Source organism: Enhydra lutris, unplaced genomic scaffold (assembly GCF_002288905.1).
Source record: "Enhydra lutris kenyoni isolate GAN:26980312 unplaced genomic scaffold, ASM228890v2 scaffoldscaffold2, whole genome shotgun sequence".
Classification (NCBI taxonomy): domain Eukaryota; kingdom Metazoa; phylum Chordata; class Mammalia; order Carnivora; family Mustelidae; genus Enhydra; species Enhydra lutris.
Genome location: NW_019154086.1, coordinates 47,839,985 through 47,984,163, shown reverse-complemented (window position 1 = coordinate 47,984,163; position 144,179 = coordinate 47,839,985). Strand labels below are relative to the sequence as shown.

General features: G+C 40.6%; 3 protein-coding genes and 1 pseudogene across 4 annotated transcripts in view; 1 reads left to right on the top strand and 3 right to left on the bottom strand.

Annotated features, from left to right (window-relative positions):
• Positions 1 to 36,896: 36,896 nt before the first annotated feature.
• Positions 36,897 to 37,709, bottom strand: LOC111146274 (annotated as a pseudogene).
• Positions 37,710 to 68,000: 30,291 nt separating this feature from the next.
• Positions 68,001 to 74,734, top strand: LOC111148802 (NADH:ubiquinone oxidoreductase subunit B4). 2 transcript variants are annotated; one of them, XM_022505620.1, is made up of 3 exons: positions 68,001 to 68,207; positions 72,575 to 72,721; positions 74,611 to 74,734. In XM_022505620.1, the coding sequence occupies exons 1-3, from the start codon at positions 68,028 to 68,030 to the stop codon at positions 74,671 to 74,673; spliced, it is 390 nt and encodes a 129-aa protein (XP_022361328.1). In that variant the 5' UTR covers positions 68,001 to 68,027; the 3' UTR covers positions 74,674 to 74,734. The 2 variants fall into 2 exon arrangements, with proteins under 2 accessions (XP_022361328.1, XP_022361335.1); XM_022505627.1 differs by lacking the exon at positions 74,611 to 74,734 and adding an exon at positions 74,337 to 74,406 and having other exon boundaries at positions 68,004 to 68,207.
• A 12,253-nt stretch (positions 74,735 to 86,987) lies between these two features.
• LOC111150494 (homogentisate 1,2-dioxygenase) lies at positions 86,988 to 129,571 on the bottom strand. Its single transcript, XM_022507974.1, has 14 exons — positions 129,290 to 129,571; positions 123,790 to 123,861; positions 122,883 to 122,971; positions 118,846 to 118,951; positions 106,200 to 106,259; positions 104,152 to 104,243; positions 102,996 to 103,030; positions 102,122 to 102,201; positions 101,441 to 101,540; positions 99,230 to 99,354; positions 96,730 to 96,834; positions 94,131 to 94,257; positions 89,915 to 90,096; positions 86,988 to 87,326 (listed from the first exon to the last, which is right to left on the bottom strand). The coding sequence occupies exons 1-14, from the start codon at positions 129,302 to 129,304 to the stop codon at positions 87,162 to 87,164; spliced, it is 1,353 nt and encodes a 450-aa protein (XP_022363682.1). The 5' UTR covers positions 129,305 to 129,571; the 3' UTR covers positions 86,988 to 87,161.
• Positions 129,572 to 136,007: 6,436 nt separating this feature from the next.
• LOC111149049 (RAB, member of RAS oncogene family like 3) overlaps positions 136,008 to 144,179 on the bottom strand; it is a 30,782-nt gene continuing 22,610 nt past the window's right edge. The window contains exons 6-8 of the mRNA XM_022505950.1: positions 141,746 to 141,817; positions 138,306 to 138,344; positions 136,008 to 137,753 (exon numbers count right to left, since the gene is read on the bottom strand). Coding sequence (XP_022361658.1) covers positions 137,688 to 137,753; positions 138,306 to 138,344; positions 141,746 to 141,817 — 177 coding nt within the window. The 3' untranslated portion in view covers positions 136,008 to 137,687. The remainder of the gene's footprint in view (positions 137,754 to 138,305; positions 138,345 to 141,745; positions 141,818 to 144,179) is intronic.

Here is a 144,179-nt window from a genome sequence, read left to right as displayed (position 1 = left end):
TCTTTTAGTGTGGTTCTTCTGGTGACAAATTCTCTTAGTTTCCTTTCACCTTCACTTAAGAATGTCTTGATCTCCCCTTAATTCCTGAAAGATATTTTCGTTGAGTGTAGGACTCTGGAATTGAAAATTCTTTTCTTTCAGCTCTTAAAAATACTGTTCTACCTCTTTTGGCCTTTATGATTTCTGATGAGAAATCTACTGCTATATAAATTGTTTTTCTACTATAGGTATCATGTCATTTTTTCTCTGGCTGCTTTCAAGAATTTTTCTTTGCTTTTAGTTTTGCAAAGGTTAATTGTGATATGTTTTGCCATGGCTTCCTTTGGGTTCATTCCATTTGGAGCTTCCTAAGCTTCTTGAATCTGGAGGTATATGTATCTTGCCAAATTTGGGATGTTTCTGATTCTTATGTCTTTGAATAATTTTTCAGCCCCATCCTTTTTCTTCTCTTCTGAGACTCTGATGATACAAATGTTACATCTTTTCTTCTGATTCCAGAAGTCTAAGATTCTGTTCAATTTTTCCAGTCTATTTTTTTCCCTCTGTTGTGAAGTTTGGGTAATTTCTATTTTTCTATCTTTTATGTTATTGCTTCTCTCCTATATACCCTCCCCAACCCCCATTCTGCTGTTAAGCCCATCAACGAGATTTCTATTTTGGTTTTTGTATTTTCAGTTCAAAAGTTTCCATTTGGTTCTTCTTAATATCATCTGTTTCTTTGCTGAGACTGTCTGTTGTTTGCCTGAAATTTTCTAGTTTTCATTTGTTTCAAGTATATTTCTAGTTGCTCACTGAAGCATTTTTATCATGGATACTTAGAAGTCTTTGTCAGATAATTCTAACATCTCTGTTATCCCAGTGTTGGCATTTATTGTCTTTTTTTCATTCAGATTGAGATATTCCAGGTTCTTGGTATGATGATTGGTTTTTTTAATTGATATCTGGACCTTTTCATATTATGTTATGAGTCTCTTGATCTTACTCAAACCTATTTTGTCTGGCTTTTAAGGACACTGCTCTGGTAAGAGAAGGGGATTGCCACCTTGTTACTACCAGGTGGAGGTAGACATCCAGGTTCCTCACTCAGTTTCCATGGATACCCAAGGAAGTTGACCTTCTTGCTACTATGGGACAGAGTCGGGAGCTCTGATTCTCCACATGTTTCCACTATCACTGTGGTGGAGGTGTCTTGGTTACTATAGGACAGGGTGATGGTGACAGGCCTAATTCACACTAGGCCTTCTATGATTATCACCCAAGCAGGGAGGTTGAGAGATGTCTCATTGCTGCTGAGTGGGAATAGAAAGCAGACTCCCCACATGGTCTCCACTGACTGTTGTACTACCCCAGCAAAGGGGTTGGGATGACTCATTACAGCTTCCTAAGGGTATAAGTTTAAGATCCCGACCAGGACTTTGCTGGTATGAGAGAGTTTGAGGCATGATTTTTCCTTTGGTGTTTCCTTGGAGTAGAGGGTATTTTGCCTAAAAACTGTCTTGCTACAATGCCCATTTTCTGGCCCTTTGGCTAAGAGAGTAGGCTTTTGTTAAGGGTTTATTTGTTTGCTTTGTCTGCAACTCTTTGGCATTTCTGAGTTGCATGCTTCTTCAACTCCATGTCTGAGCTGTATGAGGCAAAAAGAAAACCCAGGGAGTTCACTACCATGCCATTCCTTAGATCTCAAAGTCCTTTCTTCTGCCCACCTTTCAGAATATTCTTATGTTTGTTTTATATTTTATGTTCAGGGTTTTCAGTTGTGCTTACTGGGAGCAATAGGGAAAAAGTACATCTATTTCCTCAGTCTTCCTGGAAACAAAGGTCACAGAATATCTTTTTAATGTTAATAAACACTTGGTGATTTGACTTGGGTATATCATTTCCTCCCTCCCTACTCCTACCCTTGACACAAATACAAAAGAATAAAAACACCAAATTAGTAGTATATCTTTAATTAATTAATAATATAAATATTTTATTTAACCAAAAGGTGATTTAAAGAAAAAAGTAAGTAAAATAAGTATAATTTAAGACATATGTCTATCTACCTATGTAGATATTTTTATGCATGTAGTTATATGAAAGTTAACAGATTAAAAAATGTATGCACACTGATGCTGCAAACTGGTGAACCCTGGGTATCTTCTAGAGCCTGTCAGGCCTTAGGGATAGAAGATGATAGTTAAACTGGACCAAAAACTCTGGGAGGAATCAAGAGTAATATGTTCCCTATTCGGCACACAGACAGTAGATCAGGGCACCTTGGCTTTCGGTTTCCTAATTCACATATTCTTACCCAACTGTCTTCCAGGACAGACATAGCAGTATGGTCAGACAGACAGACAGACACACGTACTTCCTGTGACACACTTGAACTAGACTAATAGAAAAGTGACTAAAATGGTTTTAATATAAGAAAAGAGTATGTGAACAATTAATTAGGAAGCATGGTGTGGAACAACACCAACACTTGTTGGTCTTATACTATGAATTGGATACTCTGTAAGTATTATCTTATTTAATTCTTAAAGGTTGATATTATTACTCCCTTTTAACAAATAAGTAAACTGAGACTTAGAGAAGTTAAATAATTTGCTTAAGACCACATCTAATAATTGCAAAGCCCAAATTCAAATACGAATTTGTTGGATTTGAAAATATGCTTTGCTCCTTATCTCCCATGAAAGAAGGTGGGGTTTTGGGGAAAGCCATGTTGGGTAGTAGTGATGGTTGATCAGTCCATGAGGTGGCCACAGAGGATCTATTGATGTGGCTGGACTTCACTGCATTTTTCAGCCTCTTATATTCTCACCACTGAGCTGTGCATTGTCTTAGAGTCTCCAGCCTTCTTTTCCCAGGATGCACTTTTATTTCAAGGGGAAAGTTTGGGCTGGTTCTGCTCTCCTCTCAGATTTGAGTGAGTTGGCCAGGTCTTCTCTTCCTGTGTGTATATGACTAAGGGAGATGGGAGGGGGCCCACATTACAGAGACCCATTGCCAAGAACATCTCAGGGTGGAGAGACCTTTGGAACATTTTTTCCACTCTTCATCAGACAGGGTAAAACTGATTAGCATTTAATTGGTTTCAGCTGTTCTTAACGTGTTGCCTAGAAAACGTCGATGTACTTTGCTAAATTCAATGTTCCTTATGGTTAACAGATTAAAAGCCAAAAACACTCTTGAAGATTCTTGCTTTTGATCACACTGAGTTCTCTGCTATTGTTCACCCATTTGGAATGTTCTTGGAATGCTAAATACTTTGGATTCAGTATAAAAAAGGAAACAAATTTATGTCTGTTAAGACTCTTGGGCAGACAGCTTCCTAGGAATCAAAATGTCTAGACTTTAGTCCCAGCTTTCCTTGCATAGTCTGTGACTTTGGCAAACCTCTTCACCTCACTGGACTGAACTCAGGCTCCTAATCTAGAAAATGAGGCGATTGAGCTCAATGATTGCAAAAGTTGCTTCTATCTTTCAGGTTCTGTAATTGTTTTCTTTGTTCTGATGTTTCAGTATAATTCTGAAAAAGCAATAATATGATGGTTTCTGATTAAGAAGGGTGCAGAAAAGCAATAACAAGTTGAACCTGGGAACACACTAAGAGAGAGATTTCAAAGCACATAAAATGGATAAGGCTTTATCAATAGGCATTTTACTCTTCAAAGGCCAAAGGAAAAATGAAGGGCTGGGAAGATTTCTGACTGTTTCACTGGGTGTTCTTGAACAAGGACACTTCAGTCCTCACCTTCATGTCTCCATCTATGAAATGCAAATAAGGACACCAACATGTTAATGCAAACATTTTTGTTAAGAGGTTTAGTCAAAAGGTGGGATGAAAATAGTGTGTATCAGACACTGAGGACCAGAGCGGAGGCTTAACCCCAAGTCCTGGGTAACTCCTGACCCATCTCCCACAGATCCAGGAACTTCCTTCCTTACTTACCCTCAGGGCTGTGAGACTGAATGTAGACTTAAGTTTGAGCTTAGAGAAAGATGTGAGGCACCTCCATTGAATGCCTTCCCCATCCCCTGAAGCTAAGGACCACTCTAGTCTCCACAAATGAGTTAACACTTGAAATAGCTCAGATTGCTGGACCCATAGTTGGTGCTGCTGCATCCATGGTCCAGGACAGTTTAGGGTCACAGGGTTTCATAAAGGGGGAAAGAAAAAAGCTGGCTCTGACAAATGCTAGAGCCTTGCTGCAGGTAGTAACATTGAAGAGCTGTTGGCTTTGGATGAGATAGTTCTCCAGGAATTCATGCCCCTCATAGGTGTAGATTGTGTTAGCCACACACAGAGCTATGATATTGAAGGCAAGACTAGATATTGTAAGTTGTAGTCTGCTTGTAAATCTTCATGAGGGGGACTGTACCAATGTGGAAACTTCTTTCCTAGGGACTAACCATGCCCTGGGAGAGAGTTTAGTCTTGGTCATTGACTCACCTACTTGGGAATATCAGCATTACTAGATTGGAAAATGGATGAGTAGTATTTTCTTCTGGAAATGTTACATGTCCACCTGGGAGACGAATGAGGGCTTGAGACATCAAAGTTTTCCAAGTTCCATTTGGCGGCTCTTTACCATATTCTGGGTAGGACTAGCCTGCACCTGCATGTGCTCTTCTCCATAAACGGTGGAACATTCTAGCTCTCTGAACACCCCCAAGGGAGCAGAACTGAACTGAGCCTACTGAGTGAGGCCACCAGTGCAGCAAGTCTGCAACAGTGTGTGCTAACTACCTCCTCAGAACCTGGGTCTCACGTGATTATATGTAGAACCCCTTACTGAACCTTGCCCTTGCAACTTAGAAATTAAACTCTATTTCAGGCATCATTTCTCTTAAGACTTTACCTACAGTTAGAAATGTGAAGAATCCATGGAATAAAAATGAAAACAAAAGAAGATGAAAGTTCTTTGTATATTATTGTTGTTGTCCTAGAAAACCCCGTGGCCCTGCCCCCCGTGGTTCCTATATGCTGTGTGCTGAGTCAGTAAGCAGGGCCCTGTCAGCTGGCAACTTATATGCTCAAATTCCCTGCGGAGAAGCCCAATCTGATCCTTGCAGCCGGGCCAGCCTTGGCAGGAGGCCCAGGCTCATTAGGTCCTGATTGTGCTTTTCCTTCTCGTAGTCTTAGCAAAGCCCATGCACATTGACCCCAGGCACTTTCCCTCATTTCCCAACCTGGATTCACCTTGAGTTACACACGGATGATGGGTGAGCACATAGTTTTCTTCTGTTTGATTATGAAGAGAGAACACAAGGGAGCATTTATTATTGCAGTCCCTCTGTGCTCCCCACTCGTGCCAGCTCAGGTGTTGGAGAGGTAGATGTGGTTGGAATCAGGCCCCAAGGCACCCCCAGCTCTCAGCACAGCCTCTGTTTCTCCTCTGAGTCCCCTCCCCCAGCCCTTCTGAAGACTTCTCTTTCTTTCTCTGGCACCCTTTCAGTTTGAACTTATGTAAACTATTAATGAGCCAGACAGCATTATCTGATTTTTATAAACTGTATGATAGAGGTTTGTAAGAAAACAAACCAGAGTTGTGAAAGTTGCCATGCACATCAAGTTCTCATACGGCTGCTTCAGAATTGGCCCTTATTAGAAACCGATTATAATTCTTCTGGGGTAAGGACTGCTAAAAATTGACTTGGAAATTCTCTGCTTTCATTATGGCCATTTCCCCCAGTTATTTGTTCACAGCCAGAAAATCTGACATATCTTAAGATATGTTGCTTGCCTTTGCCATAGACCGTAAACTTAATTTTCAGCCGCAGCACCTCAGAAACCCAAGACACCTAGATCGTTGTTATTTATTTTCAGAAAAAAAAATTTTTTAATCAATCATATTTACTTTGCCAGTAATTAGGTCAGCTGGGATAAACCTGCATTTTCCCCCCTCTTTTTATAGTGGTGATGAAATTATGAGAACTATTGTATCCCATGATTATGCATTTAGATATTGTGCTATCAAAAGACACCAACAAAAGAGAAACAATGAAATGAAACAGGAGAAAACTCTATCCCCTTCTTCCTCCCCACACCCCTTTTTGGCTATTTGAACATAAACAGTTTTATTAATGTTCAGGGGAGTTTAAATTCTTCTTGTTAGGATGACTATTATGAACTCTTCCCTAAGTGAAGATTTGTGTTCTGAAGTCATTGTATTCTTGGGCTTTGGTCCAAAGTGACTTCATTTTCCTCCTGCTGGGATTCCAGAGAGACTGCTAATGTAAAGGCGGCAGATTTGTGAGCCAAAGATGTCTTTTTTTTTCTGACTCATGTTAAGTAAAACTGAACTGTGTGTTAAGATGCTACCAAGTTTCTCCAAAATTTCAGTTAAGTATGGCAGACTTCTACTTGGCCCAACTATGGAGTTAATTAGAACATACATTATAGATCTGATAAACTTAACAATAAAAGGCATTGGGAAGGCACAGGAACAGCAACTAGAACTCTAAAAATAAGCAGTTCTCAGAGAACAGTTCTCAACCTCATATTAAACACATTAAAATTAATTTCAGCTGCATCAAAATGTTGGCATGTGAGTCAGTCCAGGATTTTTTTTTAATTGGTTTGAATAGAATGGCAAAATAATTCTAGGGTTTCAAGATGGAAATGAAGAGTTTACTGTTCATGAGCGCACTTATTAGGAATGATGCAGCCATCTTAGCCAGCAACATCAAGCCATCCAGTATTTGATACCACTGTGAACCAGAAGGTCAACACTCCTGGGAGAGCCTGAGCTAGAAAAAATTGTCACTTAAAAGTTCTCTCTCTCGTGCCTGCTTTGGCAGCACATATACTGAAAGTTCTCTCCCAAGTCAGTTACTCCAGCCTTCTGGAGGAAGAAAAGTTTCAGAAGTCACCTTAAAAGATAATCCAAGATGGCAGAAACAATTTTTGTAGGATGGTGTTCATTGCAACATTATTTGTCATAGTGAGATATTGGGAACAGCCAAATAGCCAGAAAGAGGATTGGTTAAACAAATTATGATACATTTACACAATGGAATATAACAAAATCATAAAATAATGTTATGTTGTAGTAATATTAAAATTCATAAGAAAACTACAGTTTATTAAACTAATTTTTATATACATTAAGAGAAAAAGGGCAGGCTAAAAAATAATAGACTCCAAAAGTTAATTGTAGCTATCTCTCAGACAATGCCAAAAAAACTGAATTTTTTTCTCTGTCCTTTTCTATAAGTCTTTTGTATTCAAAGAAAAGAGAAATAAGTGCCATAAAAAGATATTTTGTTTGCAAAATCTGCTGAGAGATGGTACATATTTTAATCTCTTATTTTTAAACTAGAACTCCCAAATTACTTGGCTTTTTAGAGATTCATCTACTTTTTATATTTCTCATCAATTTTTAAAAATATCTGTCACTTCCTATCATATTTGGAGGTTTTCTGCTCTCCATTTATGTAATGCTTTGGGGAAATTAAATTTGATTGTGTCAAAGTCATCAGAAAACCTTTAATTTTGTTTCTGTGAAGGCTCTTTAAAAGTCGTTTGGTGGTGTTAATAGCTTGTTAAATAGGTCGAGAGGCTACCAGCACTGAAATAAAGTGGTTCTTTATCACTGCAAAAACCTCCACGGATAAACTCTCCCCTCAAAGCTACATGGAAACCCCAGAATCTGAAAAGAAAACTCACGCTAAGCCAGGGTGCCCCAGCATGCAGAGCACAGATCAAACTACTTATCTGAAGATGGAGGACTGAGGCTTCTGCCAGTAAGACCGTGAGCTGGGGAAAGATCAGGACTTAGGTCAAAACACTCCTGTGTGGGAGAATCCCTGTCTGCTACAATTTCACCCCACATATGAGAATAACTCTTGGCTAGATGGAAAATTCTATGAAACTCTATTATCCAAGATTGTCGGGAAACTACAGTGTTATTGTATTAGTAGCTCTTGATTTGAGACACATATTTTTACAAAACTACAAAATACCTGCCTTCTCCCAAAGCAGCACAAAGAGGGACATCCTAAGATCATGACTCATTAGAGCAATGGTTGGAGTTCTCAGTGTTCTACCACAGCTCTCTACCCATGACTTGGAGGTCCTCCTTTTCCCCTGGCACTCATGTTTCTTACCTCCACTCCACTCATTGTACAACGTCGCTGCATGAAGGATGACGAGCAGCATTTCTCTATGCTTCCAGCCTAGGGTGGCTGCATGCTGTAGGGGAGAGGAGAGCAGAAACTCCAGACCTCAGAGGCCAGGCAGGCTGGCTCAGTGTGGTGGGATGCAGGAGGGCACACTTGCATTGTGCCTGTACCATGGGGTTAAGGAAACCCAGTTTGGAGGAGAGGAAGAATAAATTGAGGAAGAGCAGAGGGAGACAGGAGAGAAGGGGTGAATAACGTGGGCAAGGTCAGGGCACCAGGCATGCCTTCGGGGGGGTTAGGGGTGTGGGGGGTGTGGGAGGGGAGGCGGGAAGGAGGGAGGCATGGTTGGTTAAACAGGGGTTCTTTCAAAGGGACTCTGTGGATTATAGTTTAACTTTGTGTGTTTGAAAATATCTTTACTTTTCTCCATCTCTCAATTATGCTTTGGCTGGATATAGCAGTCTAAGTTGAGAGTTTTGTTCATCGAGTTTTGTTCACCTTAAACATTGCTTTTTCATCCTTCTGTGGCATTTAATGTTGCGCTGAGAAGTCTGGTAGTATTCTGTTTGTTGTGCGATAATCTGTATTTTCGTTCTGACACATTAAAGATTTCATTTTATTCTTTATGTTCTAAGTGTCATTACAATGTTCCAAGGTGGGAATTTATTTTTATTTATCCTTTTGTCACCTAGAGCCAACTTTCAATCTGATGACCTATGGTTTTCTTCTGCTCTGGGGAATTCTTAGCCATTACTTTTTTTTTTTTTTTAAGATTTTATTTATTTGACAGAGAGAGAGAGAGCGATCATAAGTAGGCAGAGAAGCAGGCAGAGAGAGAGAGAGGAGGAAGCAGGCTCTCTGCTGAGCAGAGAGCCCGACATGGGACTCGATCCAAGGACCCTGAGATCATGACCTGAGCCAAAGGCAGAGGCTTTAACCCACTGAGCCACCCAGGCGCCCCCTTAGCCATTACTTTTATGCTAAGCAACTTATACTGCTTCTCCGTTGTTCTTTTCATTCTCTTTTTTGGGGTCTCATGTTATATGCACATAATCATTCTTTTATGTAAGTGCTTTGTCTCTGTGTTGAATTTGGGGTGAGCATCTTGGTTTGATCTTACCAGACACCAGCACTTCCTTCAGTGAGTCCAAAGCTCATTACAGCTATTAAGGGTTTTTTGGTTTTTTTTTTTTTAAATTCTGAGGAGTACCTTTTTATTTCCAAGAGTTCTCTTGGTTATTTTGCACATCCATCTATTCTTGCTGCATTTATGCCTGATTTTGTTCTATATGGCTAGTTCTATTTATCACTGTTATTCCCTTATCCTTTCGGGCTTCCTTGTTTTAACCGATTTGTTATACTACTCATTAAAATTAAATTTTTTTCTGCAGTGAATTCATGTTTTGATTTGGTGCTTTATGTGTATTTTTTTAAGGATAGGATTTCGTGGATTTTAGAATTTTGATTTGCAAGCTTATTTTGAATTGGAATGTTTTTTATTGTTTGTTTTTAATCTTCTCTCTCTCTCTCTCTCCTATTTGTCTAAATCCACTGGTTTTGTGGTTGTCTCTTTACTTGGCCCCTTGGAATTCCATTTCAGAGCCAGATGCTATAAAGGCAGTTCAAGGCTCTTGGCCAAGGTGATGTCAGAGATAACTTGGGTCCAGTCACTGGCCAAACACGTGGCTTGGTTCTTTTCCTGGTTTCACGGCTGCATCTCTTTTTATCTCTCCAGGTACACAGACTCTTCTAACTCATAGCGCAGGCAGCCCAAGTTGGTCACCCCGATTTAGGGCCCTTGTTGCAAGTGGCATAGGTTCCCTGCTATGTGGCCACCACTACCTAATTCTGGGCCTGGAGACTAGCAGGTCCATGGCTTCAGCCCAGTTCACTCTTTGGCATTCTGTTGCTTTTACTCATCGATGGAGATGAGCATGATGGAGATAGCAGTCTTTTCCCCCTTTAACTCTGCAATGTCATTTTTGTGTCCTTTTTTATGGTTTATCTTTGCCATATGTTTAGGGGAAGAACAGCAATGCAGGAATCTGCTGTGCTTGGATATGTCTAATTGATGTACTCTAGCTCATATGCTAATAAGCTAGCTGTAAATGAGGGGCTGCGGAAGCAAGTTTCCTTTCTGCTGTCTCACAGAGCCAGGGCTCTGAATATGGACATTTCTCCAAATTTAGCAATAATGTTCAGGTACAAGGCAACCAGAAATTTGCCAACACTTACTACATTTAATAAAATACAGTTTCCAAAAAATAAAGCAGTTGAAGTGCCCATGAGGTTGCATATGGGGCAAGAACATCCATTGTGCTAAATATTTTCCATTTACTCCTCTGAATCCACTCTCCATCTTTCTCCACCCTGTGCTGTGCTCCCTGGAGGCTGATTTTCATAGACTGCATCAACCAGCTTCCTTGCCCTCTGCTTCCTATTGGGTTGGGCCAGTGGGAGGGGCTGGCAGGAGATGGGAAGGTACCAATTCCCTCCTGGCTGGACTGCAGGTTGTTTCTCTCCTGAAAGGTCTCTGTTGGGTGACCTTCTTTTACAGCTGGGATTCTGGCTACCACTCCTTTTTCCTGCCCCATCAGCTTCCCACTACTGCTAGCCCTGGGGGCTTACCTAACATTCTGTCTTCCCTTACCCCTCTCCACACCTTATAGATAGCTTCATTTAAACGCTCCTCGATTTAAAAAGAATAAAAAATAAAAAAATAAATAAACTCTCTTCGATTATCCCATTAGCTTGTTCTATTTCCCCGCCAGGATCCTGAATAATACCTACATCCCCACCATGACATATGATGGGAACTTATTTTCTCATCTTGCTGATCAAAGTGCTAGAATATATTTTCTTTTGTTTCCATCTCAAACCCAAATCACAGATTAATTGAGTTCCATGAAAACAATCTTTTGAAATATGACAGTGGGAGAAATCTGTCATTAAGTTTTCAAAATATATTTTCTAGAGCTATAGCTTGGCCATGCATCATAAAAAGTGCCCCTCCATACCCAAAGTCATGAATTTGGGACTCCATTTCAGACCACGAGGGAGACTGAGTCATACATATCTTTTTAAAAAAGCGTATTAGCTGGTGCTGAGGCAAACAGATGCTAAGGAAGAAGGATTCACAGAAACAATACAAAATGATAAATACTGCTCTTACCTTTCCACAGATCCCCATGGACATATTACTTCCTTCACAAGTATCACAACTATGAGGAGGCTAAAATGAATACCCTGAGTAGATTTTCTTTTACAGAGAGAAAAATTTATGTGTCTGAATTCTCATAAAGCTCTACAAAGGACTTCCCTGCTGAAATAGCTTCTGATTGATGTATAATTTCCTCTCACGGTCTAACAGATGTCTTAGCTATTTCTGACACCTGTAACATGAAATCCTCTGCCCATAAAACCTTTACTAATTTGATACAGTAATGAATCAATTAAAAATTACTCTACTTTGCTTTAAAAAAATTCAAGAAAAGAAGGTCATATAAAGGTGACAAATAAAAAAAATCAACTGTTACTATAGGTTCAACCCCTTCCCCATCTACTCGTAGAGTTATGTATGTGATCGTAGATCTTCAAAATGATGGATGAGGGAACTCCATTATCTCTCATCTCAAAACATTGTTTGATGATATTTAATATTTACTGGGTGCCTTTTATAATCCTAGCTCTTCTCCAAATTTTATGAGCGATGAAGAAACACAATATGTGACACTTACTCACAAGAGCATTCAATGTAATGGGAACGACAGTGAAAATTATTGAAACCATATTAAATGCTTAATTATGTGCTGTTCAATGGAGAGAAGTTCAGAGAAGTCTGGTATGTTCCTACATAACATATTTCATTGTTCCTAATTGGTCAACCAGTTTAGACCAGTCAATCCTGGTTGATGACCCAGTTAATAACAGTGACCACATCGCTCTTCCCCAGCGATCTCTTTGTATGGCTTGAAATTGTGTTCCATTTTTCACATTCACATTAGATGACTGCTCTAAAAAGTTCTACAATGATGAGTCCAACACTAGGTTTCTTAAATCTTGTATTGATGCAGCCAATTTTCTGAAGCTGTAAATAAAACTTCATACTCATCCCTATTCCATTATGCTAGTTCTTTGAGGCCCATTGTTCCAATTCATTAGACTAATTTGGATCTTGTTCTGATCATTCAGCTTGTAAAAAGTTTCCTCTCCAAACACTGGTCGCATGAAGTTTCATATTAGATGTATCTTATATCTAAGGAATTTTAGTGTACTATGGAGCTTGAAAACCTTGTTGTTTACATTATCTCATTTTATTATCAATGTCTCCAGGCAGTACTTATTCTCTTTCTTACAGGTATGGATGCTCTGAAGCAGCAAGTGCAGAGCTGGGACAAGGATGCATGTCCTCAGACTAGTGCCTGGGTGCCCTTTCTTTCTTTAAAGTATATTTTTAAAAAGAGGTCTTTCATTTATTTCTATTATTACAGGTAATATGTTTGTACATTAACATTGCATAAAACCGAACACAATAGATTAAGTGAACACTCTCTTGGTCCTTCCTGCAACCCCTTGTTCCCCTACAGAGTAAGCCAACTCAGCTTGGAATGTATTCTTCAGGAAGTTTCCCATGCACTTCTTCACTCTTGGAAATAGTTCATTTTGTGGGGCATCATATTATACTTGTTTTTTGAAATTTGTCCTTTCCACTTCATAACATGTTTTACAGCCCTTTCCATGTCAGCATTTACAAATAATCTCACCTCTTTACCTGATGCACCATGCTCCACTGTAGAGATGTGTACAACTTATTTAACTTTCCCTTTGTTGATAGACATTAAGATTATTTTATTGTATTAAATATCTTGGACATGATTCTTAGGGTAAATGTGTAGGAACTTTTCTAGGCTAGATATCTAAAAGTGGAATTGCTGCTTGAAAGGATATGCATGTAAAATCTTGATAGCAAATGCCAAACTTGTCTTCCAAAAAGGTCTACCATGTGTATTCCTACCATGTGTATTCCTGCCAATGTGTACAAGGGTAGTATTTCTTCACATTTCAGTAATATTGATTGGTACTAATTACTTTAGGTTATACTAATCTGAATTGCTCTAATTACTGAATTGAACATCTTATATTTTTTCTGTTAATTATTTATTCTTATTCTTTTCATTATTATGAATGTTATTATCATTATTATGATAATATTATTATTATCTCTCAACTATCCCTTATATTGTCTTCATGTACACCTCAAAAAAAAAAGTATTGAGTAAGATAAGGACATGTACAGAGCTATAAAGAGCCTTAGAGGTCTTTCTCTGTGATTGAACATTGATCCACTAACAGATATTTGAATGCAATTGTCTGGCAGGCGGTGGACCCCTCTAACCAGCTTACAAACTGGCAACACCCTTCCATCTTGCTCAAATAAATATTATGAGCATCTTTGCAAAACACTGTGTTGAGAGAAAGATTGTGCCTGGTACTCTTGTACTTTATCTTTTATAACAATATGAAGTTAATTTAACTTGTCTTCATTGTTAGCTCACTAATGTTTATGTAATAAGCATTCCAGAGTATTGCAGAACGTAATGCTAAACTCACTCTGTAGACTCCATAATCCATTTTTTTCTCCTTTGAGAAAATCTGTATTTTTGTCTGGCTTAGATTTCTGGCACCTGTCCTATTTTCTATTTCCCTGAGACAAGGAACAGTGTTTTTGAGACTTATAATCTTTATTTATTTTGCAAAGCCTGTATCCTGGGTTCTCTCTGCCTCTCCTCATTTAGGTTGGGCCCCAATTTATTCTCTGTGGCATCTGTTATACCCTTCTCAGTTTGAAGATCGTGTTCCTTGCTGGAGAAGAAAGAAGCAATTGAGTAGCTCTGCCTTTTCCCTGTTATCATTTAACAGGATCTTCTCTAAGCAGTTAGCTTATACTTGCCTTCGTGTGTTTTCAAAGCCCTCTCTGTGGCTCCTATCATCTAGCATTCTGCATGACCTTCTGTCACCTTCTTACAGGGTTTGTATAATTTTCTTATTCACCTTGATTGATGTCTTTTCTTTCATCTTTTGTGTATGTCATTTCAAAATATAGACTCATTTGAAAACTTCAAATTGGGTCATATTGGTTTCTGCAGGTAATGATTACGACACAGTTTAATTTTTCAGAGTTTCATTATTTAAAAAACCCCAATGTATTGTTTTTTATTGCCTCTGGTTTTGGGGTTTTATTTATATTTCCATGAGCTTTGGGAAGTTTATTTTTCTAAAGCCTCAATTACATGTCTACTATAATCAAAGGTTCTTCATTTTTTTTCTACAGAATCTAGCATGGCGTGACTGCTTTCTTTCATCTTCAGGGAGGCACAGACAGCATTTTACTTCATATGTTCACTGAAATATTTTTATCATATGAACATCACCACCAAATCCTTCCTCTCTGGTCAGAACTGAGGCTAATGTAGCACTTCCTCCTTCCTTGTACTTTTTGAAAGATAAAATTATCAGGAAGGCAAGTCAAGAATGTATTAAATTCTGAGACTGTTGTAGAGATTTTGAACAGATGTCTAAGTACTTGAAAGAGCACATCAATATTACAACTTGCCTCTGTGACATTTTTATCATTTGATTTAGGAAAGCTCCTCCAGCTCTTCCATTTAGCCTGGCATTCCTAGCACGCTCCCACAAATAGCAGTAATCTCTCACTCATGTTTAGTCTTCTCCATATGCTGTATGCTGTACTTGTGGATTCCATAGATTTGCAGTTTTGACACATGGTGGTACTATATATCCATTTTTATCAGATCTGTTTATATTGAAAAACATATACCATTTCATTGCTTAAACTGGTTCTATTTCCCCAAGTTTCAGGGACATCTAGGAAATCATAGTTATAAGTGTGGTGCACCCACACATTATGTGTTGCCCATTTCCCTTCAGAAATAAAGGAATTATCTCCCAGTCAACCAAACTCAAATTGAGAGATATTCTATAGTATGCCCAAGTAGTCCTCAAAAATGTCAAGGTCATCAAAAACAAGGAAAGTCTGAGAAATTGTCACAGCCAGATGGGTCTTAAGGACATATGATTGGGACTTAATGTGATATCTTAGATAGGGTCCTGGAACAGCAAAAAGGAAACTAATGAAATACAAATAAGGTGTGGCGCTTAGTAATAATGTATTCTGTTGCTTCATTTGTTGTGACCAAGGTGGGATAGTGTTATAGATGTTGACCGGGGGACAACTGGATGTGGGATATACAGGAACTTGGTATTAACTTTGCGACTTTTTCTGTAAATCTCTATTCTAAAATAAAAGTGTTTATATAAAAATAATAAAGGACTTTTTACTCCAGCTCCTGGGAGCACCACCAAAGCTGGTCTTTGCCTGTCCATATCTGCCAGGACTGTCTCAGCTGAAGAGCACTGTCTCATCTCCCAAGGTCATGTCCCTTCCAGGGTGGCCTGTGTCCAGTGACTGATTGACGTGGGTATAAAAGGTTGGGCCCTCTTGTCCCAGTTTAGGTGGGCTCTGAAGGGTTATCACATCCTCAAAACGCCTCACCAACCCTCAGAATGCCACTTCTTCCTCTGTTTGGTTCCACTTCTTCCTTCCCATCACAGGTGTTCATACCAAGAGTGCTCGCAGATAAACTTCCTGCAACCTAATCTCCCTTTTAGGATTGGCTTCCTGAGAAATCCAACCTTGGACAATCCGCTTGTTTTAAGATCTCAGTTACAATGTATTATCTTATATGTTGAAACATGAGTAATTGAGACTTAAATATTATTCCTTGTCTGGTTCTCCGTTATCTCCTTAGAATTACTGGCCTTCTCTTTCTTTCACTGTGAATCTTCTTTCTGAGCCATTCAGATTAACTTCCATTTATGTGATTTAGAAGTTTTTTCTGAGCCTTTTTCTCTCTTCCCTTCAAACTTTACATGAAGCCCTTTGACTAAGAACCTTTGTCCCTAAAACACTTTTTTTCTAATCTTCTTAACATACATTTCTTAATTTGCCAAGAGTCTATTATTTTGGTATTATGAATCAGAGCTGAGAAGAAAAACATTGACACCATCTTCTGAAACACCTTTTTAGTTCCAGTAATCTTCTTAATTGTCCAAAGGCAGAGCTTTCAGCCAGAAAAGCCAGGATGGTGTGGTGCAGTCCGTTCCTCTGCCTGTCAGCACCCCCGACCCACCCACTTACCAGCAGCTCCAAAGCCTCTGTCCGAGGGTCTTCCACCGAGAGGACTTAGCATGAGGCACTGCCTCTCAAGGGAGGGCCCACTGTGTTCACATCCTTGGCGGAGTCCTTGAGCGCCAAAGCACTCTGTGTGTCAGTTTGGGTCCCCTGGGGAGAAGGATGGGGCGGGGTCTGGAGTCAAGCTAAAGAGGGAGGAAGCGCTAGGGTGTGGGGAAAGTTCCAGGTGGTGAAGTGGTCTGCACCTGTGAAAGGAAAGTAGGAAAGATGCAGAATTGAGCAGGCAGAGCTTCAGGCTGTACTGTAGATCTAGCAGAGTCTCAGTCTGTCCGCTGGGGGAGATTTGGAGCAAAGCCTGCTTATTATTAGGGTTAGGTTGCGATGGGCAGAAGCGCTCCGGATGCTCCACCATTGACTGGGGGCTGCTGGTGAAGCATAGGGCTCCCGGCTTCCAACTTGAGGCACATGCCAAAGGCGCTGCAGCTGGAGACCCTTAGGGACCACACTCCTTGCAGCTGAGTGGCACCTTCTTTCTTGAAGAGAGATCCAAGTGGGGCACCCACATGGCTGCCATAGTTTTCTCTGTGTCATTAGGGTCTTATTCTCTATACGTGTTCAGGGAGCAGTCTCTCCAGGATTCCAGCGCCCCTCTCTGCCTGAGGGCAAATGTAGAAGAGGGAGGCCAGTGGAAGTGCCACAGTCCCCATGGCGCACAATACCGTTCAGAATGGGGTTCTCATTTCTGGGGAGACAATGAGGATCCAGGCACAGCACTTCATCTTATCATCTGCTTTCTTGAACCATTGTCTACGTTGCCTAGGATAGTTGGGTCCTGCAGGAAGCAGCTACTGAGACAGGACTGGAAGTGCAAGGCATTGATGGGAGTGAGGGGACAATGCCTGAGAAAGGTAAAAGGAACGAGGAAAGAAAAGGATAGGGGAAGCCCTTAGACCATGATGCAGATCTGACATCTGTGAAATGAAAGAGGGAAGGAAGTAGAATTAGGAAGCAAGAGCATCGGACTGCAGTGTGGGTCTGACTATCTCAGCCAGCCCTCCGGAGCTCTGCATCAAAGACAGTCTGTTGGAGGAGTCCTGCATGGACTGCACGGTCGGAGTGACCAGGCCCTGGCCTTGCCATGTTCAGCCCTTGACGGGGGCTGCCTGGTACAGACATGGCCGTGGCACTGTAGCTGCAGGCAGTGGTAAGTTCTTTGTGGAAGGAAGAATCTGATCAGAAGGTCTCTATGCCCCCCACGTTGCTGGAACATGCTAACTCCGGCTCCGTGAGCATTAGGGAGCCAGCTCTTACCCCTTCTGATGGCACAGTCACACATCCTGGCTTGACCATGGCTTTACAAGGTAATGTATCATCAGGGGGCCTAAAAATCTAGTTTGAGGTGGAGGGAGGAAACTCTTGTCTGTAAAATAAAGAATTTAATCTTATAAGGAAGCTATCTTTCTAGGATGTGAAGAGAACATGTGCTACTCAGTATTCAGTGTGGGAGGATGTACTGCTGCTGCTTTTTTTTTTTTTTTCTCTTCTTTTAAAAAAGTTGAGGGGCACCTGGGTGGCTCAGTGGATTCAGCATCTGACTTTGGCTCAGGTCATAATCCCAGGGTCCTTGGACAGAGCTCCAAGTTGGGCTCTGTACTCAGCACTAAGTCTGCTTCTCTCTCTCCCTCTGCCTCTCCCCCTGCTCGTTCTCTCTCTCAAATAAATAAATAAATAAATGATCTCTAAAAAATTGATAAATTAGACATTTAACATTATATAAGTTTAAGGTGTATGGCATGTTACTTTTGGTACATTTATATATTGTAATATGATTGCTAATGTAGCAATATTTATCATGTTACATAATTATAGTACAATATTTTTGTCTATATTCACAATACCGTGCATTAGATCTCTATGACTTATTTACTATGAAGAGTGCCTTTGGTATTTCAATGGGGATTGTGCTAAATCTATAGATGGCTTTGGGTAGTATGGCCATTTTAACAACATTAATTCTACTGATCTATGAACACAGGATGTCTTTCTATTTATCCCTTCTTCAATTTCTGTCAGCAAAGTTTTGTAGTTTTCACTGTAGAGATCTTTCACATCCCCGGTTAAGTTTATTCCTAAATATTTTATTGTTCTGATGCTATTGTGAATGGGATGGCTTTATTTCTTTTTCTAATGCTTCATTACTAATATAAAGGAATGCAATTGATTTCCGTATGTTGATTTTGTATCCTGCCTTTTTTCTGAAGTCATTGATTATTTCTAACAGTTTTTCAACTGGTTCCTTGGGATTCTCTACATGCAGGATCTTACCATTAGCAAATAATGACAGTTTTACTTCATCCTTTCCAATTTGGATGCCTTTTATTTCCCTCTCTCTCCTAATTGCCCTAGCTTGGGCTTCCAGGACTATAATGAATAGGAGCAGTGAGGGTGGGCTTCCTTGCTTTGTTCCTGATCTTAGGGGAAATGCTTTCAATTTCTCTCCCTTGAGTATGTTAGCAGTGGGTTTGTCTTACATGATCTTTGCTATGTTGAGATATGTTCTTTCTATACATGTCCATTAAGGTTTTTATCATGAAAAGATATTGTTTTGTTAATAATTTTTCTGCATATATTGAGATAATCATGTGATTTTTATCCTTCATTTTATTGGCATGATGCATTACATTTATTGATTTGCGTATGTCAGATCATCCTTACAGCCCGTGGATAAATCCCTCTTGGTTTTGATAGTATATAATCCTTTTAAGATATTCTTGTATTCGGTTTACTAATTTTTTTTTGAGAATTTCTGCATCTGTATTTATCAGGAATATTGGTCTGTGTAATTTTTTCTTGTGGTATTCTTTTTTTTTAAATTTTATTTATTTATTTGACAGACAAAGATCACAAGTAGGCAGAGAGGCAGGCAGAGGGAGAGGAAGGGAAGAAGGCTCCTTGTTGAGCAGAGAGCCGGATGCGGGTCTCGATCCCAGGACCTGGGATCATGACCTGAGCCGAAGACAGAGGCTTTTTAACCCATTGAGCCACCCAGGTGCCCCTTTCTTGTGGTATTCTTATCTGGTTTTGGTTTCAAAGTAATGCTGGCCTCGTAGAATGAGTTTGAACATATTCCTCTCTCCTCGATATTTTAGAAGAGTTTGAGGAGGAGTGATGTTAATTTTTAAATGTTGATAGAATTCTCCAGTGAAGCCATCTGGTCCTGGAGTTTTCTGTGTTGGGAGTTTTTTGATTACTGAGTCAATCTCTCTACTTGTTATCAATCTGTTCAGATTTTCTACTCCTGATTTAGTCTTGGTAAGTTGTGTTTCTAGAAATGCATCCATTTCATCTAGGTTATGTAATTTTTTGGCCTATAGTTGTTTATAGTAGTCTCTTATGATTCTATATATTTCTGTAGTATCAGTTGTAAGCTCTCCTCTTTCATTTCTAATTTTGTTTATTTGAGTCTCCTCTTTTTTTTTTCTTAGTTAAGTCTAGCTAAAGGTTTGTCAATTTCATTTATCTTTTCAAAGATCTAACTCTTAGTTCTGTTGACACTTTCTATTCTTTTTCTGATCTATTAAATTATTACTACTCTGATCCTATTATTTTCTTCCTTCTGCTAGCTTTGGGCTTATTTTGTTCTGTCCTTTTTTTTTCAAGTCCTTAAGGTGCAAAGTTAGGTGTTTATCTGAGATCTTTCTGGTTTCTTAACATATGCATTTATCTCTATAAACTTTCTTCTCGGAACTGCTTTTGCTGCATCCCACAATATTTGATAGGTTGTGTTTTCATTTTCATTTGTTTTGAGATAATTATTTCCTTTTTGATTTTTGTTTTGGCCCAATGGTTGTTTAAAAGTACGTTGTTTAGTTTTCATGTATTTGTAGAGCTCACTTTCCTCAACGACTCTTGTTGTTGATTTCTTGTTTCATACCATTGGTCAGAAAAGATGGTTGGTATGATTGCAATCTTAAATTTGCTAAGATTTATTTTGTGGCCTATCATATGATCTATTCTGGAGAATGTTCCATGTGCACTTGAAAAGAATGTGTATTCTTTCTTTTTAATCACCATTTTTAAGTCTTTATTAATTTGTTTCTGCAATGTTTTGTAGTTTTTGCTTTGTTTTCTATCTTTTTAAAATTAACATATAAAGTATTATTTGTTTCAGGGGTACAGGTGTGTGATTCATCAGTCTTACACAATTCACAGCACTTACCATCACACATACCCTCCCCAATGTCCATCACCAAGGCACCCCATGCCTCCTACCCCTCCCCCCCAGCTACCCTCAGTTTGTTTCCTGAGATTAAGAGTTTCTTATGGTTTATCTCCCTCTCTGGTTTTGTCTTGTTTCATTTTTCCCTCCCTTCCCCTATGGTCTTTTGTCTTGTTTCTCAAATTCCTCATATCAGTGAGATCATATGATAATTGTCTTTCTTTGCTTGACTTACTATTAGCATTATACCCTCTAGTTCCATTCACATCATTGCAAATGGCAAGAGTTTGGGGGTTTTTGATGGCTGCATAATATTCCATTGTATATATGTTTATAGCAACAATGTTCGTAATAGCCAAACTATGGAAAGAGCCTAGATGTCCATCAACAGACGAATCAGAGGAATGGATAAAGATGTGGTATATATATACATACATATATACATATATACATACACACACACACACACACACACACACAGGAATGTATATTTGGTGCTATTAGATGTGAGGTTCTGTATATGTCTATTAAGTCCATTTACTCTAAAGTCTGATTCAATTCTCTGTCAATTCTTTGTTGATTTCCTGCCTGGATGACCTATCTATTGCTGATAATGGAGTCCTGAGGTCCTCTATGATTTTGCACTGTTGTCTATTGCTTTCTTGATATCTGTTATTAATTGCTTAATATATTTCAGTGCTCAGGTGTTAGGAGTGTATCTATTTACAACTGTTATATCTTTTTGATGTATGGACCTCTTTATCACTCTATAATTACCTTCTTTGTCTTTTGTTACCCTTTCTGGCTTGCAGTCTATTTTGTCCGATACGAGTATGGCTATAGCTACCTTCTTTTTGTTTCTGTTTGTTTGGAATGTCATCTTCCATCCTTTTACTTTAAGCTTCTATGTGTCTCTAGATCTGAAATGAGTCTCCTACAGGCAGCATACAGTTGGGTCTTCTTTTTTATACATCCAGCTGCTTTCTGACTTTTGATTAGTGAGTTCAGTCCATTTACTGTTGTTCCCCCCATTTTGCAGATAGTGAAGCTGAGGAATAGAGAAGTGCAGTGACTTTTCCAAGGTCATATTGTGAGCAGACAGTGAAGACAGGGTGTAGATCAAAGCAGCCTGGCTCTGAGTCCACCTAGGAACTCCTAGACTACATTGCCCATCAAAACATTCAACAAGCCTCCCTGTGGTGCCTCAAGAAATCCTACAGGAAGTTTCAAGAATAGGTGGCTACTTGATAAAATTTTAGCCAAAGAAGGGTCCTTCGCCAGGGGGAATCACTCTCTTGTTTCTCCCAATGGAGGGCAATATTTCCATATGCCAGCCTACTTCATGAAGACTGCTGATTCTAGTACTGTGGAGACAGGTCTTTTCAGTCTGAAGGTTGGTCTCCCTCTAAATTGTTACTCTCCACTCCCTGTTATATGTAGCCATGGCCTATCGGCAAAGCAATTAACATCTGTAAAGGAGCTTATTTCCCTGGTGGCATTCTAGAATAATGTATTAATTTCTTCCCATCTGTTTGCCAGGACTATTCATTCAGGGAGCCTCTTGGTCTAAAGTCCTGTGAGAAGCCTCTCAAATTCACTTTGGCCTTCTCTATATTGTTATTTCCTACCCTTAGGAAACAAGCAAGGCAATGAATGCTTAATAATAAGTTAACACTAAACATACACTAATTCATTATAGAAAGATTTTCTACTGGAAGGTTTTTCCAGTTAACCTTCCATCTCTTATTACATAGAAAATTAAATTAACAAGAATGTCCAATTCCCAGAGCAAGCTGGCCAATCCATATTTCAATGTAAAACAAAGTTAATATTTATGGTCATTAATCTAATTTTTCTCAAGAGTCTATTCATTTGATTGATGTTTTTCCTTGTAACTCTCTTCCTTAGCTTGTACATCTCTCCAATCTAGTTTCTCCTTGTTCGAAAATGGTTTAAGAATTTAAGAAAATGTTCATGGAATTACTCCATGGGATAAATATCACAGAAGAGCTACTTATGGGACATGGAAAACCACATCATTTTTCTCATCACCTAAATGACAGTAAGACACTTTTGAGGTTCTGGTTTGTGTTTCGACACAGGCTTGATAATACCAATCAGCCATAATATTGTATGATGTATATTATCAGGTGTTAGATTTAACTGTGAACCCAATGCCATATCCTTTCACCAAATTTGTGGATGTAATATTTTTAAGATTATTCAAAGCCTGTGGACAAATTCCTAGGTTCTGGGAATCCAGAACCATGTTTCTCAAATCATGATCCATGACCATGTATATTGGATCATCTCGTGGACAGTGTCAAAAATGCAAATGCCCAGGCCCTTGGCAGAAATACCGAATGAGAATATTCAAAGTCAGGCCCTAGCACATGCATTTTTATAATTCTGAAGCACATTGAAGTTTGAGAACTATAGGTCAGCCCAAGTAAACAATTTAGGTTAAGAATCAACTGAGGGGGGCGCCTGGGTGGCTCAGTGGGTTAAAGCCTCTGCCTTTGGCTCAGGTCATGATCTCAGGGTCCTGGGATCAAGCCCTGCATCCGGCTCTCTGCTCAGCAGGGAGCCTGCTTCCTCCTCTCTCTCTGCCTGCCTCTCTGCGTACTTGTGATCTGTCTCTGCCAAAGAAATAAATAAAATCTTAAAAAAAAAAAAAAAATCAACCGAGGGTAGAACTTTTTGTGGATATTCACAATCTGATTCTAAAATTTACCTGGAAAAGCAAAGGAATTAGAATGGTCAAAACAGTTCTGAAAAAGAACAAGTTTGGAAGAGTCATACTACTTGGCTTCAAGGCTTACTAAAAAGTATAATAATCAAACCTGTATGGTATTGTGAAAAGATAGATAACATAGATTGGTAGAACAGAATAGAGAACCCAGACTCACACAAATATAGTCAATTGGGTTTTAACAAAAGTGCAAGTGCAGTTCAACAAATCTATGGGAACAATTAGATGCCAGTAAACATAAAAGTGAACCTCAAACTGTACTCCAAACCTTACACAAAAATTAGCTTAAGACAGACCACAGAACTGACTATAAAATGTAAAACTATAAAACTTTTAGAAGAAACAATAGGTGGAAATCTTTGTGAACTTGAGTTAGGCAGGGTTCTTTAAATAGTGGTAGCATGATCCCTAAAAGAAAAATTAAGAAATGGGACTTGACCAAAATTTAAAATTTTGCTTTGTACAGACATTGTTAAGAGAATGAAAGATAAGTTACAGACTGGAATAAGATATTTGCACATCACATAGCTGACAAAGGACTATTATCCAAAACATATAAAACTCTCATAACTCAACAGTAAGGAAACAACTCAATTAAAAAAAATAGGTAGGGGCAGCAGGGTGGCTCAATCTGGGGTCATGGCATCAAGCCCTGCGATGGGCTCCATGCTCAGTATGGAGTTGGCTTATCCCTCTCCCTCTGCTTCTCCCCCCCGCCGGAACTAAGGGGAAGGGGAATTTTTTACTATAAAGGGGCAGCATGTATAAAGAAGTTTACTTAGGGTAATAGAACTCTTCTGTATTTTAATTGTGGTAGTGGTTACATGCATCTATGATTCAGAAATATGCCAAAAAGTATGAATTTCACTCATATGATTAAAAAAGAATCAGCTAAGGAGTATCTTATTTAAAAATGCCAATGAATCCAAATCTATACTTATCGAGCATCTATTATGAGCAGGGCCTGGGCTGGTGGTATAAGGAAAACAAATCTTTATAATGAGATCCTTCTCTCCATAGACACCAATCCACTGGAAGACATAAACCAATACACAAATAACTACCATGGGGCAGGTGTGGAATATGTGCCCAACAAAGAAGGTATAACTGGAGAACGTTGCATTTTTACAAGGAGAACTGTAAGTTTGGAAAACTGTCTGGCTGAGTCACAGTAGAAATAAATCAGACTGTACACTGACCAAAAATTATATGGGATAAAGTTATGAGCATGGAAAAAGTGATTATTGATCAGGAAGGGTAAGGTAATAAAAAGCAAACCGTAAATATCATGAGACTCAATCAATGCATGTAATGCTGTTTTTTAAAAAGGCAAGTCAAATAATTCAGTATTGATTCCTCCCAAGGAAGGGAAATGAAAAGATATGGGTATGAGGTTGTGGTGTAAGTTGTGTTGACTTGGGATTCCATGAGCAATTTCTTCATTCCTCCTGACCCATAAAAATAGTTCCTTCCTCTAAGAACTTTTCCATAAGTAGAATATGAAGGTTATTATCAGGAAAGACCTCTATCTGTCTTGGGTGTGAGGGAGTCATCTGGTAGTCAGATCTTAAAGAGGAGGTTGCTGTCAAGGAAGTTTAAAATTAAAACTGCCCCCTTTCAGCATTATGTATGTAGGATAGTCATTCTCAAAACATGGACCCTGGACCAGCTGCAAAGCTTCATTTGGGAGCTTGTTAGAAATGCAGATTCTAAGACTGTATACTAAACCTACTGAATCAGAAACTGTGGTTGGGTCCAGCAATCTGTTTCAGCAAGCCATTGGTGTGATTCTGATGAATGCCTGAGAGGTGTGGAAGTTTGAGATGTCAACCTTAATGCTATGCTTAACTATTATGATCAGCTGGAGTGAAAAAGAAATATCAGCTTCCAGTGACCCCGCCTCCCATCCAGACCCTTACTGGGCCCAGCTGAAGGCTCTCCAGACCAATGATGTTTTAACCAATCATGTAAGACCTTTGGACTGGCTCCATTCTATCTAGAATATTCATTTTTCAATGCTTGATTAGCATAAATACCTTGAATCTCTTCTACTTTTCTAAAGCACTTACAAAATTTTGACTGTTCCCCCTCAGCAATCTAGTCAATGAATTTCTTTATACTGATGAGTGTCTTCTTGTCAGGTAAATAAAGAAATCCTAAAGTCTGCTTTCTTTTTCCTGGGTGAAACTCGGGTGGTCTTGTCTTAGTCCTTTACAGACAGCAGGCAGTCAGCATGTTACTCTAGAAGGTAAGGTTACCTTTTCATTCTGGACAAGTACATTAGAATCAGAAGACCTACATTCTAATCCTCATGCCATCCCAAATTGTGGAACGTCTTGGGCAAGCTACTTAATGTCTCAGAGTGTCAGTTTTCTCATCTATAAAAAACAAGGAGGTAAACATCAATCAACATGAGAAGTTGCTCTGTAAAGTGGAAAGTGGGTATAGGTGTAAGTAAGACTTATTATTTTGTAAGCCTTTCTCAATATTGCACTCAATACTCTCCGTTTTTCCCTTGTCATCAGAGCACCTGACAAGAGAAGCCTGTACCCTGGTCATGGCCCAGACTCCTCTGGAGGCCTTGCCAGCAGGACAACCATCATTGTTTGGGAATTAATCTGGGTGGATGGAATAGCAGAAAATATGCCAGCTTGAGAGATCGTAGATAAAAACATCAGATGATTATAGAAATACATTATAGACTTTCCATCAGAACTTGGAAATGGCACTGCAAATTGGTATGCAATTTACAACAACAACAACAAAAATGCTCTTCTAATCCTTGGAACGAACAATTGGCTTGCAGCAAATCTTCTGAGCCTCCCCAAATGAAAGTGTTCTGCATGCAGAGCTTCTCATTACCTGACACAAACAAATAGGGGACAGCTGACGTCAGTGTCTGGCAGTACTAGGAAATAAACTGCTGCTTCTGGTAAATAAGTGGGAATCTATATTGAGTTATTTGCCGAGGGCCAAATTAGTCCCCTTGTAGTATATGCCACTTTTCTTAAGAATAAAAAATGTTTCTCTGCCTAAATTGCCCTGACCAAGGCAATTACTACGATAACGTATTTGACATAGGAATGATCCTGACACTTCCCTAGGGTCTTTAGGAATAAGAGGATTTTTCTAAAGCATGCTAATATTGAAAGGAAAGTAGATCTCTAGGCAAGCAGAGAATATATTTAATGGAGAAGGGAAGGTGACGTCATTTGTCTAGCTTGTACTGTGCGTGGGGCACTGCACTAAATGTTACAAGTCTTAACCTGATCCTCACAATAACTCTGAGAGGTAGGCATAGTCCCCTCATCTGAACAGAATAGGACAAAGTGGCTCAGAGCTCAGAGTTAAGTGGCGTCCACAAAATCCCATGGCACATGGTTTATGGCAGAACCAAGATTGAAATTCAGCAGGTGGTTTTTATCTAGACCATTGCAGCAGCTTCCTGTGTTAGATAGCTTCCCTATGCCCATCCAGATGCCCTCTCCACTCTTCTCCATCTTACTCTGCACTTGGAGAGGCTGTCCCAACGTGCCTTCTGGTTTCCAGCTGTGTTTCACCATTGGGAGGTGTTGGCCAGAGGTGAAAAGAGGGAGGAGAGTAAGGCCAAGGTTTTTATGCTCCCATCCCCAGCTCCCTCTCACTCCAGGCTCCTCCCCTGCTCCCGAGGACCCTGCACCCAGGCCACAGCTTCCCAGACTTCCCAGTCTCAGTGTGCCATGCAGTTAATTTTAGTTTGACCAGCTTATAATACATCAAGGCTGAGAAATGACTGCCCCTTCATTTTTTTTTTTTTTTGTTTTGTTTTTCTGTTGTTTGTCCTCATTCAAATGAAGTCGTTCGTTGAATGATGGACATGTTCTTCTATCCTACACAGCGTTCTATCTGAATAGCTCCCAGTTCAACATTTAGAGAATGTCTCTACCTCTGGCTACAGCTCACTGAGAAAAATGAAAGGGTTTTTATGAACAAAGGCACCTCACTGAGCCATATGTGGTTTCTGAATGATGACATTCAGAGTTTGGTGAAAAACAGAAACAGAACCTGACATTTATACAAAGTTCTATAGCTTTTGCATTCATTACTTTCTATTTAAGGGTATATTAGAAGCTACATGTGGACCCAGAATAAAAAAGAGCTGAACATGAAGTTACAGTAAAGTTATTTTTTTAAAAACAGGTAATGACTGAACTCTGATCAAGACATATAACAGCTGTTGAAGGTCTTGCCCCAAACTATTTTCATTAAGCTAATGAAACTGGTCTGTGTTGGCAGTGCTAACTAACTCCTGTTTTCTGAGTGAATTTATTACTCATGACTTCAGAAGAATAAAGAGGAAATAGAAATAGACTATTAAACATGACAGACACAGGGAATATTTTTACAAATGTTAATGCCATAGGCACAAATAAAACCCTTGGTGATCAGCAAATGTAATAGTCCTAACATTTTCAAAGGTGTCACTCTTAAAAGTCTAATGTCATGCATGGATGGGCAATACTTTTTTAAAAATCGGTTTCATCATATTTTTGTGCTTGAAATGACAAGGCATTTTGGAATTCATCATCTTACCTGAAGGTAGTTAGTTATTCTATTATTAGATAATTGTGGCACTTAACACAGGAAGATAGATACAGTATTTTAAAATATCTTTCGATAATTATGAAATATCCCTTTTAGTCTCTAGCAATACTTCTTATCTCAATGTCTGCTTTGCTGATATTAATTTAACTACATCAGGTTTACTTTGGTTAGTGTTTGTGTAGGATACCTTTTTTCATCCTTTTATTTTCGCATTTTCCCTATCTTTTTACTTAATGTGGGACTCTAGTAAATAAATAGCGTAGAGCTTGGTTTTGCCTTTTAAAAAATTTGTTCTGACAAGCTGCCTTTTAATTGGATTGTAGGCCATTGACATTTAAAATAATTAATAATTAATGATAGAGTTTGAGTCTAACATCTTGTTCTTTGTCCTCTTGTACTTTGTTCCTTTATTTCTCATTTCCTGCCTTCTCTTGCATGAGGAAAGTTTTTTATTATTCTATTTCTCTTTCTTCATTTTTTAGTTATGTCTTCCGTAGTTCTTTCAGTTGTTACACTAGAGACTGCAATAGGCATCCTTGATGTAATACAGCCTACTTTAATTCAGTGCTTTTGATTTTTACCACTTCCTAAACAAGGCAAGGACCTTGGCAACAGTTTAACTGCATGGAGTGCCCTCCACTGTGTGCTTATTGTTGTTATCTCTCTTACTTCTATGGATACATTTATTATGGTTTTGATGTAAACAGTTGATATTCTTTTATATTTAACCATGCATTCACCACCCTTCTCAGTGCCCTTCCATGCTACCATCTGAGATCATTTTCCTTCAGCCTGAAGAACTTTCTAGTGTTTCTTCTGGTTCACAGCTGCTGGCACTGAATTCTCTTAGGTTTTATTCGTGAAAACTTCTTTACTTAACCTTCATTTTTATTGTCCATTTGCACTGTGGCATGATTTACGTATAATAAAATTCACCCATTTTAGGTGTATAGTTTAGTGAACTTTGGTAAATCACATGTATGCGTGTATACAGTCATGCATCTGCCCCCCCCAATCCAGTTTTAGAAAACTTCTATCATCTACAAAAGGTTCTCTACTTTCCCTACTGCCCTTTTGCAGTTGGTCCTTGCCCCCAGGGAACTACTGATCTGCTTCAGGTCATGGTAGTTCTGCCTTTCCTAGTATCATAAAAATGGAACCATATAGTATGTTGCTTTTTGTGACTGGCTTCTTCCATTTAGTATGGTGTTTTGAGTTTCATTCACGTTGTTATGTGTATCAGTAGTTCATTCTTCTTAATTACTGGGTAATAGCCCATTGCATGGATATGCTATAATTTGATTACCCATTCACTAGAACTTGGACATTTGTATTGTTACGTTTGTGGCTATTATGAATGCTTATGTTGTAAATATTCATATACAAGTTGTGTGAGGATATGTTTTCATTTTTCTTGAGTAGATACCCAGGAGTGAAATTGCTGAGTCATATGGTAGGTATATGTGTTTAACTTTTATAAAAAACTGTTAAACTGATTTTCAAAGTGGCTCTACCATTTTGCATTCCTGCTTATAATGAATGAGGACCCCAGTTGCTCTGTAGTCACCAAGGCCTAATAATGTCAATATTTTTAATTTCAGCCACCCTTCTGAGTAAACTCTAGTTTTAATTTATAGTTTCCTAGTGGTCAATGATTTGGGACATCTTTTATGAGCTTGTGGCCATCAATATACATTTTTTGGTAAAATATTTCCTCAAATCTTTTGTCTAATTTTTGTCCCTGTCATGGTTTGAGAGTTTTGTGTTTTTTTAATATTCTGAATCTAAGTCCTTTGTCAGATACATGTTTTGTTTTGCAAATATTTTCAGTCTGTGATTTGCCTTTTCATCTTCTTTGATATTAATATGATGGATTACATTGAATGACTTTTGAGATATTGAACCACTATCACATTACCAGGACAAATTCCCTTGATTGTGGTATATTATTCTTTCTACATATTACTGGATTTGATTTGTTAGTATCTTTGGGATTTTTGTGTTTTCGATTATGGAATATGTTCATCTCTAGTTTTCTTTGTACTATCTTTGTTTTTTGTATCAGGATAATGCTGATCTTATAAAGTAAGTTGGGAAGTGTTCATTCCGCTTCTGTTTTCTGGAAGAAATTATGCAGAAATAATATTATTTCTTCTTTAAACATTTTGCAAATTTACCAGTGAAACCATCTGGGTGTGGAGCTTTCTTTTTTTAAAGATTTAAACTATGGATTCAATCTCCTTAATAGCTATGATAGTGGCAATTTCTCTCTCTTGCTTAAGATTTATCAGTTTTACTGAGATTTGATCTCATTGATTTTTTTCTACTGGTTTTGTTTTTAATATCATTGATTTTTTTTATTGCTCTTATATTTATTTTTTCCATCCTGCTTATTTCAGTTTTATTTTACTCATCTTTTTTAAGTTTCTCTAGGTGGAGTTTAGAATATTGATTTGAGAACCTTCATCTTTGCCAGTATAAACATTTAATGCTATAAATATCTCTCTAGGCCATGCTTTAATTCCGTCCACATATTATGATATGTTATATTTTCATTTTTGTTCAGTTTTAGGTACTTTCTAATTTTTGCTTTAGCAAAGTATATTAAAGAACTCAAGAGGAGGATACTGTCTTATCTTCACCTATATATTTGCTGTTTTTGTTGATCTCTTCATTTCTGATATCCCAAGTTTCCTCTGGTAACATCTTCCTTCTATCTGAAAGAATTTCATCAGCAGTTATTTTGGGGCAGGTCTACTGGCTCTTAGTTTTCCTTCAGTATGAATGTCTTTATTTCACCTAAAGGATATTTTACTGGATTTAGAATTCTGATTTGCACAGTGTTTTTTTTTTTTTCTCTTAGCACTTTATGAATATTGTTCCACTTCCTTCTGTACTCCATAGTTTCTTTTAAGAATTCCACAGTCAGGGGCTGCCTGGGTGGCTCAGTGGGTTAAGCCTCTGCCTTCAGCTCGGGTCATGATCTCAGGGTCCTGGGATCGAGTCCCACATCAGGCTCTCTGCTAGGCAGGGAGACTGCTTCCTCCTCTCTCTCTCTCTCTACTTGTGATCTCTCTCTCTGTCAAATAAATAAAATCTTAAAAAAAAAAAAAAAAGAATTCCACAGTCATTTGAATTGTTGTTTGCCTACAAATAATATGTCCATTTCTTCCGGTCACCTTCAAGTGTTTTTCTTTGTGATTAGTTTATAAGTTTGCTAACAATGTGTCTGGCACAGATTTCTTTGGATTTATTCTGTTGAAGTTTGCTGAGCTCCTTGAGTCTGTAGATTTATGTCTTTGACAAAATTTGGGAAATTTCCAACCATCATTTCCTCAGATAGTTTTTCTACACTATTTTTATCCTTTCCTGTGGGACTATGATGACATCAATGCTAGATCTTTTGATATTCCACAGGTGTCTGAAGCTCTATTCTTAAAAAACAAACAACAACAACAACAACAACAACAAAACCCAAAACTCTTTTATTTACTTTGGGTAAATCCCATTGATTTGTCTTCAAGTTCATTTACACTTTTCTCTTCCATCTTTATTCTGCTTGTTGGGTCCCTTTAGTAAGGTTTTTTTCTTTTCAGTTTTGTATTTTTTTTAGTTCTAAAATTGTTCTTTGTTTCTTCTTTATATCTTTAATTTCTTTGCTGAGACTTTAGCTTCTTACATTTAAGAGTGTTTGCCTTTATTTCTGGAGTATTTTTATAATTGTTGCTTGAAAGTTTTTATCAGATAATTCCTACATGTGTGCCATCTTGGCATTGGCATATATTGATTACCTTTTACCACACAGGGTTGAGATTTTCCTGGTTCCTTATATGTTGATTACTTTTGAATTGTATCTTGGACATTTAGAATATTATGTTATGGGATCCTGAGTATTTCTTTTGTTTTAACAGACAACCAGCCCAGCTTCGTTCAGTTATGAGTTCCAGCCAGGTTTCTGTGGTCTCTGTGTAATGTCTAATTGTGAAGCTTTCTCAGTGCTATTCAGATCTGTCTTGTATGTGAACTACCCAGTGGCTAGTTTGTGACCCTGGCAGTATTCTATTCTATATATCAGTTATTATAGTCTATGGTATGCTGTTTAGGGTCAAATCCATGACTGTACACTTGGAAATGAGCCTAGGAGTTCATAACCAACTTTATGGGGCTGCTTACCCAATCTCTTCCCTATAGTAATCTCTTCAGTACTTTCTGGTTACCTGGAGTTCTCCAACCAGAATTGGGGCAATATTTATCCACCCTGTTGCATACTTTTTACCACTACAATGATGTCCAGGGCTAACCAGTAGGAGGACACAGAGAAGACAAAAAGCAACAAGGGTTTGTCTCATCCTCTGAGAATCATAGCTCCTCTGATCAGGGAGGAAGTTTCCCCTCTCTCAGAATCCTGTAGGCCAGCTGTCACCACATTTGTTGTCACTGCCACTGCCATCATGAGATTTCTTAGAGGCTGGGGTATTAAAGAATGAAGAAAAGACAAGGTGGGGAGCCGGGGGAGTTCCCCACCCCACTTTGAGCATTAGGAGACTCTTCACTGCTCTTTGAGCCAGAACTAGACAACCTCTCCTGGAGCTCCCTCTGTCTGTGCAGATGCCCACATTCAGGTTTTGTGTTGCTTCCAGTTGAACCTGGTATATGGAAGGAAAAAGATCATAAATGCACCATCAGTTTGATGGTACTTCAAATTCTAGTCCTTTCCCCCAATCACCAGCTATTATTTAATTTTCAGAGTCCTTGAAAAGCTGCTATATGCCTTCTGTCCAGGTTTTTACTTACATCCAGTGTGGAATATGTTTACTACCATTGTACCCAGAATGTGAAGATTCTGTCTTGTTTGAACCACTGAATTATTGTTGGGTTCTTGATTACAGCACTGAAATCTACCTTAACTTATCAGGTCATTTCTGCCATTCCTTTGTTTTGTACCTGCACCTATTCTGGAATCTTTCAATCTTGGATTAATCTTAAAACCCACCTTTCTGACCCCTCCAGCCAGAATGATGAACTGAGGTGGAGAAAATTCATTCAATTGTGTGGGCTGGTGGTCTTTCACTTGTCAAATATCTCTGTATAGTTCTCTCCTGTTCTTCACAGAAATTACTATTAAAATTTTTCTTGTCCTCAAAACCTTTACTCTCACTTTCTCAGCAGATGTGTTTACCTGCTACTTCTCAGAGAAAATGTAGCTACCAGGCAGCTTCTTACTGCTTACCTATAGCTGTGTTTTTTCTTCTGTTTTAATAAAGAGACCTCACTCCTTCCCTTCTCCTACTGAAGGAGGTTTTGCTTCCTATGCTCTGGATCCCATCTTCTTCTATATTCTTAATATTATCTATGAATTATTATCCCTCTTTCTTCCATTTTCCACTTATCTTCTTTTTTTTTTGTTTTTGTTTTTAATAGATTTTATTTATTTGACAGACAGTGATCACAAGTAGGCAGAGAGGCAGGCAGAGAGAGAGGAGGGGAAGCAGGCTTCCCGCTCAACAGAGAGCCCAATGCGGGGCTCGATCCCAGGAACCTGAGATCATGACCTGAGCCGAAGGCAGAGGCTTTTAACCCACTGAACCACCCAGGCACCCCGCTTCACTTATATTCTTTAAGGGCTCCTATACTTCAGCATATAACACGGGAAGTCGCTATTTTTATTTCAAGCATTGCAGACATTTCCTAACACTCCTTCTGTGTTAGAACAATCCAACAGTTTTTTAAAACTAATATTTAGGGGCACCTGGGTGGCTCAGTGGGTTAAAGCCTCTGCCTTCGGCTCAGGTCATGATTCCAGGGTCCTGGAATCAAGCCCAGCATGGGGCTCTCTGCTCTGCAGGGAGCTTGCTTCCCTTCCTCTCTCTCTGCCTGCCTCTCTGCCTGCTTGTGATCTCTGTCAAATAAATAAATAAAATCTTTTAAAAAAATAATATTTAGATCTCTGAGGCTTAGTACACAATGTTTACTCATACGAAGTTCAACATAAGTGTAATTGGCTGAGTGGCTCTCCTGGACACCTCTTTTCTAACTCAGGGATCCAGGTTTTTTCCATCTTGTGAGACAACTATTTCAAACACAGGTTTGCTGTGGAAGTGAAAACTGCATAGCATAGATTCACTTAACCACCTTGGCTCTGAATATCCTACACACCTTAACTCACATTCCCTTAACCAAATCTAGTCACATGGTTCCAGTTGGAGAGAATTGGGAAATGTCGACCCTTGTGAAGGAAATGTTTCCCAACATCCGATCTGTACTGTCCAAGGGGATCATGTATCTTCAGTAGACAGCCAGCTATTTCAGCTATTTATACTTCTTACCTCTGGTCTTACCACATATCCATCCACATGGAATCAATTGTGATCCTACCTTACACAGATATGATTGTGTCACTTCCGTTTTAGCACTCATCAATTACTCCCCGCTGCCAAATGAATGACATACAAACCCTTTGACAGTGCACTCAAGGCCATTTAAGATCTAGCTCTTCCAGCCTTATCTTAATGAGGTCTTGTCTTAGGCACCAGACCCATCAAACTGCTTCCAGTTCCCAGAAGCTACATTATTGCTACTTGCCTGTGTACATTAGCACATGCTCTTCCATATTTCTGAAATATCTCTCTTTCCTGTGTCTAGTGGGAAAATTTCTACCTCTCCTTCAAAACTCAGTATAAGCATCTTCCTCTGTGAACTTTCTGTAGCCTTACCTACCTCCTTAGGTAGAGTTGATCATTTAGTTTTTCTGTGCTACCACTGAACTTCCATCAAACTTCCTTAGTTGTACCCATTATACCGAGTGGAAATTTTATTTTTACATTATCTCTCTCTCCTTTTTTAAACTATGAACTCCTTGAGAATTGGAACTATGACTTACTATCTTACTATCTCCAATGCCTACTACAGTATCTGCCACAGGATGGATGTTTAATAAATGTTCATGTAATGAATAATTAAATGAATGAATAAATGCAGTACAATTTCAGATATTTCTTACACTTAAACTCCAGCTAATGTTCATTCAATATTTAAAAACTCTTAGAGAAAATGATGAACTTGTGCCATATTTACTGTCATCTTCTTCTAATGGAGAAGGATGGAAGGCATTAAATTAAAGCCTTACAGAAATATACTAACATACATTTTTGATTTGGTGAGGGAAGCTTCTTCATACTCAACAAACTTAATGAAAGAATGGGATGAAACCTTTTAAAGTTAAAGTAAAGTTCTTACTGATGCACATTTAATAGTGAAAATTTCAGCTCAGCAAAGTCAAAGAACATAGAAAACACTAATTAGGACAGAGAAGGTCTGGGTGATTGAAATGAAAAGCTTGAGGAAACATTATTTCAGTCCATAATATAATATGGTGCAGCAGGATGAGAACACTCCCCTGAACTCTTCTTTTCTGAACCATAAGAAAATAACTAAACTATAGTTCATGTAGGTTTTAAATTAACTCTATCTCATTAATAATTCTATGAAAATCATTATTCATCTATTTTATATATACTATCTCTTAATTAACTAAACTGTTCATTTAATCAGCTCCTCAGTTCATCTGACCAATTTGCATAAGTAGAAATCACTCTATTCATAAACAACAAACTGAAAAACAACCTCTTCCCCCAAAACAAATACTTGAATTATTTCTTCTGACCCATAATAAGTTACCGTCATAATTTGGATGGCCTCCAGCTTAATCTATGCTAGAAGTTTTCCACCCAGGTTGGCTGGGGCCAGAAAGTGGCAGAAAGGGGCAGAAAGGGGCTGAAGGGAGGTGGGACTATTCTTTATCAAGTTGAAATAAGAATCAGAAAACTGTCCCAGCTATAGGGGCTAGTGCAGAGCAGGAGAAGAGTCTGACAGGGACTTAGCCTTCATTTTTGACATTAGGATATGGATGCAACAGCAGAAAGTCTGCCTCTCCATGCATTTGGAGATCATGGACATAAGGTCACCTTCTGAGTTGAACTAGTGAAATTCACAGACAATGGATATGATTAGTCATCTGTGGGAATAAAATAGACTGTGAAATGCATAGACCTCAAAAAACTCCAATCAAGATGGGCGATCTAGTGTAATCAGAGGAAACCAGGTCTAGAATGTGAATGTCATTTAGTAGAAGATATTTAATCAATTATATTGTACACTGCCTGGAGGAAGCCTGTGAAGATGGGTGGAGGTGTGGACAGAAGGGGAAGTAATAAGCTGGGCTACAGAAAGTGAAAACCCAAGCACTGTGCAGAAGAGAGACCCTGCCCTTCATGGCTGCTGGAGAAGTATGCTCAGCTGTGGGATTGAAGTGCCTCTTCTGATTTCTCTTCTGTACCCTGTATGCTCTTTGCTCAGCATTTGTGCTCATTTTGTTTCTAGGACTGGTGGCCCTACACAGTGGACATAAGCTTTTTAGTCCCTGGGAAGAAATATCTCCCAATGTGAATTTGTAAGTTGACTATGAGTAACCTTATAGATTCACCTGATTCAAGTGATCTTGAATTTTGAAATCTGCTGAGTTCCTGATGAGGATAAACAATAAAATTTGGAAAGTGACAAATTTCTCAAAAGGTTACGACCCATGAGACCTCTTGATAGGCAGCCACAGCCTTCTCCTAGGAAAACCCTGACCTTATCTTCAATCCTTTCTTGCCTTCAACAGATGGTACTATAGTATCAGGTTAGGTCAAGGATTCTTTTTTTTTTTTTTTTTTTTTTATTTGTTTGACAGAAATAGATCACAAGTAGGCAGAGAGGCAGGCAGAGAGAGAGAGAGAGAGAGGGAAGCAGGCTCCCTGCTGAGCAGAGAGCCTGATGTGGGACTTGATCCCAGGACCTGAGATCATGACCTGAGCCGAAGGCAGCGGCTTAACCCACTGAGCCACCCAGGTGCCCCTAGGTCAAGGATTCTTAATCTGATTAGACTCAATGACCTGATTTTTTTTTTTTTTAAAGAAACTGTTTATTTTCCTTCAATTTTATTTCCATTTTGTTTGCCTTTCTGGAAGAGCAGCTTAAGACCACTCAGTAGTTGTTCTTACCCAGTCAGTGGTCTGAGCAGTGGGAGTCTTCAGTGGCAGACTGAGCACTCCAGTTTTCTGTAGGGAACTGCTGAATAAGCACATAGGGCACCTACATGCCTTCAGACCAATCTGCGACCTCAGGTTGAGGAGCAGTGAACTTAGGAGCTGGAGCAGCCCATTCACACTGAAATTCCTCCTGGATCACAACCTTTTCAGCAATAGCTGTTCTTCCTTTTCAATCTCTTCAAGGTCTCCGGAGAAGTAGAGATCAGGCATGTGTTCACAGGAAAATGGTGCCACTCATGTGAATTTCCTGGGTCCACATTCACATCAGACCCACTAGTGAGCTCCCTTGTTGTTGCAAGGGATGGCAATGTGCACATAGTGCGGTGGAGAGTCTGTGTTACACAGAGTGATGGCAGGCAAGTTAACATAAGAACCCCTGTGAGAAGCTGGTGGTCAGTAACCACCAGAAGTCTCCTGGAAGACTGCCTGGATCTGGTTAGCAAAGCTTCCAGAAGTGAAGCAGCCAGCAATAGGAGTGGCTCCTATAACAGCAGCAAACTTCAGCATAGCTCCCTGGTCAGTATTCCCGCATGATAAGACATTGACATCAGCTCAGTTTTCCATAGCAACAACGGCAAGAGCTGCCAGCAGAAGCTTCTCCGAGGTCCTCTTCAGATTTATGATGTAGATGCCATCACTTTTCCTCTTGTAGATGTACTGTTCCATTTGGATGTCAAAGCTGGTGCCATATAAGTTGGTTCCTGCTGCAAGGAATTTAATGACATCCTCCTCTTTCATTTACAGGACATCAGGTCTGCAGATATTGTGAAAGTTTCCCTTTAAGTTGCACGGGAACACAGAACAATGTTGTATGGACCCCTCCCTGGGTAGCATGGAAAGCCAATGACCTAATTTTATTTATTTATTTTTTTCAATGACCTAATTTTAAATGAATGTTTTGTTAAGTTCCATTTACTGTTCTAAAAAGAAATTCATAGATAATAAACCATCTATATACATATTTTATTATGATGTCCTAACTATAAAAATAAAGAAAAAATATGGGTGGAAGAGGAATAATTTAGAATAAAATAATATGTATTGGAGTATATGAATGTTTGGGGATGACTAACTAGAAGGCAGAATGCAATAGTCCATTGCTTTGAGATCAGAGTGAATGTGACAGAGACATATGTAGACACAGACAGGTATGCTGGCAACTCAAATAGCAAGAACGATAACACTGACACTGAGGTGCTTTTCTGAGATTGTGACTACTGCTGGTAAAGTTCAGAACCAAACACAGTACAATAATCACTTCCTTTAAAAATGCTTAGAGGAGGGGCGCCTGGGTGGCTCAGTGGATTAAAGCCTCTGCTTTCAGCTCAGGTCATGATCTCAGGGTCCTGGGATTGAGCCCCGCATCGGGCTCTCTGCTCCGCGGGGAGCCTGCTTCCCCCTCTCTCTCTCTGCCTACTTGTGATCTCCATCTGTCCAATAAATAAATAAATAAATAAATAAAATCTTTAAAAAAATGCTTAGAGGACATTTATGGAAAATTCCATGTACATTAAAACTATGCAAAAGTAATTGTATTTCCAAGTAAAATGGGATTGAGTTCCACACCCAGGTAATTATCAACAGGTCTTCCCACATAAACATCCAGTGTGAGTTTTGAAGGTTATCCAGGACATACAACATTTCTTGGTTAAGGGGCCTGTGGTGCACATGATTGGAGAATGGTATCCTGACTTCCCTCTTACTAAATGCCACTAGTGCCCCTCCCCAAACCTGTGGCAATCACAAAAATGCCCTCCTGAGTTTCTAATACGTGCCTCAGGGGTGGTTCCACTCATGTTGAGAGACACTGATTTAAGTCAAAAGAAATCAATCATGAGGGTCCAATAAGACAAATGTACCCTGTCCCAAAGCACAACGATTCCATGACCTGGCATCATAGAAAACCCCAGAAGGGACAAGGATGGATGAGAGGTGGGTAGAGTATCTAGTTCTAGAAGGAGAAACAGAATTCTAGGCAAGGCAAGAATTAAGAATTTAGAAGAGGAAACCAGGGTAATAGTTCATCTCTGGGATTTGGGCCAACGTATAGGGAAGGACCAACAGAGAAAGAACTTTGGCTCTGGGACCACACAGGTACCCAGGTTAGTTCTGGGGAACAGTTATCCCAGACCTAGCTGGAAGGGAAGGATTTCAGGTCAACACAGGAGCCTGGAAGTAGTAACTTGGTTCCTAGGACTTGCATCTGGGAATGTGATTTATTTCCAAACCCCTTACACATAGTACCAACCAGAAGTGACTCAGCGTTGGGCTTAAGTCTTCTCAAACAGTAGCAGCTGAGATGATAGCAAAGGAAGGAAAGACCAGCAGTCACAGTTTATCAACACCACACATGTGACTAGAGAGGGGATGTCTATACAGCATTTGATTTTCTTATATTGGAGTGATTTTTGCCTCACTTAAACACAAACTAATCAGTTCATTCTTCAAACAAAAATACCTGTTCAAGAGAACAAGATTTGGGCATTCACAAACCATTTCACCCACCCCCACATCATTTATCTTTTGGCTTCCTGTGGGTGGACATAAAACAGCTGCCTGGGACTCAGATTTGGAAACCATTTCCAAAAGTGGGGTCATGAAGGTGTGGCCATAAATCAAGGTGATGGTTACACTGAATACCACAGTGTAATTCACAAGGATAAGTACGTAATTTTGCCTGGAGCCTGGACTAAGGCCAGCCCTACAACCCATGCTTTGTGACTCAGGAGCTAAACAACACTCACATAAACCCAATATTCCCTGAAGACCCTCTCAACAGGATGATGCCTCAACCCCTATGACCATTCCCAAAATCCCATCCAAGACAATTATGTAATCTGTGCTCAGAAATCAAATTATCTAATGTTTTTGCTCTATTTGGTTTGAGCAGGCTTCTTTGTATATAGAGTTCCTGGAGAATATAAAAAGATGCTTTTATTTCAATCATCACCCTTTCAAAGTTCTTATTATTCGATCTGTCCCACATTCATTAGAGTAGATAGTCATGAGAACATTATAGTGCTTGATAGAATGAATTAGCAAAATTGAGTCCTGAAAGAAAGAGAGAGAAATAAAAGCATTCTGTGCATGGAAATGGAAAAGATTTTCCATTTTAACCTGTAAAGAGGGAAGGGACTAAAGAAATTATCTGCTGTTACAAAATAATTAAGGAGATAGCTGACAATATTTTTTTCCTCTTCCAGAAGCTTTGATTCTACCATGCTTAAGATATTGCTGAGTTGTTCACCCAAGGTCCCAACTCATTTTGCTGACCTCTCACTTGCTGTCTGACATCTTCTCCCCTCCACTCTTTCCCACTCTCTCCTGATCTGATGTCTCCTATCTCCCTGCAAACACTATCCTTCAAGCCTGTCTCGGCCCTGGTGAGCATGTGCTTGGGTAGCTTTGGGGCTGTTTACATTTTGGTTGTTTCCTTAGTACCATCAATCAAGGATTTGATCCCCTAGTAGTTTAAGATGTTAAGAGGCCACTGGAAGTAACTCTGGACAAGGCTCTCTATAAAAAGGAAGGACATCTTTATCTACATGCTAATACACTTCTATGTGTTTTTTTAAAAATATTAAGGCGTCCTTAGGATTTCCTTCCTGTGTGTGTCTCAGTTTAAAACCCTAAATGCAGATCCACTTCCCTGCTCAGAGACGTTTAATGATTTCCCATGCCCACAAAACCAAGTCCAAGTTTGTACTATAGTATTCCAGATCCTCTGTGCTCTGCCCCCAATACACCGCTCCAAGAAATCAACTCTTCTAGCCACAGTGAGAGAAGCAGTGGCTGAATGTGTAGTCTCTGGGCTCAAGTTCCTGCTCAATCCCTTACCAGCTGTGCCCTTGGGTAAGTTACTTAAAACCTCTCTAAGCCTCAGTCTCCTGGCCTGTAAAAATGTGATAATAATAGTAATAATTTGAATTATATGAGAATCAAGAGAATTATTAAATGTTAGCTGCTGAGAATAGTGTCTGATACATGATAAGCAGCACCCACTATTGCAATTAGCGTTACTCACTGCCCTCAGCACACTTGCATTTTTCTATTTTTTTGTATCTTTTCTTGGGTACCAATTTCTAGAATGCTCTTTCCTTCTCTCCCTCCTCTAGATTCTACCCATCCTTCAAAGTCCTGACAAAATCTTTCCTTTTCCACAAACTTCCCTGGACTCTTCAGTTCCCAGTGATCTTTTTCCTGTGTACCGATGCGCAGACTATCTACTCCAGCAATTTGGCAAATGGTCATTCATTGCTTCATGGCACTTCTTGTATTGTTGCCCTGTGATACTAACTTAAAGTGTAATATCACCTGGTCTACCCCAGTTGGCCTGTGAGTACTTTGAAGGTGCGGACTCGGATGTGTCTTTGTATAGAACTCAGCACCAGCACATTGCTTTTCCAATAATACCTGAATTAATGTCTGTTGGTTTGACTTGATTTGATCCATAGGTTGAAGGCAAGTTTGTTGGATGCTTTTGGAAGTGGGGAACTGGAGGCAGGATAGAAGAGCTGGAACCAGTTTTTTACTTTTAGAACATTCATGAAGTGTCTGTGCAAGATGCTCCATGTGTACCTTGTACCTGACAGGACATCACCCCCTCTGCTCCTGGAGTTGGTGTGAGGACTGTCTGATGGGTGGAGATCCACTAGGATGAGATCAGATACTGTGTTTGGCCAGAACAGGCAGGCTTGGCAGCCAGAAGGGCTTTTAGAACAGAAATGTCTGTTCTTTCTCTCCCTGCAGGATGGAGGGAGGCAGGGACAGAGTCTCCAGGGCTGGCTACATCAAAAGTTCTCCTAAAGAACAGTAGTTCCCACAAAGAAGTTTCACCAATTCAGACCTTCTTTCCTTCGTTGCTCAGAGTTGCCCCTGGGTGAAAACCTTTGGCATTTAAAAGGTCCAGGGTAGGTAAGATAGGAGAATGGCTAGTGTGGTATTAGATCAAGACTTCTGGGTTCTAGTACAGATTTTTTCACTAACTCCCTGGGTGGCCTGGACACTGATGTCATTGCCACATTCTTAAGTCCCCTCATCTGTCAATGAAAGTGTTGAATCAATATGTAAGCCCTAAAGTCCCAGTTCTTTCTAATAATCTATCACCCTAGAATTCTTCTCATAGTAGAGCCATTATTATCTACAAGTTCTTATTATCCACAGAGACCTCCTTTGTCTGAAATTCAGAGTCTTCTGACCAGTGATGCTCAACTGAGTCAGTCCCTAGGGCATGGGATGGTCTCATTTACTGGGAGTGGCCCTGCTTACAACAGTCTTGGAATCCTTTTCCTTCTCCACCAAATCGGGGAAAATAGGGACTTGAGATACAGAAAACAAAGAGATGGCAGGGTAATAATGGGGCAAAGTTCTTAAATTAGAGCCATCTCTGTTTATCTGGTCAGTTGTTCTTGCCTTTGCTTTATCACTGTTTCCTCCTTATAGTTCTGGTGAAATGAGTGGAGTCACGGTTTCCGATGAGGGTAAAGGTCTAGGGAGATGAAGCAAGACTGCACTGAGGCCAAGTGTGCATAAGCAGTCAGAGAACCTACACTGGCTTATTGATGTATTTCCCAGGCCCACCCACCCCTCCCACTGCAGAAGGCACTCTCTCCTTCCAGTCACACAGATGTCCTCAGTAGCTTTCCTCAGATGCTCCTGGCTGTTCCTGCTTCAGTACCAGCCCTCCCTCTTAGCTTAAGCTCATGATAGTGCCTTCCATGGAGTCACTTCTACTTCCTCAGCTAAGGAAGCCAGTCTGCCTTCTTTACTTACATTAGGCTCTAGCGTTTGAGATCCCTGAGGTCATGGCTCTTAATGCTTCTGAGCCCATCTTGTGCCTGGAAAATCATGTCAAAGGGGAGGATATTACTGATGCCACCATGGGAAACTATGCTGTGTTCTAGGATTTGGGCAATAGCGTGGCAGGCAGAAGGCTGTCTAGGGCAGAACATGTACAAGGATAGCAGTTCTTGTAGGAAAAGTGGTTAGATGTGGAAATGGACATCTGTCCCACTTACTTATTTTGCATTCTCTACTTTGCCTTACCTCTTCTTAGCAGTGCGACAACCCCAGCTAGGTGCTTAGCTCTCTGACGGTTGCTGGAGGGAGTGGGAAGGAAGACAAAACATATGACTTGAACCTCCAAGGGGCCTGCAATCTGGCCAGAGAAGCAAGGCATTCATACATTTGCAAGAATTCATAAAAGCCTGAAGTAGGGGAATTTTACCTGATATCTAGGTTGAGCTTAAACATCTAAAAATCCTAAGTTCATCTCTCTGGAGAGATGATCCATAGTTATCTGATTTTAAAGGCACACCTTACAAGGATGAATAACTGAGCTCAAGTTGAAAGATCTAAACTGGAGTCCTGGATGTCTACCTGTTGTCTACACACTGCCTAACTGCCCTGATCCTCCATTTCCTCATCTCTAAAATGGGGAAAATATTTTCTGTCCTATCTCCCCCAGAGCATAATTGTGAGGATCAAATAAGACGAGGGTGTGAAAGTGCCTTCTAAACCATAAAGCACCATACAGGTGAAAGGTGTCATTAATCTTTAAAACCAACCCAAAAGGCCATACAAAATGACAGAATATAGTATAGAATTTATGGAAACTTGGGAGATGTTTACATGGATATTTTCCTCTTGTAGTCAATGAGATTGGGAGCCAGACAGGATAAGTGGCTGGTCTAAGGCACAGCCAAGACGAGAGGACGCCTCGCCAGGGCTCTTTCCTGGAGCCGCAGGGGAACTGGCTGCCAGTGCCCAGCACAGCTCTCTGCCTCTGTGAGCCCTTGGGCCTTGTTTGCTGAAGTCAGGGCCTCTTGCTCCCTTAGCTGCATGGAAAAATCTTATCTGACTAAACCTGCATTTTATTTATTTATTTATTTATTTATTTTTTACCTCTTCATTCTCTTCTGCTCCAGTCCCCATTTCAAAACCTTTATGAAAATGGTTTCCAAAAGGAATCTGGGTTTCAAGTTACATCACCAGCAAATAATTCCTGCCCCTCTGGAAGAGACCCAGAGATAAGTTAGGAGCAACTTATGTGGAAAATGAGAGACCCAGTAGCCAATCCAAATATTGCAGACAGAATTTTTGTGAGCAAGGGCTTTCTAAAAAACCATTTGCCAAGATGGCTCACATCTTTGCAAGCGAAGATCGAGGGACAAGTTCATGAAACAAATGACACAAAGGCAGCTTAATGGAAGGGGCTCTGGTATGGTGCAGGGAGGTGGACCGGTGGGGACTGTGGGCCTTCCCATCAGTCCATTTCTCTCTAGCTGCTGCAAAAGGCCTCTAATCCTAGATGAGTTCTCTTCTCTCACAATCTAGAAGAGAACCTGGGGAGCTAGCTCATCCAGGACATGCCTCTGTCTCTACACTGTATGTCACTTGCAACATTGCAAACCCAAAGGCTCTGTTCTTTCAATAAATAGCCCCAGAGGAGAGTGCCCAGCCATCCTCTGTGACCCATTCTAGTGTTTGACTGTTGTCAGATCTTGAAAAGTGGGCCTCACAGGGACCTTAAAATACCATCTTGGCTGTTTATGTTTATTTCCTCTGTTTCCTCTGGCTCCTACTGATTAGAGGTGGGGAATAGCCACTCCCCAAGTTTTCCACTTAAGAGTATGCCTTTAAATACTTGATCATAATGGGCCCCCTTAACCTACAGTTATCTAAACCTAATAATTTAAAAAACATTTTATGTACTCACTAACTGGATCATAAACTTCTCCCACTGTTCTATAATCTCTGCTCCCTGACCCCCAGCTCGCCCTCTAAGAACTCCCCCACAGTGCTCCTCTCTCCTTTTAGGCACCCACCTCTCTTCCCTTCCTAAGAACCTTTTCATCTTCAATTCACCGACGTTTGAACAGCTGTACAAGCACAAAATGTTTAATTTGGGAACAGTGTCTGTGGGAAGGAATGCTTTGTTAATTTCCAAAGTAATGCAAAGCTTAATTTAGAAAGTCATATAGCAATTCTTTTGGTTCTGAGAGTCGCAGAGATCATAGATTGCACTGCAGAGGCAACCTGCCTGATGATGTTAGCACTTTGCAGTGCTGGGCTTTTCTGCAGCAGCTCCATTTTCATTCTGGTTCAGAGACACAGCGGGTCCCTCCAATAGAAGCATTTGCTCCCTTGAGGACAGACCCTGTGTCTTGTTCAGACATTCTGTATGGCCAGGGCCGAGCAAAGCCGAGCAAGTGGCCAATGTCTTTAAATGACGGATTGCGTTGCATTGCCTGTCTGCCCCCTTACTCCTTACTTTGATATTCAACTTGGTCCAAACAGGTTCTGGAACTAGGAAAGGATGATGGTTACCGAGTATTGAGCAGGGCAGGGACAACTGTGATCAGATCATAGTAATGCTACCTTCTTTGAATCCAGGAGTCTTAAAGAAAGTTAAAGTGCCGAGACTGGAGTATCATGTCCTAGCAGATCTGATATTAGAACCCGCCTCCAAGGGACACATATGATTAGCATCTGAAAAATAATGAGAATCTGGATAGAACAGATTTGGAGGGAGGGACCATAAAACGTAGGAATCAGGGGCGCCTGGGTGGTTCAGTGGGTTGAAGCCTCTGCCTTCAGCTCGGGTCGTGGTCCCAGGGTCCTGGGATCGAGCCCTGCATCGGGCTCTCTGCTTAGCAGGGGGCCTGCTTCCCCCACCCCCCTCTGCCTGCCCCTCTGCCTACTGGTGATCTCTGTCTGTCAAATAAATGAATGAAAATCTTAAAAAAAATAACAAACATAGGAATCAGAGGGATCCATCATGACTGTCACCATAGTCACAGTATTTGGGGCTGGAACTGAACCAGCTTCTGCTGAGCATCACTGCCCAGGAGCCATCTGTATGCTGTACCTGCTCAGGGCCCTCACTCAGCCTCTGTGGGCCCCAGGCAAAGCTGCCTTCCATCAAACGCTGGGGGTGTTCTTGACCCTCATGGGATGTTCTGGAACCTTAAAACACATCCTCAGTTACATTTCTTAATTTTCCGGGGGCTCAAAGGCCCAGAAAAGAGAATTTAATTTCTGTTCCCCCACAGGGTCAGACATATACAGATTGTGTAATAAACTAGAGGTCCCCAAGGGTCAATCTGGGAAGGAAAGACATGAGGAAGATCCCTGAGAGAAAAGTCACCAGGAAGGAAGATACTCTGGGCAAGTGGGCCAGATCCAGCCAGGCACCTGAATGTTGGATAAGAAGAGGTTCCAGGTGGAATGCAAAGCTGAGTCCCTCCATTTCTCCCCTGGAGCCCCTCAACCCCTGATCCCACGAGAGTTGCAGTGCCTTCTGGAAATGAGGGGACTGAGCCTTACTTAAAAAACAAAATACTATGTCACGAGAGGTGTGGGCTTCTTCTCTAAAAGACCTGGAAGACCTTGTCCTGCTGGTCAGGTAGAGAGACAACTACTGGAGGTCAGTGGTTTGGGGGAGGAGGACAACAGCTTGGCAGCAACTAAATGGCAGTGGAGAGACTGTAGGGAGGCATGGGCAGCAGGCCTGGAGGACAGAGACGAGAGAATAGACATGAAAGACATGACTGCACAGCTAAGTGGTGGCAGAATTAGCCACTTCTGCTGCACAGCATACATTTTGTTGAAAGTATTAGTTTTGGCAAAGTATTGAAAGCTTTCTGAGCTCAGTCTATGGATGGGTTTATTTCCAGTTATTTTTCATTTAGATGAAGCCGGCCTAGGATGATACAGAGAAATAGCAAGAAAGAAGCACAGACAGAAACACAGATTCAGAGAAAACCGGATTACAAGAAAAGATACAAAGAGGTACCCAGAGAGCTTGAGAAAAGAGATTAGAGGGAGACTCTAACACGGAGAAAACAATTTGGGGGAGAGAGGGGGAGGGAGACAACGACCTATTAAGTCGAGGTTCTGTGAGATGCTAACTGAGTCCCCCAGAATGAGGATCAGGCCGTCCTGCGTTGAGCCTCCCTGGTTTAAAAACCCAAGAGAAACCACAAAGGTTCATTGTTTTGTTTGTCCGCAGTTTTGGCTCCCGTCAAGCTGGGCGCTGGCATTCTGACACACTGCCTGAGCTCCCCCTGCTGGCCGCTTTGCAGAATTTCATCATCTGTGTCCAAAGTGGAATCGGATTACGTAAGTCTTCTTGAGCTTTGCCCACCCACTTTTTCCCTTGGTTGCTTTCTTCTTCTTCTTCTCTATTTTTAATGTAACAAGTTCCTGGTTTCTCCGAAGGCTGCTCTCTAACACTGGGTCTTAAATGCCCTGAGTGATTACCAAGGCCCTAAATGCCCAGTGAGGGCAGTCCTGAGAGACCCACCCTAATGAGGGTGCAGGCAGGAGGCTGGCTGAGCAAGTATAGTTAATGAACACATGCCACCAACAAAGGAAGGCCCTGAAGGGAGCTCATCTGGCTTTTAGTCTTCTTGCCTGAAAAATGACTGCAAGAATTAAACTGGTCTTCTGGGGTTGGGGTGAGGGCATTCTACCTGGACCAGTCTTTCAAAATAAGGAAGCCTATCAGGGTAGGAGTGATGGTGACCCCCTTTCCCCCTCCCTTCTCTTTCTCCCTTCATCTTCTCTGCATGAAGAAGAAGAATCGCAATGGCAAAACCCCTGGGGCGGAAAGGAGAGAAACACAAGTCTCCCCAAATGCCAAGCCGATTTTACTGCTAAGAATAGCTTTTATCTCTGGGAGGAAAGGCAGAAGACCTGGTTCTCTCTTCTTCCCTTCAACTCCCCCTCCAACTGAAGGTTGATTTTAAAGGGGCAGTGCTCAGCCATGAGAACGCAGTAAGCCTTGTCTTTCCCAAAATGATTTAGTTTGGAGTCACAGAGGCTGGCAATGTGGGAGGAGAAAATTGAATCCCCAATGACAAAGAAAGGAGATGAAGAAGGAGGCAAGAGGGAAATGGAGAGGAAGAGAAAGAATAGGACACAGAAATCTCTGTTACACCCTGAGCCCAGGCTTCTGCAGTCCCCAGGAGATTGACAGGGATAGTGGGACTGTGGGGGTTGGCCCTGGGGTGAGCAGAGGAACCCTGTGAGAATCTAGGCAAAGGAGTGCCCCAGTTTGGCTGTACTTTGGGAAAGGGGGACAGATTTCTAGACCTCTGGCTGGGATGTATACTCACCATAAGGAATCCTTGTGAGTCTTCTGCCTCCCAGCTACTCAGAGGTTAAAAACCCAAGCAGTCTTTTCAAAAATTACATTTTCTTTCATGGAAGTGCTGCATTTCTTTCAGGGCAGAAGGTATAAATGCTCCTAAAACGGTCAGGGGGTTATTCTCAAGGACTCTGGATGAAAATATCAGAAAGGACTCCCTTTCCTTTGTTAACTAAAAACAAAAGAGATTTTTACAGTTAACTGCATTGCAGAAAGCAGTAATGGCCCTCAGGAAAGCAGTTACTCCTTTAGTCCCCTGTTCTGTCCTTGTGGACGCACCTCCCCTCCTCTAGCTCCTCCTTTCCTCCTGCCACTGGTTCAGCCTTTTGCTCACACTGTCTCCTGGTCTCCCCAGGCTCTGAGTTCCTTCCCCAGTCACCTTTCTTTCATGTCCCTCCTGGATCTGCATCCCTGGCCATAGTGCCCATTTGGAAGGAAGGGAGAGAAAGGGTTGCCATGTCTGTTTGGGATCCCCAAATGTCTGGTGTTGTGCAGCTTTCCAACAGGGCAAGGAGATATCCCACAGAACTCAAGGAGAATCAGCCTCTGGGTCTTCCTTTACTCAAGGCAGTCTACCAACCACCTCTGAAAAACTACTAGACAGTTGACAGCCCACCACTCATATCGTTCCCCTTCTCGAATAGCCTTTGCCCATTATCACCATAAAAGAGTATTGTAGTGACTCATGAGTCAATAGGAGCAGAAGGCCTTGGCAGGCAGTGTATAAATACAAATATGTTTATTTATCACAAATGAAAGCGGGTCATAAGTAACTGAAACTGGCCCAGTTCTGTCTGCTTCTGTTGAATAAAAGGGAAAAAAATTCACAAACATCAAAAAGTAAAAAATAAAAGAGGAACGCTCTGCAGAAGATATCATTTCTCCATATTGCTATAAGCTGAATAAATTGCAGCAATTTCCTAACCGCTCCTGGAGAAGAAATGATTTGAGAAGAAACCTGCTTAGCCCCTCCATGTTGTGGGTCTGGGCTGCCTAGGACCAGCAGAGGGCAGACTTCAGTTAGAAACAGAAACATGCAGAGCAGATGGTGGGGAAAGGGCAATTTAGTATTCCAAGGTTGCAAATTGCTTATTCTGTGCTCTGCATAACCCTGGAGATGAGAGTCCAAGATTATGGACAGGATACGAGAAACTAGGTTTCAAGGAATCAGTTCTAAGCAGGGACTGACATGACTGTAAATGTCCCTTGGTTTACAAGAGTCAAGGCTGGTTCTGCATACCCTCTCCCCGTGCTGCAAGCTCCTCTTCAGTGTGAGTTGCTGCAATGACTTGTCCCTGTGTCCCAGGCCTGCCACGGTCACTCAGAGCTGCATATTGTTTAGACTGGAGACATTTGGGCTTTGTAACTGTTTGGAAAAGCAGGTGCTGTATCCCGGACATGGTGAAGAAGTTCCTGCTGTTGGTCATTCCCCGTTGTTTGCTGGATATAGAGAAACTGTATTCCCTGGGAAACAGATAGGAATGAAGACCATTAGAAATGCTTCCTTAAGATTTTTGCCTAGCAATTCCATTTCTAGATAAGTACCCAAGAAAAGTGAAAACATATGTCCACACAAAAACCAGTATATGGGTGTTCATAACAGCATTATTGATCATAGCCAAAAAATGGAAACAACCCAAATGTCCATGGACTGATGAATGGATAAATACAACTGAATATTATTTAGTCATAAAAAGGGATGAAGTACTAATACATGTTACAACATGGATTAACCTTGAACCCTGCATGCTAACTGGGAGAAGCCAGTCACAGGGGACCACATATTATATGATTTCATTTATATGAAATGTCCAGAAGAGACAAATTCATAGAAACAAGAAATAGATTAGTGGTTGCCGGGGGAAGGGAGAGATGGGAAGTGACAGTTAATGAGTACGGAATTTCTTTTGGGGGTGGTGAAAATGTTCTGAAATTAGATAGTGGTGATGTACAACTATGCAAATATACTAAAAAGCACTGAATTGTACACTACAAAACTGTAATTTAAAGAAAAATGTTTTGACTAGCGCAGGTGTTCTAGAGGGAAACTCAGAGCAGGAAATAAGGAGAATATAAAGAGAATATTAGGCTTCTGAGAGACCCAAACCCAGTCCTATCACCAAGCAAAGATATGTGTGTGTGTATATATATATGTGTATATATATATATATATATACATATATATATATATATGTTTTTATATTTATATATATATTTGGTAGTTCAGTGCAGGCTGGAAATAGAGGTATCCAAAGCCAGTATAGAAGGTAAGGAGAATTTTCCATAAAGCTGAACTGACCCTGTATCTTCTCCAACTGACTGACTTGTGAAGGGCTGACACCTCTGTGAGGATACAGGCATGGCAATATGGGTGCTATTCCCCTCAAGGCGAGAGGGTCACCTCTGCGCCCATGTCATGGTGCCCCCCAGGCAGAGGGAAAGAAGGGAGAGTCACACTCCTCAGGCTACAATAACAACATAGATTTTCCGAGATCTCAGGGCCTGATGAGGAAGGAAGGTGTGGTCACACCCGAGTTCCAGGTATACAATGTGTAATGCCCACGAGAATCTAGAAGCTAATTCCCTGTTCTTTCTGTAGCTCCCACAGCACCTTGCAGAGGCTGAGCCCATGCGAGCCCTTGGTAAATACTTGGGAAAAGTGGAAGAAGGAAGAAATAGAGAGCATACAACCAAAAAGTTGGAGCCATGCCAGGTATAGCCTTGGCCAACACACCACAAAGGAAGTGTCCCTTAGAGGGAAGGACAAAGAGACATGACTTTGCTCATTCTTTCTATCGGAACCACCTACTCACATGTCACTGGGCCTGCCTTGTTGAGTCCTGAGGCGTGAAGCAGAGCAAGATCCCAGGCACACCTGAGCGTGTCCTTCTAGTACAATATGCTTGACAAGTCTTTCCTTTCTTACCTTCATTCAGTTCCTGGACACAAACCGTTATTCATTAATATTATTGTGTACTAGGGAGTCAAAATTTGCTTAATTTCTAAGATACACTGTGAGGAAATACTATGAAAGTGCGTGTTTTAAAATGTGTTTACTGATTTAAAAAAAAAAAATAGCAACTTTTTGTTCTGTAATTGCTTAAGGTGACCAGGGAGAGCAGGGATACTGGAGTATGATAAAATATTTTCCAGTCCTGTGTTTTCAAGTCTGGTCCTCTGGGTGAATGCTACGCATTTTAGGGAACCTGGGACCATGTCTAACTATGTCCTAAAAAAATCTGCTTAATTACAGATTCAGCCAAGAGATGGGAACTCGGTAACTAATTATGTAGCTAGAGCTTCCAACAGGCATAGAAACCAGAGCTCACAACACTCCAATTACATGGTAAATAGGGGTTAAGAACAACTGGCCCAATGCCAATAATTTTTAATAAATTATATGAGTTCAGTGGTAGTAAGAATGAGTTTCGGGAGTTGAGCAGATCTGGATTTAAAGCTTGGCCTTTTCCTTCAGCTATCCCTTTAGTAAATGTACATCGATCACCTTCTGTGTATCAGGCACTGTGTTCGGCACTGAGGATAGCAGCAAGAACGAGACAGTCTCCATCCTGAGGGAGCTCACAATCCCCACAGCTTCATAAGACACCTGTTTTCTTAAAGCAGTTGCTAAACCTTTCTGCATCTAGAGCTGTACATGCAGGGGGAGAAATGATACCTAATTTGAAACTTACAGTAAGAATTAAACTGAATCACATAAATAAAATGCACAGGATAGGATATTGCATTTTAAAATCTGCTGCTTTTCTTCCCCTTATAAACACTTGGTATCATTTCATCAGTTGCTACCACATGCTACCGTCTTTAACTGAACATTCCTAGTTTAAGGTGAGTCAAGGCCTTGAATGGAAACTCCAGAGCGAGTCCATTAGGAAACATTCCGAGGACTTCAGGGTAATAGGTGTCACTTAACAGTACAGGACAGACGCTGACCAAAATCCAGTCCTCGGTCTTCTGACGCGTAAAAGGAGAACCATTGCTTTTCTCTGCCATGGCTCCCCTCCTCCCTCTTTTTTCACCTCGCAGTAGTCTCCTCCCTCCCTGCTGTTCTTTCTCACTCCTCGCCACTAACTGTGCACAGGGCCCCCTGACTTAGACACAGAGGCCTCACCTGTGCGTAAAACAGGCACCATGCTGGCTGAGTTCAGGGTTCTGCTAAATATTGACTTTTAATGACTCAAATGATTTAATAATTTCATGGATTTCTGAAAGAAGATTGAGGTGGGGAGAGGTTGTGACTTGCGCAGGGTCCCAGCATCTACATAGAGTCGGGAATCTGAAGCTGCTTGTGCTCTCCTGAGAGTTTGGGTCTGGCCATCTCCATCTGTCGTACATTTCAAAGTCCGTTCTTATTGTGCCAATATAGTAAAAATAATTTTGTTCAGGGCTCAGTCAGTTGAGCCTCTGCCTTTAGCTCAGGTCATGGTCCCAGGGTCCTCGGATGGAGCCCCACATCAGGCTCCCTGCTCTATGGGGAGCCTGCTTCTCCCTCTTCCTCTACCCCTTGCCCCACTGTGCTCACTGTCCCTCTCTCTGTCTCCCAAATAAATAAAATCTCTAAAAGAAATTTTTTTTTCAGGTACTAAGCTATTGTAGTTGTTTTAGGTTGGTGTTTTCTAGAAGGCACAAACTGATTAGATTTATCCTGGTTTAAGAGACCATTCATTTAGCAAATGTACTTGGATTTTGTGACTGCCACGCTAAAAGTCCTAAAAATAAATGTAAAAAGAAGCTGCACTTGGGTCCAGCAGTCAAGAAGATAGAATTGGATTCTTTCCAAAGCCAGTGTTTACACTTGGATGCCTCTTGTTTTCTCATCTACTTTAACAAGCTATTTCATAGGTAACTTTATTTTTAAAGATATTTTCTTTTCTTTTTTAAGGGGAGAAGGTCTTTAGGAGAGCAAGGAACTTAAACTCAAAAGAGATTTGGACTCTAGTCCCAGTTCTGCTGGGTGACCTTAGCTTAAACACTTGCCCTCTTTGAGCCTAAACTCCATGTTTGTACAATGCATGGGGTGGACTGGCCTGAGGGTTTTCACACTGTGGTCAGTGGGGCCTAAGGATTGGTAGGACATGTTCTGGGCCTCACTGGCCGATCTAACGTGGAGGCTGGGGATGTGGGAGGCAGGGGCCCCACAGTCATACTGTTCTCTCCCCTCCCCTACTCAGAGCAGCATCTGTTTTGTTTGCCTTCCAGGGAGAGAGTCTACATGAGATTTTATTTGAAGGAAAGGTTCTGCTATTTCTTTAGCATTTAAAAGTCACCAGCACAGCTCAATGCTCTGAAAGAATCTTTCTTGTTCTAACATTCTCTAGTTTCTAGGCTCAAAGATTTGCTCCCAATTTTTTTCTTTTTAGAGGTTTCTTTGCTGCTATGGACACACTCACCAATCACCCTTTAATTATAAACACTTCCTCTGCTGCCCCTAGCTGACAGCTAACTATGCATTATGCCAGCTGTAAAGATCCTGGAAATCAGCTTGTCTGGTAATCCTGCCTTAATAGCGTTTCAACCGGCAGGGAAGAATATTTGCAGCAGTGTTCATTTGCTGACCGGGGATTTTATTTATTATTATTATTTTAACTTGCAGGCATTTGTTCCATCCACCTTGGAAAAACAGTTCCAGAATCGTCCCCAGCCCTGGCCGGCACAGCAGCGCCCTCATTTGTATGCTGCGGCTTTGTCTCCCGAAGGACATTTTGCATCGCCATTCCTCACTGCTCCCCACCGTGCTGAGTGGCTACGCAGATGGGCTCTCACATCCTCTCTGGCACATTTCGTTTTTTGGGCTGTCTGTCTCGCTGTGGGCTCACCGAGTCCCCTCTGCACGCCAGCGGTCTCTGGCTGCCGTCGCGGTGGGTGCGAGCCAGGCTGTGCCCGCCCAGCCCTTCCTTGAGCACCCTAGCCCTTTCTGGGTGCGGATTTAGTTCACACACGAGGTGGCTGCTCTGCCCAGAATGGAGCAAGAGCACTTTTCCTTTACAAAGAACTGATTTGGGTTTTCATCGAAAATCCACTAGTGCTAAGAGGAGATAAAGATAAATCAGCATTTTCTGCTCACGGCAGGTCAGAAAGGTTGAACAACCTGCTGCCAGTGGAGTAAAATCAGTATATGGGGTGGGGAAAGTGAACAGGGAGTGACTCAGGGCCTGTTACATATCACACGGTGTTCTTCACCTCATTTAATCCTTATAATAACCCTCCAAGGTAGGTATTCCAATCCCCGTTTGTCATAGGAAGAAACTGAGGCTTGGGGAGGTAGAATGACTTGTCTAGCACACAGTTAGGAAGTGACAGATGCAGGTACTGAACTTTCTCTCTGGCACCAAATGCCATGTTCTTTCCACTGCACCATGCTGCCTTCTTGACGAGCATGCTGACTCATTTGGGAAGTTATGTAAGCTTGTAAATCACATTGAGATTCCCAGATAATGCGAATGCATAAAGACAGCTTCGGTGCACCAGTGGGGACAGAGGCACACTGCTGTCTGGGAAAGGTTATACAAAAGTATTGGGAGGTAAAGGTCTGCACCAGTGGAATCCAAACCAGAGGCCATCATTTAACCTGTTCTGTAAATAGGCAAGGTTTTAATTATAAACCTATGAATAAAGCTATAAAGCTACCTATCCATTGAACTCGGGAGTCCAACCCAAACTTTGGGCACCTACAGTAGGTATACCAAAGGTGCCCAGGACCATAGAGCTCAGTACCACTCAAGGCAGTCACTCCCGTCGGGGGAAATAAGCAAGAGTGGTCTTTAGCACAATCCACATAGCCTTTTGATTGAATAAAGAAGTATCAGAAGCAGATATGCACTTTAGAAAGCTGTCCCTCATCTCTGGGCGGGAGAGAGCGAGATGGTAGGTAATATAATGTTGTTGGTGCCCTGCCCATGTTCCCTGGGCATTCACCATTATACACTGAAGGCCCATGACCCTCTGGGTCCTGGCTGGCAGCATGCTCAGCCCATGCACAGTGCAGGCCAGAAGTGCTAGGGACTTCTTGCCCCTGGGAGCAACCATAAAACAATGATAGGTGGAGAACTGATAGATACATAGTAGCCCAACTCCCTTGCCTGTTGGTTGGGATAATGCTGAGGCCTATTCTGTACTGTCTCCCAGACTTTTCCAGTGGGATGGAGCTCCAGTGTACAGTGCTTGATAACACATCCTGTAGTGGCTTCTTTCACTTCTGTCTCGTTCCCCAGCTCAGCTTCCAGGTCTTCTGGGATCACTCTTGAATAAATGATTTATACTCAAATCCTTGTCTCAGGCTCTGTTTCTGGGGGGAACCCAAATGAAAATGTTTCAATAACCTCAGTGTAGAGATAGAAAACAGGGGCCCAGACAAAAGGAGCAGAAGTGGAGGTGTAAGAGAAGGAGATGGAGATGAGCAATATTCACCCTGAGATTTAGGACTGCAAAACTGGTTAAATGGAGTGCCGAAGAGGGGAGAAGAGGGATGATGCTACAAGGACTGTGGATCTGGGGCTTGAGCTTCTGGGTGGTTGCTGATGCCTTGAACTGAACTAAGGAATATATTTGGGGGTAAGAAAGTAAATCCAATTACGGATATGTAGGAGAAAAGTGACATCTGGCTCTGTGATGTCATTTGCAAGAGTGAAAGTACCCCCTTTGCTAAAAGCATCTTCCCAAACTGCTTACCATAGTGCTTGAAATTCTAAATTACTCATTCCTTTGGCTTGCTTTTTCCAGAATCCTATTTTTAAAATGCTCCTGAGATTATTGATAATTTTGTTACGTGTGATAATAGCATTGTGGTTATGTAGGAAAAAAACCTCCTCAACTGTTAGAAATACAGGCTAAAGTATTTATGGGTTGAATGAAACAGTCAGGGATTGCTTTAAAATAATCCAGCAAAAAGAAAAGTGAAATGTATATATAGGAGGATAGATAAAATGACATTGGTAAAATATTTAAAAATGTAAAAGGCTCAGGATGAGTATAAGGGGTTCATTGTATCATTTCCTGTACTTTTGTGTACATTTAAAAATTTCCATGATAAAAGAAATGTATTACTTCAATATCTTAAAAATGGGAAGATATCACATCCAACTGCTTTTATCACTTGTGAAAAACAACTGCAAAAGTGTGTATTAAAACTTTGGTTGGATTTTATATTTTTGGAATATTAAGAATAAAAGGAGGCCGGTCCTTTTAAGAAATAGACTTGTTAGGAGCAGGAGTTTAAAGAGAAAAGAAACTAGGACTTGGATGTAGAATATCATTTTGCCAACTGTTTGGTCTTGACCACCACTCTCTTGAGAAGAAGAAGGCATCTAACAATTTCCTCTCATGCCCTGCCGTAATGGTTCTATCGTCAGGTACTTGGGATGAATGATCTCATTTTAAGAAACTGAGGCTAAAGAGATCAACTCTTTGGCTTAAAGACCCGTAAGATAATAAATCTCAGGGGCACTGGGAAAGGATCCTGGGTCTGAAGCTCCATTGCATCTGGGTTCAAAGTTTGCTATTGTTCCACAGCCTTCAGACCCACTGTGGTCAGTCCTAGGTCCACTCACAATTCGGAGACGTGGTCACTCACAAACTGACTCCCACTGAACTGATTTTCTGGGCTTGGCCTGCTTCTGTTTAGATGGAGCTGAAACCAAGAGAAATTAAGAGCATGTCCTCCTGGGCAGAGACAACAGGGTGATAAAAGCTCACAGATTAAGTAAGGAGTGTCAAGGAAGCATGGGCTGCCAGAAAAGCCTGAGGTGGGCACAGTAGCCAGAAGAGCCAATAGGGGCAAGAAGCAAAGATAAACTGAACTGTAACACAGCAAATAACTCCATGAGTAAATGTAAAACATTCAGAAAAATCAGTGTTTAAGCAGTTATTTATACTTTTTTTTTAACCAACTTTAAGTTTAAGTAAAAGATAATTTTTAAAAATATTTTATTTATTTGACAGAGAGAGAGAGCAAGAGAGGGAATACAAGCAGGGGGAATGGGAGAGGAAAAAGCCAGCTCCCCACTGAGCAGGGAGCCAGATGCAGGGCGATCCCAGGACCCTGTGATCATGACCTGAGCCGAAGGCAGACGCTTAATGACTGAGCCACCCAGGTGCCCCAAAAGAGATAATTAGATTATAATAATTTCTTCTTTTTGGAGTATTATGTATCCATAATAGTACAGATATTATTATCCATAATAAAGACTACAGAAAAATGCTTATTTAAAAACTTAAGTGAAAAAGCAGAATACAATATATCTATAGCATGATTACAATTTTCTGATGTGGATATAAATATTGGAAGAAAAAAATTGAAAAAACTTGTGGATTTCGTTGTAGAAGTATGGAATTTTTGTATTTTAATTTTTCATTCTATAATTTATATGTTTTATTTTCTTATAATGAAATGTATTATTTTGGGAATGTAAAAAAAATGATTAAGAAGTAATTCAAAGAAATACATTTTACTTTTTATCCTGTTTAATCCAGGGTAGTGAAGATGCTTATACAAAGGAAAGAACTGAGTGATATTTATGGCTTCCTGTTGAGAAGAGAAATAGAATTTGGTAGAAAATCTGAGCAAGTGATCGTGACTTGCATCTTAGCTGCCCTCAGTCAGCCATCTGCAAGTGCACCAACCTTCTCACTGGGCCTCTACCCTCTGTTTGATCAAGATGACCGTGAATCACTAAGAGATCTGCTCACCTGAAGATCACATTGATGATAAGAGAACACAGACTGTTAGCCAGGTCTCTCTAGACCTCAGGAGCTTAAATTCATATGCCAACCTTTAAACAAAAGATTTTATTTATTTATTTGAGAGAGAGAAAGAGAACACAAGCAGGGAGAGTGGCAGGTCAAGGGAGAAGCAGGCTCCCCGCTGAGCAGGGAGGCCCATGTAGGACTGGATCCCAGGACCCTGAGATCATGACCTGAGCCGAAGGCAGACGCTTAACCGACTGAGCCACCCAGGCACCCCATATGCCAACATTTTCACTTAGTCATCTCCTTGGCATTTTTAAAAAGTCATATGAGTTAGACTCTCTCTCTCAGGGGCCCTGATAATCTTTCAGGGGCCAGAATGTTGCTGTATTTTAGAAATCCAGAGTCAACGCATCCAAAAATGTCAATAGTATCTTTTATTCGAATAGAGACCTTTTCTCCAAACCTGTTAAATTAAAAGCAATACTACTCCCACCTACAATTTGTACAGAGTTTCTTCATGGAGGGGGGCAGTGAGAGTAGTTTCTGCTCACTGACTCTGAAATTGAAATATTGGATATCAGTAGCTTTCTCAAAGAGGCTTTTACCAGAACCTAAGAAAAGAAATACAGAATGTTTTGTTATAATTCAACCAGTGCCGGAGCTTACAATGTGAGTCCTGAGCCAGACTCTTCAGGAGACATGCAGAGTAAGAAATAGAACTTGCTCTTAAAGGAGAGGGAGAAAAAAAATAATCCTAAAATTGCCTGTAATACCAAGAAGAATAAAAGAAGTAGTATGCATATTTAGGGAAGAGAAAAATCTCCTCAACTTAAGGGTCTTATGGGAAGGATTCCAGAAGGTAGTGTGTTTCAAATGGACCTTGATAGACATAAGATTTCAGTCAGCCACAGACAGCACGGAGGCAGGGCATGGATGGCATTGATGAAAGGAAAACTATCAGCAAGCAAACACAAAGATGAATAAAAAGTCAACACTTCTGTTCCAAATTTTTATAAATGGAAGTGGCCCTATGAACTAAGGAGCCCAGGGTCATGGCTTGGCCTATGGCTGCACTTTGTTTTGCTGAGTACAGACTTGGAAGCAGGTAGAGGAGGAGGCTGCTTGGCTAGAGGGGTTTCCAGAGCACACTCGCCAGGGGAGCAAAAGAAGAGCTGTAAGACAGTCCAGCTGCTGTAGTGACAAGCCTGGGGGAAAGCATTGATGTTAAGAGGGCGCTGTTAGGGCTTTTTACTTCGTAATGTACTCTCTCCTCTTTAACCACACAAAATCTTCAGTAAAGAGCTACATTGGACTTGAGCTTTTAATTCACAGGTGAAGGGGAGTGAAAAAGTAGTGAGTGTGGAAAATGGCTGAAAGTGAGCAGGGGATGAAAGTAGGGGCAGCAAGAAGGATGCAGGTGTATTTGGTTAATATACTTACTTTAAAGTAAAGAAAGGCAACTTATCAGTGAGCCTTTCACCAGGCACTGTGCCAGTGTTGGGATGCAGGGTGAGTCCAGCTTGCTGTGGCCTGGCCTTCAAAGAGACCACTGTCTAGTGGGGGGTGGAGGTGGGACAGAGATTAACTACATAAAGGATTGTAATTAGTGTTATAAAGTAGAGGTCTACAATGCTACAAAAGCTTGTAGAGGGATTTGACCTTATGGATTAGTTAAGGGCCTACAGAATTGTGTTAGTTCTGAAGGATGAATAGGAGTATAGTGTGTACTATTTAAGGCAGAAGAAAGAATAAATGCAAAGGCCCTGTGGAAGGAAGGAAGTGAAAAGAGGCCAGTGTAGCTGGAGAATGAACAGTGATGGGGAGCATGGAACCAAACTCAGCTGAAAAGACAGGAAGTGGACCTTAGTGGGTCTTGAAGTCATGTATCGGTTTAAATGGGGGTGCTAGGATAATGTATATTTTAAAAGGTCATTCTAGGAACTCCTGGTTGGCTCAGTTGGTTAAGGGTTGGACTCTTGGTTTCAACTCAGGTTGTGATTTCATGGGTCATGAGATAAAGTCCTGTCCAGAGGCCCATGTCAGGACTCAGGGCTCAGTGGGGAGTCTGCATTAAGATTCTCTTCCTCTGCTCCTCCCCCTACTCCTGTACATGTGCACATGCTCTCACTCTTTCTCTAAAATAAATAAATAAGTCTTAAAAAATAATAAAAGTTCACTTTAGGTGCTGTATGGTAAAGAAATGGGAGTATGGTAAGGGTGGACGTAGGTAAGAAAATCAACCAGGAGGGTATCACTCTCCCCAAGCAAAAGATGATGGTAAGGCAGCACTTTATACCACAGAAAAAAGCATGACATAACCTCAGCTAAGAGGATCAACCCTCTTTTATGTTAAATTGACACCCTGCAAGAAAATGTCACCTTACACTCTGTAGGAAACTTATTGTTCCTTTCAAGTACAAATATGTCCTTATGTAAGTGACTTTAGTAATAAGAACAGATATATGCTAAGACTAGGAAGAAAAGACTGTCTCTGAAGGAGAGAAATGCAAAATGTAATATTCATAAGCTTTTGGATATGTCTACATGACAGATGTGTTTCTAAGTGTACTGTATATTTTAAGCAGGAATCTTTTTTTCCTGGTTGGTTTGTATACAGCACACTAAATGGATGGAATGAGCAAACCATTATGTATGAGTTGCTTTGTCTTTTGGTAAAAACAATTCACAGATGCATGCACATTAAGTTGTTTCCATATCACCTTCAATTCACCCTGTGTATTCTAATTTTGCAGAAGGAGAAATGAACAAACCACAATGGCACTGGAAAATTATATGTACTTCTAAATTAGAAATAGATCAAGGGCACACAGGTGAATAAAGATATAAGAGACCTAAACCACATAATTAACAAACTTGATCTAAACCTTGCATTCAACAACTACAGAGTATCCAATTTTTTTTAAGCTCACATGGAACTGTTGTAAAAATGACTATGTATGATTACAAGGCTTTGTTCACTTTGTAATAACTCACTGAAGAGCTCATAGGTATGAGCATAGGTATTTGTGCATTTTTCTTTCTATATGTATGTTAAATTTCAAAAAAGTGGTTTGTTAAAAAACAAAAACAGACAAACAAAAACTGCCCATATATGAAGTCCCAAAGAAAGTTGCAGCAAGGGGTACCTGAGGGACTCAGTCAGATAAGCTTCAGGTCTGCCTTTGGCTCAGGTCATGATCCCAGGGACCAAGCCCTGCATTGGGCTCCTTGCTCAGCAGGAAGGGGAGCCTGCTTTTCCCTCCCCCTCTGCCTACCGCTACCCCTGCTTGTGCTCTCTCTTTGTCAAATAAATAAATAAAATCTTAAGAAAAATTCTCAGCAAATTTCAAGGGATTAATACTACACAATAATGCAATTACATTAGAAATTAACAATAAAAATAGACAAAACAAAACAATCTTTGGAAAGTGGAAAAAGCATTTCTAAATAACTTATTTCTAAATAACTTATGTTAAGGAAAAAACACAACAGAAATTATGAAATATTAAGAACTACGTGACAATGAAAATACTACTAAAGGGCACCTGGGTGGCACAGTCGTTTAAGTTGTGGGGTGCCTGGGTGGCTCAGTGGATTAAAGCCTCTGCCTTCAGCTAAGGTCATGATCCCAGGGTCCTGGGATCGAGCCCCACATTGAGCCCCACATTGGGCTCTCTGCTCAGCAGGGAGCCTGCTTCCCTTCCTCTCTCTCTCTGCCTGCCTTTCTGCCTACTTGTGATCTCTGTGAAATAAATAAATAAAAATCTTTAAAAAAAAAAAAAAGAAAAGAGGCTGCCTCTGGCTGAAGTCATAATCCCAGGGTCCTGGGATTAAAGTCTCACATCAGGCTTCCTGCTCAGCAGGGAGCCTGCTTCTTCCCCTGAGCCTACCCCCTCTCATGCTCTCTCTCTCTGTAATAAATAAATAAAATCTTTTAAAAAATGAAAAAAAAGAAAATATTAATAAAAATTGATGGGGATACAGCTAGAATGACATGTACAGAATTATATGCATAAAAAATTATAAAACATAAAAATGAAAATGAATGAGGTAAACAGTCTGCTTAAGAAACTGGAAAAAGAACATTAGAGTACTCTCAAGAAAAATAAAAGAAATAAGTATAAGAGGAAAATTGATTAGAGATGATAAACAAAATAAAAAGTGGGCTATCTGAAAAGACAAGGTAGACAAACCTCTAGCAGGATGGATGAAGAAAAAAAGAAGCAATAAATAAACAATTGGTGCAGCCATTGTAGAAAACTGTACAAGGTTTCCTCAAAATATTAAAAGTAAAACTACCTATAATCCAGGAATAGCAGTACTGGGTATTTACCCCCAAAATACAAAAAATCTAATTTAATGGGATACATGTACCCCTATGTTTATAGTAACATTATCTACATTATCTACAATAGCCAAACCATGGAAGCAGCCCAAGTATGCATTGATAGATGAATGGATAAAGAAGATGGAAATTACTCAGCCATAAGAAAGAATGAAATCTTGCCATTTGCAACAACAGGGACAGAGCTAAAGAGTATTATGCTGAGTGAAATAAGTCAGCCAGAGGAAGACAAATTCCATGTGATCTCACTCATATGTGGAATTTAAGAAACAAAACGAGCAAAGGAAAAAAATAAAAGAGAGAGAGAGACAAACCAAGAAGCAGATTCTTCACTATAGAGAACAAACTGATGGTTACCAAAGGGGAGGCGGGTAAGAGATAGGAAAAATAGGAGATGGGGATTAAGGAGGGCATGAAAACAATATTAGAAACAAAAAGAGGATCATAATTACAAAGACAGTGAAGGTGAAAAAAAATCATAAGATGAGATTAGAAAGTTTATAGCAGTAAGCTTCAAACAAGATATTTAAGAAAATTTAAATAACCAAAATTCATTCCAGAGAAGAAAACCTGACAAAACCCAAAGCCATTACAGAAATTGAATCGATAGTCAAAAGTCTCCTCTGAAAATAAAAAGGAAGACCCAGACAGTTTTAAAAGATAATTTACGGAGTCTTCAGGGAATATAGCTCCTGTCTTAAATAAACCATTTTGGAGAATTAAAAAAAAAAAAAAAAGAAATGTATCCAATTCATTTCATGTAAATATACTACCAAAACTACACAAGAACAAAATTTAAAAAGACAATTATAGAGCCAATTCATCTATGAACTTAAATGGTAAAATTCTAAATAAATGCTAATAAATTTAATTCAACTTAATTATTTGGTCAGTATATTAAAAAATATACCATGCCATGAAACAGAGTCAATTTTAGAATGCAAAATATTCCACTTCAGAACAACCTACTAAGGTTCTCTGTGTTTTTAACAGATTAACAAAACAACCATATGACTATATAACAAAAATGTAGAATTAGTATTTGATCAATTATCGCTCATCCATGATTAAAAAACCACTTTTGGCAAGGAATATAAGAGAATTTTCTTAACCTGATAAAGGGCTTCTATCAAATCCTACAGTAAATATTCAAAGGTGAACAGAATTCCTGTTAAAGCTAGGAACAAGATAGGAGACTCTCTATTTCTACTATTATAAAACATTGTACTGTAGGTCCTAGCTAAGCATAAGAGAAATAAACAAGTATGAGATTTGGAAAAGAAAAGGCAAAATTGCTATTTTCACAAGCTCTGACCAACTCCATAGATCAATCCAAAAGAATGAATGGAAAAGCCAACAGAACTAATGAAAAGTTCAACAAGGGTACTGGTTCCAAGTTCAGTGTATAAAAATCAGTAATATTACTATACAACAGCAATAACCATTTAGAAAATATAACAGGAAAAGAAATAATTAACAATAACAATGGAATCTATAATGTAGCAGAATTAATTTAATATAGGAGGTGAGAATTCCTTATGGAGAAATTTATAAAACATGATCGAAGGCCATAAAGGACCTGACTAATAGATCACAGATGGGAAGATGAAATATAAAAATATTTGTTCACCTCAAATCAAGCTATATATTTAGTGCAGTTCCAATCAAAATTCCAATAGATTTTTCTTCTCATGGAACTTAACCACTTAATACTAAATTAATCTGAAAAAGAAAATGGAGAAATTTGTCCCCTTGAAATACCAAGACTTACTATAAAGCTATAGTAGAAACAGATAGAAAGTGATGTATGTTTGTAATAGGCTGTGTAGTCTTAACGTGCCTGCTGAATATACCATTTCTGAAGCAAGTAATTCCATGTGAGTCTTCTCCAAATACAGTAAGTTTCTGTGACTTAAGTGTATCTACTGGGTAAAAACAGTCGTGTAACCTTCTTCATGACTGATTTGGACAGTGTCCAAATCAACAAAGCCACAGGTAAGTTGGATACAGAGAAAGCCACCCTCCCATGTGGTGCTTTAAGGAAATCTAGATTGAATACTGTCAAACTGACTCAATAATATCCTCTTTTGGAGGAAGAGTTAATGCTAGGTAAACAAAGAGAAAGTGGTTTAGTTGAGTCTCCTTGCAATTAAATTAATTAAATTAAGTCACATAGCACTTTGTGTCTCTTCCTTGCAGTCTTAACAAGACTGATAAACAGGAAGATGAGGGTTTGATGGGACCTGAAACTTACATAATTTGGGGGATGGGGCAAGGTGGAGATGGGGGTGGGATGGAGGTGCTTCTTTAAGGAAAAATGCCAATGATGACTAGAAGAATTTCCCACAGATTAGCTTCTGGTTCTGTATATTTTTAACCTCATTTCTCTTACTCTACCCATGTATTTCCAGGGCCAGGATTCACAGGACAAGTTCACATCACAACACAAATTCCCATCCTGTACCTTCATGGCACACTGGGAGTCGACAATACCCCTGGAAGACATTCCTGCACCTGGATGGCTAGCAGTAATTTAATTCCACTTGAAATTGATGTGAATCAAATAAGTATATCCCACTAAATTCAAATCTCTTTTCCCAGATCTCCCAAATGCCTCAGGCCACTGTGATCCACCCAACAGGAGAGAAAATGTGATAAAGGGTAAGGAAGTCAGAGAGGAGAAACACAACAGTCTTATTAGGCAATTGTGATTTAAATATCTTACTTTTTCTAATTTTACAAAAACAGAATGGCCATGTGAACACATTTCTGGAGAGGGTTCATGTAAGGAGGGGCCCTGCATTAGTTTGGCAGTACACCCGTTGCTGATATTCAATGTTAGGACAAGATTTTTTTAAACAAGAATAAAGGAAAATGCTCACTAAACATCAGCTGCTGTTAATCACTGATAAGTTAACTCTCTGGGCATTGGGTTTATTCACAAATTTACCTATGATCCTACCCAATAAGAAAAGGAATGCTTTTCATAAGCAGGAACTTCTCTGCCTCTTACAGTTTTTGTATTCACTTGTCCATCCTCTGTTCTCTGAAATCCTGTTTCAGTCTTGTAAACTGACCACCCCCACATATTTGCATTTCTCTCCTTCTCCACTTTACCACTTCATCCTCCCTTTTCCCATCAAACATAGGTACATATACTTAGTCCTTGTAATCCATGTCCCAATAAATTCTGATAAATTCTATTAGGAGAAGTAAAAGTTTTCAAAACATGAAACATTCTTTGGTGAAATGACCACTTATGAAATTGTTTCCCGCTTGAATTGTTCCATCTGCTAACCCTAGCGCCTACAACCACTCCTACCAAAGTCTTAGTCATCCATTTAGAAATATCTAGTCCTTAAAAAGAATAGAAATTTATTGCAAATCTTGCAAAAGATGTGGACTTCCATAAAATTAAAGTGATGTTGGTGAACTGCTGGATCCACATGCAAAGTGACTAATAAAGGAGGATCTCAGAGTTGGACCAGATAACAAAGGGAAAAAAAGACAATCAATAAGAATGATGACAATCAAAGCTTCAAAAGGAAATAGTTTAGTTTCAAAGGATTAAGGGAGGACCTTGGAATAACTGAATAAAACCCTCCAATATTCTGCAAATATAACCCTGCTGCAAAAATCAAATGCAAAGTGAAGGATAATGATTTATATAAAAATAACCATGCCCACAAATTAACACTTGATTTATCAGAATTAGCACACCATTGTAACTGTAATTGTAGTCTTAAATGTTAAATATAAGAAATTCATTTTCATAATTTTTTGATTACATTATTTCAAGATAAAGTCTCAATCAAAGGGAGGACCTTTCCTGGAAAAAGGAAGAGGGAAAGGAAGACCTTTTGTACTCATCTCCATGTTTCCCAAATACAATTGTAGAAGAATCCTCTCAGGAAATTGTAAAAATTACAGGCTCCTGGGTTCCCCTGCCAGATCATTGCTGAATCTTCAAGAGCAGAATAGAACTTAGGACTCCATCTTTTTGACAATCATCTTAAGGGATCCTTATGATAATCAAGCAAATGTAGGAATAAACACCTTAACTATTCCAAAGGGAAATGATGTAATTTATTCTCTCTGTCATTCTCTTTCTTTCCCTCTCTCTTAACTTTACAAAGTCTTTAAAACTTTGTCATCTGTAGTCATTGTACTCCTTTCTTCTCTCTTTTATCCTTTTTGCATGCCCTTCTTCCCAGATCAGTGTCTAATCTATAAATCAAAGGTTTTTGAAACTTTATCAAGATTGTCTTTAGAATTTACAAACTGCTCCTGCATTTCATTTTGTTTTATGGTATTTTAAAACACCTTTGAAAAAAAAAAACAGAACTCCTTTTTTCCTCATTCCTTTAAAATTGAGTGTCTGTGATTTGCTTCAAATTTCTTTTTTCTACATTCCCTCAGCCTGTATTCTCATGAGTCCATTTTGCTCTATATTCATTTGGACATTAAACTGCTTTGCAAATATTATCATACCCTGTCTGTTCTTTCTGTACTGCCTGTACTGTCAGCTCCTTGAAGACAAACACCACGTCCTTCATTTCTTCTGCATTTCCCCCACTGAGCCTAGAAGATTGACTAAGATTGACTAGTGTGCAGAATGCTTCACCTAGTGGGTGCTTAATAAATATTTTAAAACAGTATTACAATGTTGAATAAATTTGACAGCAGTGCTTCTCCTCATCGCTGCAAATGCCGACACTTTCTAGGTCCCTTCTCTGCCTAGCAACCATTTCCCAACATACTCATAGTCCCCAGACATTTCATCCAAGCTGAAGCTCTCTTTTGATCCAGCTTTCCTTGCCTGAGTTATGGAAATATTGTTCACATGTTTTCCCCTGTGGAATGTCTGACTCGTACCCACAGACCCTGCTTGTGCAACTTGAAGTTGCTTTTTTCCCCTGGTGATAGTGGGAGGAGGACAGTAGCAATGAAGAAGGTTTCCTTTCCGGTTATCCACCTTTTTTTTCTCCCCAAGTCATCTTTCACATTAAGATATAATGCCTTTATGCATAAAGGCATCATCTAAAGATGATTTTTCTTCTTAGCACCCTAAGAGTACTAAAGATTTTAGGTAAGAGGTTTTAGTATTTTAACTAAATACTGTTTCTTAACGACCTTTATTCAGTACTTCATTTGTTAACGACTTACTATGGTCAGGCAGGCAACATCTCTCTTACAACATCATTCTCCTATTAAACATTATTTCGTGCCTATGAAAAACACACCGCTACTTATGCTGTACCGATCTAACGTGGTAACGTACAGAAAAGCGTATTCTTTTTCTTGGTTAGAACACTGTGTTTTGCAAAGCACTTTGGCACGTATTTGTTATCTTATTTAATCTTCACAAAAGGTTTGCTAGGTGGATAGAATAGGGGTCATTATCCAGAATGAGCAAGAGGAAACTCGGAAATGCTAAGTGACTTGTCCAAAGTCACACACCTTGGAGTGACCCACACTGAAATAGGATTCTAGCTACGTCCAGTCCCATTTTCTGTCTGCCAGTCTCACACAGCTCAACTTCACAAAATAAAGCTCTGCTATGTCCCTAGAGATATGTAAAGCTGCTAGAAAGAAGCAACAAGCAACAGATTGTGGTAGGTAAAAGTAGGAAGCGGGGGTGGGGAGAAGAAAGGGTAAGGAAAGCGCACTGTGCATGCGCAGATCGCTATTCCGGGTACAGGACCTTGAGGAAGGTTAACGAAAGAAGCCGAGCTCGGGAGGAAACTTACTGCCTACCTTCCGCTAATGCGCAGGCGCATTCCCTCAGGACGGCTGTCAGACTAGAGGGGGAGGGTCTCGGACTCGCGCAGGCGCAGTTGTGTGCCGGATTGCCAAGATGTCGTTCCCCAAGTACGAGCCGTCGCCTCTGGCTACCCTACCCTCTACCCTCGACCCGGCCGAATACAACGTATCTCCGGAAGCCCGGAAGGCGCAAGCCGAGCGGTTGGCCATAAGATCCCGACTTAAACGGGAGTATCTGCTTCAGTACAACGACCCCAAACGCCAAGGGCTCATCGTGAGTCGTGGGCCAGCCGGGCGGGAATCGAGGGCCAGAGTCCGGGCGGTCCCCCTTCCCCGACCGGGCAGCCCAAACCCGCCAAGGGAGGCCACGCAGCGGGGCGGCCACCGTTCCCGATCAGTATCTTAGACTTTGGCCCACTTCCAGGCTGAGAGAGCAGGGCCACCTTCTAGCCCTTTGACCTTGGGCGGAGAATTCGGTGGTCAAGAGGACGGTTCTAGATTCACACCCGGTTGGATTTGAGTCCTGACTTGATCACTTCCCGCCTGGGTAGTCTTAAGAGACTCACCTCTGCTGTTCAGCCCCGGTTTTCCTGTCTGAAAAATGGGGATAATACAGTACTTCCAATCAGGAGGCTGTTAGGACTAAATGAGATAAGGCATATGACTGGCCAACACAGTGCCTGAGCTGTAAATGAGTTGTTCAGAAAATGTGTGTGTAATTTAAAAAAAAACAAAACGGTTTTCTACCTTTCAGTTCACAGTTCCTAGCAATACTGCTCTCTCCTGATGAGAATATAGTGATTTTTTTCAGTTTATATCTTTTGAAGGCCCCAAAACTATGCAGCTAGTTGAAACTCTGGTTTTTGGAATTAGATGCCAAAGCAGAACATAGTGACGAACTAGATGACTTTAGTTTGCCAAACCCTTCCAGAGGTTAGTTTTCTGGTCTTCTTATGTGGGGAAGAATAGAATAGTACATTCTTTATAGAATCATTGTGAGGTAAATGAGATATTTGTATAACATTGCAGGCACTTTATGTGTTACTAGTAAACTGATAGCTATTATATTTAGTGAGTAGGCTTTTCAGTAATTTTCTGTACAGGAGCTATTTAAATACGATGTCAAATATGATATTAAAGAAACAAAAAACAACCAGAACTTCCCTCAAAAGTTGCATTGGTGTTCTGTAGGACTTTTTGGAAGTTAGTAGAATTGAAGGAAATTTACATCGTGCAGGCACTATCTAAACCCTTTCTGAATATTATTCAAATGTCAAAGTATTCAAAGAGTTAGGCCCTGTTATTATCCCCATTTTATGGATGAGAAGACAACATGGGAAGGACAAGTAGGTTATAGAGTGATATTCCCTTAGCAAGTGATAGAGCAGAATTTAAACTTTGAACTGTGTAACTCAAAACATTTGCTTAACCAGTTGGTTGTACCATCTCTAGTCAGAACCATGTTTACTTGAGAAGGTGTGGAGGGAGACATTTGTTATTGACATACTCACACAGGTTTGATGTGCCAGATAGCCAAAGCTTAAACCCCAGATTTTCTCTTCCCTAGTTCTGTGCCCTAGGACAGTTTCAGTTTTGTCATATAAGAGACAGTAATACGTGCCTCATTGGTGGTTCTGTTAAATGAGTGCTTGGCACTTAATCATTTAATGATCAATACATGGGAATTCCTTGCCTAATCTTTACCAGTGATTGATTCAGTGATTAAGTAATTGCTTTTATAGGCCAGGCCCTATTTTAGATGCTGAGGTCTCAGTGTAGATTCCTGTCCTTGCAGAGCTTGCTTTCTCCAGTGAATCAGACAAGTAATAAACAAGTTAAAAAACTAAATTGTATAGCGTGTTAGTGGCAAGTGATAAGAAAAATAAAGCAAGGAAGGGATTAGGAATGTGTGTTGTGTAGTAGGAAGGGATAGCTGCTGAAATTTTAGATACCCCTAGGGAAGACCTTCCTTAGAAGGTGACAAGAAGGAAATGAGATGAGGGAGCTAGCCACACACAGCCCTCTGGGAAAGTAGCATTTTAGGTAGAGGGGATAGCAGGTGTAGGGGTCCTTAGACAGAAGTGTGCCTGGTTAGTTCCAAAAATACTGAAGAGACCATTGTGACTAAAGTGGAGAAAGGTGAGAGCAAAGTGGAACTAGATCACACCAAGCTTTGCAGATTGTTGTAAGGCATTTTACTGTGTAGGTAGTCTGCCCTTATATTTTTAACATCTCTCTGGTTGCTTAGTTGAAAATAGGTTACGGGGGCGCCTGGGTGGCTCAGTGGGTTAAAGCCTCTGCCTTCGGCTCAGGTCATGATCCCAGGGTCCTGGGATCAAGCCCCGCATCGGGCTCTCTGCTCAGCAGGGAGCCTGCTTCCACCTCTCTCTCCCTCTCTCTGCCTGCCTCTCTGCCTACTTGTGATCTCTGCCTGCCAAATAAATAAATAAATAAATCTTTAAAAAAAAAAAAAAAAAGAAAATAGGTTACGGAGGAGAGGAAGGAGCCTAGGAGGCTTTTGAGGTAATTAGGGTTTTGGCAATGGAGGTGGTAAGTATTGAGTTCTGAGTATGTATTGAAAGTAAAGCCAACCAGATTTGCTAGCAGATTGACATGAGGTGTAAGAGTGAGAAGGGTCAGTGATGATTCCAAGGTTTTTTGACCTAAGTGATCAGAAGAATGAAGTTGCTTTTTACCAATGTGGAAAAGAATGTGAGAGGAGCAGGGATGGAGATGGAGTGGAATATTGGTAAATCAGTTTGAGATACATCACATTTGACATGCTTGTTAGACAACATGGCATTGTTGAGCAGGCAGTTGGACATTATTATGTCTGGAGTTTGGGGTAGAGGTCTGGGAAGGTATAATTTTGGGAGACATTGGCCTATAGTTGGATATTTAAAACCATGTGACTGGAGGAGGTAGATCATCAAGAGAATGAATGTAGATAGAGAAGACCAGCAAGGTCTAAGATCCAATATTAAGAGATTGGAGAGATAAGGAAGAAGAGAGCAAAAGAGACCAAGAGGAAATGGCCGTAGAGTTAGGGGGAAAACCAGGCAGGTGTGTGCCCTGAAAGGCAAAAGAAACAGTTTCAAGGAGTTTTCACCATGTCACATGCTGCTGATAGTTCTTGGGACATGGAGTAGTGTCTAAAAAGGAGAACTATTTCCCATGGAGTATGTTTTGGAACCTCTCTTAACAACAGTACGGGTTCCATGAACTATGGTCATGAGGCTGTTGATATTTTTATGGAATGAAATGTCTGATTCTGGAAGACCAGTTTGGCAGATAAATATGTAGAAAGGTGACTGGTGGATTGAGAGCTCTGTCATGTGAGAGTCATTCATAGCAGAAGGGATAAGTAAAGAATAGATGTATTAAACTCAAATATTCCCTTGAGCCTGTCTATAACCTGGGTCTTCACCTTTACTATTTTCTGCAAACAGTTTGGTTTAAAATGTATCTGTGGAAGATCCAGTTTAATTATTTCAGTCCTACCAATCATGACTTCTTGGTGGTGTATTGAATGTTCTCCTTTGGTATTAAAGTTTTAAAGCTGATTTCATCTGGTTATTTTTAATCTGCCTATCAGTTAATTGGAGCAAATAATTCTATAAAGTATTTGGGGATATAGCTAATTAAATTTAATTATGTGTTTGGGGCAGATTTGCTGTCTTACATAGTTGTTCTAGTATAAATATATTAAAATGGACAGTTTTTTTCCTTAACCAAGACAGTCTGATTATTTTTCTTTAACAACAATCTTGTCCTCACTACAAATTATTTTAATAGCATAAGATGTAATAATTTTGCTTATAAAATATCAAACAAGTCAGCTTAAAAGATGTAATAATTTTGCTTATAAAATATCAAACAAGTCAGCTTAAAAATCTTAAAAATTCAGAGTTGGCCTACCACAGTCTTCACCTTCCTGCAATTTATTTGAAGCCTGGAAAGACAGTGCAGCATCGGGGGTAGCATTAGAAAGGGTCCTAGAAACAAAGTACAAAGCATGATAGAGCATATGAAATCTGTCCTCATTGGGAATACTGTGATTCAGTTGGTCACTTCAAGAAGGACAATGAAGCTACAAAACAATCCAGGAAAAAAAAATTATCAAAGAGAAAAAGTGGTTTCTCTGATGGATTAAAAAGATTAGGTTTCTTAAATCTTTTTTTTTTTTTTAAAGATTTTATTTATTTATTGGACAGAGAGATCACAAGTAGGCAGAGAGGCAGGCAGAGAGGAGGAAGCAGGCTCCCTGCTGAGCAGAGAGCCCAATGCGGGGCTCGATCCCAGCACCCTGGGATCATGACCTGAGCCGAAGGCAGAGGCTTAACCCACTGAGCCACCCAGGCGCCCCAGTTTCTTAAATCTTAAATAAATAGAAAGCTGAAGGTTGATAGAAGAACCTTTTAAATTGTGAAGGACTTGAACAGGATAGGGTCATCAGAGAGTTAGTCAGCAAATACTAGAAATGAAAGATCTTCCCTGAAGCTATTCAGGAATATTCAGGGTATACCCTTAACTGTGGTGGGGCACAAAAGGTGCCCTCTGCCCCCCAACAGAAGTTTTGATGAGATTGTTTCAGTGTGGCCCTACTTAAGTTCCGTAACTTTTTGTTTTCCTGAATTTTAGGAAGATCCTGCGTTGATTCGTTGGACCTATGCAAGATCAGCAAACATCTATCCCAATTTCAGACCCACTCCCAAGACCTCGCTCTTAGGAGCTCTGTTTGGAATGGGGCCCCTTTTCTTCTGGTTTTATGTTTTCAAATCTGACAGAGTAAGTATTGGGACCTGACGTTTAGTTTCTGTGCGACAGGTTCCCCTGTTCTGGCTGTGGCTCTTTCTCTCGGCATTTGCCACCAGTGCTCCTCCCACCTCAGTCCTCTCCTCTTCCTTCAGTTTCTCTCTTCTTTTATCTCTATTTGTTTCCAGCAGGAGTTAAAACAGAAAGTTTCAAGTATGTGTTTGGTTGCATTGCTTTATCATTTCAACTCATTGAAATAATACTTTGCTAAAAATCACAATAGTCTTTCAAATTTCTTTCAAATTTAATTTCAACTTAAAATAATAAGTTGGTCAGTTTAAATTTCTAAGGCTTGAACTTAGACTGAAATGAAAGCATTTTCCTGGTGTGTTTTAGGTGATGTAAAGGAATTGTGCTATGACTATTAAGCAAGAGAATACAGAAGTAACTTTAGAAAGTTAACACTAAGGGGGCTCCTGGGTGGCTCAGTAGGTTAGGTGTCGGACTCTGGATGTGGGCTCCGGGCATGAAGTCAGGATTGTTGAGATCAAGCTCTGCATCTCGCTTCCACACTGGGCATGGAGCCTGCTTAAGGTTGTCTCTCTCTCTCTCCTTCTGCCCTTCCCCTGCTTGCATGTGCATTCTCTCTGTCTCAAAAATTAAATATAAGTTAATACAGAAGTTAAACTTTCCTATTTTGACTTACCTTTAGATATTATCTTTGCAAACCTTTATCTTGAGTTTTCTTAGTTCATTATTTTAAAAAGATGGTTATTTGGGTTAAGTATTAGCAGAACATAAATCATTTAGTGTGTTACCAGTTTGTATGAATTCTAATCAGTGTTGGTCACATTTTGTTGATTAATGTTAAAACTTTGTGATATGCTAACAGTAGGAAAGCAAAAGCAACCTGTGGTGGGAATCTGCCATCAGAGGCCATATGATTGCAGAGAAAGCCAATTTTGTCTTTGACACCAGGCCATCCTGGTACTAGCCCCCAGAAGGCCTTGTGTCACCATCTAGAATGGAGCCCATTCATCTAGGTCTGTCTTAAACTGGCCAGTCCATTCTCCAGTAAGAGCTTCTATATTTGATTGTCTGATAAAGTACCCGCTTAACAAAAAGGCCACACTTATCCAGAAGGTGTTTGTATTTTGCTTTTGACATACGCTTTTTAGTGGGGTAATATAATTCTTCCAGCATGTGCATAAATTGTTTTTTAATAGGAGTGTTTTCTCATTGTCCCTTTATTTCTTCAGACTGCTACTTCCTCACACATACCCTGTAGGCTTTAGACAGTGGGGGATTGGAATTAGGTTTGGAGTATTTTAGTCCGGTTTTTTAGAGTTGTACCATGGGTTATGCCAGATTACATTGGTTCTTTGTTTATTTTTGTATTTTCCAGTACCTTTTTTGTTTGTATATTTTGCAAAATGGTCACCACAGTAAATGTTAGGCAACATCTGTTATCATACATAGTTACAAAAGACAATCTTTTTTCTTACGATGAGGACTTAAGATTAATTATCTTAGCAACTTTCAAATATTCCATACAGTATTATTAACTATAGTCACCATTGTTGTACATGACATCCCCATGACTTACTTATTGTATAATTGGAACTTTGTACCTTTTGACCCCTTCCAGCCATTTTGCGCACCACCCACCCCCTGCCTCTGTCAGCTACCAGTCTGTTCTCTGTATTTATAAGCTTGTACCTATGAAATGGCAAGATTTCATTCCTTTTTTTTTTTAAATGGCTGAATAGTGTTCCATGTGTACGTATACATATCCATTGATGGACACTTAGGTTATTTCTGTATCTTGGCTATTGTAAATAATGTTGCAATGAACACAGGTCAGAATGTGTTGTTTCTAATGAAGCTTTTTTTGTTTTGTTATGTTTTTTCTATCTCTACAGGATAGGAAAGAAAAACTTATCCAGGAAGGAAAATTGGATCGAACATGGAACATTTCATATTAAGTCTGGCAGTGATGACTCTCTGTATTATTGCTTAAATAAATCTTCTATTAATCATTAAAAACTTTCTTATTATTTCCTTGAGTCAACAAACATTTGCTGGATATATAATATAAGAGTTCACAGTTGCATAGAGAAACAGATTCATGTTCATTCATTTAGTCATTCAGCAAAAGAGCATCTGCTGTGAGCCAGGTACTGTGCTGTGTGCCCAGAATACAGCGGTCAATAAAACAGACTGAGGCTCTGTACTTAAAGACTACACACTCGGACAACTGTCACAAGACTGAAAGGGCAACACGGAAGCATGAAAAGGCAAGATGTGTTGAGTATGGCAAGATGAGGGGCCACTGTCGGGTGATAAGACAACAGCAGGCCACATTAAATTGAAGTAAAATGGTTTAACACATGCTTTGGAGGTTAAATTGGGGTCAGAATCCCATCTCAGGCTTAACAGTTGGAATACAAGGCCTCCTGTTTCCCCATCTCTGGCATGGAGATAGTAATGCCTACTTTCTCATAAGGTCGTGAAGATGAAAATGAGATAATAGTACTGCTCAATAAAGTAAAGCTACATGCTTTATAGTTCAGTCTTGAAACAGGGTAACAGTTTTACTTATGAAGGTGGAATAAAGTGTTACGGGGAGAACATGCTCTTTGGGGCTGATTTACATTAGTACGTTGGTTTTAACTTTCAGAGCATACAAGTATTTTCATCTGGTTCTTTTATGAGTCTGAGATACTCTGAAATGCAGAGCTTGAGAGACAAGCTTTTGTGCAGGTAGTTTATATTAGGGAGTCATTGAAGAACAAGTGTCAGACTGGGAAGAGTAAAATAGCTAGAGGGACAGCCCATCAAGTTACATGCTATTGGCCTGTTGCCTCAGAGTAGTGGGCTCATTCCCACTAGGGACCTTCTGAAGAGCCCTGTGGAACGTACATAGAATGTTCCCTGCAGACAAGGAGAAAACAAGTATCCACTAGCTACTCCCCTAGTTGGTCACAGGTTGTCTCATGCTAATTGTCTTTCACTTCTAGGTATGGGCGAGCCTCAGAATAGCTGAAGGTTCTTACAGGTTTCTTACGTGGAGGCGCAAGGAAGCTTGGGGCAGAAAGAGACGTGCTATACGGCTGAGGTGGCATATTGTCAGGTCACACCTACAGGAGCTCAGAACTGCAGCAGCAACTGGAGTAAAATGATGGGCCAAGAGGAAGTGAGATAGGCACAAAAGGTAGACGATTTCCTTATCCACTCCATGTTCTGCTTAGATCTGTGCACACGTTCATCTGCAGTACCATTCAGGGAGGTGGTTAGGTACCATCTCAATATAGGAGGTTTAGTGGAACAAGATTCAGTCCCACACTGTTGAAACTGGTCTGAAGCTGTAACAGATTCATCATTTCCCCCCACAATGCTCTAGATTTTCCTTCCTTGGCCATCACTTTAGAAGGTCTAGGATGCTTGCCTGATGCGAGCCAGAGAACCTTTATCTGTGAGGCCAGAACCTTAGTTACTCTTGTATCATCAGGCCTTTGCTGCAGCAATTACCTGTTCACATTCATCACTGGACGTGGAAGCACTGAGAAGCACCAGTGACTCCCTTGGATTCCAGATATATCCCCTGGGTCCCCATTCTGTAGTAGCAACCCTAGCTCCTTATCATGAAGGTCACTTAGTGCTGCTAATACGGAAATTTTTTTTTTTTTTTTTTTTTTTTGGTCTGTTTCCCAGGCACAAGAAGTCCAAAATGACCAGGAGGTAATCACAGCTTCAGATTAAAGTGAAATCCTCTGATACTGTGATTTATAATAAATATATATTTAGTCTTTGTCCTTGTTTCTGGCCCAGAACTCCTAAAACCCTCAGGATTTTCTAATGATAAGATAGAGGTATCTTGGGCGCCTGGGTGGCTCACTGGGTTAAGCCGCTGCCTTCGGCTCAGGTCATGATCCCAGGGTCCTGGGATCGAGCCCCACGTCGGGCTCTCTGCTCAGCGGGGAGCCTGCTTCCTCCTCTCTTTCTGCCTCCCACTCTGCCTATTTGCGCTTTCTCTCTCTCTCTCTCCAACAAATAAATAAATAAAATCTTAAAAAAAAAAAAAAAAAAAGAGGTATCTTGTTAGGTTACTGAGCTAAGTTTTGACCACACTTAAGCCTGGGTCTGGTTGCCAAGGGAACCAACAGTGATGAGAGGTTGGAACTGTTTAGGATATTTAGGATAGTTCTATTCTTAAATTTTGAGGAACCTTCACGTTGTTCTCCACAAGTGGTTATACCAGTTTATTTTCCTACCAACAGTGCACAAGAGTTCCTTTTTCTCTACTTTCTCACCAACACTATCACTGGATTTATAAATACCTTCTCCCATTCCATAGGTTGCCTTTTCGTTTTGTTGACTGTAATAAAATATTTTTGTTAACATCAAGAATTTATTGAGCAATATATTCCTAAGAGTTTAATCAATTCCTAAAGATTTTTTATTACCACAAACAATGCCCCAAATCACACCCAGAAGTGGTCTGGTGAGAATACCAATTACCAACTCATCTGAGTGCTTAATGTTACCATGTGTCTGACCATTATTGCTAGCCCTGAGCACTGGGCACAGGAGCCTACACTGGTATTGCTGCCTCTGTTGGCCCAAAAGCTCAAGCATATTAAAAGCAAACCACCAGAGAGAGTTTCTCAAGGTTCCCATATCTTCCCATCACTTGCTCCTGAGTTTGGGAGAATGTGATTGGCTGTGCCTAACTTCTATCTGCAGGGAAGGCTGAAAAAGCAAGGGTATGGCATGTTCAGCTCTAAAGTATGAGGCAGATAAGGAATTCCCAAACAAGAAAGTGGTTCAAATGCTGAGCAGCCAAAAATGACAAGGAACTAGAACCAGATCATAAGGCTCTTACCACAATTAAGACCCTTAGGCTTCATCCTGATGGCAATGGGAGTCACTGAAGGTATTAAGCAGGAATAACCTGATAAGATTTGCATTCCTGGAAGATCATTCTGGATCTGGACAAGGATCTCAGGGCAAGAAAGGCTAGAGGATGACTAGTAATCAGGCTGTTGTAAGACTTTAGGCTAGGAATGATTTTCAATTTTGAGACAGCCCTGTATGAAGAATAAAGCAGTCCCTGCTAATCCCAGGATGACTCATTTGGATGTGAACTTGTCGAAAGCTTTATGAAAGTCTAAATATATTATCTCTATTAGTTCCCCTTTATGCACATGCATGAGGAGCCAGTCTTCTTAATATTCCTTTATCTGTACATGACATCCCTTCCCCTTTCCAGGATAATATTGCTTCTGTAACAGGCTGGTTTGTTAAATACTGTGTCTTTTTACCCTTTATTATGGATCCTGCCTAGAGGAAAAGATCACATTCATGCTCAGACAAAATCCCATTGGGTTCATTCCCTGATTTATTTTCCATTTTATTTTTTCCTCATTCTTGGTAGCACTTGACACAGTCTCATAACTTTGGGGAAGATACAGAATCCTGGTTATTTCTCTATTCTTCAGGTTCATTAATGGAGTATTTGAAAAGATTAGAGATCTGTATGTGAAACTATCTTGATCAAATATGCATGATTTAAAAATATGGACAGTACCTTAAAATTAGCTCTAAGTATATTCAAAGACTGAATTTCAAAGTTTCTGCTGCTACTTTCTACCTTTTGGTGAACACATAGAATTTTATCATGTTTCTAGTAGAGAATCTGTGTGTACCTCTGATTGTAATGCTTGCACTTGTTTCCCTGCTGGCCTCCTTGTTTACTGCCATTTCCCTAGCAGAGAGAGATCCTTTCTGTTGCTACTGTGACCTGGAGGGAAATTGAACTAAGTCATCCACCTGTACACCCTTCAACATCTCAAGAAAGTTCAGTGTGCAAAGGTCTCATTGCCAAGCTTCAGGATTTGAAAGATTAAAGTCAAGCTGAAAGTCTGACATCTGATCTCTGAATGTTGCTGGTGAAACATCTGAGATTTCTGCAGCAAACTTACCCTTAGAATTCAAGTTCTGGGGCCCTTGGGTGGCTCAGTCATTAAGCGTCTGCCTTCGGCTCAGGTCATGATCCCAGGGTCTTGGGATCAAGCCCTGCATTGGGCTCCCTGCTTGGCGGGAAGCCTTTTTCTCCCTCTCCCTCTCCCCCTGCTTATATTCCCTCTCTCGCTGTCTCTGTCTCTGTTAAATAAATAAATAAAATCTTTTTTTAAAAAAAAGAAGAATTCAAGTTATTTTCCTCCATAATCACAAGGAATATCACCTGATCAGTTTTGAGTTAATTCTTTACTTCTATCACCAATTGCATTTAAATCATTCCTCTCTTATTTAATAACTAGGTTCTAAAAATATTGGGGTTGGGAGTGGGGAAAGGAGGCAACTGGCTGAGGCTGCTCCAGAAATCAATATAGGAAGAACTCAGTGGTTGCAATATGAAATTGTTGTGAGTAGGAGGAGAAGGTGTAAACTCTTGAAACTGCATTTGCATGGTTAAGCATATTTTTTTTTTACTTACATTATGTTTCATAATTAAAAACATGAAATTTTCTAGAGAGTGTTTTATTTATGCTTCATATAGGACGGAGACAGCGTCAAAGAGTTACTACTTTTTATATGAAGTGGCTTGGGTGAGGGTAGATGGAAACAAGGGAGGTCAATTACCCTGAAGCCATCTATTAGAGTCTGGATAGACAGCTTCTCCTCCAAAATCATGCTCTGCAGAAGGGGGGGCGCACAGAATTGTTTGGTCCTATCAGGGTATTTGGGAGGAAGCACCAATGCAAGCTGCAAGGGAAGTGAGCTGCTGTTAGTCTGCTGGTACTGGATCTAGATGCTCTGTTTCCTGGAGCCTTTTGGGTGGAGGAGCCTGTGTCCTATTGACTTCTAGGACACTGGCTGTCAGATCTCCTGCATTGATCACTTACTGAACCCTGGCCATGTACTAAGCACTGAGGATACTTCTATGAAGATAGAGCTCCTTCTTGGAGGAAAGTACATTGGAGAAAAACATAGCAGCTAGCACTTAATTAAATTTTTACTTGTATTCTAGGCACTAAAGAAAGGGCTTTACACATCTCACAACATACCTTAAAAATCCCCATTATGCAAAAGAGGTTTAGAGAGGTTAAATAATTTGCTTGAGTCCTCAGCTAATAACAGCTGAGTCAGAACTTAAATCTGGGCAGGCTGACTCCAGAGAGCAGATCTTTAACCATTCTTTCAACGGGATGAAGACTGATGCTCTGTGGAATTGGGTACTGAGAAAGAATGGGGGCTCTGGAGGGCTTAAGAGGTGGAACTTTCTAGAGTTAGGGCCTGCCACTTGCACTTTCAGATTTTCTAGCACATTCACAGGTATACAGGATGTTAGAGTCAGAAAAATCTTTGAAGATCTGCCAGTCTCATGGCCCAATTCTATAGAAAAGGATTAGGGAGGAGAAATGACTTGTCCTATTCTTCAAGAAACCTTGCTAATTTGAGGATTAGGAGTCTAGGTTTCAATTAAAATTTCTCTTCCAGGTAATGTATAGCATTGCATACACTTGGTTTTTACAAGGTATCTGCTGCTGATAGTGCTGTGGTGAGTTGTGTGGAAGCTTCTGATGTAATATTAGATTTATTTATTTATTTATTTATTTTAGGCGATGTATTTATTTATTTTAGAGAGAGAGAGGAGTGTGAACAGGGGGAGGGGCAGAAAGAAACAGAGGAAGAGAGAGAGATGCAAACTCCCTGCTGAGCACAGAGTCTTACCCTGGACTCCAGGGCTCCATCTCCCTACGGGAAATCAAGAGTCACATGCTTTTCCAACCGAGCCACCCAGGCACCCCATAATTTTAGATTTAAAAAACCAAGAGTAGGCTAATTAGAGTCCCAAAGGCACACATGATGAGGCAAGATTCCTCCAAGAAAAGTTCTGTAGCTAGTCATATGCAAACGACCTACATCAAAGTGTAGAGTCTGTCTTAATTTTCACATTAACTGAGCTATTAATATGCACTCTTGAGATCTTAAATTGAGTTTTAATATCGTTTTCTTGCTCTAAGACCTAAAAGATGATGAAAGAAATCCTTCTAAATTTTCTACACTTTGGGCTTCTGTTACTTATTGCATGAGAATCATCATCTAAATGCTTGTTTGTTTGTTTTCTTAAGATTTTATTTATTTGTCAGACAGAGACAGCACGCACAAGCAGGACGAGCAGCAGGCAGAGAAAGAAGCAGGCTCCCTGCTTAGCAGGGATCCCCATGCGGAACTCAATCCCAGGAACCTGGGATCATGACCCGAGCTGAAAGCAGATGCTTAACAAACTGAGCCACCCAAGTGTCCCATAAATGCTTGTTTATTTAGCAACAAGGATCTTGACTTATTCATTCCGGTGTCACCTACAGTAAGTGGCACAGTAGCCTCACTGAGGGAGGAATGGATACATATTCACCGAGTCGCAACAACAGCAATAAACAGTAACAAAAGTGATGGCTAATATTTCCCTATGCTCACTATGTGCCAAACCCAGCTTGGGTGCTTTCAATGCCTGGTTTTATTTCACCCTCACCAGATCTCCGTGAAACAAATAATTTCCCTCTTTCACATGTGGAAGGTGAGCCTCAGAGAGGTTAAGCCACTTGCTTAAACTTATTCAGCCTTGAAAGCACAGTCTCAATTCCAGAGTCTTGGATTTGGTAATGAAGTACCTGTGTTTTACAGCTGAGGAAACAGAGGCTCAGGGAAGTTAAGTAACTTTCTCAGGGTCACACAGCTAATAAGTGGTAGAATCTGGATTTGAACCCAGGCAGTCTGGCTCTAGCATCTGGTTTCTTAACTATGCACTATACTAACTCACAAAAGGATAAACTTTGGGCATACCTCAGATTTGTGATGCAGTTATACATAAAGTTGATAATATGAAAATGAAGGTTAGTTGATCACTAAATGTAATGAAGTTTAAATGTCAACTCTCAAGCCTTTTTTTTTAATTTTAGTAGTAAGATAACTTTCTGAGACAGAACTTACTTCAAATCCATAGTGATGAATTTTTCATCACTCTGGAAAATCATAACACAGAAACTGCACACTAACTTCTAACTTATAAAGAATTTATACCTAGGCCTTAGCTTTTCTAACTCCTCTCCTCTTTCCCACATTCTCTGGGTGCCCCACCTGGGCACCAAAGCTCGCTCTACTGTTTCTAAGGTAGTTTTCCAAAACAGTGGTTCTCAGCCTTGCCTGTGCATTGGAATAACTTGAGGAGTTTCAAAAAAACAAAAACAAAAACAAAAACAAACCCCTCTCATTTAGGGCAAGAATATGCAATTAGAAAAAAACAGTCACTTCAACAAATGGTGTTGGGAAAACTGGATAGCTACATGCAGAAGAATGAAACTGGACCACTTTCTTACACCATATACCAAAAATAAATTCAGAAGGGATGAAGGACCTAAATGTGAGATAGGAAACCATCAAAATCCTAGGAAAGAACACAAGCAGCAACCTCTTTGACCTCAACCATAATAACTTCTTGCTAGACACGTTTCCAGAGGCAAGAGAAATGAAAACAAAAATGAACTGTTGGGATTTCATCAAGATAAAAAGCTTCTGCACAGCAAAGGAAACAATCAACAAAACTAAAAGCAACCTACAGAATGGGAGAAGATATTTGTAAATAACATATCAGATAAAGGGTTAGTTTCCAAAATCTATAAAGAACTTACCAAACTCAACACCTAAAAATTAAATAATCCAGTTAAGAAATGGGCAGAAGACATGAAATAGACATTTTTCCAAAGATATCCAGATGGCTAACACACACATGAAAAGGTGCTCAACATCATTCATCATCAGGGAAATGCAAATCAAAACTATAACGAGGTATCACCTCACACCTGTCAGGATGCAGAAAATCAAAAACACAAGGAACAAGTGTTAGTTAGGATGTAGGAAAAAAGGAACCCAACCATCTATCTGTTTCAGGGTAAAATGTTAGAAATCTGTATCTGCATGGCTACTTCACAAATATGGACACAAACTTATATTTGTGTCAAAGATGAAGTGACAGGGGTGCCTAGGTGGCTCAGTGGGTTAAGCCTCTGCCTTCGACTCAGGTCATGATCCCAGGGTCCTGGGTCCTGGAATGGAGCCCCCCCGAACCCCATAGGGCTTAGCAGGGAGCCTTCTTCCCCACTCTCCCTCTGCCTGCCTCTCTGCCTTACTTGTGATCTCTCTCTCTATCTCTCTGTCAAATAAATAAATAAAATCTTTTTTTTAAAAAAAGATGAAGTGACAATTTTCTCACTGATGTTGTTATATTTAATAAAGTTGAGAACCTGAGCAGTTAAAAAAAAAAAAAAAGGAACTTCATGCACAGTTGGTGGGAATGCAAACTGCAAAACTGCAAACCGGTGCAACAACTGTAGAAAAGAGTACAGCTTTTCCTCAAAAAGTTAAAAATAGAACTACCCGGGGTGCCTGGGTGGCTCAGTGGGTTAAGCCTCTGCCTTCAGCTCAGGTCATGATCTCAGAGTCCTGGGATCAAGACCTGCATTGGGCTCTCTGCTCAGCAGTGAGACTGCTTCCCCTTCTCTCTGCCTGCCTCTCTGCCTACTTGTGATCTCTCTCTGTCAAATAAACAAATAAAATCTTAAAAAAAAAAAATAGAACTACCCTATGATCTAGTAATTGTACTACAGGTATTTACCCAAAGATTATGAAAACACTAATTTGAAAGGATACATGCACCCCTATAGCAGCATTATTTACAATAGCCATGATATGGAAGCAGCACAAGTGCCCACTGATAGATGAAAGGATAAAGAAGATGCAGTTTATAAATAAAATGGAATATTATTCAGCCATAAAAAAGAATGCAGTCTTGCCATTTGTGACAATGTGGACAGAGCTACAGAGTATAAGGCTAAGTGAAATAAGTCAGAGAGAGACAAACACCATTATGATTTCACACCTTAGTGGAATTTAAGGAACAGAATGAATGAACAAATGAAAAAAAGGCACAAACTGAAACACAGACTCTTAAGTATAGTGAACAAACTCATGGTTATCAGAGGGAAGGTGGGTGGGGGGATGGGCGAAACAGGTGATGGGGATGAAGGAGGACAATTGTCATGATGAGCACCGGAGTAAGGAATAGAATTGTTGAATCACCTTATTGTACACCTGAAACTAAGACAATACTATATGTTAACTATATTGGAATTAAAATAAAAAACTTAAAAGAACTTAAAAAAATTCATTTGGGCTCTATCCCCAGCATTTCTAATTTAATTGATCTGAGACATACCTCAGGCAGTTTTAGAAGCTACCAGGAGATGGAAGGTCCAGCTGAAGTTAAGAACCACTGTGGTGGCTGCAGCATTTCTCGACCTTGGCACCATTGACATTCAGTACTGCCTAATTTTTCGCTGTAGGGGACTATCCTGTGCGCTTTAGACTGTTTACCAGGGTCCCTGACTTTTATCTGCTAGATGCCAGTAGCAACTTCCTCAGTTGTGACAACTAAAAATGTCCTAGACTTTGTCAGATGTCTTGGGGGACGCACAAAATCGCCCCTATGGAGAACCATTGCTCTAGAACCATTGCTACTGTCCAAGCTGTGAGAGAAGTATCTCAAAGAGAAAAAGGGGAAGAGTGTCTTCTATTGCATCTCAAACAGGAAAATATGTAATGATGCCAAGGGGTTCTGTCAGAAAACTCTCTTGTCATTGGAGGAAACTTAATTAGGAGGAAACTTAATTTTTTAAGAATTTATTTCTCAGGAAAGAGATAGTATATCTCTCCAGGAGCTTGGTAGAGGAAAGTATCTTCAAGAATAGGGCATTAAGGAAAGGGCACAGATCTTTCTTGCTGATCTGAAGCACAACAGAAGGAAACTAAATCTTTTTTTAATTAGCGTGAACAGCCTGGCTGGGTGAAATATTGTCTCTTGCTGAGGAGTTGCTGCCAACAAGATAAAGTGGAGGAGATAAAAGCACAAGGGCTGGGACCGCATGGATGTAAACGCTGAATGTTTCCTCAGCTCTGGGAAGGCTCGGCTACCAAAGTGACGATGGAGTGAACAGAAATGGATGAGAGTCTAGGTACGTGGGTATGAGCAGAGTTAGAGGAGGTTATTCTGGAAAAGTTAGAGTTTGGGAATAAACTATTTGAGTGGTCCTCTTAGTTTGGGTCATCTGAGAGGAGAGCCTAGGAAGCACCCAGAGTGTGGGGAAGGGAGGCGAGGGAAGCTAATCCCAAATGCATTGTTGGACATGGCCTCCGTGGGCAGCAGAGCTTCATCCAGCTCTGGAAGTTCAAGGGGCCAGGGCCAAACACAAGCCTCAGAGGTGTGGCGCAAGAGGGCTAGAGTGTTTATCCACGAATTCCCATTTGTCACGGGTTGAGGGCTGTGTCCAGGGCCATTCAATCCCAGCACTTCTGGTGGCTTCTGGTTTGAGCCTTGGCCAGAGTTGCGAGTGTGGTGCAGGCAAGTGGATTTGGCTGGTCAGCACTGGATGGTGCTTGCTGGTGGGAGATGGGCAGGCCACTAGCAACTTCTGCTATAGTGGCCAGTTTCAACGCTTGTTTAAAGGTATTGACTGGTTTACTAGTTAACAATGTTCCATTTTTAATGAAGAGTTCTTTATATTAAGGAACATTAGAAAGGCACACCAGCCTCTGTCACCACCTTACTGTTGGAGACCATGAAATACCACTGCCAGAAGCCTACCAGTCATCTTGGCTCTGTCCTCAACTGCACCTCCCTTCATCCCTTGCATGCAGATCATGAACAAGGGCTCTCAGGATTTTACCCACTTCTGTCTCTGCTGTCACCTCATTAGTCTAGGACAATGCTGTGTCTTGTGTCTTGTCACTCTGCACAATTGCTTTTCTTCTAGTTCCTTGAAACTACAAGGCGTTTTGTTTTGTTTTGTTTTGTTTTAGAAGACTCCTCCTCTGTGCTATACCCCCAATCCAACCTTACCCTTCCAATGACTTGCTTCTTCTTATCTTGTAGGTCACTTCTTCATTGAAGATCTTCTTCTCTAAAGAATGATTTCCCCTTCCCATATGCTATTCCCATCTCAGTTCCTGTTTGTTTTGTTTTGGCGTGTTTCACAATTTGTAATTATTTTGTTTATTTCATCAGTCTCCCTCTTCAGAATGTAACCTCCATAAGGGTGAGAACCATAACTATCTCCTGGAGCACCATATCCCACATAGGGATGCCAGATTTAGCATATAAAAATACAGGTTTATATGTCTGTACTTGTACCAAAAATTATTCAGGGTTTATCTGAAATTCAAATTTACCTGGGCATTTTGTGTTTTATTTGGCAACCCTAGTTTCTAGGCCCTGCTACATAGCTGACTCTCACTACATGTTGTTAAATAAAAACTTGATAGCAGCATATCAAAATTACTACTAGGATAACAAAGTGATAGTCTAAACCTGTAGAACTAGAAGAGTAAAAAACACACTTGCCATTCTTTTCTGTTCTGATTTGCCTGTCTATTCTCTCCAAGAGAACCAAATCAGCTCACCCCCAAAATCTTGGACATCCCAGTCCCCTGGAAGGGATGACAGCCACAGGAGGGGAGCTGTTAAGAACAGCGTTTATACACCATGTGCTGCCTCAGTTTTGCTTGGCTTTCTGCTGTGCTGGGGCCTTAATCTTCTTCAGCCCTGATCTCCCCAGACTGTGAGCTCACTAAGGGAGGGAAGAGATGACTTCTTCCTTCTCAATCATTCACCCCCAGTGTCTCATGCTGTAGATGACACATAGGAAGGACTCAATGAATGGTTGCCAAATAGACTGATATATGAGTGAATAATAGGGGGCCCAAGTACTCTGGTTTGATCAGGCCTAGGGTTTCTTGAGATATGGGGCTTTCAATGGGGAAATCAAGGCAGTTGGTCCCCTCAGCGAATGATGCTCACTCTTAGTGGCTGGGCCTCTTTTCCATAATCATCCATATTGGCTGCTACATGACTACATGATCAGACAGCCTGCTGGCGTGGCTGTCCATCTGTTTTAGGATGGTGCTGGATGTATAGAGCTCTGCTGAACACCTATGCTTGCCTATGCCTGGGACCTTGGCCTTGGTCCTTCCTTGTGGACCCTTGATCATGGTCCTTCCTTGTGGCTTGGTCTTGTGGTCTATGATAGACACCATGGATTTGCACTCCTGGAAAAAAGGCATTCAGGCTAAACTCATGTGAAGGGCTCTTGATCTTGAGTCAATCTCATGGACCCCCAGTCCTGGCCAATATAGGTAAGCCTCATCAAGACTTGATTATGACCAATTGCTACTTCCACAGAACACCAGCCAAGTATTTATTGAGTAATTAAGCTGACATAGAACTTTTCAAATACATTTCTCCAAATGTCTGAGTTACTTGCTTGTGAAAAAAATGAGTTCTCATTTTAACCAATCCCCTCCTCCATACTGCCAGAGGGCATGATTCTAAACAAAAACCACACAAATCCATTTTCAATTATGGCAGCAATGCTCCGTTAAGTCCTGCTGGTTTCCTGGAATTGGGGGTGAAGTGGCTCTTGAGAGGTTCCCAGCACTTATAGTAGTTCTCATCCAAACAATTAGAGGTCTTGAGCCCCCACTTTGTGACAGCCATACTTAGAGAAGACTCAAACATAAATGCCTGTAGGAAATGAAGAGGGGGGCAAGAAATAAGTGAGTTGGATAATAAAACATATTCAATTTGATGTCAAGAAAAAAGATGTAGGTAGGCAGAATCTTTGAATAATAAGTTGTGTGCTAACATAGTGAGGATAGCAGGCTCACACCTGGGGTTCTGGCTCTGGTGCCACCACTTAGAAGCCAGTGAGACTCTGTGCAAGACTCTTAACTTCTCTGAGTTCCATGTTTCATTTAATTCAATTAAAATGGAATTGGGCATTTAAGCTTCACATTGTCCTATAGCATTATGGAGCTAAATTTACTACATCCAAGGGTAGAAGCAAAACCGTCCTAGGAATATTCTTTTTCTTAGGGGCCATCACTCACTATGGCTATGTCCTTGTGGGGAGGCCATTCTCCCCATTTTGCAGTGGAGGAAACTATGGCTCAAAGCTGGGAAGTGGCTGGTGATGGTACTAAGTAGCGGAAGAGCTAGGATTTGAACTTTCTTTTTTAGAACTCTGATCAAGAGATGGGCTGGGGAAAAGAGAGGGAGGAAAACTGCATAAAGAGGAGGAGGAAGTAGGAAGGAGGAAGCAGAAAGGGCTGTAGCACTTTTAAAAACCCTATCCTAGAAGATTTTGCATGGTGGATGTCCCACTGTGTTCAGGAGGATTTTGTCTCTGACAGAAAGAATATGCAAGTACTTAGTGCAGCTTAGACATTCCAGCTTCACCAATTGCTGATTTTCCTACCCAGTGTGGCTTTTAAAAATAAAATAAAACAAAAAAAGGAATAAAACCCTACAGTTCTTACATGTTCACATTATTAGAAATTTTAAAAATATAGATGGACAAAAAGAAGTTAAAGTTCTACTGTGTCACAACCCTGAGAACCCACATTAATGTTTGGTATCTAATATACATTGGCTTCTTCATGCTGAGAAAAATGGAGATGATTGTCCTTGCCTGACTTCCCATGACAGGCTTGATGTGAAGTCTAGACGAGAACATATGGAAGTGTTGTGCACATTATAATGCCCTATTCAGATATAAGTGTTATTATTATGGCTATTCTTGTTGTTGATTCTTTGAGGACTGCTTCTTAAGAACCTTGCTGTCTAACTGGAGTGACAAAACCCCATTCCAGCTGAGCTGTGAAGAAAGTATTGTATAAAGTTTGTTTATTCCAAACTGGAATAAGGGTAAGGTGTATCAGTGGGCCTGGGTCCAAATTATATAATGGGAAATGGTGATGGAGACCCCAAGTTAGGTCTAGGTAGTGTGCCAGAACCTCCCCTGCTAAGTAGTCTGGGCTCTCAGGCTACCCAGGATCTCCCCTGCCCTTAATCCCTTCCATAGGAGAGCTCTTTCTGCCTAGTGCCCCAGGCATTTCCCAAAGTCTTGTTCCTCATATAAACAGTCTTGTCATTGCCTCTGATGCAGAACACTGCTTCCTGATAACACTGAATGTCCAAAGCCAAGTTGAGCACCAAAGATTACTGAGTGACAAGTCTAGGTAGCCCATAGACCTCAAAGAGCCTTTGGAGGCAATAGCTTGATTGAGACTGTCAAACCACATCTCACAGAGATATAATTCTGCAAAGGCCCTTGGAAAGAGAAAGAGAGCCAAGGCCAAGCAGATGGGACTCTGCACCCTCCTGGTGCAGATCAGCTCCATCAACTCTGGTCCTAGAGTTGGGACTGAAAACAAACTGCGTTGGATAGAGGGACAGATAATGTTTTCTGTTTGCAATCTGGGCATGCAGTCAAGCAGGTCTGTGCTATTGATTTTAAAGTCAGGTAGCATTGAAGACATTTGTTTAAAAATGTAAAAAAATTTGCATATGATTGAACATAAAATTACTCCTTGTGGTCCATAAACTCCACCTCCAAGAATGCAAAAATAAAATAAAAATCAAGTACCGCCACCAACTGTGATTGTGTTCAGGCTTAATGTTTATAGCCTGATACAGGAAGAATACAAAACAAGTTTTCAGTCCCATCAATTTCATCCCATGCCAAAGGAGAGCAAAAGAAAATGAGAAAACAGCTGAGAACTGCTGCTCACAAGCCCTGGCTTCCTGATCCTCCTTAGCTTTGAACTCCACAGAAGGTGACATCCTGCATCCCTGGGATGGGATGGGATGGGCCCTAGAGGATTACCTCAATTGCATATGTACTCTGGGCTGGATACAGATAATATTAATAATATTCCCTTGTATTTGAACAGTGCTGGACAGTGTATAAGGTTGAATATAGCCACCTGCTAGGATGGCTACCGCACCCATTCTACAGATGGGGAAAATGAAAGCACAGAGAAGTTAAGTGACTTGGTCAAGGTCATGTAGGAACTAAGAGCTAGGATTTGATCTCAGGTCTGACTCAAGTCCAAAGCTCTTTCTACCCGACCACATCAGGTGTCTAGTATACATATAGGGGTGTGTGCATGCACACATGGGAATAAACACACACACAGACACACTCTCCTCTCCTGACTCCATCTCTGTGTCTTTGGAGAAATTAAAAAAAACAAAAAAAACAAAAACACTCCTCTTGAGAAGGTTGGGAAGCCCAGAAGCTGCCAGAGCTTGGCATCTGATTTGCTTACCATGGTACCATCAGCAATCCTCTCGGGTGCCAGCTTGGCTTTGCTGGCCTTCTCAAAGCAGTCAGCATCAGGCCCGTGGGGGGTCATTGAGCTGTGCAGGCTGCCTCCCCCTGGCAGGAACCCACCTTGCTTTGCCTCATAATGACCTTTGATAAGTCCCATGAATTCACTCATGCAGTTCCCTGGGAAGGTTGAAAGAGTATTATTTTTATTATTCGAGGCAAGACCTGTAAAGTACCAAGACCTCTCAAGCATTATTTCTGTGGAATGCCAAGAAGGTAGGAGAATCTGATAAATTTTTAAGGATTACCAAGAAATACAGATAGATGGGAACCCACTCCCCGCAAACATTCATTAGTGTGAAACTCTAGGTAGGCAAAACTCTACTTGATGGACATGTGGATTATTAGAGGTCTTAAGCTCCACTGCCTGAAAGAAATAATGTTGGATCTAAAGAAAATCATTGCCCAGACAAGAATTTTAATAATAACTAAAATGAAAGTTATAATAAGGAGTAGATGTGCCCTATCATCTAGGCTTATACTTCCTATATTAAAATCATCTTCTTTCCCAGATCTGATAGCCCCACAATAGTACATGGTATCACCATATTTCTGGTTCCCAATCCAGGAAACCAAGATGGAATGTATGTGTGGGAAAGTGTTGATGGAAGAGTCATATAATGGAAAGAACCCCAGACTTGGAGAATATTATCAAACGATAATCTGTGTGAAAGGATTTTAGGGCTATAAAAACCAGTCCATAAATGCTGTAGAGCATAACAAACATTATCTTCTGTATCTGAATCTGTCTTCTTATTTTCCACCCTCCAAAATGTCTCTTAGATTCATTCTTTTCTTTCTATTTCCATTGATATTCTCTTCATAAAATCTTAAAATTTTAAAATTGGAAAGGATCACTACTTCTACTCAATACAGAAGAATTTCTATATTATTCCTGACAGATTACTTCCTGGGGTTTGCTTACATGCTTCCTATGAATGGAGCTCTCTACTCAACAAAGCAACTTACCATACTCTTAGAAAGCTCTGGGTTTTAGAAAGGTCTTTCATATTAAATGGAAATTTGCTTTAATATAAGTGAAGTCCATTGGTCCTAGTTGTGCTTTCTGGAGTGAGCAAAATTTGAAAAAATCACCATGTTTGCACTCTTTCAATCATATGTTTCTTTTGAAATAAAGCTCTTTATTAGAACAGCTACATACTTAGGGCAAGAATTAAAGAAATACAATACCTGAGAAAATTGAGGTACCTTTCCATTCATTCACCCATCTACCCATCTGTCCATTCCCCACCCCATCCATCTGCCTATCCATCCACCCACATGTGTCATTGGATACTGTGCTAAATGCTATGAGTAAGAAATAGATGAGTAAGAAATAGCTCATCTAAAGTTATTCTCATAGTCTGTCTCATGAAAGGGCTGAGAACACAGACCACGAACGGAGCAGAAAACTACGGCATTGGCAACTCCTGTAAAGCTGGACATTTGGCACGATAGAAGCCCCAACCCCCTTCCTTACATGTGAAGTATAACCAAGTGTCAGAATATTTCTGTCATTGACCAGGCAGCCATAGTCATCCTGCCTAGGAAACAAAATGCTACTGCAGGCCCTTGTAGAAAAAGTAAGACCCAGATCATAGCTCTACTCATTTCTCCATGAAACAAAAATAGAGGAAAAGAAGCAACTGTAAGAATAAGGTGTCTATATTTTCAAAGCAGTTCTGCTCATGACTGAAATATGTTGTCATCCTCCTCAATCTAGGATGTGTCTTCAGGGTCACCTTCATGGCTTAATTTTAAGAAGAGAGCAATACCAGAATTCAGCTTTGATCTGAATATGAATTTAGGTAGCAAGGACTTTGATGATGACATTTCTATATCATTTTCTATATTTCAAAGTACGGGGGAAGGTAGGCCTTGCCTCTCTGATTAATACTGAATCCAGTTGGCTCAAGTACATTAAGATGACTGGAGGCAATGTTTCTACAGAAATAATTCTCCACTTCTCCTATAAAGTTACATCAAGGTAGCAAAGATTTTGATTATTGCTAAAGCAATAGTTTTAATATCTCTGGAAAAAATAATTTTAACTTGGGGTTCTGTGGTTTTTCCAACTAACTCAGGCAACCATACCTTTCTGATATCTATCTATCCTGGGCCAAATGTACTTGAGAGTCTTTTAAAAAAAATATTATGAGCCATTTCACAAGGTCATTTGTTTTAGGAGTCTGAACTACAAACCAAAGTGGCTTGAGAGCTGTAGCGCAATACAAACTTGTCTCAGATAGCTCTAGTAGGCCTCCCCCTAGGAGACAAGCCGCAGGGCAGCATCTCTCCATGTGTGGCCTGTAGACTTCTCTGACTTGCTAATTCAAAATGCAGATTCTGAGGTTCCACCACAGAACCAACTAATTATACTCTCTGAGAGTGGGCACTGGGAAGAATTTTTTTTAGTAGGCATTCTAAGTGAATTTTATATTACTAATGTTCTCAAAGTGTGGTTCCTGGAACAACAACAGCAGCAGCCCATGGGAGCTTGTTATGAAGGCAGATTCTCAGGCCCCATCCTAGACCTACTGGAGCAGAAATTCAGGGGGTGGAGCCCAAGAATCTGTGTTTTAACAAGCCTGCCCGTGATAGTGACTCATGAAAATTTGAAAACCACTACCTCAGGAACATAAAGCAACTTCAACACAAGAACTTCACTAGGTGAGATAATGAATTATCAATAACTAGCATGTGAGGTACAGGCTAAGTTAAAGCTAAAGCAATTCTCTCTCCTGGATATCATGTCTTCTAGGGGACTAACTTCCAGGAGAACACTCCTCAGAGAAGATGGTAGTTTGTATTGATTCTATTTACGAAGTCTCTGGTATCTTTGTAATGGTAATTGTATCCTTTCCTCCACTATAACGATGTCACCGGAAAAATGTGGTCCTGGAATTTGACCATACAGTGGTTTTCTTCCATCCTCAGGGCCCTACTTCTGTACCTCCTATAAATGCCTAAATTGCCTATTTGGTGCACTGTTGTGTCTTGTTAAGCTGGGATATTTGGGCGCTGGTACAGATAAAGGGGAGCCATATACAGAGAGAAGGCCCTGAGGTTGACTAAGGAAAGGGATTTGTTTTTATGAATATTCCTGCTGAAATTCACCTCAGAGTCTTTCCAGAACTCTATGTACAAAAATGAAATCTTCAGGAAGTGGAATTGTACACTGACCTTTAGGTTGGATTTATGGCTAGCTATTGGACTATTAAAAATGCATACTTCATTAACTGCAGTCGTGAAATACCTTATTCATTTGTGGTGATTTTTTACTAATAAAATAAATATTTATTAGATGCATATTGTGTATCAGGCACTGTGCTAGGCACATCAGTTAATGGTCATGAGTGCGTGTGAGCTCTGGCATCAGATTGCCTTCAATTAAATCCTGACTCCACCATTTAACTAGTTGTGAGGCCTTGAGCAAGTTACTCCATCTTTCCAAATTACTTAATCCTTCATGCCTGTTTTACCTTCTGAAAAAAAGGGGTAATGATACTACCTCCCTCTTATAACTGCTTTGAAGATTAAGTGGTTTAATAGTTTTATAGAGCTTATAAAAGAACCACAGAAAATCGTCAGTAATTATTAGCAGCTAGTAATAATAAAATAAAAATAATAGATTTAGTAAGATCTGTTCTAGGCAACACATGCTCCACAGAAACTGCTTCCAGAATGGGGTCCATTCCCTAGTGCAGACTGCAGTGTCTTTTATCCCACCAAAATAATTGGAGAAGGCCATTTTATTGGCTCTTGAACCAGGCTTAGGAAAAGAACTTTCCAAAAACAACAAACTAACCAACAACATCCCACCATTCCCTCTCCCCACAAAGAAGCATCTGAAATGTAAAGAAACATCTTGCTTCAAACTTTATTGGCCTATCTGCTCTCTTTAGGGCCAGAGGAACTGGGCTGTAGGCATTACTTCCTTCTCAGAGTTAACACATCACTACCATCTCCATGGAAGTCATGGGGTTTCAGCAACTACACGGCTAAGGAGCAGCATTAGGGCCTCCAGAGACAGGATCCTGAAAGCCAGCACAGTATGGTATCCAGAGACCCCTAAGTGGTATTCTCAGTGGCTAATGTTCCACACTTTGTGGTCTCTTTGATTTCCAATGTGGCTTGGTAAAATAGAGACTTACTGTGGTAATAAGGAGGCCTGAAGGTCTTGTCAGCAACCCCCCATCGAGGTGGGAAGATGACAAAATCAGCAATAGCCACTCCCGGGCGGACAGACTTGGCGGTCAGTACTGTGAAGATGGATGGGTCCTGTGAAAGCACAAGGAGACACTGAGCCCATGATGGAAGGGAGGTGACTGGACAATGGTACACATGTCACCCACACTGGAAGGGGTTTCCAAATTGACTCTAGGTTTTGTTTTTGATTTTTGAGTAGGCTCCATACCCATTTTGGGGCCTATCGTAGAGCCCATCGTGGAGCGCAACCTGGGGCCCAACCTGGGGCTTAACTTCACAACAGCAAGATCAAGACCTAAGCTGTGATCAGGAGTCTCAGGCTTAACCAACTGAGCCACCCAGGCACCCCGACACTGTAATTTCTGATGAAGCCACACAAGCCAAGCTAAGAAGACTGGGCTTGTCGCTGAGGTGAAGAAATCACTCATCTGACTTTCAGCTCTTGCTGTGTTTGAAGCAAAATGAATTAACACCAACTAAGAGGATTTGGAGCTGCTTTCTCACCCTGCTGAGCCCCCATTTCATGCAAGTATCACCCTGTGGTTCTGAGACCCTGTTCATGCCTGCCTCCCAACCTCAGGTCAGAGTGACTAGAGCTGGGATGTGCTGCAGGGAGTTCTCTGCAGAATGGATGCTCAGAGTGAGGTGAAAATAGAAATAAAATAGTATCCAACTTTTGGTACAGATGTAGGTAGGATATGCTTCTCTTTAGGGCATCACAGAGATTCCAGATGGTATCCTCATTGCTTTCCTTACCCCTGTTGGACTCTCATATCTAAAATACATCACTTACATCATTAGTTTAGGAGGTGGTAATGTAGAGGGCATAGGCTGGGGGACAATACTGAAATTTTAAAAGAACTTTAGAACCCTTCTAAAATTGGAAAGATTGAGATTCAATTTCATTGAAATCAATGATCATGTTTGCTCTCACATGCCATGTTAGGGTCTGGGATTCAAAGAGACCTATTCCCCTTTAGCATTGTTAGTCGTGGTGGTGGGTTGCAGGTGTGTGAACAACTGACCACAGCAAGGTGCCAAGGGCAATCTCGCTTTATAAGTAGAACTCCAAGGGATTACAGAGAGTGCCTACCTACCTAAGAGCATCAGGGAAGGCTTCAAAGAGGTGGTGATATTTGAAGAAGGTCTTGGAAAATAAAGGAGAAGAAAAAAGGAGGGAGGGAGGGAGGAAAAAGAAGGAAGGAAGGAAGGGAGGGAGGGAGGGAAAGGAAAGGAAAAGGCATTTTAAGCACAGAAAACAGGAAGGACATCAAAATGCACAGAGATTTTTTTTTTAAGAGGCATGAAAGCTAAAGCCCAGAATGCATTGTCAGAAGGCACAAGGGCTAAGAGTTGGTAGTGAAAAAACTAGTCTAGGGCCAGATGGTAGAGAGCATCAGATAGTATGCTTGAGAGCTCAGACAATCCTAAACACATGGGGAGGCTGCAAAAGGTTTTCTAAAGCAGCGGTAGAATGATCAGACCTGGATTTTGGGAGAGTAATGGTAGCAGCAGTACAAAGATTGGACCTGTGCAAAGGCAAGCCAAAATCCCAACCCTATTGCTGTGAGACTTTACACTTCTTCATCTGCCTTAAGAAATTATCTGAAACTGTTAAAGAAAGGGTAGTGAGACTCAAATAAAGCTCTATCCATGTCTCTGGATCTTTTTTAATGCTGCTTTGGGCTTGATGCCTCATTTTCTTTTCCCTTTTGGTTTTGTTACGAGTTGTTGCTCTTCAGAAAGGTAGTTTTGTTCCCCTAGAGATGAGCTGAGCTGGCTCAGAGTAATCTTTCTGTCTCTGGTTCTCTGGCTTCTGCTCTAATTATCCCTCCAGCTTTTTAAAGTTAATCTATTATGAACCAGGCTGCAAAATAAACTTTCCCCCAGGATCACAGAACTAGCACTTTATCACGAATGTGGGGCCTCGGGGGCTTGCCCTGTAGACCAGGGACCTATTTGTGGCCCTCTAATTGAGTGAAAAATATCCCTGAGTTCATGCTTTAGAACTTCTCTGTTTTTAAATTCAGGCACTGAACATCCTGAGGAACTTTAGAAGAGGGCTGTCTGCTCCATCACTGCTAAAAACAGCCCGGAGTGGAGGCACTGGAGTAGGCAGCCGGACAGAGCAGACTCAGCACTTGTAAGCAGGATCGAGAACTTCCCAAATCCAGAGCTGTTTCTTTCTCATGACTTTATCACTAAAATGAGCAGTTGGTTTCTTTTGGGGATACATTTGCCAAGAAGAAACTAAGTTTTTAGCTATCTATGGGAGTTACTGTGAAACTTGGTGTAAGAACTAAGCCGAGTTCAAGGGTGAGTGTGGCATGCCAGGCTTAGCTCTCCCAGTAGCTGGTTATTTACTCCTTCCCCCAAACCTGGCCGCAAGTGATTCAAATTCCTGTCCGCACAATGAAGAATGACAATATCTTGGGCTTCCAAGGGTGATCTTGGAAAAGTTAAACCTGAATATCGGGACCTATTCTGGACCCTCCCACCTAAGGGCTGTCATATCCCCAGGGCCCCTCCATGGTCCAAACTTACTGCGTGGTCAAAGGCCACCGAGTTAATGACCATGAAGTTCTCCAAGTTGTACTTGTATGGGGTGTAGTTCCCGTGCCAGGCCACAACATTGAATGGGGAGACGTCCTGATCACACATACAGATACACAAAAAAAGAAGGAAAAGATAATCTTAGTGCTTAATGCTTCCGTAGTTGCCACAGTTTGTACATGGCATCATTGTTTCTCTTTTTGATTTGATTTTGTTCTCATGATGTAGTCATGGCATCCTTTGGGAGAATTACGACCCTGAATCATTTTGTGGTTGCTTCACGTGCCTTCAAACTGTCCCTTGCTCAGCCAGTAACCCTATTTTTCCAGTTCATAAGCAGCAGCTGCCTCTGATCACATGTGCAGCAGAAGCACAGCACATTCTCCAAGTAGTGCCTTTTCAACAATTTTCAACAGAGTTGTGAGAATCTGTGGAGGTCAGCAATTCTTAGCCAATCTGAGCCACCGTCTGGGTTTCCTGGTGCAGAGGGCAGGCACTTGCTCGGACTGCTTTCCAGGTAATTACTGCCCAGAGGAGCTTCTGGTACACACAGTGCCTGGGCTGCTGAGTGCAGGACGGTGAGACAGTATCTAAAATTCCAGTCCCAAGGACTTGAGTTTTTAGAGCCATCCCGAGGTGATGCTCCTTGGACCTGCTCTGGGTTAGGAGGGGATCGGTGCTCTGTGACAGGAAGGTAGTCCCCACAGCAGCTATGCATCTGTTCTGGAAACAGTATCTAACTCAAAATATTCTAGAGACTTTACTGAAGGGACTGCTCACAGAGTTGTGATTAGGGTTAGGTGAACTGACTAGAGATGCTGAGGTTTCTGAGCCTACAACAGTGGGAAGACATTGCCATCCCTTGGCCTTGTAGGATATGGGAGGAAAATTTGTTATAGGATTCCCACAAGAGCTAGAACCATGAAGAAGGGGCCGCTCAATGGTGTGCTGGTAAATATTTAACAACTAGCAGCTAGCTCTCTGGGGGAAAAATGCTCTGTTTTATAGCATTTGCTAATTTGGGGGGTATAAATATTCCACCCCAATCACCTTTGGGCTACTAATAAAATGCTGCTAAACAGAGAGCTGGGAAGAAAGAGTCTGTCAGCTCTCTCATGCCTGGCTCCAGCATGCCACTGGGGCCACCCAATAGGAACTGAGACCATGTAGGGACACAGTCCCAAATAGGGGAGAAACAGGAGAAGAAAACCCCCAACTTGTCTTTCCTCCTGCCCTGCAACTTCCTGTGAGTACCTCCCACTAGTTGAATCCAACCCCAAACTGGCTGGCTGGGGAGCCCAGATAAGTTAAGCTGCCAGGGCACAGATCATGGCCAAGAAGGGATAATGGGTCAGTGTGGGAGGTCACACGGGGAATAACCAGCACAGAGTCCACTTAGAAAGTGGAAACCCACGGAGCTGCTGGTTACCTTTAGAATGGTGGTTCTCTAGCAACTGTATGTCAAAAATAATATGGGAAGCATACTTAAAATGAATGTAGGTTTCCACACTCCATGCCCAGAAGTTATTATTTTTGCTGGGCTGGAGTAACACTGAAGGATTTGCATTTATTTCAAACAAGCCTCCCTTGGGATTTCTGATGCTTATGACCTCTAAAGCACATTTTGAGAAATCCTGACCCAGACAATATGAAAGTGACAATGTGTCAATGAGGCTGACAATTATCTCTCAGGGGTTAATTTTAAGTGCCAAACTAGTTGGCCTCTGCTGGTTAGCATACCAGCTACTTTGGATGCTGTCCAAGGAAAATAAAATGGCTTGAAAAATATAAGATGTATGTCAAATGGGCAAAAATAATGGTAATAAATAATGGCAAACAGAAGAAATCTTTGGATTATTTTGGTTATATAATTACTTTCTGCTAACATATATTCAGTACATTGAATAATAATATGATGTATGCTAATATAGTATAGATTACATATTATGTTATTATTTATTACCATATTAATATCTATGCCTTTGCTTATCTCCCGAGTTTACAAGGCTGGTGGTATAAACTAAGCTAAGCTAATTAACTGATTTCTACTTCTTCTGTATAAGTCATAGCTTGTATTTGAAATATGGTGGCCATTGGTAATATAAATCTTGGATGATCTGCTTGTTTACTCATTTCCCTTTTCATAACATATTACCCTGCCTGTATAGTATATTTTACACACCATTTTTGAGACCTACATATTGCCAGGATTTTTATTGCTTAGTGAGTGGGAAGGAGCACGACCTTTGGAGTCAAACAGGTATAGGTTCTGATGCTAGTTCTGCCATTTACTATGACATTTGGTAAATTATTTGTCACTACATTTTTGTGACTACAAATGAGGCAAATAGTACCTTATTTGTAATATCTCAGTGGTATAGTAAAGATGAAAGGATATAATATATGTAAAGTACTTAACACTGGTCTTAGCAATCAGTAGGTGCTTAATAATTATTTATTCCCTTCTTGTCCACCGACCCTCTTACTTTACCTGTTTGGCAGCAAATAGCTTGCCCTGGTATTTATTAATCACAGTATAGCCACCTGGCACTTGGCGATCTTCATACCAGGCAACGGGTATCAAAAAATCACGAGGATTGGCCAAGCCATTGGCTCCTAGAACACAGCGACCCAAAAGTCTTTTAGACACTTCTGAAATCACATTGGAAATCACATTCTGAAAACACAGATGCGCAAAGAGAAAGGGCCATGTCAGGAGCCATTGCACAATTTGTTTTCATTGTCCAAAGGCTCATTGGAATCCCAATCTGGTACCCTTTTAGGAAGACTCAAGGAATTTGATTAGGAAAAAGAATCATGAAAATCATCATCCTCCTCACCAGTATCACCTTCTAAAGTTGTAGAGTAAATGCGGTTTATCGACCATGTTATGTGCATCATTGCCTCACTGCAGGTGAGGGGAGAGGATGAGACTAGAAAAGAGGCTCAGGGAAGGTCTGGTAGAATCCTAGAACTTTTCCCCAAGAAAACCATGATGATTCTAGAACTCATCTACAGTCCTCGATCTCAGAAAGGAAGGGTTACATACTGTTGCCCCAGGCATACCTCTGCTCCTCAGACAGAAGTCAGAATCCATCCAAGTCTGCAAAACTGCTCTCCAGCCTGACAAATCTGTCTGCCCCTCAGGAAAAGAGTACTCAGGACTTGCCTCCTTACCTTTGTTTAGGAGCGGGTGTTCCCTCCAGAGAAAGAAAATAAATCAAAAGACCAAAAATAAAAAGTATAAGTGCAAAAACATAATTTAACTCTGAGAGGAGAGACCTGGGGAGTGTTTTATCATTTCCAGCTCCTGGGGTTAAAAAATATAAGCCCCCAGCTGGTTAGTTAATTATATATATTTTCCAGAGGGTACGTGTTCCACAGAACCTGGAGGCTATGCTGACTGTAGAGCAGCAGGAAGCCAGACTGAAGTGGGAAGAGCGGGTGGTGAACAGGATGACAGACGGCCCACCATGGCTCCAGCTGCCTTTCTCCTGCCTCCCACCTTCCTCTGACTATTTGGATCTCCCCAGGGGAGTGACCAGAAGGCACATGATGGCCTGTCCTGTTTTGCTCTAAAAAGGCTGTTGACAAAGAAAGGAAGAATTGGGAGATGTGGCCACCACTTTTAGCAAGCATGTCAAAGATGAAACCAAGGGCCAATTTTCCCAGCCACTTCTTTCACTCCAAGAGATGTTTTGAGAGCAACTCCTCCTACCACCTTCACTTCTCTCCTGCTTCTCCTGCCTCCAGTTTGCCAGAAGAATCGGGGGTGGGGGGACCTTGATTCACTTTTGAAAGTTTTCATCTTGCCTCATGGAAGCTGCCTCGTGGAAGAGGTTTCTAGTTCCTTCGTGGCCCTGAGTTACCTGTGTGGATTTTGTGGAATGTGCTAATTTGGAATGTGAAGTTTGTAAACTATGCATCTCTCAGCCCATGTCCCCTTTCCATAGGAGTACAGCCCTTGCCGTTTTTATGGCTTTCACCCACTTTATTGTCTACACACAACTTACTGACTTAAGAAAATGATCTCCCTCTTATTCACAAAGGTCATTCCTACATGTATGGTTTTGCTTAAGCTGTTCCCTTTCCTTTTTATTTGTCCTCCCCTTTTCATCAAGAATTAGTCAAATCTCATCTCTTCTATAACGCTATTCCTGGTGACTTGGCCCCCAGTAACCCAAACTGCTAAATCCTTTAGGGTGTACGCTGTATAACCAGAAATCTATTACATACTGTTTGCTCTCCAATGGTCTATATATTACTCTAGAGAGAGATTTATAATGGGTTGGCTTTGGTTGTTTACTTTTATGTACGTATTTTATGGGAAGAGGCTTGTGTTACCCTTGATGAGAGTCCCATCATTACTCTCAGCACAACATAGGGCCAAGACTAGCTGATGGATTGATCTACTAACAAGCTAATTAATGATTTCATTTCATCAACTAGGTCAACCATTGCACAGAACCCCTAAACTTAGAGGTCTGAAAAAAAAAAATGTCTAGGGTTGCTTAGAGAGTTCTAATAGGTTTCTGAAATTCCAAACTACACTTGATCTAGAGAAGTTGTCTAGAGAAGAAAGTTGAAATTTGAGTGAGATCATGAGGGGAGAAAGATACTGAGGGGAGAAGGATGTTTAACTCCCATGTGATTATCTGTCCTGTATCTCAAGGGAACTTAAAAGCTTGTAATGAAGATTTACCAATTGGTCCCAGGTCAGGCAACTCAAAGTGGACACCGTAGACCTCCAGGATATAGCCCCTGGTCTCTCCGAAGACATCAATGCTGAACCGCATTCCTCTCTGGAATGGGAAGCAGACAGTTGTGTGCACTCCCAAATCATACGTATAACTATAAAGAAGCTGACCCAGAGCCACAGCTAGCCCCAGATGCAAAAATAAACCTATAGTCTGCTGAGCTATATTTGAGAGGTGACCAGCTCAAAGATGAGTTAAAATGAAATATTTAACTCCTAATCACATCTGTGACCCAAACCAATTCTACTTTAATCTCCCATTGGGTTCAGAGAAACCAGTGCTCTGATGCAGCCAAATTTTTAAGAAATTAATCTTCACTGCACCCCATCCCACCCTCCACACCAGTCCATGGGAACAGAGCCTTATCCAAAGTGTGTATGAGTATTGACACACACATGACAATTGACAATGTTCTTTGCTTTGTGATTGTGTCCTATTTTAAAACAAACCAGGCATCCAAGCCTGCTTCCCCTTCTGCACAAGGAGCCTCCCGCATGACTAAAACTCCCTCCCTTTGCTCAGACACGATCCACCAAGAAATTTTAGAGTTGGAAATGACAGCAGCTGCAACATCTGATTGTTCCCAAATTAGGGAGAGGCAGGGGAGAAGGGGACACATCACCAACCTGAATGACGCAGATCTCATTGGGCTGCACAAGCATCTTGCCAAACTCAGTGTAAATGTGAAGTTTCCCTTTCTGGGGAACTAACAAAAAAGACAGGGCAGCAGTGAACAATTCTTACCACCTCATGAAGAGTAAAAGACTCAAGGGCTGCATCTGATTTTTCACTCCAAAAGAAAAGCTTTATTGAGTTCATGGGGGGAAATGTATATGCTGACAACCTAGGTTAGCAATTTTACTAACTGGAAGAAAGTGAATGAAAAAATCGTCTCTGCTTACTTTTGGTTGTCAGGTAAGGAGCTTGTATATGCCCAGTTCTGTGGATTGACCAAAAAGGGCAGCAGAAATTGGATGGAAAACCATTCATTTCAGATAGTTCCAGTGAGTCTGGCATTTGCATATCTAATGTCTACACCAAAATGGTCACTGCAAAATATCAATACTGAAACCATCAAAAAGAATGGGTAGACCAGAGAAATCTCTAGTAGACATTGTGTTTTAGATGGCATCATGAAAATTTTTATCTAAATGGCTGAGATCAGTGACAGATGGTCTTTTCTTGGGCGGGTTTGAAGACAAGTAGAGTTATCTTAATAATTTAATCAAATATTGGTATTACTCTTTATTTCTTTCAGCTTCCCAGATCTCCCATATTAGAAAGGCCATGCAGAGATGGGCAAAGACAGAGAGACCAGGAAATAAACCAGGGGCTTTGAGGTATAGCAGAAATCTTTTCCAGACCACCAATGGCCTCTAGACCTCAGTCTGTAGATTGCACTACGTAAGACAGACTGAAGGATAAAGGAAAATAATATGTATAAATTGAAAAGTAGCTTGTGACTGGGGATCATTTCACAGTGAAATCTTCAGAACTTACCAATCAAGAAGTCCCCATCTGAATTGTAAAAACATCTGAAACATAAGGAATAATTCCTGTGATTTCAGTTTTAACACTGTCCAGACAAATTAATTCACTCCACATATTATTGTTTACCACCCACCATGTGCCAGGCTCAGTGCTGGATATAAACTGGTGAGCAAAATGACCCAGTCTCTGCTATCATGCAGCTTAGAGTCTAGTAGGAAGTCAGATAGAAATCAAATAATTACAGAACTGTATCATCGTAGACTGTAACAACACTATGAAAGTCAAGTTCAGGGGAATGAAGGAATAATGAACCCGATTTAATGTGAGGGGTTAGCAAAGGCTTCCCTGAAGAAGGGACGTTTGACCTGAGATCTGAAGGAATTATCTAGGCAAGAGTTTGGGGAGTGGGGAGAACATTTCTGGCAGAAAGAATAGCACATGCAAATGCCCTGAAGCAGGTTGAAAGAACTGAGTGAAGGTTAGTGTGGCTCAGGTGAAAAGAGAGGAGGTGGTATGATATGATGTTGGATCCAAAGAGACATCTTCAGTGCCTTGTCATGGCTCAGAGAAGTTAAATGATTTATTTAAGATTATTCAGCCAGGAGGAGTGGAATGGGGCTTTCGATGTAACAGTCTGGTTCCAGAGGTGTGTGCAAAGCTGCTATAAGATTCTGCTTCTCCAAGAAGAGGCAGAATGTCATTTACATATTTTTTTCTGATTAAAAAAAAAAATCCAATATGTAAGCTCCTCTACTGAGGAATGTTAAACTTACACATTTAATAACTGAAGCCAAAGTCTGTCATCTTGACCAGCCACCAACGGGTGGCCCTTAATGGCTGCTCATGCAGTATGACTTTAGACTCAGGAACAGCCCCAGGGAACTTTAAGAAATTAGAGATATTCTGACCCAAACCTGGTTAAAGTCAAAATGCCGTCTAGCTTCCCAATGCCCACTGTCTGTTTTCTATTTGCATTGTTATGTGAAATTCTTGTTCATGTTGCAAGAATCAGTCAAAACTGAAATGCTCACTTATTAATAAATGTATATCAATGTTGCTCTGGGCGGGGGGAATCGATAACAGTAAAACAACAACCTGGCTTTCACTCTCTGGCCAACAGCTCTTGGGGAATAGGAATGTTCTGCCCAAGCATTGAGCCACTTACCTGTTCTCCATGGAGGTGTTACAGAGGAAAATATGGATGGCAAGTCCGTTGTTAGACTTTATGTCTCCAGCTCCACACAAGGTATGCAGGCCCTAGAAGGAACCACAGGGGAAGGAAGGGTGTATGTAAGTCTTGTCCAAGAGGCTATCCCTCCTTCTGGTGCCTGAGAGTCTGGAGACAAGGTTCTACTAGGGTCTGCTCTGTGTGACAAGGGGGACATTTGGGGTCTAGCCTGCCTCTGAGGAGCTCAAGATTTATGAGTTTTATGTTTGGAAGGTGGTGGCTCACCCTAGTTGCCAGCTATGGCCCTAGATCTGAATTGTCTCAGTGGTTAAGATGACCTTACCTGGCATTTTATCTGTTTGGTGCTTAAAATCAGCCTGGAGGAGAGTTTCTTTCAGAGGTAAAACCAAGCACCTAGGATGCTTAGGGAGGAAGCTTGCCACGTTAAGAACCAATTAATGCCCCTCAAATACACCGCACCAGCTAGGCAATCCTGTGCTTATACATAGGATCAGCCCTAATTTTTCCATAACAGGGAAGTGGAAGCATTCTGACCAACTGTATCCTCTCTGCTCATCATCTACAGTCCAAGAAACCTTAAGACATGGGTCTTCTCAAAACTCTCAGTCCCAAACCTGCAGATGGAAAGGTGGGAGCTCTGCTCCTGCAGATATCCATAGTTCACCCAGAGTGGGGGACTTCTTTTCATATTTTACTTCAGTTTGCCCGTTTGGGGTCTATTTAGATCAATCTACATAGAGTTTGGAGCACTTAATATACATAAGGAATTCTGCATGAGCCAAACAATTTGACCCATGGCTGGGCACCTGGACTCTCCCTAAGTGAGCCATGGGATAAGGTTGGTCTGCAAAAGCTTCTACTGGCTTCTTTGAGCCCCTCTGCCTTGTAGCTCCCTTCCCTTTCCCCTACATATGGTTTGATCTGAGCATAAGTGTTCTAATACTCTCAACACCTGTAACTACCAAGTAGAACTTCTGATCAGCATTGCATTAACTAGAGTTGTCATCCTGAGTTGTTGCTATTCTAGGTCCATTTCAGAAAGTTCATGAACTTGGATGGGGACAAAATTATATATTTATTTTCACTAATCTCTGAAATGTATCATTTCATTGATGTACACGAATGTAAGCAAGAAACCACAGAAATGTTAGAAGTACCTGTAACCTGGTCACTGATACAAATCACGGATATTTTTAGATCACATTATAGTTGTTACAAGCTATTCCAGAATATTGTTTATGTTCACACTTCTAACAACTATAGCTTTTAGAGCTTTCCATAGATTTTGTGATTCAGTGCATTGATAGGGAAGCATATGTGTTACTTACTATAAAACCAAATTTGTTTTTTTAATATTTTTATCACTGTATTTCAATATGATCAACTTCTTTGTAATTTTATGTAATTTATTTTATTCATTTAAAAATACAAGCTTTACCAGGCTATTAAAGGAGTCCATGGAAAGGGAAACAAGCCCTAAGTGACTCCTCACTATAGAGAACGAACTGAGGGTTGATGGAGGGAGGTGGGTAGAGGATGGACTGGATGAGTGATGGGGATTAAGGAGGGCATTTGTTAAAAAAAAAAAAAAAAAGGAGGGCATTTGTTGTGATGAGCACTGGGTGTTGTATGTAAGGAATGAATCATTGAACTCTACCCCAGAAACCAATAGTGCATTGTATGGTAACTAACAAATTAAAAAAAAAAAAAGGGAGTCCATGGGGGGAAAAAGGCTCAGAATCCCTGTTCTAGCCCAAAACAAAGAGACCAGAGACAGGTAAATGCTCAATTTCCAATGGTCATTCAGAGGTTGTAAATCGCTCACCAGTGCCCTTGGTGTCAGCAGCCATTTGGTGCCTGTAAATAAGACATCCCTGGCCATCTCTGGAAGCAGGGGCAGGTGGTGCTGTCTCTGCTGCCTGCCTCTGAGTTGGCTGCCACTTGGCATTCAGCCTGCAAATGGCTGGATCACTCACCGGGGAAGAAAGGAGAGCAGAGGGAAGGCGTGGATCGTATTGACTTACGCTCACGAAATCCACCTTCTTCTGGGATGCTTTTGGAATCTCAAATGGTTTCCATCGAAGCTGGGGAAAAAAATACATGTAACAAGAAAATTATTTTAGAAGGGGAAGCCATAGGCTTTCTAAATAAATAACATCAATTACACAAAGAAAGGATGGCAATTCCTCCTGTGTGACTCCGACTGCTTGTAATTTTGTTGTTCTGAAATTAATAATTACTCATTATTTCCTAAAGCGTCTCTGAGTGTGTGTATGTGTGTGTGTTTAATCCGTGTGTGTGTGTGTGTGTATTTTTCATTCTTTAGCACTTTAAATTAAAAAATAAAAAAAAGATCATTGCTTCTTATTTCAGAAGCTGTTTGTTTTCTTTAACATTTTGCTCAGGCATATCAGTGAGTTTTGACTGATGCTGCTTTTTATGCTATTTATAATCGGCTCCCTTTCCTGGCATGCCAGCCTCTCTGTGTGGGCTCCTGACACTGCAGGGGAAGGTTCTACTTCTACTTCCAGCCTTGGGAGTTTTGAATTATTTCTTTAAGAGAAAGAAAAAGCACCCAACTGAGGTTGGATTTAGTAAATGCTGTACTGGGTTCCATTTCTTCACCAAACCCCACATTTGTCCCCAGGCTGCCTGGCGGTTCAGTTTAAATCACAACAATCTTTAATTTAATAATGAAATGATCTAAGGAAGTAGGGAGAAAAATCAGCAGTCTAGGACCTACCAGAAGTGTGTCAGCCCAGGACTTATTAATCAGCCTGGCAGCTGGCATGCCCCAGCCAGCCTGGCAACAGATAAACCTCAGGACATCTCGTGCCCTGGCCTGCGCCCCCATGGCCGACTCCACTGGCTGTGGTGCCCAGTCAGTTCAGGCAGGTCAGGCCTTCCCTAGGTCATGGGGCTGGGCTCGTTTTGTATCCCGGAAAGGCAGCTGAGTGGGAGAGGAAGCGGCAAGTGGGAAAAGTGACACTGGGATTATTCTGCCTCTCTGACATACATAGTCAGGTGGCGGTCTTTATTTTTTAAAAGCCAAGCAGGATGATCTCATCCTGGGACTACTTAAAAAGGACATAAAATGTCGGTTTGAAAAACGTTGTTGAAATCGTGCCTCAGAAAGAAGGAAAAGGTTTAGAGGCATCTGGATGGCTCAGTTGGTTAAGCATCCAAGTCTTGATCTCAGCTCAGGTCTTGATCTCAGGGTCATGAGTTCAAGCCCCAAGAGAAAAAAAAAAAAGGAAAAGGTTTAGGGCTAATTCCATTAAAGGTGATATTTCCTGGGAGGGAGGGGACCCTGAGAACAAGAATCTGGGAAAGGGTTTCTCAGCCTCGGCACTTTTGACATTTGCACTGCATAACTCCTTGTTGTGGGGCTGTCCTGTGTTGTAGGGTATCTATCAGCATGCCCTGACCACTACGCACTAGGTGCCACTAGCACTCCCCCAAGCTGTAAGAACCAAAAATGTCTCCAGACATTGTCACATGTCATCTGAGGGACAATTTTTCCCTGGTTGAAAACCACTGACTTAGGAGGGTGGTCCCCTGACATCAGGAAGGGCCACAGCTAAGCACTACTAGCTTTTTTGAGAGGAAGTTCTAGTCTAGTACTAATCACCACAAGCTGCTTCCCTCTATGTTAGCAGTGTGCAGTTTGTACAGCCAGGAAGATTATCTGGAAGACTAGACTACCTAGAGTCTTGGTCCCAAGAAGAGTCATTGGTCTAGTTTCCCAATGGAAGGGATTTAAGCATCAGATCAACGGTTGCCTGGGCAACATCTTAGACCTTTCCAGAGGTTCTGAAGCTGGTTACTCATGAGAACTACCCAGAAGGACTTTGAGACCCAAGACTAAATTAAAACAGAATCTGTTCTGTATTTTATAAAAGCTTTATTTTGTAAACGGTCTACTAATGGGACAGTTACATTTTAAGAATCAGCAGACCCAGCCAGAGATTCTGCGATTCTTTTATTGCCAAACTAAGCATCATACACAGAAAAGTCCACCCAGTCAACCAATCAACAAATTAATCAGTCAACTAAATTGTGGTATCTTTGGCCAGATATGGCAGCGACATGCTAGCTACTAAGTAGCAAGGATTTGTTTAAATAGCACCAGCATAACGATTTACAAACCTAAGGAAAAAAGGAGGACAAGAAAAGAGAAGGGGAGCCTGGGTGGCTTAGTTAAGTGTCCAACTTCGGGTTTCCCTCAGGTCATGATCTTAGAGTCCAGCCCTCTGTAGGGCTCCGTGCTCAGCAGGGTGTCTACTTCCCCTCTCCCTTTTCCTCTGCCCTTCCCCCTATCATGCACACACACACTCTCTCTCAAATAAATCTTTTATAAAAGAGAGAGAAAGAAAGAAAATAGAGAAAGAAAGAAAGAAAGAAAGAAAGAAAGAAAGAAAGAAAGAAAGAAAAGAAAAGAAATTCCAGTAATAGGAGAAGCACTGCCTGATTTGTTGTACTGAGACAATGCCTTTGTATATCTTCCTGACATTGAAATATCTGTTGAAGGTAGAAAAAAGTCCTAAATCCCAAAGAAGAGATTTGTCTTCTGTGAGTGGGAAAAACTAAGCCAGAGAGGCTGAGAGGTTGGTTTGGCTAATTTTTGCTGGTTAGTTTTTTAGTTTTCTATAGCACATCAACCCTCAAGTCATGAGGAAAGAGCCAGGGTTGTCGGGTGGACAGGCCCTACATGATGATGTAGAGAGCATGCCTTCAACAGGACCCACACACTAGATGAGGCAGTGGTCCTGAAGAAGCTTCTCTAATGCAAAAATGACACCCTTCAAATGATGGAGATGGTATAGAGAAAGAAGTAATTTATCAGCTGGGTCTGACAGCAGCAGATTGTACGAGTTCTATATTCAGTGCATCATGAAGGGTAATAAAAACCCAAGCGGGTTCTGATAAATCCTTTACTCACAAGAAGCCAGCTTTTGATCTTTGGGCAAGAGATTTTTGTCAGGAACTTTGGTGTGATATGTTGTGGAATGTGAGGAGGGAGATTTGGGGAGATGACAAACAGGAAGAACCCATGAAGCGGAGAGGAGAAACATCTCCTGCTAAAGCCAGATGTTCAGTTTAATTGCATGCTGTGGAGCAGTAACCCTCTGATCCACAGCCAGCCCAAGCGGGGCTGTGCATTGGGCTGAGCCAGGAACGAGATCTGGGTCCTGCTACTGCCTCTGTTTCCATTTATTCTGTGACCTCAGACAAGTCAAGTCATTTTCTCTCTCTTGATTGTATTTTTTCTTACATGGTAACAATGGGGTATTGGAGGAAACTATAATTCCAGAATTCTCTTCAGAGAAGAGCTTCTAAAAGTGATAAAGGATGCTTGTTAGTTGATTTAGTCCTATAACTTTTTCAATAGTTTTTAAAATTCATACTATATATTATTGCTAAATAACCCTTCACAAGGAATTTAATTATTAAACTTTTCAAAAATAATGAAATCAATTGTAGTACTCAATGTAATATCTTGGCAATAGAGGATATTTATAAATTTCTGTTGAATGATTGAATGAATGAATAAATATAAGGCACCAAGAACCTTGCTAATATCTCAAAGAATAAGACTAAAACAAATTTGTGGGATTATTTGTGGTCAAGTGATGTTTAGGCAATAGTAAATTGGGAAATGTTTCTAAAAGTCCAAAGAATTTTTCTAGAATGTAACTCTAGAATGTAAGTCTTTATGTATGTGAAAAACCCTCACTTCTTCCATATCCTGATTTTCTGTGTAGTTTTTCTATCAACTGTTGAGAGACAGATGTTGAAGTTTCTAACTATAATTATGGATTTATCTATTTCTTTCAGTTCTATCATTGCTTCACACATTTTGTGGCTGTATCCTACAAATTCCATTGGAAAATAAACTTTTACTTACCAGAAATGAGGTGGTTAGAAATAATTTGGAAAGCATCTTCAAGGGAATACCAAGTTAGAATTAAAAAAATTTTAAGGTGGGGCACCTCGGCGGCTCAGTGGGTTAAAGCCTCTGCCTTTGGCTCAAGTCATGATCCCGGGGTCCTGGTATCGAGCCCCACATTGGGCTCTCTGCTCTGCGGGGAGCCTGCTTCCTCCTCTCTCTCTCTCTCTCTCTCTCTGCCTGCCTCTCTGCCTACTTGTGATCTCTGTCAAATAAATAAATAAAATCTTAAAAAAAATTTTTTTTTTAAGGTTACTGAAGGAGAAAAACAGAATCAGTGGCAACATTTAATGATCAGGATTTAAAATGCATGCTCAGGAATGAAAAAGAAGTTAGAGAATTGGTCTCAGTATTCCCAGAGTCAGAAGATCGGGAGTTGCACTGGATGATCTGAGTATCATTTTCAACACTAAGATTCTGTGATTTACTGAAATTCCATCCCAAATGGCCTTGGACTCAACTAGATTAGATGAGTTAGATACTCTGAACAATACTGGCTGACTAAAGTAGACATATCATTAGAAGCCGATATCACCTAAGAATTTGGAAGTAACTAAGAATTTGGAGTGACCACAATGTGTAAGCAATTATTAGCAGTAACTATGGTTAGGAGAGGCCCAGGGTAATCCCACTACGGTGAGTTTAAGTACAGACTCCAAAAGCTGTGTATATGTGTATGGGATGAATAAAATAAAAACAGTGGCTCGCTGCATTCTTCAGCAAATCTAGTAATTTAAGAGGAAAGCCAGCATGATTTGTGTGGAGAGAAATCAGGCTTTGAGTGACCCATTGGAGTTCTTCAAAGTAATAGTCAAGAGCACAGTTAAGGAGGATGCAAGTCACTATACTTTATTCAGACTTTCAAAAGTCTTTCATGAAAAGAAAACAGATGAACATATGGGAAGGGGGAAGAAAAGGAGAGATGGAAACAAACCATAAGTGACTCTTAACAATAGAGAACAGACTGAGGGTAGATGGAGGGAGGTGGTTGGGGGATGGGCTAGAAGGGTGCCGGGTATTCAAGAGGGTTTGTGCTGTGATGAGCACTGGGTGTAGTATGTAAATGGGGAATCACAGAACTCTACTCCAGAAACCAGTACCACACTGTATGTTGACAAACTAAAATTGAAATTAAAAAAGTCTTTCGTGAAGCTACAAAAAAGGTAACTCTTCATGGGATTTGAATGACCTTTTTTCACAAATAGAAACCTGGATTCCCATTCGAGTATAAAACTAAGAGCATTACATCCATTACTCAGCTCCTAGCATAGAGCATGAAACATAGTAGTCACTCAGTAAATATTTGTTGGATGACATTTAATTCTCACGACAACCTTCTGAGATACCTAGGATTATCATCTCAATTTTACAAGTGAAAGGACTGATGGTTTAGAGAAGTTTTCTCTACTAAGAACAGATACCAAGATTCTCCCAGTTTCTCTTAGTAACCTACACCCTGAGCCCTTTATATCCCTGCCTATCTTGTTCTGCTTCTCAAACTATTCATGATCTGCAAAGCTTCTAAATGCAGGCTTTGCCTCCCTTAAACGGTCTTATATTGGTCTTCCAATCTCACCCTTATTTACTACTCCTCCAGTGCTAAGTTGCCCTTGCCCAGTCTGATTCCTGGGACCAGAACCTTGCTAAGGTTCTTCAGTGTCAACATTCTTATTCAATCCCCTTATATTAATTCATTCAAATGATTTATTGGGGACCTCTCTGTGTGCAAGGTTTAATGTCCCATCCTGGCAGTAAACACTGACAGTCTCTGCCTCAGCGAAACTGTTACAGAAGACCTTGGAAGGTGGAAGTGTGGGCACTTTCTGATAGAAAAACAGGTGAAATGACTTTGGAAGAGAAATGTTCCCTCAGGAATAAGTCTTGGCATACAGCCTATTAACATTCTTATATATGGAAAATAGGAGATACACACAATGAAATAATCTAGTTTTCAGAAAGTACCAACATCTTTCCAAGGAGTGAAACGCAAGTTGATGGAGATTTACTGTTAAAAGAGCCAGCAAGCTATCCAAAAGGGCTGAACAGAGAGCAACCTGTTCTCTAATACTTTTGGCAAACACCAGTGAATGCCTTTAGGAAAATGCAATCTAGTCTGTTTATAGGATGATGGGATCTGAGCTCTCAGGGAGTTAATTCAACAAATATTTGTGGTTCTACTTTTTGGAAGAAGACATGTGCTGAACACAGCAGGTCATATGAAGATGATGAGACATATTCTCAAATACCCTGAGAAATATATATAGGGCTCAAGGAAGAAAGTGGTATTTAAGATGAGTCAAAAATTATGGGTGGGATTTGGATGGGTGAATATTTATGAGGAAAAAAGAGAAAATGCCAGATAGGTGAAAGAGCACAATGTACCGAGGCAGGAAAACTTAGGGTATTGCCCTGAAATGGTAAAAGTTCCAGTATGGCTGGTGGGTAGGGCACATGGAAGAGCGTGGAGGGTTTGAAAGATATGATGGTAAATTAGTGCTCTTGATTGCTTATCTTGGGCACCTGCACAGGAAGAAGAGAGGGAAGTCAACTGTTGTAGGCTTTGGGATGTTGAGGAGAAAGGATTGTATTTAGCCATAGATGATTTATGATAGTAAAATGGAAACACTCTAAGTATCTGACAATAGAATAATTGTCTTATAAACATATATTGGATTATAAAGCCAAGTTAAAAATTGCCTGTACTCAAGGAGTTTAAAAAAGACATGGGAAAAGGCACAAAATATGATGTTTAAATTAAAAAAAAAAAAACAAAACCCACAAGGTAAAACTGTATTACAGCATGACTTTCATTAGAGTAAATATATACATAACTGATTTTTTTAAATTGAAGTATAGTTGACACACAATGTGACATTAGTTTCAGGTGTACAACTTAGTGATTTGACAAGTCTATACATGATGCTATGCCCACCACAAGTGTAGCTACCATCTGTCACCATACAGTGCTATTATAATATTATTGACTGTATTCCCCATGGTGAGACTTTTATCCCCATGACCTATTCAGTCCATAACTGGGAGACTGTCTCTCCCCCTCCCTTTCCCATTTTGCACATCTCCGCACCCCACCCCCTCCCCTCTGGCAACCATCGGTTTGTTCTCTGTATTTATTGGTCTGTTTCTACTTTTGATTTGTTTGTATAAATGATTTCTAAAACAATATTAATATACGATTATTCACAGCCCTTCCTCTGCCCTTCCCTGCTTCGTTGGAAAACTCTAATTTGCCCATCCTCACGCCTTCCTCTCAATCTTGTGAACTCCAGCCTCACCATGCAGATCCATGTTTCACGTGTGAATCTCCTAGGAAACGGGATCGGAACCTACACCGTAAGTTCATTCTCCAGGGGCAGAAAAGAGGAGGAGGAGGAGGAGGAGGAGCCAGGCTGTGAATCAGATGAGGGGCTGAGGAGCTTGGGAAGATGCCCCGTGAAATGAGAGGACTCGGGTGTGAGATGGCTGGAGTCTGGGGGAACTGGGGAAAGCGGAGTTTGCCAAGTGTTCTTGTAGGTCATGTATTGGGTATTCTTTAGTGTTCTCAGGAGAAACAAATGAAGATTGGAATTATTCTCAATTACTTTTGGTTTCTGGCTGCATGGGACCCTAGATCTTATTTACAATGTAAAAAAAAAAAAAAAAAAAGACTGGAAAGAAGGAAACGGAAACATTTCAAGTGGTTAGTTCTGCGGTTCTGCATTGATGGGATTATTAGGCATTGACACTCTTTTTTTTTTTTAAGATTTTATTTATTTATTTGACAGAGAGAAATCACAAGTAGGCAGAGAGGCAGGCAGAGAGAGAGGGGGAAGCAGGCTTCCCGCTGAGCAGGGAGCCCGATGTGGGGCTCCTCGATCCCAGGACCCTGAGACCATGACCTGAGCTGAAGGCAGAGGCTTATCCCACTGAGCCACCCAGGTGCCCCCAGGCATTGACATTCTTATGTAAGTTTTGAATAGAAACGTATTAATAGTGGGGAGTGCATTATTGTTGTTTAAAGAAGATACAGTTTCAATAGGGTAGTCTGGGCAGGCTGAACTATGAAAGGTTGAGAGATGAGTGGGGGTGATAAAATGGATTTAGATTTCTTTCTCAGAAATCTGGTGTGAATAGGAGAGACTTGGTCAAAAGCTTTAAAGAAGTGGGAAATCCAGGACATTTTTGGGGAGAGGGGGCTTTTAGGGATAGTGGAGCTGAATAGTTTGACAAATTAAACAGCAAATACCCTGGGAGGATGTATTTTTGGGAAGCATTTTTGGTAATTTGTATGTCCTAGAGGAAAAGGGAATTTTATGGCTTGGTCTTTAATTAGCTATGAGGTGTTTATCACTTGGTCCAAATTATACTGGTTGAGAACTAAGAGATAATTCCTTTAGCTGAGTCTTAACTGGCTTCAGTCTGACTTTCTGAAAGTCAAAAAGTTAGGGATTTAGTAATAAGAAAGATAAACTTTAAAGGACTCTGATCTTTAAAGAGGAATGCTGATTCAGGAATGCTAATTGAAATCTGCAAAATCACAATTAAACTCGATGTAGATTTGTTTGTTAGATTCTGAGATTCCAGAAGTTAGAGGAAAGTACATGATGAACAAAATTAGGTATATTTCTTATGTGAGATATTAATGGATTGAACTTGTTATGTCCATAGGCTGAATCTAAATACACTCAAAAAGATGTTTGCTTGTTTGTTTTTTTCAAAAAGAGTTTTCATTAATTCTTAGACAATTGATTAAATATACGCTAAGAGGAAATAAAGGTTTTGGGAACATCATCCTCAGTCTTCCTGGCAATGTATCAAAGGTGACATTGATGATAGCATACCCCATGATGCTCTCCTGGAGGAAATATTAGGTGATTTTCAAGTCTTCAAATTCCCAGAGATGACTAATGTGGGGAGTTGGTGAAACTGGTGAATTATTTATTTTGGTCTGTGACAGGTGAAGACATACCTATGATACAGGCTTCATCAGAGAAGGACTGTCAGATGAGTACCCAAATATAATTTTCTGAGGCTTTCTTGATGAGAGTCTAGCGTCCATATTTGGAAGAGGTTATGAGAGGGGTGAAGTGATGAATGCAGATTGCTGTGGTTATTAATGAAGCATAAAATTGGAAAGAGATATTAACTTGTCAAGAAGGTGTAAATGAAAAGACAAAAGGATCAATGTAGCATGAACAGCCAGGATGTGTGCATCAGGGTAAAGGAAGCTGGACAGCAGGGGAGGTAAGTCAAAGAACAAGAGGATAATAAACCACTACCTTGGCAGAGTGGTACACAGAGACAGTGTTGAGTTCTGGGGCACAGCTGTCCCAAAGCGTGTGAGCACAAGGTCATAAATGGAAAAAAGGGAAATAATGGAGAAGAAATTCATTTGGTGGCCATCATAGAGAGTGTGTTCGAAGAAATTCAAAACTGGAGAAAGGTAACAAGTTGGAGGAGAAGTGCAAAGGGAGGCTGGAATGGGAAACAGGGAAGGAGAGGAAACAAATGTATATTGAGTATCTACTAGAAAGCAAGCAGAAACTGTTGGTGCAGCTCTTTTGATGCCTCTACAGTAACTCAGGCTTTTTCAACGCAGTTGAAACACAGTTAACTCAAACTTCCCTCTCAAAGTGTGTGTTAACTAGTTATGAAACAATAAAATAACATGCAAAATTGGCATACTTGACTCTTGCCTATGAGAGACTTCCATTTTCTCCTTTGTTAATCTACATCATTTGAGTTTTTATTAAGTATGCATTGCTTTTATAACAAGACAAAACCAGAAAAATTCTATCAGGGTGAGGTTAGCTTCCATGGATAACCCACCCGTACTACAAAATAATTACTGTAAAGGGGTGTATTCATGTTAAATAAAATGTATCAATAATAGTCATAGAAATAATAATATGTTAAAAACATGAGCATGTTACTTCTCACACTCACAGGAAACACATCACACTCACATTTTCCTTAAAGGTCAGGCTTAAAACCTGACTCCTACCCCAAATAAATTATATGAACATAAGTTTGGCTCCACTGTTGGCTACACACCATAAAAAAATCTATGAAGTTGTATTAAGGTTATAGAGGCTTTGATGACTGGTGTGGATGATATGAGTAGTCAGGGGCACTGAAATTTCCCACTCTGCCTTATTTACCACTAATTATTTGGTAGTTATCATAAGAGCCCCATGGGGGATGTCTGGGTGGCTCAGTTGCTTAAGCATCTGCCTTTGGCTCAGGTCATGATCCCAGGGTCCTGGGATTGAGCCTCTCACTGAGCCCCTCATTAAGTCCTGTATCTGGTTCCTTGCTCAGTGGGGAGCCTTCTTCTCTCTTTCCTTCCGGCAGTCTTTCCCACTGCTTGTGCTCTCTCTCTGTGTCAAATGAATAAATAAATTCTTAAAAAAAATAAAGTCTCCACAATTTGAATTCCTGAATATTTGCCTATGGCCTTTCCCTGCAATCCTTCTTATAGTCTAGCTCAACTTGTGTAGTTAGTTCTCAAATTCAGTGTACATAAGAATTACCATACAGAGTGGCATACACAAAACCACGTATCCTATAATTTGTGGGCAATTCAAGGGATTTTTCAGAGATAATGTTGTTTGTACTTAATTTTTGTCTTACTTGCTGATTCTACAACCACCCTATTTCTTTGTATAGTATGAGATTTGGCTCCACTGGAGAGGGCTAGCAGAAATTTAATTGGGTATTCCCTTATGCTGCCTGAAGAAAAGAATAGGGAAAATCCTTGTGACTCATACACCCTCTCAACCATCCAAAATTAGTATATATTAAATGCTTTATTTATTTAGTTTAACCAGGAATCCTATCAAAGTACAGGTATCCCTCCTTTATATTTTCTAATAGAAGATAGAGTTCCATTATTAAGCAATCAGGTCTATCTATTGGTCAAAAACAAACAAGCATGACCATTGTAACTTTAAAAGAGGAATTAGCAAATTTGAGATGTAAGCCATTGAGGAATCCGGGAGATTCCCAGAGAATGAGCAGTGACTTTGGATAGAATGATTTATGGCCCTTTACAAGGTGAGTGGGGAACTAGATGGTTAAATGAAGATGGTCTGCCAGGGGCATTCTTAACCTGAGAGTGGGAGAGAAAGTGGTCAGATTGGCCTGGAATAGGAGGCCATGTGAGACTCAAGGACGGGGTGAAGACAGGGTCCCCATGTTGGTGGTGCAAACTGTGGTCTGCACAAGAGCTCTGACTGGAGGAAGCAGAAAGGGACAGGAGCTGAAAGCCGGATTTTGGGACTTGGTAGGGCATGGTGCCTGCAGGGTTGGGGGCTGGAGCAGGGACGGACCTTTTCCCATATGCTGAGAGGCAAAAATAGGCCAGTGGTGAACAGGAAGGATGTTGGCTTCATGCATTAAACTTCACACAAGTTTAAGGGGCAGTCATTTAGACAACATATCTTGTTTTCAAAATGGCTATGAGACGGCTAACATTTTAAGTTGTTAACTCACATTTGGCTTTCACTCTGAAGGCCTCCCTTCTGTCCCTGCTGGAGAGAAGTAGGTAGCACTCAGGTACACAGTTCTCTGAGATTTCCATAATTAGGAGAGGTGGAGCAGAGCAGGAAATCAAAAGTGACTATGATTATGCTGACTTTTGTTAAGCATTTAGGGGAAAGGGATTTGTAGGTATAGACATAACATCTTGGTAAACAAAGGGGAGGCATCAGATTTCCGTGGGCTGTGGGAAGGAGAGAATGAGAGAGAGAGAGAGAGAGAGAGAGAAATGAATGGGTGGCTGATGGGTCTGTGTGGAATTTGAATACCAAGAAGAGTCTTGAACCTGTACCCAGCAGCTCCAAGTAGGAAGGAAGAGTTGTGTGTCTTACCTGGGACAACAGAACCAGAATTGGACTGGCAGATGACTCCATGCCCAAGCCTCTGCCTGATGGTAGCAGAATAGTGGGCATCTCAACATTATCCAGGGAGGGAGGACCAACCAGCAAGGCCCAACCCCTACTCCTACTTTGGCATTGTTTAAAACCAGTGATTCCTAGGGAAGACTGACATGAAGTTGTTTTCTGCCAATTTGGCAGAGAGGGACTTCAGAATAAAAAAATATTATAAAATGAATAAACACATTGACCTGAATATAAAATTCAAGGTTTTATACTCAATATTATATTGCTTCCTTTAAGTGATTATATCAACGTGGCTGTATCAGAGCCCTGGGTCTTGCCTCCCATGTGCCAGGCACAGTGTGAAGTACGTTCACACCTGTTCTTTCATCCCAACAGCACTGCATGGCAGATGTAATCACCTCAGTGTAGAGGTGAAACACGGTTGTTCAAAGACCCAGCAGGTAAGTGGGGGAGCAGGGATGCAAACCCGGGTCTGTTTTGCTTCCTGCATTATATACCTATTATCCGTGGCATGTCCCTAAGCTAAGAGACAAAGGGGGTATACTGGAGTTCTCAAAGGTAAAAAAAACAAAAACAGATCTCAGTCCACTATAGTATTGCATCTCTCTCATTACTGAAAGCAGAGTAAATAAACACACACACTCATGCACGTGAATAGTCAATTCCAAAATTCCCACCCAAGTATGAGCAAAAGAACAGATACAATTTAGCATTTATATTTTTTCAATGTCTAATTTCTCAAAGACCGAGGTTTGACTTAAATATTTATAATCAAGGTTTTGGATACATGGCATGCGCCAACGCACAGGACCAGTTTACCTGGTTAGGGTCGGGGTCAACTTCATCCCAGTTGTGAGTGATATGGCCTTGGTCGATGGATTCAAAGGGCTTGTGAGACACCGAAGGTAGAATCCTATACATCCAACTGGGGGAAAACAAGGACACACAAGCCTTAGGGTGGTGTTATGAGGAATAGGCAGACTGGCTCAGGAAGTACCATCCGGAAGGTGCTCAAGTCAACAACGATTTGTGGGCTTTAATGTGAGAAACAATGACACAGCATCACTTCTTAACAGCCACTGCTGCTCATAGCCCTGGCCTTTTCTCACCTTTCCACTCTACCCATCACTCTTCAAACTGAGGCTCCTGGCTCTTGTGGTTCCCATACTAACAAAAAATGAAGAATTGTCTTTCCCAATGACAATTATAAAGGAAGGGGAAAAGTACTTTGAGGGATAAGTGTACAGGAAAATCCATAGAAAAACATCAGTGTGTATATGTCATTGGATACTAATTCTTACTCTGGAAAGTGAGGACAATGAATCCTACAAAGATTGAGAGAATATGGGTAGTTTCTTTGCTATTTTTGAGAAATTTTAAAAAAATTTTTTAAAAATTAAAAAAAATTATAACATGCTATTGGTAGAGATAAAAAATAATACATGCTATTGGTAGAGATAATTTAAGTAATTCAAATTCCCTAAGGGTAAATGGGTCCTTCAATTTCTCTTTCAATTTCTTCAGGTCCAATTACCAGCAGCATCAGAGCTTACCAATGTCCCTGTGTATTCTCAGATATCACCAGTGCATATATAAACAAAATTGCCAAATCATTGTACCACTTTATTCTCACAACAATAATGAGTGAGAGTGACTGATGACTCAAGCCTTCAGAAATATGGGGTATTATTTTTTTTTAAAGATTTTATTTATTTATTTGACAGACAAGTAGGCAGAGAGGCAGGCGGAGAGAGGGGGAGAAGTAGGCTCCCTGCTGAGCAGAGAGCCCGATGTGGGGCTCAATCCCAGGACCCTGGGATCATGACCTGAGCCGAAGGCAGAGGCTTTAACCCACTGAGCCACCCAGGCGCCCCTGGGGTATTATTAAAAATAATTTTGGCCTTATAGGTAACAAATAGTATCTCATTTTTATTTTGTATTTCCTTTATTATGAGTAAGGTTGAGAATCTGTATGTTTATTGGTCCTTTGTAATTTTACTATGAGTTACTTGTGTCCTTTACCATTTTTCTATTGGGTTTTTTATTTTTTTTATATTAATTTGTAAGAAGTTTAGGAAATTAACACTCTGTACTCCAACATCGTAAGATCTGTGCATATATTCTTATAGTAAGTATATTTGTAATTTTGTTTTCTTTTTTCTTTCCTCTCTTCCTCCCTCCCTCCCTTCCTTCCTTTTCAAGTTTTGTTATCTGTATACATCAAGGCCTGAGACAAAGATCCCCCTGCCAGGACCCAGACCTCAGGCTTCAGGAAGAGAAGAAGACTCTGATGCAGAAGTCCTGAAGGAAACAAGGAGAACTGTCCAGAAGTCGAGAGGGACTCTGAAACTCGCTAAGCGGGACCCATGTCTTTTCAGAGGCCATCACTCTGGCAGTGTACAGAATGATAAGGAGCACTACCTCTGACAACGGAAGACCAGACCTGCTTGAACAGGCTGTGGCCCCTTAAGCTCTATGTCAATCTACTTCAAGGGCTGGAGTCTGCCTAGCTCCACAATGAACCGTTTGGGAGATAAAAGGGATAGATTTGTCTGTCTAGTGTCCATTTGATTCCTCCACTTTTAAATGATATGACCTTAGACCTTGGACTTCAGGCTATGAATAAACTGAGTTTCTGCAGCTTCCAGTACTGTCTAGAGTTAAGGGAACGTATGTATATCTTAGAAGCAACTGTGTGATCCTGGGCAAGTTACAAAAATTCCGTGTTTCTTATCCTTATCTCCTAGGATTGCAAGGATTCAGTTTATGTATCTAGAATGACTCACACACAGTAGGTGCTCACTTACTAGATATAAGTTGAATTGTCTGCCTATCCCTAATCATCCAGGTTTTTATCATAGTCCAGATTTTCCACATTCTCTGTCTTGACTCTCCCCTCTCAGTACCTAAGGGCTCAGCTAACTAATCAGACAAAAATTAACCCTTGGGTTATAATCTCTGATAGTTTTGTGAGAACCCACCACTCTGTGGTTTAAAGGAGTAGTGACTCACTCTAAGAATCCCAGGCTTGCTCACCTATGGAGGGAGCTGGTTCTTTCTTTCCACTTGGGATTTTGAGCATTTTCACAAAATTATTGTGGATACCTTTGCAGAGTTCTAAACAGATGGGTGAGCCAGGCCTAGTGTCCCTTATTTTTTAGCTGTTTACAAAACTCCCCAGGCAGCACTACATTGCCCTGGACAGAGATTTAATTCTGATTCAAGGAATGGTGCCAGCTTCTTAATGAAATGCCAACAGCTCCTTTTCAGCCTCCTGGAACAGAGCTAAGCTCCTGCTGGCTGAAGATATACCTGAATAATGGGGGTAGGCAGCAGAATCTGGAGTCCAGGTGTCCCATTAGTGAATGGGCCATAAAATCAAGAACAAAGTCATGGAGGCTAGGTTGTCATAAATTAGAATGGACAGAAATTGTTAGTGTGCTTACCTTACCTTGACTGTCTGGGATTGTAGAGAAAGAGAGAGATGATTAAATGGCAATAGAATTAACCCCCAATTTTGGGAAGTATGAGAAACTCTCTCTTCTTCTCTCCATGCCCATAGCTACCAAGAGAGAAGCAATATTGATATGGACATGATAGCATAGCACTTGCCATAGTTCACACTGAGTTCTCTGACACAACCTAGAGATACCCTGTACTGTGTGAAAAACTCTGCTATGGCAACAGTAATGATGATGTTCATTGAGCACTCACTGTGTGCCAGGCAATGTGCTAAGTATTTTATAGGCATTCTTTCCTTTAATCCTCACCACAACTATGAAATAGTTACTATCATTATCTCTTTTACAAATGAGGAACTAGAGGCTCTGGGAGGGTAGATGACGTGCCCAAGGTCACACAGCTGAAAAGAGAAGGAGGCAGGATTTAAACTCAGGGGACCTTACCCCAGAGTGGACATAATCAACCACCAAAGAGAACCACCTTTTTTATTTGTGTAGTCCATTGTGCTGTTGTACTGGTTATCTCTTTTGCTTCTCAGGAGGAGATCATGGAGGAACACCCAGTCCTTCCCACTAAGGTACTAAGCAGTACCAGACCAACTGCCCTCATCCCAGATCTCCAATATCAGGAGCAGCCCTCTTCACAGAGGCCCTAGCCTGATATTCCTATAATTTGACACTACTCGATTAAGCCATAGCACTTACTGCCTCCCTAAACCACACATCTATTGCATTCAACCTGCCCCATGGGAGTCAATCAAGGGAATGAGTTCATTGACCTGGCTTGTGGGATTAGAGCAAACATGGAAAATGACACATTGTGCTAATGAATGTGCTTGGTTTCCAATAAAGACAAATTCCAAAGAGTAAAACCTTATTAATTCAAACCACAAGCGGCCATAATACTTGACCTTTCAACTGCCCAAGCTTAGTTATCCAATATTTTTATGCAAAGAACATAATACTTCGTAATAATTCATCTTCTAGAGAAGGTATACTGAATCATCTATAATTCTGAGTTAACCATTATTTAAAAAAAAAAAAAAATCAAGTAAACCAAAATTGGAAACTCAACCAGACAGTTTATTGAGGACATTTTCTTAGGGGAAGGCCAGTTTATTAGGGACATTTTCTTCTGAATATAAGTGAGAATTTATAAATGGAGCTGGACGTGTGTGTTTTCCAGACTCCATGCAACCAGTCTCTCACTTTCTTCCACCAGTCACTTGATACTAGCTGGAGATGGGGCCCATCCCCTGATCTCACCCAGAGCACAGCCTGTGAAGAGCAGAATTTTGGGCAGCCGTGGAAGGCTATGGCCCAGCGTAGGAGCCAGCACTAAGTACTAGTCATAAATCCCACAGTCTGCAGGTCAGAATTATCCTAATACTGTACCTTCTTTTATTTGTGCTCCGTGGACAAGTGAAAGCAGATCCTGAGAGCTGCTCAGCATACAGATTATAAGGGCAGACTTGAGGATTGTTCTAAAACAAAGGAGGCAGTAAACAACATCACTTCAATCAGAAAACCATCCCAACCTTCCCACCAAGCAATTCAGTGGGGGCATTCTGTCCTGGATGGGGACGCTCTGGAGCACTGCACATGACCATCCCTAACTCATACATACTTTTTGTAGCAAATGTTTAGGTGACTTTCCCCTTGATTAGAAAAGTGAAACCTGCATAATGTAGAACATTTATAAAATATAACCTGTTATCTCACCATCCAGAAATAACCCAATGTTAACACACTGGTATATTTCCTTCCATTCTTATCCTCCAAGATGGGGATCCCGTGATGAATGATGCGTATAGTCCTATAATGATCACAGCTTTTTTTTTTAGAGCAAATATTTATATCATGAGCATTTTTTCATGCTGTAAAATATTCTTCAAAATTTTTGAAAAAAAATTTTTGTTTTCCATATTTTTGCTCTTGTAACCAACACTAGGATAAACATCTTTGTGAATACATTTTTAGGACTGGTTATTTTCTTATCACTGTTATATCTCTGGCTGTTCAAAGGGACTGTAAGGAAGTCCTCTTAACCTTGAGCCTAGGAGATCCTCCTGAACGTCCTAGAGTTAGGCTTAATATTTCAGATTGGGTGCTTTCCCATAGGCAGTCACCATCCAGCTTTAATCTTTGTATTGTCATTGTTCTGTATCCTAACTGTCTTAAAGATTTGTGAACTCCTAGACAATCTCAGGAACAATGGTGGGTGGAGGTGCTTTGGCCTGAGGGCTATTTATTCATTCCTACAATTCAGAGCTCTCTGAGCTAATATTCTATTCATTCATACCTGTCCTTCTGGCAGGGCACCTGGGCAGCGAGGGTCTTCCGAGGCACACTCGTTCCCAAATCCAGGAATGTACTACATATGACAAAGACACAAAGGCTATCATTAACAGGATTAAAAGAGCATGTCACAACATTGATAGTCTAAACGAAAGTAAAAATTTCCATATGGACATGTGTTTGTGTATGATGTTCACATAGAATATGTTTTCTTTTGTCTCAGCATGTGGGCCATTCAGGAAAGGAAATAAACTCTATGTGAATTTTATTTTATTTATTTATTTTTTTTAAAGATTTTATTTATTTATTTGACAGATAGAGATCACAAGTAGATGGAGAGGCAGGCAGAGAGAGAGAGAGAAAGGGAAGCAGGTTCCTTGCTGGGCAGAGAGCCCGATGCGGGACTCGATCCCAGGACCCTGAGATCATGACCTGAGCCAAAGGCAGCAGCTTAACCCACTGAGCCACCCAGGCGCCCTCTATGTGAATTTTAAAGACCACCAATCTATTGGGAGAAGACTGAAGTATATTGCATAGCCTCTCTACCCTTAGCTGTACTTAGTTGATTTATGGGCTTATTCTTAACCATCCCACTCCAAGAACAGCTTCTTTAATTCTTTTTTCCAGCAGGGAGTTCTGGAGAAGGGAGATAACTCAGGCATCCCGTCATCTCCAGATTCTTGGCATCTTGCTGGGCCTGAATGGCAACCTCCCTGAGTGGGGAGCCCCATTCCCCTCCACACTCTGAAAAAAGCAGCCATGAAGAGGCAATACGGATCCAATCTACAGCAAACCCTTATTATCTGGTTCACCTATGAAATACTTGTGTATATATTTCTATTTTTGTGATACATGAAAACACATTTGAAGGTATGAGAGGCTTTCAGGAGGAGTGTCGGACCAAGCATGTCCACCATGGTACCATGGCATCTACTTGAGTGCCAGCTTTTTACTCTGTACCCAGAGGGGAAAAAAGTTAGGGACTTTCTTAACAAAGCAAAGTATGGGAGCCCCTGCATTTACTCTTACAACACTTAACACACCTGTGAGTTCTTGTTCACTGTCTGGCTTCTCTGTCAGTTGATAAGACCCATGGAATCTGTGACTAGAACAGTCCTGTTTACCTGTATGTGCTCTGTGCCTGGTTTACCAGAAGGTACTCAACATATATCTATTGTCTGATTTAGCCTTTCCCTTAGAGTCTATTCTGAGTGTATGTGTGATGCTTAAAGTGGGGTTAGAACCCACTCTCCTCTAACTTAAATATTAAAAAAAAAATGGCCATTTTCTTCCCAGAGTTGTTCCTAATAAATGTACTTAATTTTAGCCTAGGATAATGAAAGTGCAGCCTTGCTCAGTGAGTGAAATGCCACCATCTGAGCACATGTCTTTAAGAGATAGAAGAAGGATGTAAGTGGGTGGAGGGTAAGCCCTCCAGAGTTCTCAGCAGCATGGAGAAGGATGAGCTAAATGCAATATGCCCGGACAAGTAAGCAATGATCAGGCCGATAACTGCTATATTGGGGAGGAATATCAAATATGAAAAGTTATGACCTAGAAAGCAATGGAAGCGAAATTATTCTTTTTGCCTCCAGACACTTTTTTTTTTTTTTTTTTGTATATGTGAAAATCTGTCAGCCCTAAAAACATCGAGTTGTATTATACACAGATAGGTTAACAGCAGCAGCATGCAGTTTGGGCTGATTTCTTTGGGAAATGGCCGAGCATCCAGCATTCCGGCTCTCCACTGAATACAATTTTCTTCTTTCAGAATGGCCTCATGCTCACCATCAGTGGGATTGAATTTGAGCTGCTGAGAAATGGTAATGATCCCAAATTATCTTCAATTCCATAGAATGGAATTTTAGACCAGTCTGTGACTGAAGTCCCTGAGCATTACAGCGCCTTCACTTTGTTCAACTGCCGTATTGTTTCTCTCTGCAAGAGAGGCAGGGAGGTTTGAGTGCTGAGGAATACGGCGGAACCTTCTCCAGGCATGGGTGGGTTTACGTATTAATACCTTCCCCATTCTTCCCAACTGCTGGTCTCAGAACAGAGTCCAGAGTTATATGTATTTTTGGAACAAGGGAAAAGACACTTAGTATATGTAGTGCTGAAGCATTTGCTTCTGACTGCTTTAAAAAATAGAAAAGAAAGGAGAAAGAACAGCTGGTAGTTTGGAAGGGAGCCACGCAGCTCCGAGAGAGGTGTGAGTTCTGAGCCGGTTTCTGCATCTAAGCTGTGGTGCATTGGCAGAAGAGGAGGCGGAAAATGCTGACTCACTCTCCAGTCAGTCGGCTTTCCTAATCCTCGGAGAGAAGAATTACAGATGAGTTTATTAGAGCTTTCAAATGCCATGTCCCTTACTGCCGAAGGCACCTGACTTGAGGAAGCAGTATTCTGCAGCTGCTTTCCCAAGGCGCCGAGATCAAGGGCAGAATCGGGACTCTGCTTATATCAGCTGTGAAAATCCGAGCGTTCAACCGCAGCTGGTTCAGTGACTGTATACAAATACACCTTATGCAAGAAGAAAAGAAAATCTAACATTAAGCAAGTGAGTTTGTATGTTTCCTTCAGTCCAGGTTCCTGAATAACTGGGCCCAACATAAAAATATGATTTCACTTTTTTTTCTGAGAGAATGATCTGAATCTTTTCTAAATGAAAGGGCAGATCACGGGGCTCCATGTGACTTCAGTGCTGCTGGTGGTCTGGCAGCTGCCTAGTATACCGCTTTTTAATCCTTATCTGGTCCCCAAGATGTGTTTTATGTGTCAGAGTAAGTTTATGAGGTGCTCTCTCTGGACTCTGATTCTGGGTAACACCCCTGCGGGATGGGCAGATGGTGCACCTCACTGCCTTCCACTGAGCATAAAGGAAAGAGAGAGAAGTCAGGGTGGAGAAGGAATTTGAGCTACCTTGTTCCTGTGGAAAGGGTCCAGTATTTCTGATGAACTGTGTTGGGAACAGAGAACAGAGGTTGCTGGGGACTTGCAGGTGATTGTGGTAGGCTGAGTCATGACTCTCAAAGTTATCTCTCTCGGAATCCCTGGGACCTGTGAGTGTTACTTCATATACTCAAAGAGACTTTGCAGATGTGGGTGAAGTAAGAATCTTGAGATGAGTTACCTGGATTATCTGGGTGCACCATAATTATAATCACGTGTCCTCCGTAGAGGGAGGGAGAGAGAAATCTGATTACAGGAGAGGAAAATGCAGTGCCATGAGGGGAGCAGAGGCTGGGGTGGTGCATATCCAAGATGAAGAAGGGGCCTCCGTCACAGAATGAGGGCAGTCTGGGGAAGCTGGATTTTGGCCCCTGGAAAATGATTTACAGTTTTGATCCCGAGAATTGTAAGAGAATAACATGTGTTGTTTTAAGCCACTAAATTTATGGTCATTTGTTATAGCAGAAATAGGAAACAAATAAAATGACAGTATTAGGGGTTTCCACCTCTGGGGAAGAATAGAATCACCCCCAGAAATTGGTTAAACACAGACCCAGACCTAATGAATCAAAATATTTGGTGGGGTGGGAGGTGGAGGGCAAAGCTTGGATATTAAACAGCCCTTCATTTTAGAAATGAGGAAATCAAGATTTGTTGAAGTGAAGCAATGTAAGAACATGGGGTGATCTTTTTGAAATTTAATTTTATTATTTTATCTTTTGAATTTTCTTCCCCAGTTATGCTGCTTTTATGTAAATGTGATTTCATTTGAGGCTTTGTGTTGATATATCTATTAAAATGAAGAAATAAAAGTGGAGAAGCATATTTTTTTTTACTTATATAATGTTTATTGATTAGAATGATGCAATCTGGCTCTCCGTATTTGGATTCCTGATCTCTAGAGGTAACCTTTGCTTGTGGAGATTAGACAGCAGGCAGGGAAGAAAGCCTTTGAAATTGAGAACAAAGACCAGCATGCAATTTACATTGGTCTGCTGGTGCTGTGCATAATAAGTTGCTAAAAATTTCAGCAGGATAGGACTTTAGATATAATTTATTTATAAATGGTAAGGATGTTTCCAACCCCTGCTGAACTCCCCCATAGGATTTTCATCAGGGAACAGTTTTTTAGGCACTCTCCTTCTTCTGAGACCATTGATATGATGACCTGTCATATCTATTCTCCCCGCCCTACCCACTCCCTGAGATGCGGATCCATACATCCTACCACATCCTGGGTATCTCAACTTGGCTGTCCCTTCAGCTGCAACTCTCTTGGCTCCCAGAACATTCGGGGCTGTCTGCAGGTGCCATGCCTTTGTACTCAGTGTTTCCTCTAGCCCCCACCTCTTTTCATTTAGCCAATTTCTACTTCTCCCTTGAGACTCAGCTCAGAAACAGCCTCCTTCAAGAAGTTTCTCTTGACCTTACCTAGTCCAGACTCAGTTCCTTTCTGATTTTAATCTGTGGCACCAGTACTAACACATAATATTTGCTGAATGAAAGAATGAGCGTTCTTTTGCAGCCTTTCTAACTCTTGGTTAGGCATGAAGAACTCATTTTCCTCCGTGTGGAGTGATTTCAGGAACCCTATCAACTAGGGAGATGTTTGATTCTTCAATCTCAGTATCAGCTGAAGGACATTAGGGAAGTGCTCAAACTCTGTATCCTGAAAGAAGCCTGCAGCAGTGTGGCCCACTTGGCTTGAGTAAAAGTTCTGGGCAGTTCTATTCAGTTCCACATGCATGTGTTGGGCCCTGTATTAGGTATGGTTTTAGACACTGGGGGAAAAAATCCCTTTACCTGGACTGAAGGCATTAAGTTCATTAGATGCCACTAAAACTCCTTTCAGAGCCCGGGATCTGGATTCAGACAAACCAGGTTCTGATCCAGTCTCCATCACTTGGAAGCAGTGACCTTGGGCAAGTCACTTAATCTCTCCTAACTTTCCTTCTCTTATAGGTTAAATAGAAACAAGAGGGCCTATATCCTGGATTTATTTTGAGGATTACAATATAAGTTAATTCATTAATAGCACATAACCCACATGTACTTTTCAATTGCACATTAAATAATAAAAAGTACTTGTTTCCTAGAGGAAGTGCTAGGGCCTCTACTGGCCAAGGGCCGATTGTGGATCCTCAAAATAATTGACTGAATAAAGCAAATCTAATGGGTCGGCTGGAGGCAGTCCAGGAAGCTGCAGCAGTGGGAAGATGTCGGGGCTTTGGGGCTGGGAAGCAGACAGTGAGAAATGTGTCTGCCCATGGTGAAGGGGAGCACTTATGGTGTCTATAGGTTTCCAGGACAACATTTCAAATGAACAAAGGCATGAGATAGACAACGAAAGCTTCATCTCTTCTCTTTATCACCTCTCCCTCAACCCCCCAGCCTTAGCCCCAGCCATGCCCGCGAGCACAATGGCAAAGCCTCTGAACACAGGATTTTGGAATGGGACCTTGTTAAGTCCTTTCTGACCCTGGCACTCTGGAATTCTCGGACGCTTCCACAGGTTCTGGCTGAAGAAGCTGCAGCAAACTTGGCAGAGAGTCTCTTACCTTCAACTCGGCCATTTTCCTTCTGCTGCAGGAGGGATGACTTCAGGAAACGCAGGCCCAGAGAGGGTATGAAGCCAAAATGCTTCTGTTCCTCCTTCAACCCACTCTCTGGATGTTATTCCCACCACTTCACTGTGCTCCCTGGTTAGCAGGCAGCTCAAACTAGAGACAAGAACTGGCTAACTGATAACTAGGGAGAAAGTCCAGAATGCTTATTTTCAAACTGCTTACACAATTGCCTTTGGTTTTTGTTAACCCCCAGCTGTTTCTGGAAGAGTTTGCAGAGGCCTATCTTCTCTGCATCTGAGGTAAAAGATTAGCCAATTGGGTATTCCAGTGAAAAGAAGGAGGCTTCTTACTAAAGTCAGAGAATGTAAAGCTCTCCAGGAAGGGAACCCTGGTAGTTAGTACCTGCTGTGTGTGGCAGAGGCTTCCCCACTCAGTCGGGACTCAGGCCTGGAAGGGAGAGGGCAGGGTGTTCACTCTCTGCAGAGTGTGACAGAATGAACTGTGTTTGGACACAGGTGTTTACACATGACAGCTTGAAACAGGGATGGAGGCTAGAGAGAGTCTGCATGTGCCTCCAAGGGATGAGCTGGGTGAACTTTCCAGAGCCTGAAGTGCTTCACTTAAAGCAAACCGAGATGTTTACTACCCTTCCCCTTCATTTCTTGAATACATGAAGTGTTTTTGATAAATTCATCAAGACTCTTGTTTCCTAATATGTTTATCCTTCTAAAAACAGATTGAGAGATTACTTTCCAGCTACCTTTTCTATGACTCCTTTATCCTTCATCTTGGCTGTTCTCCTTAGCCATGGTCAGACATTCATTTCTTGGCTAATTGTATTCAGGAAGAAAGAAACCATATATCAAGTACCTGTTTGTGCCAGATTTTTCCACAGACATTATCTCATTTAACTTCACAAAAGCAATCTTGTAAACTAAGTTTTATTATCACAAACTTTAATGCAACAGAACAGGCAGGAAAAGTAGGCTAGGTGGTTTGTCAAGCTTAAGACTTCTTTATGAAGCTCCAATTTTTAAACACTGGCAACCAGAAACGAATGAATGAATGAATGAATGAATAAAACCATTGTGATAGATTGCAAAAATGTCCACAATTTTCTTCCATCCTCGTATGCATGCTCTTTTGTAATGTTGACTTTGCTGCTCTCCCCAGTGAGAGTAATCTTCTTCTTGACTCCTTAAATCTTAAATTTTGGTTAAGAGCAAACACAACACACACACGGGCTTGAAAAGTACTTGTGCCTCGGGATTTGTCCACTTCTTGAGATTACCATGCCAAGAAGCTGGGTTAGTCTCCTTGAGAATGAGAAACCACACAAAGAGAGAGGTTCGGGCAGGTTAGTCAGCACTAACTGCCGGACGGGTGAATGAGGCAATCGGTCTGCCACATAATGACAGACATAGGAATGATCCCAGGTGAGAACAGCAGGAGAACCACCAGCAAAGCCTTGTCCAAACTGCTGACTCATAGAATTGTAAGCAAACAGAATGGTGTGTTTTATGCTATTAAGTTTTGGGGTGGTTTGTTAAGCAGTGGGAGATAACAGATACAATGATGTAAAGAACATGCATGTAGGTTTGAAACTATGGGCTGCCAGTTTAGACCCTCTGCCCCACATAAATGGGTCTAAGTTCCCTCCAGAGGTCCCCAGGCTCCAGCATACTGCGGTTGCAGCAGAATGATTTGCCTGTGTATGAGGCAATAGCAGGGAGGGGGCCAGACTAAAGCAATAAATGACAGGTTGGTAGCACACTGTGTGGCTTGAAGCCTAAGTTCCAGGCAGTTATAGGACATCTCAGCATATGTCAGCATAGACAGATGACTCTGTTATTATGCGAGCTTCCCCGGAATTTATATACACACCTGGGAGGAAGTGGTGTGTGTTGAGGGAGGCCCCAGTTTTACTGAGTCTGTTTTTGTTACGACTGCAGTATGCAAACTCAAAATCAAAAATGAATTCAAGAAAACATATTTCTTACATCTGAGTTTATGAGTACTTTGGATCTTAAATCTATTGATCCTGGAAGTTCGTCTTTGATGGTTAGGGAAAAAAAAATGAGAGTCAATAAAAGACAAGGGAAAAACATTACTGCTTTATTTTTCCATAAATTCTTATGTTCTTTCCACTGAATCAGTTGTGAAAGCAGATTTAAGAAGTGTCTAAGTTCTTTCCCAAGGTGCAGATTTCCAAAAGCATAAGAAAGTGGTCACAGATCCCTGACCGGATGAAAATTACTTTGAGAGGCTTGAAGATATTTGAAAATTGAATAACCTATCCCTGAACTTTATGGATTTCTCCCAACTGCCTTAACTGTGTTTCCTTTTTCTGTTTTTATGATTGTGACGCAATAAATCATGTCTTTATGTAACTACTATGTGCCACGCACTGTGCCATATACACAGGGGATATGAGAATAAATAAAACTCAGGAATTATCTGATTTTATGTCTGATGATTTTCCATCTTAATTAATGCAATCACACACTCATTGCTTTATTTTACAATTTTTGAGGACCTGCTATGTGCCAGATCCTTTGAGAGGTAGAGGATACAAGGATGACTAATGTAGTCCTGTTCTCACTAGAGCACATGCTGGAGAAGACTAAAATAAACGGGCTTTTATAACGGAACCATACTTGCTGTGACAGGGAAGAGCCCGGGTGCAATTAGAGGGATTGAGGGGCACATAGTCCTGAATAGGAGGGCAGGGAAGGCTTCCCAAAGTAGATGATATCTGAGCCAAGTCGCATAGAATGAATTGGATAAGGCACAAGCAGAGGAAAGAGTGTGTGCAAACATGGAGAAAAGGAACAGCAGTGTCTTTAAAGAACCAAGTTTAGGGCAGAATGGAGGTGTCTAGTGAGGGAAAGATCTGGAAGGGGAGAGTTTTGGGAGACAACTGGAGCTGGGGAAGAGGCCTGCCTTCTGGGCAGGGTGTAGTTTTTAGCGTTCAAAAGACACCCAGTGGAGAGAGCACGTTGTGTAGGACAAGGCAAACAAATCCTGAACCAGACAGAGTCAGAGTATCAAAGTTGTGAGCAACAAGAACAAAGATGCTAAAACCAGGCGAGGAGGATAGAGTCAGTGAACTGATACAGGGAACGTGTGAGGTGGAGAATTTGAAAAGGACCAGGAATCGGAGAAACCAGATATCTGCTTCTCCCAGATTCTAGTACAAATTGTTTATGCTCTACAAAAGCTCCAGAAGAAAAGTCAGAGGACTTCCAGACTCACAAGTAACAAGGAGTGGAGAGTAGGTCCCACACCAAGTGTAAGAAGTGATTGACTAATACTCCAGACCCCTTCTTTCATTGTACTTCAAGAGAATGCTATCAGGAAGTATTTTAACCTCCAGTCAGGAAACTGGGACAGTAATCCAGACATATTATATATTTTGATAAATAATAAAAGGTAAATTTTTTCTGGAAATATTTCTCTTAATAAGGTGGATGCCTCCCCCATTAGTTCATATATCCATGGAATTAATAATTCTCACTTGTAATTCTTATTTCTGGAATAAGACAGGATTCAGCATCATTTAATCTTATTTTTTGGTTTTACAGATGAGTTAAAAAAATTCGTCAGAAATAAGGAATTTTATTACAATATCACTGCTCCTTCTGAATTAAATATCAAAAATCAAATAGTGATCTATCATTAAACATAATTTTTAATGACCTATCAACAACTGAGTTAGGTTCTCCTTTAATTTTGTTGCAAGGACATAATTGGAAACCTGCTTGGAAGAGGCTTGGTTACTCACCTATTGGAATCACTGACTTTAAATGTTACCCTTTCATTTGGATGGGCCTTTTCTAACTCATTTACTCAGAAAGAGTAGGGAAAATACATTAATTTTATACTCCTTTGGCTGTATAATTATTTTTCACAAAAACGTTATTTTGGTATTTTGATAGATCAAGCAAGAAGCCTTGCCATGAAAGAATGTGCCGCAGCCTTGGATTTTTTTTTTTTTTTTTAAGATTTTATTTATTTGACACAGAGAGAGAGAGATTGAGATCATAAGTAGGCAGAGAGACAGGCAGAGAGAGAGGGGGAAGCAGGCTCCCTGCTAAGCAGAGAGCCCGATTTGGGGCTTGATCCCAGGACCCTGAGATCATGACCTGAGCCCAAGGCAGAGGCTTAACCCACTGAGCCATCCAGGCTCCCCAGCCTTGGATGTTTCTTACCAAAATTCTTTACTTTGCTCTCAGGAACACTTCCTTGAGTCTGTACTTTTCTTTAATAGTAATTGTGTGAGTGGAATAAAGTCCTTAAATAAAATACTTAGAATTGTCCTTTTGTTGGCATCCTAAGACATATACTCCCTGGGGCAATATATCATATTCCAATGTAAGAGGTATCTTTTTTGTTGTGGGAAAAGGATGATTGTGAAAGCATGCACAAGTGGGAAGTAACTGGCATTGAGCTGTGTTCACAAGCTGATCAACTTTAGCATACACGTGCAGATTGATGGCTTGGAAAATGATTACCCTAAACTTATCTAGGCCCATGTACCTCTTGGGGATACTGAAAGTCTTGGGGGGGGATATTTATACCCATCCCAGTTGGATGACCACTGATCCACACCAAGAAAATAGAAAACATTACATCCTGGGAGCTGGGGATTATTATAGGGCAATGTGAAGGAGTATGACAAGCCTGCAGAGTAATCACTCCAGGATGGACTTAGAGGAGTTATAGTTAGAGGGTCTCCAAAAAACAGACGGCACCGGTAGGTGTACTGAGCAAGATTTTACATATTTGTTGGGAGTTCAGGGGTTTCGTCTTTGACCAGTACTTACTGATGACCTTGGTAAAGTTTAGTGATTAGCCCGCTGAGAAAACAAATGTGGTACAAGAAAGGGACCGCGGATAAGATGGAAGGGCATCTTATTAGAAATAGATACACCTGGAACATAGAACATGGTAATAATAAAAATGGTAGCAGTACATCAGAAACAATCATTTCCTGTTTTGCCAATAGAGGATGTGACCATTATTTCATGATTGCTGTGGCATGTATAACCCTGAGGGACAAGCAGCTCAGTTCATTAAGGTGAGATCACAGAAAGGAAGCCCAAGGTGAATTTTGATGAACTGTAAAGGGCCATTAAGTAGAGAGCCTACATTGATGTATTCTCTGCTTTGTGATAGGAGTTTATCATCTTTCCCAAAGTGTGGCTCCTGGACTATCTGCATCAGAATCACCTGGTTTGTCTGTGAAAAATATAAAACCTTGGCTCTGTCCTATGTACACAGAATTTGGCGAGTGGGAGAGATGAAATCCCAAGATTTGCATTTTAAAAACTTCAGAGGAATTTAATGCACATTTGAGTTTAAAAGCCATTGCTCTGAGCCCTTTAATGGAGATGCTAATAGTTACTGAAAGTCGGAACCCCCTTTCGTACTCTACTGAGCAGCCCTGGTAGGAGCTCAAGCTCAAATTTTGCCTCAGGAAAACGTACCAGAGAATATTTGAAGGGCTCGGGGTTCTCTCAGGGCTAGATCTCCCAGAAACTTTCCTCTCCTACCACAGTGATTTAACTCAGTCTGGGGACTACAGAGGAATGGATTTTTTATTTCCTTCTCCTCTTGCCCCCAAACAGTATCCTCCTTGGAATTTTAACAGGTATTAAGTCAATGCAGACATCCTTTTAGATCTTCAAACTTCTTAAAATAGATGCTACTCATGCTTTAAAAATTTCAATTAAACCAATATTTATTAAAAACCCATAGAAGGTCCTCCCTAGGCTGGGTGCTCCGGCGTACACTGTTGAAATGGATGCGCAAAAGCTCTGGTCATGGCAGCAATTAGAGCTCTTCATCTCAGTCTGAAGGCCCAGCACGTCAGTCCCACGCAGTCCATTTTTAGAATGGACAGATAAACAGCAGTGTCAAGGCACTCGGAATCCACCATGGATGCCTCAGTTTCTAGGGAGTTCTGAGAACCGGAGATATAGCTGATATGGACTGACCCCTTTGGGAGCAGCAATTCTTTTCAGAGCTTGGATGTGGAAAGGCCAATCCAATCTTTAGCTGGACTCCAACAGAGGGCCCTGCCACCTCAGGGACAGAGGAATGACCATATGCCTTCACTTCTGGTTGCCTCCACCATCAGTAATATTTGTTAGACATCTAAATCACAACAGGAAAAACAAAACAAAACAAAACAAAACCTTTCTCTATTGCCAGTCACTTATTTCATCAAGAAAATTAAAGATTTAATTAACACTTTTCAGGAAGTATTTCAGTATTGACATTGGTTGATTATCCGAAAGCAATTCTGATGAGCAGGTCTCAGGAAATCTTAGGAAAAACTATGTTTCTTTTTGAAGAACTTTGGCTAATAACATAACAACATTCATTTTGGCAAACAGCCTTGTTTTGCTGTTACTAATACTTGCAGCAAATTTACTATAGATTAAAAATCATTTTTTTTCCCAGAAAACTACAATCTAGGGAGTCAAGCCTGACAGCAAGAAGAAATGGAGTTGAGGAGTACTGATCTGTTTTCAAGGCTGACCCTGAAGCCATCAGTGATGGGTGACTTTTATTTTTTAATAAGGGATAAAATAAAGAAACTGAGATTTTTTTTTTTAATGAAGGGAAAGAAAGAGGAAGAAAGAGGGAGAGGAGGAAAAGGTTATATGGTAATTTTTGTTTTTGTGTTGTTTTTATTTTTTTATAACCTAATTTTTAAAAATTTATTTCTTAAAAGAGGAATACAAAGAGCTTTAGTTGGCTCAGGTCTTTGTCTATGCATTGACTTCCTGCTTCCTACCTGCAAGTCTCTGTCACAACAGGCTTGTGCCAAACTCCATATACAGAGCCTGATTTGCATAGCTCCCTTTTGTGGGAAAAAAATCAGGGCTAAGTCTTGTGGCCGAGGATGCGAAGAAAGACTGGAGAATATTCTAGCTGACGAAAAGTGCTTTAAAAATCCTTTTCCAAATTGCTACAACTGCTTTTCTAAAAGCACTGCCTAATGTTCTTATTCTAAGTGCCTCTTTTTAGCATACCTGGATTTCCAAAGGACTTCTGAAATTTAATTAAAATGCAAGAGAAAGTGAATTTAGTGTTTTTTGCCTAGTTTTAAAATGCAAAGCTGAAATTGTGTGCTTATTATTATTTGTTAATATGGAACAAAATCAGGAGTGATTTTTGACCTGCTGCAGAGCCAAAGCAGGAAAATGGGTGTTGAATAAGGCAGCAAATTGCAGTTTTCGGAAACGAGGTCTATATATTAAAGAACCAGGGCAGAGAGAATTAAACAAGCAGAAAAGATGGGTAAAAAAAGTAACGATGAACAATTATGCATACGCACATATACACCACCACCCTCAAAAAACGTTGGATTATGAAATCTAAGAATCCTAGTCCATAATTCATGTAAATGTGTTGCTGTGGAACTTATTTTTACTTCTCTCCATAAATACATTGTTGACACACAGAGAATAAAATTCTTAGTTTACTGACTACAGTTAAGAGGCATTTCAGGAGCTGACTTTCCTTAAAAAAAACAAAAACAAAAACAAAAAAACCCAGAAACCAAAGAGGTGGTAATTCTCTCTTGGTGCCCTCATACAGGTCTGAGATCTCACCCACCTATTTCCAAATAGAACACAATAAGACAGTGCAGACATCTGGAACCTAGAGTGAAGGATTTAGTGAGTGAGCTGTCCATCTCTCGGAGAATTCTTCTTTTCTGGTACTGCCATTCTCTATGTATTATTAATCTATTTATATTTAACTCCAGCTCTGAGCCTGCCTCTTCTAGCCACCAAACCACTTGCAAAGCATAGGAGTGGGAGACTAGGGCTGCTATTCTTAGGCATCCCTGTGTGCGATGAGAGGGGCCACAATTAAATAACACCATTTTGCTTCTTTGAAAATGACAGAGACTGTTTGGGTTGCACGACCCAGGGCTGGTTAACATAATCTTTCCCCTTAAGAGGGTCAAACAACAGAGATACATTTCTGAAGTACTTAATTAAGCCTCCAGCAAGGAGTGTGGGGAAAATTACAGACATATAAAAACCTTCCAGTTCTGGGAAGAGTAAATTTTCTCTGCAGCACTCTGTCACTGCTCATTTACTGCATCACTTTGACAACATCTCCTATTTCCACAGGGCTTTTACATAATCTAGAAACAGGGACAGAAAGGTGAGGAACAGAGAGGACGGGGACAAAGTTTGGACCTCCCACACGGTCACTTCCTTTCAGCTTTCCATTGAAAGGTGCGGCTGAAGGGTGGCCTTTTAAGATGATTCTGTGAAAAGGCTGCAACATTAATCATCAACACGGCAAGAAGGAGGCTGTGCACGACTGCCACGGCTTGCTCACTCTTCCAGATGATGAGTGCGATTCAGTCGTAATGAAGGCTCTTTAATGTTCCTCCCCCAAACCTTTTCCGATCAGGAAAGCCGGGAATCTGTCGGCAAGAAAGAGAATCACGTTAAGTCAGCGTGCGGAGTTCAAATGCTAATAGCTTTTACCATTTTCTCCCTTATTTTCTGTGTCTGTATGTTGGCCTGTTGTTGTTCCTTAAAGAACTGTCTCTCTGAGGTTTTACTCTGATCAAATAGTAAAATAAATTCTACCGAAATGGAAAACATTTGCCAACAAATTGGTGGTAGTGTCATCTAAATCAGGGGAGATGAAGGTCAATCTCATAACACTCACCAGTTGCACTTTTATCGGAATTGCCTGCATTGTGATGGGTTCTGCAATTATACTTCTGGAGTCTTAAGCAAATGATTTCCTTCTGTTATATTATAATATAACCTTACCCAGCGTTCTTTTTGTTTCTTGGAACCTTATTTTCCCTTGATCTGATTTTTTTTTTCTTTTGTGCTGAGGACAGAAGAAAACGCTTGTGCCTACAAAAGATTCCCCCCTCCTTTTTCAACCACTTCTGAAACTAAATTTGGAAATCACCTCTCCCTGAGTTTAATAACCCACTTTATTAAGAACAGATACAGACCTGATTACCTTCTCTCAGAAAGTATCTCTTCTCTATGACCTGTGAGAAACAAATAAAGACTTTAGGGCTTAACAACTATCCCTGGAGAAGCGGCTCACTGCAGTTGCCGCTAATGGGACTAAAAGGCATAGATCTAAATTAAGAGTCTTTTCAATAGTTATGGACATTTAGTACAATGAGCTACATCTAGAGCTAATAAGATGTGGGCGTATTTCCATAAAAGCTTGCCTCTTTCCCCAAAGCATTAATAATAGATTGAAAAATAAATGAACACACAAAAATGACTAATCAGTGAATGACATAATAATAACTCATGCAGTTCTCAGTGTATGGAAGCAAATCTGGCTCAAATTTCCAGCAGTCAGGCCAGATATACAAAACAGAATCCACAAGATAAAAGCAGAGCACTTTTACTACTACAATAGTCCAGCTATTCCTTACAGAGGAGTTTGTAAACTATGTGAACTGCCATATCCCCAGGGTGAACACAGTGATAAATTCAGTAGGTCCTCAATGGAGATCAGAAGCATTCAATGAGCTCCTTTCCATGGTCTGAATCCACATCCTTGATTCAGTAGTTTCAGAACCGTCTGTATTTGGTCAGCAGGAGAAATGAGGTAAAGCAGTGGATGTATCTGTACAAATCCATCACTACTACTGAAAAAATCCTCTCAGAATATATGCCCTAATATAATGAGTTTAAAATGTGTTTAGAGATTAAAATTCAGATGATAGAAAATAATTTAAAAAAAATAATGAGGGGTACCTGGGTGGCTCAGTCAGTTAAGCATCTAAGTCTTGGTCTCGGCTCAGGTCACGATCTTAGGGTGGTGATAGGAGCTCAATGGGGGGTCTGCTTCTTTCCCTCTTCCTCTGCCCATCCCCCTGGCTTCGCATGCCTGCTCTCTCCCTCAAATAAATAAATCTTTTAAAAAATGACGAATTCTAACACTGGACAAACTGTCATGTTTGCAGACGCAGTATGATTTTCTTTACACAGAATTGTTGTGGCTAAGAAAAGCCATTAGCTGCAGATTAAATCTAAGACACTGGAATCCAGAATTATGAAACTAAGAATTCCCCTAAATAAGAGCATGGCATCTTCTTCCAGGGCTGTGCTACCTTGCTTTCACTGGCTTGATGGCCAAATCATCTGGATTCTTTCTCTCTTTGAGACTATGGCTGGGTTACTTTTAGCCCCAGGAGACCGAGGGTAAGGTTGCATTCACTGGTCCCAAAGGTAGAAAAGCTGGTTTATGATGCCTAGATCTCAAAATGCTCGATCCCACAAAAACCAAGAAGAGGCTGATTTTCTTTCCCTCCAAATACGCCAGGAAAATCCTAACATTCTAAAGGAGGGAGGAATCACTCCTAATGGGAATCTGGAGGAGGACCTAGGTTCCCGCTTGGAAAATAAATCTTTATACTAAAATAGAAAACTGGACAAAATTTAGTTGCTGGGTCCTGTGGTTTCAGGCAACCACCTTAGTCTGGAGGTCTGGCCAACTTCCTAATCCACATACCTTTCACTGAGATTTAGGTGATGAAGAGAGAAGGTACCTTTTTGTTGTTGCTCATAATTCCCTACTTTCAACTTGCAGTGTCTTTCTCTTACCAAATCTTGTTCTCTTCTTAAAACTTAAAACTAACCAAGCTCCCTCTGATTTTTTTTAAATCAAGTCTTGCCGAACAACTCGGGTCACAACCCGAGTCTATAACCCATTGTTTTTCTAGGATCTAACTTACTATGTATTTTTTTAAAAAATATTTTATTTATTTATTTGAGAAACAATGAGAGTGAGAGAGAGTGAGCATGAGAGTGGGGGAGGGTCAGAGGGAGAAGCAAACTCCCCGCTAAGCAGGCAGCCCAATGCGGGACTCAATCCCAGGACTCCAGGATCATGATCTGAGCCGAAGGCAGTTGCTTAACTAACTGAGCCACCCAGGCGCCCCACCACTACATATTTTAAAGAATTTGTTTTTTATTGAAGTATAGTTGGCATACAATATTATATTAGTTTCCGGTTATTACACCATAGTATTTTGACAATTATATACATTACAAAATGCAGTAAATGCAGTTACCATCTGTCACCAAAGTTACTATAATATTATTGAGTATATTCTCTATGCTGTACTTTTCATTCCTGTGACTTATACATTTTATAACTGAAAGTTTTTACCTTTTTATTCCCTTCACCAACTTCCAAATTAACAAATTATTAACAAATTTAAGCAATATATTGTGGAATCTTTCTGAGTCAGACAAAGATCTGTAAGCTCTTGTTCCAGGGCACAGAAGATTATATCAGATGGGGACACGGGTCTAAATGAAACAGAAGTTCTTATGTTTGAAGTTTGAAAAAAATGTGGAGAGAAAATCTGGTCCCTTGCAGTGCTTCCCAAAATTTTTCACGTCATGGCATGTTCAGAAAATACTAATATTTGTACTGCACACTGGGTTAAATGAAGGGGGTTGCCGATCACTCAGCCCGATGGACTCTGGCTGCTTGAACTGAGGGACTATGTCAGCACACCTGTACTGTCTCTGCCACACTCCAGTTGGGAAGTTGTGCAATGAAGCAAAATTTCCCAGTGGTCTAAGGGGTGTGGGACTTATCATGACATAATGGACAAAAGGGCGAAATATGAGATCCCTAAATGGTAAAAGAAAAATGATTCATAAAGAAGAGTTATGAGAAGGGCTGTGTTTTTCTTGTATCCTTAAAAGGAAATGTAATACAGAAATTAATCTTTTTCAATACTACATACAGAAATATGTTCTCTTTCACTTTACTTTGTCATGTCAACATTAGGCAAACACCTTAAACTTGGTCAATACTATGTGTGATGCAGCCACACGGCCTTGTGAAGGAAAGACAAACAGTGCTCAAAATCACCGGTATGCTGAGTCATTCAACATTTTCATTCCAGTTCAGGCCATAAGATGATGCTAGCAAGAGTCAATATTTGGAACACAAGCTTTCTGATAAGAAAAATTAGGGAATCTAGGAGATGACATAACCTTAAAAATAAAGGTAACATTTATGTGGAGAATATTAGCTGAGAGAGGAAAAAGAACTCAGGGCTTCAACTAAGCAGAATCTCCTGGGTTCGTGGGGGTTGAGGGGATGTGAGTAAGTACAAAAAGAGCTGGAAAATAGGAAAATATAATCCGTTTTAAGGAGGGAAATCAGGTAACTTTTAAAATAACTCATTTAAATCTAGTAGCTTTCATCCTTTGCTTAGAGAACACTGGTGATAAAATAAATACGTCAGCAGGACTTGAGCAATTATACCAACAGATAAGAGACAGCAAAACAAGTATTCAGGCTATGAAGTTCAGGATGAAGGAATAAAAGGACAAAGCATTCTACAAAGAATTTAAACTCTCATAATATATAAATTAAGTTTAAAAGTAACTTAATTGAAGCTATTACCTTATCAAAAAACCTACTGAGCTTGACAGCATTGGAAGAACCTGCAGCTAAGTACCGTGGATTCGTGCAATCCTAGAAGATAAAACACAAGATGCGCCATTAAAAGTTAAGAAACATAAGCTCTTTGTTAGTCATTACTGTTCCTGTTGCGTATTTCTATAATAAAATGTTAGGCATAATACTCTCATAAAATATTCAAGTAATTTTCAAGTTATGACGCACAAAGCAAAGTGCTAAAGGAAGGTAAGGCCACTTTTTGCTATTTATTGAATTTTAAAAGACACTGAACCAATGTATTCATCAAATAATTCATAAAGGAAGACAGGATTGCTAATCTAAAAACAAAACCAAGACACTAATCATGTGACTCACCTACATTTACCCTAAGAGCAGAAACAGCCATTAAAAACTGTTAACACTTAATTTTTTAGTACTAGTTACCCACTAGCATCATCTAATTAAGTACTATGCAGTTCATATGAATAGCAGGAATCATGAAAATAAGGAGTTAGAGGAGCAAAGAACACACAGAACAGTTGCCAGGGATTTCTCATTAATTGAATGCAAAGTACTAGACCATTTGGTAGGCCATAAAGATAATAATGAATATTTTTTGATAGTAATAAACAATAAAGAGTAAGTTTATTATTAAATATCATTAAGTATTATTTTTAATGATAATTAAATAATAATGAATGATAGATATATTACTATTAAATAGAATTTTGGAAAAATAGGGAAAAAAATGGTGCCCAGAAGAGACCAAACAATCTGGAACATTAAAATGAGATAACTAGTAAATTACAATGATCAGTAAAGATCTCAAAGGGTTTATTATCCTTTCCTGGAATTTCAATGTTAAGTTGCTTTTGTTTGTAATAATTAACTCGCCACCTTAAGAGATAGAACACTTTGAATTTTACTTCAAATGCCACCTAAGATCAAACTCTGAAGATATCGTGTAAGCTCCTTTACAAAGATTGTATTTGTCTTTCAGTTGCAGATGGTCTGTGTCCCTTGGGCAATTCCTGAAATCACTGCTATTGCATTTATTCTGTTTTGTAATCTCTTAAGCCCACACGATTCTTTTCTGGTAAATTTTCTAATAATCACCTATTATATCCACATATAATATTTTGAGGCTCACATTTTTAATTTTGGCTGGAAGCTGGAATACATTTTCCAAAACCACACAAAAAAAGAGACTACAACAAACTTTACAAAAATCATTAGAGTACTAGAAAAATTAGGTCTTTGAAGCCAGCAAGTTTTGAATCTGAGTATCTGTCATAGTATCTCTACATTACGTGACACTGGTTAGATTACTATGCCTTTAGACTTGGGCTTACTCATTTGTGTTATGAGGATAACGTAATACTTATCCCACAGGATTTTTGTGAAAATTAAGTAAGATAATGCATGTCTGGCACATACATAGCAGATACTGAAATATTAGTTCCCTTCTCTTTTCATGCTAAGAAAATGCTATCAGATTGAATTTTCAGGCACAAAAGCGCCTAACATAATAAAAGTTAATTCCATGAATGGATCAAATAGACTGAAACATCATCGTGTAAACTGTTGTACTTGAAATAACGTCTGAACACATTTACATGGCAATTGGGGCACATAAGAGACAAACCTGAGGTAGACTTGTGTTAGACATGTTTTACAAAATGGATATTGATTAGTCATCACAATGTCAACACTTTAGAGATGACTCCAAATAGAGCTACAGTGCTAAATACAAAAACCAAATCAAACAGCAAACAAGCAGAACCTCCCAAAACTTAATTCTAGGGCTTCCAGTTACAGGTTGACCAGGCCAGAGAAACCCTATGATCTTAGGATGAGAATTTTAGAGTTTAAAGAGCCATCTGCCACTGATCATGGCTGAGGGCAAAGACTGAAGATTAATAGCTTTAAATAGCTTATCTAAGCTTGTGAAAGGAATATTAACTAGGGAAGATGCTTCAATATAACCACTTTGAAGTAAACAGAGAAAAATCTGTCCTAGACACAATAAGCCCAACAGGATTTTAAAAAACAAGTAATCATCTCCCTATTTATAATTTAAACCAACTTGCTTTTTAGGCATAAGATGGTAACTTTGATTCCATCTTTGATATAGACATTTATGTTGATTCTTATGTCTTTTTTTAAATAGTTTTAAGTAAATTCATATAGTAACTAAAGATGCTAGCACGAATATTATCACGTTACATTTTTACTGGAGGCTTTATACTTACTTGCTGAGTCTTTCTGACTGCTATTTCTTTTTGAAACTCGTATCAAATTTTCCTCCTCATTTTTTCTTCCCCTGCATCCTCAAAACCCTCCTGTTGTTTCTGCTGTGTTCTTGAATCTGTACACTGATAACAGGCCAAAAGTATGTTGTATGTGAACTCTGTGGAAACCATGTGTGCCAAAGTAC

Coding starts and splice junctions, on each gene's coding strand:
- LOC111148802 (XM_022505620.1), top strand. CDS start 68,028: ATGTCGTTCCCCAAGTACGAGCCGTCGCCTCTGGCTACCCTACCCTCT. Junction 68,208..72,574: donor CCAAACGCCAAGGGCTCATC/GTGAGTCGTGGG, acceptor CCTGAATTTTAG/GAAGATCCTGCGTTGATTCG. Junction 72,722..74,610: donor ATGTTTTCAAATCTGACAGA/GTAAGTATTGGG, acceptor CTATCTCTACAG/GATAGGAAAGAAAAACTTAT.
- LOC111150494 (XM_022507974.1), bottom strand. Junction 104,244..106,199: donor AGAAGGTGGATTTCGTGAGC/GTAAGTCAATAC, acceptor GGTTCCTTCTAG/GGCCTGCATACCTTGTGTGG. Junction 96,835..99,229: donor AGCTATTTGCTGCCAAACAG/GTAAAGTAAGAG, acceptor ATGTGTGATCAG/GACGTCTCCCCATTCAATGT.